At 47.5% G+C, this 144,179-nt stretch overlaps 1 protein-coding gene across 1 annotated transcript; it reads right to left on the reverse strand.

Moving 5' to 3' along the window:
* Positions 1-4,467: 4,467 nt before the first annotated feature.
* LOC142768366 (uncharacterized) lies at positions 4,468-62,193 on the reverse strand. The gene is made up of 8 exons (XM_075870336.1): positions 61,911-62,193; positions 59,074-59,311; positions 56,757-56,910; positions 53,860-53,954; positions 40,555-40,699; positions 37,557-37,739; positions 13,707-13,835; positions 4,468-4,692 (listed from the first exon to the last, which is right to left on the reverse strand). Exons 1-8 carry the CDS (start codon positions 62,176-62,178, stop codon positions 4,495-4,497), a joined length of 1,410 nt encoding a protein of 469 aa, XP_075726451.1. The 5' UTR covers positions 62,179-62,193; the 3' UTR covers positions 4,468-4,494.
* Between the last annotated feature and the right edge of the window lie 81,986 nt (positions 62,194-144,179).

Below are 144,179 nucleotides of genomic sequence, written 5' to 3' on the forward strand. Positions count from 1 at the left end.
GGTCTTCAGAGCTTCGACGTTCAGCGACCCCGCCCCCAGAGGTCGCTTGGGCTAGTTTTCCCAGCGGGGTCTGGGAGATCGTGTGGTAGAACACCGCTGGGGCGTTGATGAAAATCGCCTCGGTGATGGCGAGCGCGACTGGCGCACGGCAGACGGTGGTGTATGCTGCTGGGCGAGGTAGTTTTCGATTTCGCGCGGTCTCTGGCCGTAACGGGGTGGCGGTGAGTACGCAGAGAAGCCGCGAAGCCCAAGACGGCGATATGGGCACTGGCGGTACAAGTGATCAGCTTCTCCACAGTGAAAGCACACAGGCCGGCGATCAGGTGTGCGCCAAACATCAGACTTCCGAGGAGACGTGCGCCGATCGTCGATGTACTGAACTGGTGGCACCGAACGATGGGCGACAGGAGCGCCAGGGACAAAGGGCAAAGGTGGTGGCGTGTACGTGCCTTCGTAGTACGGTATGTGCTGTGCTGACTGGAGTGCAACAGCAGGAACAGGGTGGACGAGTAATGGCGGCGATGCAGCAGGGCGTTTCAAGGCTTCCGCGTAGGTTGTCTCACGGCGGTATTCAGCAGGAGCTGGTGCAGCTGTATCAGGAGGCAAGGTGTTCCGAAGGGCCTGGTGCAGCTCATCCTTGATCACAGTTGCAATCGAGCTAACCGTAGGATGAGGTGTTACACCAGCCTTTTGCAACTCTTCACGTACTATATCACGGATGAGTTCACGTAGACGGTCATTGCTGGTTCTAGTGGCAGTGAAAATGTCGGCACTAGACATGCCACTGACTTGCCTGTCGTATTGGTTGGATGGCTGCTGCAGCATTTTTTCAATTGTCACGACCTCGGACAAGAACTCCGCGACCGTCTTCGGAGGGCTGCGCACGAGGCCGGCAAAAAGCTAGTCCTTGACACCGCGCATCAAGTGACGCAACTTCTTGTCCTCCGTCAATCTTGAATCGGCCCGTTGGAAGAGGCGCGTCATGTCTTCGACGTACGTGGTTACAGTTTCGTTTGGCAACTGGACGCGGGCAAGAACGAGCTCGTTCAGCTCGTTCTTGGCGATCAGCACTGGCATAGGTGTGCAAAAGTCTACGAGAAAATTCGGGCCACGTCGTCAGCTGCTCCTCTCGGTTTCGATACCACGTACGTGCCCCGTCTTCGAGATAGAAGTAGACACGACCCAGTTTCGCCGCGTCGTCCCACTGATTCAAGCTGGCTACGCGCTCGAAGTCCGCCAACCAGTCCTCAACGTCCTCGTGCTCCGTGCCATGGAACGTCGCCGGTGCCCGTGGGCTTTCCAACGTATAGCGGTTCGACGTCGTGCTTCCCGTGCCTGTTGACGAGGTTTGCACCGAAGCGCTGGACGTGTTTCTCGACGTGGTTGGAGCAGTATTGTCGATTTCCGGAGGCAATCCCCTGATTCGGCGGCTGGTCCGATGTACGGGAGTATTGATGGCACTGGACTCGTATCACGGCTTCCTGGGGGGTCTGCAGCATCCGTGAGACTACCCAGCACCTCCACTTGTTTGTCATGATGAGTCACAAGTACTGGGGGATTTATTAAACCACCGGGTAGCAATCTCTAGGACGATGCGTCAGTCGTGGCTGGCTCTCGAGCAGAGGAGAAGCACGCGATCTTCTTTTTTCTCCAGATTGAGAGCCGCTCTTGGTGTCGACCCACTATGTGCTGGTGGCAGTATACAGGAGCGTTTCGAAACCTTACAAGTAAACCTTCATGAAGTGCTACTTCTACTAAGGGGACCTATTCAAGCTATTAAAATAGAATTTCACAATATATTTTCTATGATTTGCAAAGATCTTCCCATTACGTACCTAAATGTTATTTTGAAACACCGCTTGGCAAGACTAAAATGAAAAAAAAATTGTAATAGCATCTAATGCTTCAGTTTGTAAACAAAGGGTAGGAGTGGGAATTTCCTCTGCTTTGTTGGATCGGTCTTTTTGACGGAAATGACGGATATTTCCTCTGTTCATGTAACAAATACTGTAATTCTTACAGACTGCCTGTCTGTCTGTTCTTAAGTGCACCGTATAAGTCAAATGCTTTAGAAACGCTTTATGCCCTTGCCCCAAAATATTTACGGCTCATTCGATTGGTATGGGTACCATGTCATGAAGGTATATCCCTCATTGAGTATGTGTAAATAAACTTGCATTCGTCTCACATAATGGTCCCATAATATCTATATTGCCGATGCAAGCATTTATCCCCGTAGCACGATTTGAAAAATTTACCACATCGGATAACTTGGAAACATCTGAGTTTTCTTATCTATATTACCCATGCATGGAAAGATCGATGGTGCTCCTCTATATAGGGGGAAATATCATGTACGAGACTTTGATGCCGAGCATCCTCACTGAATTTTGCAGCGAAAGCTGTTATGATATCACAACTCGGTGCTCGCGCAGCGCTGCACTTGTCCGCCGCCGCCGCTGCCGCCGGCGTCCGTAACAATGACACAGTGAGGCTCGAACACGGGTCTGCTGGGCGCCAGCCCAGTATTCTGCCACTGGGCCATGCCGGTGCTTGGAACTTGTCGGCAAACTTGCCTTAGGCAGGCTTGAGGTCGGAAAAACAATCGCGTTAATACGACGCATAAAGAGTTTTAAAAGAGTGAAAGAACAACCAGCCGTCGCACAACGTGAATGGCGTAACGAGTGGGTCATCCCATGCTCCAACGTATTGCAAAAGCTTGTTCTTGTTTTACTAATAACTGTGGCACATACCCACCTCAGGCATAATTCCTCATCGTCGTCAGCTGCTGCATGAACTGTTTGCGCAAAATTCCTTGCAAATGTGTAGCGAATACCACACTTCTCAGAAGAATGACAAAAAATGGCATAGCGAACGCCGGCCTACAACCCAAAAACACTTATTATTAATGCCGTAGTGGGTATCAAGCAATTGTGCTTGCAGCAGTTACCCGATGGGTGTTTAGAAGAGGCTCTGAAAGGCCGCTTTTCTAGCTTTCGCTGTGACTGTGCTGCAGGCCTGGCATTTTTTGCCTACACAGGCCTTGTCTGTTACAGTTATGCACCTTTATGCCTTCACTGCAACGATAGTGAATGTCTGCATAATTTGTTTTTAACACTCAGGCTACTTAAAAATCAAAATAAAAGACTGTTAGAAGAACCTCTCCGAAGGTTTGCTTTAAATTTATCGCTTCCGGTGGGCATTTCCTTTAGAGCAACTGAAAAGGGCTTTAGTCAAACGAGCGTTTGTCAAGCCGTGTGCAATTTTCTGAATACAAAACGAAGTGAATGTTAAACTTAGGTGTAAACTCTGTTTAATTTCAACTCAATTAGCTTGTTGGGCTTCGTTTTTTCTCTCCATTTATCCTATATATATACCGTGTTTTACCAATTGCGTTTTTTGTAAAAAAACATCCCCATCTAAACGTGTTCGGCTGGTAAAACAATTTTATTTCTAAGATAAGGTCCAGTCTGTTTTATGACGGCACTCCCGTGGTGGATTGCGCCAGGCACCTAAAGGCCAACCAACCATTGTCAGTGGTTGGAAGCATTCAATGACCCACAGCTTGCACAGTCCGTTTTGTGCGATGCCTTGTTACACATATTTGCATTCTGTGACACTTGGTTGTATTTTTAATCTTCTAGAACACTGGATTGATGGTAACTGGGCATAGTGGGGCGTACCTCAAAGTTCGTATCAGACAAGAAGTGAAGACTTGAAAATTATTAAGTGAGCTGTACTATTGGTACCTACCTATTATTTACACGCAACGAAAATTGCGTGACCCTTAATCTTCGCCTTTAAAAGTTGAACGTGACAGCGATATGATGTCCCTAGTGCGCACCTCAACCAGTTTGCGCGAACATGTTATTGTACCACAGTAGTCGAAAAGATTAAATTGTGGATTACAACAATGTAACATCAAAGTGGCTGGGGTCGGTGATGCTTTCGTTTATGGCTATATTATGTGTAATCGGTATACTTCGGGCAATTGTACGTGCGAAAAATTTTCGACTTTGCTATGCACCTAATCTGTTGTCTCAGGGGGATACGCACAGTACCATGCGTGTCTTTTGTAATGGTTTGCCGTGAAGTTATGATAGTTGCATGTTCTGACAGCGATGTGAACGTTAGCATCTAAAACGCAATACTGCTGCGATATTACATGCTGCATTGTGAAGTCGTCATGGCTACGTAGAAAAATTCGAGAATGGGAGTCAACCTCGAATCACTAATCATTCAGACAGCGAGTACCGCAATAAATTGATCCATTGGCACACTGAACCATGTGTACTCCCGGTCTTGGCGTCATGCGCTCCACGCTAAAAAAAAAAAAACCGTTTCTTGGTCGTAATTCCATTATGAACAAGGAATCCGTTCGGGTCCCGCAACGTCTTTCTTCGTTTGTTTTGCAGTGGTCAGCGACCTGTTTTTTCAACAATATTGAGCGAACCGCCAAAACGCAAGTAGAGACAATTTCGTTTTAATCAGAGGTCACGATGCCAAGCAATCGAAGTGGCCCGTGTAATTCTGGTTCAGAAAGTTACTGAGCGATCGGACTGCAGACAATCGTTTGAAGCCTCCGGGCTGGATCTCTAACTCGAGGCACCCTCGTGGATTTGAGTCATAATCGATGTCATAGGCAGCCACTCCGAAGGAAACATTCAATAAATTGCGTTTGATGTCACATACCTGCACGAAAGTGCACAAGGTTAGGTTGGGCGTTACAGGAAGGCTGCCGTGTAGCTCTTAGGTTCCAAGAACTAACGATTTGCAAGCACGTAAAAAAATGAAAAACAGTCCTTTGAATTTTTACAGGTGTAGACCTTAGCGAACCACTACCTCATTGAGCGTATCTATCCATCTAGCAGCACCTTCTTAACAGTTTTTTTACCTCTGCAAAAATAACGTTCATTGTAACAATGGTGACGCCAGGTAATTCTGCTGCGGTGTACGTAACATCCCAAAAGTCCCCAGCATATCCACGAAGTGAATGATCATGTTGGGTGAAGCATCCGTCCGTCCGTCCGTCCGTCTGTCTGTGTGTCTGTCTGCCTCTCTGTCTGTCTGTCTGTGTCGTTTAGTTAACTACGTCTGGGTGCACTACTGTACAGGCTCTTAAATCAGTATAGACATTTTAACGGGGGTGCCACCATATTGCCAAGCAGGCAGCGCCGTCCCTGGTCTGGCAACTCACTGGAGCGACTGAACCTTCACGTTGCTATGGAAAGTATTCGTACGGTTGCAGTTGCTGTCGGTCTCTTTCGTTCTGGCGTGCCGAATTTAATCAAATAAAGCAGTTGAGGTATGAAATGAGTCTGTCAGACGTCCTGAAAGGTTTTCTTCCGTTCGGGGACAAATATGATAACATGCGACGGTGCGAACGGGTCGCACGTGAATGGTGTCATATGTTTTCGGCACTCTTTCTGCTGGAAAAACGTAAGAATAATTCAAGCCGTTGAAGCAGGGCAAGCAGGTGCTAACACCCTTTGACCATACAATGAGTTTGTTTTCCTGGACTGTAATACCGAAGTTTGTTTGTTTCTTTGCGATATGTTTATGCTGCCGCAGCGACTGCAACCCGTACATGCGATTGTGCGTGAACGCGCAGTTGGGATTTCTTGGCGATGACGGCATTTGTTTGTTGCTCACAAACGGTTCACTATCTTTTGCTCGACCTTTAATGAACCTTTCTCGCTTCCTCGTCTATTGCCCACCATTGTGGACGAAGTTCGAACAGATGATGCTCGTATATAAAAAGCAATGCTTAAGTGTACATGCCAGCACCCTTCTTTGTCTTTTTTTTAGAGTCGTGGTGCTTGAATGGATTGCTGTGGTGATAAAGTGAAGATAGTTAGAAAAGAGCTTTGGTTAGAAGTTCTTCTGCCGATGAGGCACCAAGTGTGCCCGGGCTAGAGGCTATATTTGGCATAAAATCCACTTTGTGTTTATTTGTTTTATTAATTTTGCCTACCAGTTGTACGGCTTTTGCGAAATCTTGGCTGTCGTTCGTAAAACTAAGCAGTGAAAGTGACAGCTATACAAATAATAAATAGCTGCCTCAAAGCGGTTTAATATTGTTTTCCTCTTAGGAGAGAAGAAACTATGTTGTATGGTATCGCGCGCGGCTTGTCAACCATGCTTCTTAAACACGCGAAAATTTTCTTCCTGAGGTAGTTGTGCCTAAGACGAAGTGTGCCCGATTCCCCCCCCCCCTTTTTTAGGGGCGAAGCTCCTTAGGGCGTGGGCTGTGCGTCCCCTGTAGCCTGTATGTAGCCCCCTCTAGTTTAGTTCTTGCAGTGTTCACTAGATGGCGGTACCGTCCCCTGTATGTAGCCACCTCTAGTTTAGTTCTTGCAGTGTTCACTAGATGGCGGTACCGTCTCCTGTATGTAGCCACCTCTCGTTTAGTTCTTGTAGTGTTTACTAGATGGTGGTACTTGTAGCTGATGATGAAAAGATGCAAGATGTTATAAACTAGAAAGCGGTACTTGTAGTTGATGAAAGACGCGAGATCTTATAAAATAGGAATGATGTCACATATGGCGCGTGTCATTGGTTGAAGGCAATCGTTCGATTTAGTGCGGCGACGTACGCTAGGGGGAGCGATGTAATAAAATCGAGTGGGCAAAATGCACAGAGGATTCATGGTTTACCAGGTTTACCTCCGGAGCTTCGCCCACTCATCATCATTCACTTCGTAGATATGGCGGAATTTTTTTTTTACTGTATGTGGCTTTCATAGCGCAAATTGTACACGATACATCCCGCCGTCTTACGTAAGTTGTGCACTCACGATAACGACTACACCACAACATATTGATGTAAAATTCTGTGAATGTTCGGGTTGCACAAAGCTGGTGCGCAAAACACAAATTAAATGCGCAAAGCTAGTTACCCTGCAGATAAGTGAGGAATTTTCTGTCCGTGTTAGTACAGCAACTTCAGCTACATTGATCCCCGTGTTGAGCCGAGCTACACGGCTAGTTGTCTTTTTTTTTTTGCCAAACACATCACACTAAAATTTATTAATCAAAAGTGGCAGATCCCACGTACTGTGAGAATCGATGATATGCGAAGCACGAACGAGGAAGGTTGATATGTCACTTTGAAATCAACACCGCGTTACGAGGTGGAGGTAAATTATGCCGTACACGGCTTCCCTGTCATGACTATCATGACTGGATGTATGGTTTACCATCATCTATTCACGTCACGTGATGCCAAATTAAGTACGTGTGGAGCTGGCGAAACGGCTGCGAGCACTTTATAAACGTGGTGTGTAGTCATGTTCTTGCAGAACATGCGTGTCATAATTATCTTGTTTGCACCAGTCATATACCTTCATCATCCATCGACGTCACGTAACACTTAGTTTGGTATACGTGTAGCTAGCTAAAGGGCCGCGAGTGCATCCTGAAGAGCTCAATATACTCCAACGCGATGTTGACGCGCCCGCACTTGGGCACAGCGACGCAATTCGTTAGCAAAACGCGAGAACTCTATAGTCTAACGCCAGGCGCAACGAGCGTCCATCTTCGCGACCTGATGGCACCCGGCGCAAAATGTGACATGCCGCATATCGCGCAAATGCGTTACTCAGACAGCACTGCGCGTGCCTCTTTTCGTGACGGAGGGACGCCGGACACGCTGAAACGTGCATGCGTCAAAGCAACGCAGCGCGACGCGAGCCTGCGAGTATACGACAGGACCGGCGCCTGGCGTGGCCACGCCGGCGTGACGCGACAAAACAAACGCCGGCGCGCACGCGTGCCCTGTCACGTCGAAGTATATCGGCATCTTGACTGTGGAATGTGGTCATTTTGTGACATGACACGCATCTCATGATTATCATGTTTGCACCAGTCACATACCTTCGTCAGCCATTGACGTCACGCAATACCAAATTTGGCATACGTGAAGCTAGCGAAACGGCCGTGAGCGCATCATGAGTGTGGCATGTAGTCGTGTTCTACATGACACGCATATTGTGATTATCTTGTTTGGATGTGTCATTTACCTATGTCGTCCGTTCGCGTCACGTAATACCGAATTTGGTACATGTGAAGCTATTGAAACGGCCGCCAGCGCATCATGAGCGTAGCATGTAGTGATGTTAAACTAGGCGCATCTCATGTTTATCATGTTTGCACCAATATCATACCTTCGTCATCCATTCACGTACCATAATACCAAATTTTGTACATGTGACGCCAGCAAAATGGCTGCGAGCGCATCATGAGCATGGCATGCAGTCATGGTAAATGACACGCAAGTTATAATTTTTATGTTAGGGTATGTCGCTTGTGTTTTCCATGCAATTATGTCATACCACACCAGTTTTGCAACATATAAGTCACGTGAACGAAATCGCCGCAAGCGCAGCAAGATCATAAAATGTAAATTATGACATTCATGACATACATGTCTTGATTTTCATGTTATGACTACTCATATATGCTCGTCATAGAGTCATGCCTTGCCTTACGAAGTTTGGTATCGATATCATTATCCAAACGGCTAGGAGAGCTAAATGTTGCAGGCGGATTTCTATCTATCTATCTATCTATCTATCTATCTATCTATCTATCTATCTATCTATCTATCTATCTATCTATCTATCTATTTATCTATCTATCTATCTATCTATCAATGTATCCGCCTACGACTTTTAGCTCTCCTGGTCTTTTCGATAATGGTATCAATACCAAACTAAGTATTGCATAACATGACTGTATGAAAAACGTATTTGGTTATTCATGACATTAAAATCATGACATGCATGTCATGATTGTCATGATTTACGTTTCATAGTCCTGCAGCTCTTGCGGTGGTTTCGTTCACATGGCATGTTGCAAAACTGGTATCGTATGACATGATTGCATGGCGAGCACAAACGACAGACCCTAACACGAAAATCATGACATACGCGTCACGTAACAACCTGACAACATGCCACGCTCATGATGCGCTCACGGCCGTTTCGCTAGCGTCACTTATGCCAAATTTGGTATTATAGTACGTGAATGGCTGGAATGGCTGGAATGGCTGGAATGGCCAAGGAATGGCTGGTGCAAACATGATAATCATGCGATGCGAGTCATGTAACAACATGACTACATGCCACGCTCATGATGCGCTGGCGTCTGTTTCACTAGCATCATTTATACTAAATTTTGTATTACGAGACGTGAATAGATGATGAAGGTATGATACTGGTGCAAACATGAGAAACATGAGATGCGTATCATGTAACAACATGGCTATATGCTACGCTCATGATGCACTCGCGGCCGTTTTGCTAGCTTTACATGTAAAACTCGGTACTACGTGACGCGAATAGACGACATAGGTAAATGCGACACCAAACATGATAATCACGGCATGCGTGCCATGAAACAACATGACTATATGCAACACTCATGATGCGCTCGAGGCCGTTTCGCTAGCTTCACATACACCAAATTTGGTATTACGTGACGTTAATGAATGACGAAGGTATGTGTCTGGTGGAACGTAGTCGAGAGTTCGACGGAATGCCGTCTGGTCAGGTAAGGCATTGTTGAATAAAACAGGTCACTGACCAATGTCAAACAAAACAATGACGTTTCGGGACACGTACGGATCCCTGTTCACCTGGTTTCCTTGTTCACCTGGTGAACAAGGGATCCGTACGGGTCCCAAAACGTCATTGTTTCGTTTGACATTGGTCAGTGACCTGTTTTATTCAACAGTATCTGGTGGAAATATGATAATCATGCGCTGCATGTCGGGTGAGAACAGGACTACACGGCGCAGTCAAGGCGCCAATACATTTCGACGTGATGTGATGCGCGTGCTCACCGGCGTTCATTTTGTCATGTCACGCCGGCGTTGTGGCGGCAGGCACTGGTTTTGCCATATACTCACACGTGTGCCATGCTCCGTTGCGCGTCCGGCGTTCCTCCTTTACGAAAAAAATGGAGACGCAGTGTTGACTCGGTAACGCATCGGCGCGAATTTCGCACCGGGTGATGTTGGGCTGCGCCGACGGACGCTTGTAGCGCCAGTCGCGCAAGGCGTCATACTATAGAGTTATCGCGTTTTGCTGACGTAGCGTCGCTGTGCCCAGCGTGCGCGCGCGTCAACGCTACGATGGAGTATATTGGGTCCTTCATGATGCGATCGCGGCTGTTTTCCTAGCTCCACATATACCGAGTTTAGTGTTACGTGACGTCAATGGATGACGAAATATATAACTGGTACACACATGCAAATACTGACACGCTTGCCAAGTAAGAACATGACAACACACCACGCTAATAGCGTACTCGCGGCCGTTTCGCTAGCTCCACATATACTAAATTTCGTATCACGTGATGTGAGTAGGCGACGAAGGTAAACGACTCAATCCAACTTGTTAATCATGACAGGAAAGTCATGTAGGGCAGCATTTACCTCTACCTCGTACCGTTGCACTGATTTTAAAGTGATATATCAACCTTTGTTATTCGTGCTTCGCATATCACCGATTCCGACTGTACATGGGATCTGCCAATTTTTTTATGAGCAAAGCTTAACGAAACGACGCCAAAGGTATATACAAATGTTACAAGCACAGGTGTATGTTAACGGGCCGCATATGTTTCATATAACCAGTTGTTTACGGGTGCGCGACAAAGCTAAGAGTAACATGTGTATAAGCAACCCCAGAAGCGGTAAGCTGATATGTAGCGCTTTATCTCGCGAGGATATCTGCCTTGGCCACAGCTCAATGAATAAACTTCAATGGATGGCGCCTAACTAAAACTGTAAATAACACGACATGTAGGTTGTATCAGCAAAACATACGTATTGTTTATAAAATTAGATAGCAGGCATCGCAACCACAACCACATTTTGTGGTGAGATACTTCGATGCGACACACAATGATTGCCTTCATTCGTGCTGGGGCTCTGAACGGTATTCTTTGCATTCATTAGGCCAACGCTGGGAATGTCAAGTATTCAATGCGAATTCATTTCTTAAGCGAGGCATGTCAGACGTCTGACGGTTTCCGCGTGCCGCAAGTGTTGTCTCCGCTCTCACACCCTCCCCCTAGCAACAGCTGTAGGCGTGCACTTGTTCTCACCCCTAGCAACCAGAGCAAGAGGTGTGGTTGGAGTAGTGGAGACACTGGAGAGTGTGCGGAGAGGAGGAGTGTGCTCTGGCGTGTGAGGGCGCTCGCATCGCAGCAGTTCCACGGAAATTCGCGGGTGTCAAGAGAGTGTAGGAGGATAGATGCAGTGCTTCGCCGCTCCTTGTCTCGCCGTTCGCCCTCTCTCCTCCATGCACCCTACTCTCCTGTCTGCTCGCTCATACGTATATATATATATATATATATATATATATATATATATATATATATATATATATATATATATATATATATATATATATATATATATATATATATATATATATATATATATATATATATATATATATATATATATATATATATATATATATATATATATATATATATATATATATATATATATATATATATATATATATATATATATATATATATATATGGAGTGAAGCGCACGCATCACTCGCGACCGCTGCTGGCTGATGAATGTGTAAACAAATGGTTACCGTATAAGTTTCTTCATCGTCATTATTTACGCCAATAAAATTACTTCACAGTTTACTCTTGGTGCAAGAAATGTTTCGCATTTCCTCACGATTTCCTTCAAGGAGAGGGGGGGGGGGGACAATTTCTTTTCTTAATACGCTCGTGTTAAAAATACCCGTGCTTTGACCTTTCCTGAGTAGAAAAAATATGTGAATCACTTGTGGCACATACCCGCATACCACTGACACATACTCACAAGCGATGTGCAGGTATGCTCCATAGGTGTCTGGTGGAATGGGTTTGACGACGTACATGACAGGACTGCCACATTGGTCATGACATGACACGAAGGAACAAAGTGTACATATGAGGGTTTGTTGTGTTCTAAGTCAATATATAAATGAGATCTAACAGAAAATCATGCCAAAGAAGCTTTAGGGGTTGTTAAATGAGCTAATTTTATTGTATATGTGAAAAAAAAAGGTGGGCGAATAGATACCTTGCCGTCCACACGTACGGAACCTGCCACCTTCAAATAAAAGTCTCGTTCTCGCAGACTAGGTGCCTTCAGGTAGTATACGAGTTATTATTGGTCAGCTGCCAGCTTGTAATAATATAACGTGCGAGGCGATGCCGGACAGGTAGAAAACGTTTTCCACACTCACCATCAGGGTTAAAGGCAGCGCTCACTGACGCTCCCACAATCGTTCAGTAAGCTGAGAATGCGGGCGAAAACACACAAGAAATAAAGAGGCACACATGTGTCTTCCGAACGTGAAAAATAAATCAGTTGTTAATGAGCGCTCGTGCTGTGTGCCTCTTTGCTTCTTGTGTGTGTCCCCTCATCACTCTATGTTCGCTAAACGATTATGAACTACCATCTATACAACATTTCTATCCTGTTGATATCCCATGTTTTAATCATCATATAGCGCACAAAGTGGATGGGGGCATGTCTGCCGTGGTAGCTCAGTTAGTAGAACACATGACGCCTTGCTGAAAGGTCGGCGGTTCAGCCCCTGTACACGGCAAGTTATCATCCACATCTTTCTTCGCATTAACGTTACAATTACCTCATATACGATCCCCTATACTGTCTCATGTCTAGATATGGAAGTCGTACTCATCAAGCTATAGGTTACCCTCCCATAGTAATTTAGTTCAACCCAAGTTGGGGCTGATCGCGAGTGCATCCAGACGTAGGTGACTAGATAGATTGATTGATAGATCTATAGATGGATAGGCACTCAGAGATGCCAGTATTACGCAAAGGCATTCGCATTCTAAAATTCCTCTTTGGTTGATCCAACATGGAGTAACCCCATTAAGCCGAACACTTGTGGAAACTAGTCTAACTGAAGTTCAAGAGCACAATAGATAAGAGTAAATCTGAGTGGCTTTTACTATTATTGCCGACATATCACCTTATACATCAGTACTTGCTCATGAACAAGCCAATTCACTGACAGCTCAACGCACTTGTGTTCATGCACCACTCAAATATTTATTTATGAGGGTGAAGGGGCCACGTTGCAATGACTTCTCCCGTAAACGCTTCTAAGGAAAATCCTTCATAAATTAATGCGCGCGATTTACGTATTCATTAACAATGCCATCGCAGAGTTTCAACAATTGATAACTACGGCATGAACGTACAACAGCAGAAGGCGTATTGTAGATCACCACTAATGTTGGATATTAGCGTTAAAGAATATTTACACCCTGATTGCAAAAGATAATTTTGTTACAACAGACTCATGAGTTTACTCACTCAGGTTCGCTTATATTCAGGTCAGGACGTGAGTGAGTGTGAGTTATTTCAGCTGAGTGATTTGAAGGTGAGTTTGAGTCGAAGTGACTCGTATCGAGAAAGAGTTTAGTGAATTTGGGTCCGAGTGAGTCATATCTGGTCTTATTTGGCATATTTTCGTTACATCTGTGGTTTAGTGAGCCCTCTCTTTATTTGCTGAGGGACTTTTTAATTTTTTCCCCAACCTATGGTGGTCAGAACGATGATCTAGTTGTTTTCACCCTGGATCAGTTGGCGAGTTCTTCTGGAATACTATCTGTCAGAGCTTGTAAAATGCGTGGAATTCAACTTACTTTAGCTTTTATCGTGACGTCGATGTCGAAGGTAAACGTTCGTTTAAGTTTTGCATTGATAAGCGATTTGTACTGGTAAAACGTGCTGTCCACTGATTCCCAATCTTGTCCGGCGACGCTTGGACAAACCTGTGATCACGATAGAAGAAGATTGGCTTAATATAAAATGGAATTATTGTTTTCTTTTCGGTTGGCGATGTGAAGGGCTATTGAGTACCGCGGGATACCACAATGTGGCAAAATGTTCAAAAAAATACTCGACAATCACTTGTCGTAAGACCAAGTGGTCGAATTATACACATACATTTCTCATAAAGCAAAGCTTGTTTGTTGAAAGAAGTTCGTCCGAGCCTGAAAATCTAACCCTGTACTAGCAACTTTCAGGGCGGTCGCTCTACCAACTGATCTCACCAGATAGCAAGCAAAGGGCAGCGCGATGACGGGCAACACCTTCTCTCAAGAAATACCTACTTGTCATTGTCGTTTAACAGACAAGTTTTCTTCCATTATTCTTTTCACGAAAATTTTTGTTCTATTTCTGATCACTGATTTCTGCGTTTTAGAAAGCGAGTCGTATGGTGGTAAGTAATGTCCAGCTGCGCTTACCTTGCACTTACACCGATGCAATTCAAACTCCTGTTTCACTATTACGGCGCGACCAGTCGATCGAATTGCTTTATGTACAATATTTGGATCGTAAAGTGCCTTTACAATCCGTGGGCTGCGCTTGTGGTCACAGCGTAGGCAACACAGCGTTCACTGGCAGTGCACGGGAGGGTAGGGGTGAAGCTTGACATAAGCCCCCTCTCCCGCCTTCATTTTAGTGTCTAAAGGACAACATGCTTCAAAATATATGAAAAAAAACTGAAAACGAAAATAAAACGTTGCCTACATCCCGAAATGGCCAGCCATTGTACTATGACTTTAGGAAATACAAACTGGAGCCATGATTTCCTGGAATGCTACCACTGTAAAAATTGGCCCGTATCTGCATGTTTAACTGCAAATGCCATTGAAAGACGATAGTTTTGAGTCTGGAAACAGTGAACAAATTTCTTTTTAATGTTCTGCGCGACAAAATTGGTGAATTGTATTCTGGAAACACTGCGTTTGAGTGTTTCGATCCGTGCAGCGATGGCGAACGAGTGCGTCGAGGCACGTGAGACACGAGCGTTATCTGGCAGTTATCTTCAGAAACGAAGGAAGGCGTGCGCGCCAATCTCGGAGGTGATAAGGTGTAGAACGCAGAGCGACGGGCAAGTGCCACCCCCGTGGCATCTTAGCAAAGCGTTGGAAATAGTTGCTTTTTTGTGCAAGTGTTGCATTGTCAGCACAGCGTGATAAACGCATGGTCCTTAGAATTACTTATGTATGCCTTCTCTAGTACACAGACACACATACAGAATATTGACGTCTTGTCATCGTTCCTCAGATATGCGCAATAATTGCTTTTTAACTGACACTCACACAAGCATGAATGCTGAAACTTGAGCAATATTGGTAGGCGCTGCAAACGCGGTTACATTTTGGCTGTTCGTGGTATCGTTTCGGCGGACAAACAGACGAATGTACAGGCAGACAGGCCAAAATTTTTGCGTTAAAGTACCGTAAGAAAGACTACCGTGTTTAAAAATGTTCGTGATCATAGTTTTCCCCTTAACCAATAACGACTGTCTAAACATTTTGGGTAGGATTGGTGACCCTCGTCCGCCTAGATAAATAGAAGGGTGTGTTAGCGTTTTTGTCCTCTCATACGAACGCCTTTGTATCACACTTTTTCAGTTCAGGGACCAGGCTTCATCCAAGTTTGATTAAAAATATAATATGCGCTTCTGTTTCCAGTACTGAAATGACAAACATTGCAAACTTCATGGCACACAGGTTCACATACGTGGGCTCGAGCTCAAACAACGCTTGTACCACTTCATGCGTTCACCCAGTGAGAAGCTTAATTTTATGATTGAAAATGATGTGCTGACGATGTTTTTAGGGCAATATTATCTGTTCGCAACGCACGTGAATGTTAAATAAGCAACTGAATATTTTATTTAGTTCAATGCTGCAGACAGTAGAACAAGCAGGAGAGGATGCACATAAACAGACATAAAAAACAAAAAAATCAACTCTTTCGGCATAGCAAAGGTGAAGAAGTTCACGAATTACACTCTGTGATCGATTAGGGGAATAGCAAATATTCATATTGCTACGTAGCTATCGCGTGAAGGGTGAACCATTCTGTGATCAGAAGACGACGAAAAGGACTGATTAGATTATATTTGTGGGGTTTAACGTCCCGAAACCACCATATGATTATGAGAGACGCCATAGTGGAGGGCTCCGGAAGTTTTGACCACCTGGGATTCTTCAACGTGCACCAAAATCTGAGTACACGGGCCTACAACATTTCCGCCTCAATCGGAAATGCAGCCGCCGCAGCCGGGATTTGAACCCGCTACCTGCGGGTCAGCAGCCGAGTACCTTAGCCACTAGACCACCGCGACGGAGCGACGAAGAGGACTGGTTTGCTCGCTCTGTGTGCTGCGCTCCGATTGTATCGGTGTAAATACACTGCCAAATGGTCACGTCCCGTCTCATTTTACGTAAAATATTAGTGGTTTAGATGCTGGTCCTTCCCTGTACCCATCACGAAGCTCCGCAGCGGCCGCATGATCACGGGTCCTACCATGTCACAGGTTCAAGGTACATCGTCTTCACCACCCGCCTCTTCTTTGACTCCTACTTACGTTGTCCTACCTCCTGGTCGTGATCCTGGCGTTTTTTTCGGACAGGATGGCCTTGACGTTGACAAGTGGCTCAACGTGCATGAACGGATCAGTGCCAGCTATAGGTGGTACCAAACATTCATGCTTGCCAACGTGCTTTTTTACCTTGATAGCCCTCCGCGGTGTGGTTCGAGACGCACGAAGCCGACATTACCAGCTGGGACAATTTCAAAGAGAAGATTTGTGTCCTTTTTGGGAACACCGCTGCACGATAGATAACTACGCGAAATCAGTTGGCTACTTGGGCACAGACGTCTTCCAAATCTTACGTCACATATATTCACGACTTCTTCGCCCTTTGCCGCCAGGTTCACGAATACATGCCCGAGCCTGAGAAGATATCGATTGTGCTTAAAGGCATCACCGACGATGCCTTCAAACTGCTTGTATACACTAACGTCACCACCATCGACGAAATCATCAAAGCGTGTCGGCGGTTTGAACACGCCGGGAGCCGCCGTATCACGCAGAGATTCACACGACTGTCCAACACGGCCGCAACTTCATCGTGTGAAGCCGCTCGCCGACCACCCACCTATGACCACGTTACCCGAATTGTTAGTCGGGAGCTTGAAGCTGTCTGAGCAGCTCCCATTCAACAGCCTGTTTGTACAACTCAAGCCACTGACCCATCACACCCATCGTTAACCTTAATTCAAGCTGTGGTAAGGCAGGAGTTCACAAATCTCGGTCTTCCATCAGCGTGTCCCGTGACTCACCCTGATGTACGCCCATACCCCTCAGGTAACGCTCGCCGATCTCCTCCATCATTGCCCTTCCGGAACCCTACGCAATGGCGAACCGCTGACGACCAGCCAATCTGCTTTTCCTGTCATCAACCTGGACATATTTCTCGTTATTGCCGTCGCCGCTGGTCCAAACCAACACGTCAGAGGTACCCTACTTATATGCGCCCTACCACTTCTGGACGTTCAGCCGCTACACCGTCCAACTTTTACTCGCCGCCTCCTCACGAGCCTCTGCCCACTGACGCCCCTTCTTCCGGTCACTGCCACTCCCGCTCCCCGTCACCGCTACGCCGCCAATCCCGCTCTCCGCCGCCTCGGCACTTTTCCTCACCGAGCTTTTCTGGACTTTCTGGACGATCGCAGCAGGAAAACTAGATATTGCAGCTTATGGAGGTGAAGCTGCGATACCAACGACGCCCGGAAACTCTCTAATGAAGCTGCCCACACACCATAGTCTTATTGAAGTGAAAGTCGGCAATGTTCCTGTTACTGCCCTTGTTGACACAAGCGCCCACCTATATATTATGAGCGCACATTTACGCCACCGTTTGCAGGAGATCATGACACCCTCTATGACTCAAGCCATACGTGCTGTCGATGGCGACGCTGTAGAAGTCGTCGGAATGTGTACTGCTCGTGTCAACATTGCTGGTCGTCACTCCGTAGTCTTTTTGCCGTTATAGATCGTCGCCCCCATGACCTCATACTAGGCCTTGATTTCTTCTCTGCACACTCGGCTTTAATTGACTGTTCTTCTGGTACGCTCAGCCTCGACCTTCCCCTGCTCTCTGATGCCTGTGAAAAGCCCGTCAGCCGCTTGGGTCCAACCACTTTTGTTCCCTTGCCGCCTCGAGCTGTGACATACGTCTGTCTGTCATCGACCCCTCCAGTTCCCGATAAGATTACGCCGATAAGAGACGCACGACTGACGCGCGGTGTTACAGTGCCGCATACCATCGCCACCATAGTGGACAACTGTGCGTTTCTTCCGCTCCTAAATTTCGGCCTCATTCCTGAAGCGTTGCCCTACCAGATGTCGATTGCTCAACTCGCTGCCATAAGAGATGATGACATAAACGTTGTCGCTGTATCTGTTCCGGACCAAGCCGAAGTCTCACGGTTACTCACTTCTGCCGAGACCATCTTTTGAAATATTATTGGACCCGACCTTTGCCTGATCCGGCCGACGCTCTCTGCAGTGTTGTGGCCTCTCACGGTGACATTTTTGATATCTGTGATCGTTCCTTGGACCAGACTAGTATTGTCAAGCACCGAATCAACACTGGTGACTCGCGCCCATTTACCGTCGGCTATACCGCGTGTCCACATCCGAATGAGCAGTGATTCAGAAGGAACTGGACAACATGCTATCGAAAGACATCATCAAACCATCGTCAAGCCCTTGGGCCTCCCCAGTGGTCTTGGTAAAGAAGAAAGACGGCTCCTGGCATTTCTGTATTGATTATCTGCACCTCAACAAAATAACCAAGAAAAACGTGTATCCTCTTCCACGTATTGACGACGCACTTGACTGTCTTCATGGCGCCACTCTTTTTTCATCTCTCGACCTGCAATCTAGCTAGTGGCAAATTGCTGAAGACGAAATAGATAATGAGAAAACTGCATTTGTTACCCCCGACGGCCGTTACCAATTCAAGGTCATGCCGTTTGGTCTCTGCAACGCCCCAGCAACCTTCGAGAGAATGATGGGCACGCTGCTTCTAGATTTAAATTGACGACGTGCTTGTGTTCTTAGATGATGTGATTATCTTCTCACCCACCTTCTCCACACACCTTGAACGCCTTTCGACCATTCTATCAACATTCCGACATGCCGGTCTCCAGCTGAATTTCTCGAAGTGCCGCTTCGGTCTTCGTCAAATTACTGTGTTGGGCCACCTTGTTGACGCTTCTGGTGTATGTCCAGGCCTGGCTAAAGTACGCGCAGTAACGAACTTTCCCATTCAGCGCTCTATGCATGATGTTCGCAGTTTCGTGGGCTATGCTCTTCCTTTCGCTGGTTCGTAAAAGACTTTGTGGCACTCGCACGCCCACTCACAGACCTTCTCAAACGCGACGTCCCGTTTTGTTGGAGTCCTCTTCAAGCTAACGCTTTCTCTCGACTAAACACCGCTCTAATGACACCACCGATACTTGCACATTTCGACACAAATGCTCCTACAGAAGTGTGGACGGACGCTAGTGGTCAGGGCATCAGCGCAGTTTTGGCCCAAACTCAGCGGGGCACTGATCGTGTAATTGCATACGCAAGTCGTCTCCTTTCGAAGTCGGAGTGTAACTACTCTAGAACAACACGAGAATACCTTGCCCTTGTTCGGGCAGTTTTGAAATTTCGCCCTTACTTGTATGGCCACCCGTCCCTTGTCGTCACAGATAATCATGCCCTCTGTTGGCTTTCTTCACTGAAGGACCCTTCTGGACGACTTGGTCGTCAGGCGTTGCGTCTTCAGGAGTACTCCTACTCATTGCCTATAAGACTGGACGCCTCCATCCGGACGCCGATTGCTTGTCCCTCAACCCTGTTGACCAACTAGATTAATTGGTCGGTGAGCCTGGCCCCAGCGTCATGTCCACGTCTAGGTTTCGTCAGATTGGTGACGAACAGCGCCGCAATCCTTTCTTGCGGTCACTCATTGCCCGTCTGGAATCTGAGCCTAACGACGTGTCACTCCACATGTTCGTTCTCCTAAATGGCACGCTGTACCGTCGTAGCGTCCAGCCAGATGACCCTGAGCTACTGCTAGTTGTGCCTAACCATCTCCGTTCAGCGGTCTTACATGAGCTTCATGACAAACCAACTGCCGGCCACGTGGGCGCATCTCGCACGTACGACCACGTCCGGCGCCGCTTCTTTTGGCGTGGTCTCGCACGGTCGGTTCGACGCTACGTGGCCTCGTGCGATAATGCCAACGTCGAAAACGACCTACCGCACCCCCTGCTGGACTCCTTCACCTGATTTCCATCCCTACCGAACCTTTCTTCCGTGTTGGTGTAGACCTCCTCGGACCGTTCCTTGAATCAAACTCTGGGAACAAGTGGGTCGCTGTTGCTATAGACCATGCGACCAGGTTTGCCATCACCAGAGCGCTCTTCACCAGCACTGTTACTGACGTCACGGACTTTTTTCTCCGCGATGTAATTCTACATCATAACTCTCCTCGGCAATTGCTCACCGATCGTTGACGCGCATTTTTGTCACGTGTACTCGACGACCTTTTGCGCTCTTCCTCAACGCAACACAAACTGACCACTTCCTACCATCCCCAAACAAATGGCCTTACCGAACGCCTAAATCAAACCCTCATGGACAAGCTGTCGATGTATGTCTCATCTGACCGCCATGACTGGGATCTAGCGCTACCTCACGCCTATAATTCATCTCGTCATGATACAGCCGGTTATTCACCATTTTATATGCTCTATATGGCCGTAATCCGACTTTACCACTGGATGGACACCCTACTATCGACTACTACACCTCCACCGAGCGAATACGCACGTGATGCTATCGCTCGTGCCAACCACGCACGTCAGATTGCCCGCTCTAGATTGTTGGCTTCACAAGCAACCCAGAAGGATCTCTACGACAGCAAGCATGTCGACGTTGACTTCTCACCTGGTTCTCTAGTTCTTCTCTGATACCAAGTTCTGATGATTTGTGGGGTTTAACGTCCCAAAACCACTATATGATTATGAGAGACGCCGTAGTGGAGGGCTCCAGAAATTTCGACCACCTGGGGTTCTTTAACGTGCACCCAAATCTGAGCACACGGGCCTACAACATTTCCGCCTCCATCGGAAATGCAGCCGCCGCAGCCGGGAGCGATACCCAGTTCGTCGTGCTGGATTGTCAGAGAAGTTGCTATCTCCGTACAAAGGACTTTACCGTATCCTACGACGGGTAACGGACATTACCTATGAGGTCATTCCAGTCTCCAGAAGTAACCTGTCTGCAAACACCCCAGTGATGGAGTCCACGTCAGTAGGTTGAAACTATACCGCCCTCCTTCTGAAGAACACGTCTACAGTGCACAGAGTCGGTGCTTTTACAACCGGGGGGAGGTGGGTAATGCTACGTAGCTATTGCATGAAGGGTGAACCATTCAGTGATCAGAAGACGACGAAGAGGACTGGTTCGTTCGCTCTGTGTGCTGCACTCCGAGTTCATTGGTGTAAACACACTGCCAAATAGTGACGTCCCGTCTCAATTTACGTAACAATATCAATAAGTTTTTGCGAATACAGGTTTGATTCAATGGTTGTGCTTGTGACATAATAATAATACACATCAAGCTAATTTTGTGAAGCACGGAAAAATGGCATTTTTCGATTTCATTTCGTAGGTGACGGGTGATCTAAGATTTCAACGCGATAGCGTTAAACAGCTTACTTCGCAGACAGAAATAGCGGCGTAAGTGATGGCTTCATTGGTTGAGAGCGAAAAATCATCATCCTGTTAAGCACCAAAAATCAAGGAATATGCAGATAAAATAAATATGGAAAATTTTCGGGTTCGTCCGAGCGAAAATCGAACCTTGCAGTTTGGGTGGCAAGCAAGTGTCCTACAATACGGCCACGTGTACGCTTGGAATTTCAGTGAAAGGAACTTCCTGTGCTTGTAAATGCAGTGAAAAAAACATTTATGCTTTATAAGCCCCACGTCCAGCATACATCTTTGACATTACAGCGTGCTATACTAGAGTATTACTGTGTTGCACAAGCCTACATTGTCATCGGGCGTCAGAACAGATGATTATCATATCGACTCTGTGCTTTAAAGCCGGCCACCCATTACATAAGGCACACACGTTACTGTACGTAGAGGCTGCTTAGAAATTTCGAAAACATTACACGCGCAGAATTACCCATGATTCAAAGCACCCTCACACAAAACAGAGTCATATGCGAGAGCTTCACAGGCTAAGTCTACTTTTAACCTTATGGATTACATTTTAGTATACTGAAATTTATTCTTCACGAGTAAAACCCTGCAATACAAGTATGAACCAAGTAGTTCATGTACTCACAAAGAACAGGATGTGGCTATCGCATGCATCTCTTAGAGGCGAAGATTATTGATTACTAATTTTAGCTTGCATCTTTTGAAAGAAACTTCGTATACGGAAGCGTTATGCAGCAAAATGATGGGCAACAAATTGAGAATTTATTATAACCAAAACCAGAAAACAATCATTTGAGAAAAATCTATGTTCTACACTTGGCCTCATACCTTTACAATCGTTAAAATTACAAGGTTGCGCTACAAACTGCGTGGCTGCCCAGTGCGTTTACAATAAGCCCCATATATATTAAATGAACGATTTTCGAATGTCCTGGGAAGACACAATGCGATAGTAAAGTTTCCCCGGAATGTTTAATAGGTCTCTGCTGTATCGCTTCCAGAGTCATTTTGACAATTAGCTTTTTCAAAATGTATGTCTTTTTCCCGTTTATTTTGGAACTTTGCCAGGACGCCGTTTCTGGATGGATGGATGGATTGATACGTCTGTACTCTTCAGATCAGGCGGTGGATAATGCCACCAAGCCGTAATATTAAGTGAACCAAAAAGTAGATTTATCTTTTTTTTTCCACTTTAAACAGTGAGCTGGAGGACTGGTACTTTACAGTGAAGGGTTTAATTTTCACTCGTGCCTTGACTTTAGCCACCAATCAGATTACCTCCTTCTAGTTCATTCTACCTGCTTAAAGTTTATTTTGCCCTCGCTGTCCCTAAACCCCCGTGCTTTGAAAAACTCTGCGCCATCAACCTGAACTATAGGGTGAAGCCCTTTACAGAACATTATTAAGTGTTCGGCAGTTTCCTCCTCCTCTCCACACGCACTGCATACCATGTCTAACCCTTCGTATTTGGCCCGAGATGTCTTGGTTCGCAAAACTACCGTCCCCGCCTCAAACAGTAAAGAACTATTCCAAGTATTATCATAGATCCTTTCCTTGGCGATTTCCTGCTTAAAAATTTGATAGATCTCTAGTGCGGGCTTAGTCATGCCCATTCTCCACATATAGGTCTCGGCTCGCTTCACCTTCTTCTTAATCAATAATTTTTTTTGGTATGGCCCCCGGCTGTTTTCTTAGTATTTACCCGCCAGCTTTCTGGTTCGCTTCCTCCATGTTGTATTGACATTCTTCATGTATAAGTAGCTGCAAACCTTCCTAGCCCAACGATCCTCCCCCATTTATCTCAATCGCTTCCTAAATTTTATCTTGCTGCTAGCTTCCCTGCCCTCAACGACGTCCATTCCATATCAACTTGTAATCCCTGATTTGGTGTATCCCTGATTTAGTGTAGCCAGTCGAGTCTCTTCCTCGTCTTCGTCGAATCTTCGCTAGCGCGTTTCACTTCCCGGTTCGCAGATGATGCCTTCTGGGCGAGTCACTCATATGGTTGATGGTGGCACGGCTTAAGGCGGGCAACGTGTGTCAGCTGTGTTTAGCTAGAGCGGTGACCATTGCTTGTGACACTCGAGATTACGTACGTGACGTCGCTGAGGTGGTCAAGAATGACGAATGGACCGGAATAGTGGGCCAAGAACTACTGGCACAAACCACGTTTGCGGACTGGTGTCCATAACCACACAAGATCGCCCTTACTATAAAATACGGAGCGATGGCAGGCGTCGTAACGTTTCTTTGAACGCTGCTGGGTTGCCAAGGTTCGGAGGCGTGCGATGCGACGGGCTTCTTCTGCGCGGCAGAGCGTCTCGGCTATCAAGGTTTCCACGTCTAGTGTAAAAGGTAGTATAGTGTCGAGACAAAATCGTGGGGAGCGAGCGTACAGCAGGTAAAATGGAGAGTAACCTGTAGTCTCATGCTTCGCGGTATTGTACGCGTACGTGATGTAAGGTAGCACTTCGTCCCAGTTTTTGTGCTTAGAATCGACATAAATAGACAGCATGTTCGTGAGAGTCCGGTTCGTGCGCTCTACGAGACCATTGGTCTGCGGGTGATATGGTGTGGCATGGCGGAAATGGCAGGCAGACAGACGCAGGATCTCTTCAACGACGTCGGCAACGAACGGACGTTAGTGGTCGCTAATGACAACGCGTGAAGGACCATGGCGGAGAATTATACAGCGAAGCATAAACTACGACACGTGCATGGCCGTTGCAGCAGGTATTGCAGCAGTTTCTGCGTAGCGCGTTAGGTGGTCAACACAGACGACGACCCATCGATTGTTACTGCTCGATCGTGGAAATGGACCGAGCAGATCGACACCAACAGTCTCGAAGGGAGAGTTAGAAGGTGGAACAGGATGGAGAAGTCCTAGTGGCGTAGCCGTGGGACGTTTGTGTCGTTGGCATTGTTCACATCCAGCAACGTATTTTTACGTGTCGTGTCGCATCTTGGGCAAATAGAACCTTTGCTGGATTCGTTGAAGCGATCTGGCGAAGCCCATGTGGCCGCAGGTTGCGTCGTCGTGTAAGGACCGAAAGACGTGAACCCGTAAAGTGCGTGGAACAACTAGAAGCAGACGGACGCCTTGTCCGGAGTAATTCTTCTTGTAAAGGACGCCGTCATGAACCACAAAAGAGCTTGGGTTTGCGTGTTCATTTGCGGAGGCGAACAGAGAATCTAAGGAGCGGTCCTCTTGTTGGGCTGTCCGGAAAGTCGCGAGATCAGGGAACTCAGAGGCAATAGCGCTGATATACTGGTTGAAGTTGTCAGCGTCGCACTCAGTCGTCGGTAGAGGAAGGCGCGATAGGCAGTCGGCGTCTGCGTGCCGGTTACCGCTCTTGTAGCGTACTGTGAAGTCGAACTCCTGTAAGCGCAAAGCCCATCGCGCCAGTCGTCCAGATGGGTCTCAGAGGCCTACCAACCAGCATAGAGAATGATGGTCGGTGATTACCGAGAAGCGACGGCCGTAGATGTATGGGCGAAACTTGTACACGGCGAAAACGACGGCGAGGCACTCCTGTTCTGTGACTGTGTAATTTCGTTCTGCCTTGCTCAACGAACGACTCGCGTAAGCGACCACGTGTTCAGCATTGTCATGGCGCTGAACGAGCACTGCACCAAGGCCGATTCCAATGGCATCTGTGTGAATTTCCGTTTAAGCAGAAGGATCGAAATGGCGTAGTACCGGTCCTGAAGTCAGTATGAACCGAAGCTGCTTAAAGGCTGCTTCGCAATCCGGTGTCCAGTGGAAAGGAACATCCTTTTGCAGCAAGTCATTTAGTGGTTGTGCTGCATCAGCCACATTCGGAACAAATCGACCAAAGTAAGAACACAGGCCCAGGAAGCTACGCAACTCCCTGGGGGACCGCGGCTGCTTGAAGTTGCTGACAGCGGCGACTTTCTGTGGGTCCGGTCTCACGCCATTTTTATCTACCAGGTGTCCCAGAACCAAGGTTTCACGTTCTCCAAAGCGACATTTTTTTAGTTCAGTATAAGCACAGCTTCCTCGAGACAGGTGAGAACGAGGTCAAGGCGATGATTATGTTCTTCAAATGTTTGGCCAAAAATCACCTCATCGTCGAGGTAACACAGGCAAATTTCCCCCTTGAGGCGCCGTAAAACGGTGTCCATATATCTTTCAAATGTGGCGGGGTCATTACACAAGCCGAATGGCATAACATTAAACTTAAACAGACCGTCGGGTGTAACAAAGGTCGTCTTTTCTTTGTCAGCCGGATCCGTGGGGATCTGCCAATAGCCGGATCGCAAGTCCACCGATGAAAAATAGGACGCTGAATGCAGGCAGTCGATGACATCATCGATGCGAGGAAGCGGGTACACGTCCTTCTTAGTTATAGAGTTGAGACGTCGGTAGTCAACGCAGAACCTCCAGGACCCATCTTTTTTCTTGACCAAGATAACAGGCGCGGCCCAGGGACTTGACGATTCTTGAATTACACCAGAGGTTAGCATCTCGCTGACTTGCTCTGAAATTACCTTGCGCTCTGACGCGGAAACTCGATTAGGTTTCTGTCTGAGGCGGTGCGCAGATCCGGTGTCGACCTTGTGACGAGTGCGTGTGCTGGGCGTCTGAGGTCTGTGTGACTTCCGTGCAAAATCAAATACTTTAGCGTGCCTGGCCAGCAGTGTAACCAACACTTTGCGCTTATGCGAAGGAATAGACTTGCTAACCATCTTATAAAATTCGTATTCCGTGCCGGATACATCAGCATAGTCCGAATTTGCCGCATTGCTGAGAGCTCCTATGCAGATACTGCACTGCCCTTCAAACATGACAAGGCGCAATCGCTCTGGTAGTACAACAGACTCGGATGAGCAGTTAACTACCCATAATTTAGTTTTTCCCTCGGTGAGAGAGACAACGCAGCGCGGCAGAAAGATGTTTTTCTTCATGCAAGGCAAAGGCAACGGCTCAATAACAATATCAGGAGAACTGAAACTCGAGTCGGCATTCGAAGCAGCAACGGGCACACTGGCAGTAGACCATGCCGGTAGAATAGCGTCTTTAACTACAACGAGGTTGTCGTCTCCGCTACGCTGAGGCTGCTGGGCGAGGGCGGACAACAGAACCTCGCCTGCCCCGCAGTCGAAAGTCGCACGGCACTCTTGCAAGAAGTCAATTCCAAGGATAACTTCATGCGTGGAATGAGCGAGCACAGCGAATTCTGCCTTGGACGCTTTACCAGCAACACAAACAGACACAGTGCACACACCTACTGAACACAAAGCCGTGCCGCTGACTGCTCGAAAAGTAGAAGATTTATCCCAATAAAACATAACCTTGCGGCCAAGTCTCTCCTTGAAAACTAAACTCATTACAGAAAGTGTTGCACCGGTGTCTACCGAGCCATCGGGGGAACATCGTCAATGAATACATGAACCTTGTTGTGAAGCATGTGAACTAATGGAGGCATACTTGTGTGCAAAGCGGTACGTCCAGCGACCTCGCCTTCATCGGCCGCGCCGGCTAGTTTCCCGGTGGCGGAGAGGAAAGCCGCGGCCGGGGACGGGGAGATGGGGACCGTCGCTGGCGCGTAGTAGGTGGCGTCAAGCTCCTCACAGAGGCAGGCGAGTAACTGCGGATGTTCGGCCGGTGCCCATGCTTCTGGGCAGTTGAATCCGAAGGTAGTAGGCGTAATCGGGCTGTTGGCTTCGCCGTGCAAGCATCACTGGTCGGTCAGAAAACGTCGTGCGTGGGCGACGTCGCGATGGGCGAAACCGGGCGATATGTCCGCGAACACCGCACTGGTAGCACACGGGGCGTTCCCGAGGCACATTGAATGCTGCGGTGTAGAGAGGATGCTCAGGGAACTGTTGCCACTCGGACACAAACGGAGGCGGTTGGCTGTCGTAGCTATAACTACTGCGGGGCGCATAAGACGACTCGACGTAAGTAGCCGTTGGTGGCGGAGCCCTCAGCCGTGGACTGCGGGTGGAGTAACTGCGCTCGTCGAAACACGCAGCATTGATGCTTGGGAATAGTGTATCACACTGCGGGTCTCCAGCTTGCATGGGAACAGGGACATGGCGACGCAGTTCCTCCCGTACAATCTGGCGAATCGTGGAGGAAAGGTCGGCAGGTAGAGAATTTTGGCAGACATTGACGGTGGCAACAGTCGTGACGTTGGCCAGACGTCCGAACTTCGATGTGATGCGACGAGTTTTAAGAGCCTCGAAAGTGCGGCAGTGGTTAATCACGTTGGCCACGCATTCCAGGCTCTCCTTGCCAATGAGAAAGTGGTAGACGTCATCGGCGATGCCCTTGAGTATATGGCCCACTTTGTCTTCTTCCGTCATGTGGGCATCCACCGACTTGCACAACTTCAGAATCTCTTCATTGTAGGTTCTGCATGTCTCACCGGTGACTTGAGCCCTCTGCGACAACGTCTGCTCGGCACGTTTCTTCTTCGTTGCTGGGTCTCCAAAGCATTTCTTAATTTCCTCCGCAAACTGGTCCCAGGTAGTCAATGTGTCTTCATGGTTCTCAAACCATACCAGTACCGTGAAATCGAGGAAGAGCCCCACGTGAGACAGCTGGCTAGTGACATTCCAACCGTTTGATCGGCTCATCCGCTGATAGTGGCTTAGCCATTCGTCCACGTCATCGCAGGGTTTCCCTGTGAAGGTTCGCGGCTCCCTGTAGTGGTAGGGCGACGTCCTTGCGGCTGGTTGCTGGTTGTCTTCGTCCGAGCTCATTTCTTGAGGTAATGGTGCCAAGCCCACTAGTCGACGGCAGCGGCGAAGCTCGTGTAGCGGTTCCGTCGTTAGGGAACGGTGCCTCTGCGGTATCACTTGGTAGTAGCTAGCTTACCCAGCACCTTCCACCACAATTGTGACGATGGAACGCGTTTATTTACAAGATGGGTAATGCAGCGGTGTAGCTCAGCGAAAGATCAACAGCGTCGCTCGCGAGCCAGTCGGGTCTCTTCCTCCTCTTCGTCGAATCTTCGCTAGCGCGTTTCAATATTCAATAGCTTCGTCCCCTTCTAGCCTAGCACCTTGAGCTGTAGTTATAAATCTCTGCTCTCGGCTCGTCTTTTTTCTTAGGGAGTTTAGATGGTTCAAAAATTTCGCAGCTGCCTTCCTATCCTTTTTATGTACTTCTGCCAGCCACTGAGCCCCCTTTCTTCTAATCTTTTCATTGATCAGAAATGATGCTTCTCTTCTACAGCTTAAAGATGTCCCATTTTTTTTCAACATCATCTGCCGGCTCATCCCGCTGCATAGCATGTCTGTGTTCCCTAGAGGCCTTCTGACGTTTTGCTATGGCTCTCTCCACTTCCTCATCCCACCAACGTTTGGGTTTGTGTCTTTTCTAGGGTGACTTGTCACGTGCCTTAGCAAGCTCTAGCTCAAACAGCCTAATAAGATTCGTGTATGTCCACGCTGTTTTATTATCCTCAGTGATTACTTTCTCACTTTGTTTAGTAGCTATTTCAATTTGCCTTTCTAAAAAACAATTTTCCTGTAGTTGCTCATCTTGTCTCCTTACCACTTTCACTGCCCTTTAAAAACTTAGCTTGACCCGTTTGTGATCACTACCAAGACTTCTGCAGCCACATTCATCTATGTGCATTCCCCTGACCCTATCATATATCCTGTGTGACATCAGCGCGTAATCTATTGTCGACTGCAGCCTTTCTACTTCCCATATTATTTCCCCTTTACACTTATCACTGCTGTTGCAAATGATCAAATCAAGCCTTTCACACATATCCATGATCATTTTGCCTGTCGGGTCGGTATACCCATCTATATCTTCTAAGTGTGCATTCATATCTCCTAGTATAATTATCTCGCACTCTCTTCCTAACTCCTGAATGTCTTTGATACACACTCTACCATTGCCTGGTTTTCCTCTCTGGCCTTTGCTCCCGTCCACAAGTACACCAAACCAAGAAGTGTGATTTGTCCTGCCACTTTTCCTTTTATCCCTAAATGTTTCTTGCACTCCTGCTTAACCCTTTGCTGGTCTGTACTTTTATGAATGAATGTCCCAATACCACCCCCTTTCTGCTGCCTTCTGTTCTATTACAACACTCCCACGCGTAGTCCGTACTGTCAGGAGGTTGTTCCATGTCCCTAAGATGTGTTTCTACAAAACCGTATACCATCGGCCTCTCCTCTCTTAGCTGTTCTTCTATCTCTTTCCACTTCAGCCTGTCCCTGCCTCCCTACATGTTAATATACCATATGTATGAATTGTCTCGGCCCTCGTGGCTATGTCTATTTCTGCTCGAACTCTACCTATGTTAGATACTGGTGCCACTTTGGAATTATATCTGTCCATACCATCTGTCAAAGAGTCTCCCTGGTTGTTTTCCTCATTACTAGACATCCTGCACCTCGAAGGGCCCACGTGCCTCTGAAAAAAGCTACTGCGCATTCTGCAAGTCGCCAACCCACCTCATGACCTAGCCGCCCATCGAAGTGAATTCTGTTTCGCTGAAAACCACCCTACCTATGCACCTCTCTGTTTATTTCCACCACCTCAAGGCCTTTCTCTCGACTCATCCGCCATTTCTCTTGGTTTGCGTTGACAACTGCTCTTTGCAGATTGCCGTCGCGCACCGGTACTTCCGGTATCATGCATATCACTACCTGTACCTGGGGAGAAGCGGTGCACATGCCATCGACTCCTTTCACCAGTTTGGTCGCTAGACCTGCCATATCTTCATTTAGGACATCGTTTAAACCACCTAAAATTATCACGAGGTTTCGTCAACTAGCTGTGGTTTTGAGTTTTGCGCTTGCTTGCCAGCTTGCGTCTTGGGAACGTCCCTACTGCAACCCCCTTGTCACCTATTACCCTCTCTTTGATTGCTTCGGCGCATCGATTTAGATTCGAGTCCCCGGCGATTATCACGTGCTGCGACTTTTTAGCTAGAGCGTCCTGCACCTGGGGGTTACTTGCACGTGTGACGCCAACTGCTTTGCCCCCCCCAGCCCCACCACTACTTTGCTGAAGCTGGACCTTGCGACAATTGAACCAGCTGAACCTGTTTTTTTTCAAACTTGGTTGCTCTTTCTTCTCCGCCATTCTGGTTGCCGGTGCCCTACTGTTCTCTCCGTCGGCACTCCTTCGTTCACCTTACCTAGTGCCTCTTTGGTGGACTTCAGCCTTTCTCCCATAGCCCTTGTTTTCTCTTGCTCTGTCGCCAACGCAGTCTCCAGCTCGGTGATTCTCATCAGCAGTTCACTCTGGGCAACAATCGTTTTCTCCAATTTTTCCTCGACTTCACATGGTCTGCACTTGGCGTCAGGCTCCTATCCAGTCGCTTCTGCACTTGGGTCTACTTTCAAACCCATCCCGCATCCTGAACACTTTACAGCCTTTTAACCATGTCTTTCTGACACCAATTGTCCCTATGAATTGTCCCTTTCGATAATTACAAAACACGGCTTACGACAAACCCTGCCCTACGAAAAAGAAAGAAGTCTAAACTCCACTACAAAAATTTGCGTGTTTAATGTACGTGCACCTCCCCCACGTCGTGGCGAGAGAAAAAAATTGGCCCCGTAACTGCATGTTAATCTGCAAATGTCTCGATAGTCTTGCGTGTGAAGAGAGTGAACAAAACATTCATTTGAGTTTGTGGGCAAGAAAATCGGTGAATGGTATTGTGGAGGCACTGCGTTAGAGTGACTCGAACGTGCAGCGGAGGCGAACGAGCGCATCAAGTCACGTCACACGTGAGATATGAGCGCCATCTGGCAGTTTTCTTGGAAAACGAATTGCGCGGCTCTGAGATGAGTGTACGCGCCCGTCTCAGAAGTGATAAGGTGTAGAACGCAAGGAGACAGGTAGGGGCCACCACCATCTCGGCTTAGCGAAGTGTTGCAAACACTCGCCTTTTTATTCAAGCATTCAGTGCAATGTGATAGGCGCTATGGTCCTTAAAATTACTTATGTATGCCTTTTCTAGTGAAAGGCGCACATGCAGAATATATACGTGTTGTAATGGTGCCCCAAAATGCGTAATAATTGTTTTTAATTGACAATTCCACAAGTATGAACTCTAAGCCTTGAGCAACATTGATGGGCACTGCTGATGGGGTCAGCCGTTTCAAGTACCCGGTGCTGTTAGGAGTGTACAAACAGACAAATGTACAGTCAGACAAACCACAACTTTTGCGTCGAAGGCCCCCAAGAAAGACTATTGTCTTCAAAAAACACAAAGAAACACACACACACACACACACACACACACACACACACACACACACACACACACACACACAAGCAAACTAGTACCATAGTCCTTTAATACCGTTCTGGTCACGAAACTTCTCCGTCACTCTATGGGAGAGCTTGATATGCTGCCAAGAGCGCCCGCTACGCGGTCCAAGCTGGGATATATGGGCCATCACTCTGTTGCGCCCGGCCATTGCCCGGGCAGCAGCGGCAGCTCGAAGGCGTTGTGTAAAGGCAGCTCTCGGTATTCCTTCGAACAAAGTTTCTGCATCAGCGTCACGAGAACTTCAAGGGCCAGTGCTCCACGTTTAAGGTCGACGGCATGAAAATTCGAAGGAGCAATGCCTAAGACGTGCTGTGTAACGGGCTGCAGGAAAAAGCGTCGCTCTTCTGTTTTCCCAGTAGCGCTGAACTTTGAGAGAAATTGCTGCTCATTGAGAACTTGCTTCTCATTAAATGCACCTGATGGGAAGCTTCCATTCATAGGTAAACACCTAAATATTAAGCGGCGTATCATTAGTACCAAATTTCAGATTCATTGAATGCTTTAAATCGTAACCCCCTCCTCCCCCAAGCATAAAAAAGTATAGTATGGTAGCTAGGTAGTGTGGCAAAGGTCGCCGAGCAGCTAGCACTGGCATCAAAAGGAACTTCCAGATTAGGCTGCTGCTGTACTTCCCTTCTCGAAGAAACCATAGGTTGTCGGCCAGTAATTAATGCTGCTCTTAGCAGTAAACATAAGGAAACATCAAGAGACGGGTGTCTCGACTAAATCGCGTGTAAAAAGGAGATCATTCAGATGTTAGGCAAGTTAAAGTTTTGCCTATTCAAGAATCACCCTTAATACCGAAGTGAGCAGTCACAAATGCGCTGAGCTGCTATAACCGCGACATCGAAAGTACCCGCGTCAAGAAAGCGAACGGCGCTCACAAACGTGTGTCCAGAACAACTGCGCATTTGGGTACAGACTCAATTGAAAGGTCTAGAATAAAACATCTCGTTCGACTATTCCCTTCATTTGATTACTTGGGTAGCAGCGCGCGAGAGACGAGCCGTATATAAACCAATGCGATTACCCCTGTCTTACCTAGTCGTGTTTCATTCCGTTCACCTTCCTCGCCGTATTTTCGGCACTGCCAGAATAGAAAGCTTTACTACCGTATAAACAGAATCGGCTTTTGGCAATGCGTGAACACGTTGTCAAGCAAATCCAGCAGTAGCTGCTCGAATTTGGCGCAAGGAGCATAAGCATCATCTTTAAACACTGGTGAGCAACGTCGTACTGCTTCGAGGCATCATGAGTATGCATATAATTGGGCTATGAGGTAATTCTTAACACAATGCGTTATCGCGCGGTGTTAAAACACTCTAAACGCGCTGCTATTTATAAGGTTGGTCGGCACTCCTAAGCAAACTACGTGTGCGTTCTCAAGTAAACAGCTTTCATTCGTCGTCGACACTTGATCACGTTTATACTGATCTAATGGCATTGCTGCGTTCAGTGACGTTCAATAAAAGGTAACAGGAAAAACAGCACGCACATAATCACGTCGAAACGTCGGCAATAGTGCGCATATAATCCGAGCACTGCCGGTGACTTGTGGCCCCCTACGACTGATGGCGCCGGTAGCGGGAGATTTTGTCCCTATATCAACCTTTGTGTTGATTTTCGTGGCCAGAAAGCATTGAAGGACTCTACTAGTACATACCTGGTGACTGATTTCCGAAAAAGCCATACATTGCAATAAGTGCTACAAAGGTTTTAACTGCTGTCTTACTAATTATAAAGGCAAGTTTGAAACATGCAAAACCACTCATCTGCGCAGTCTATCGGGAGTGCTCAAAGAACACGTCCATCCACCATGCCAGTCTGCAGTAAACTGCCACCGCGAGATGGCGCCACCTACAGATGTATCCTTACGAAATCATTACTCGAGACGAACCGAACTTTTAAGCAGGAAATTGCAAGAGAAAAGATTTACGATAATTTCCGGGGTAGTTCTCTGCTCTTCGAGGCTAGAACAAGAGTATTGCGAGGCCAAGACGTACCGAGCGAAATAAGAAGATACAGACACGGTATGTAGTTCGTGTGGAGAGGAGGAGGAAATGGCTGAACATTTGATAATGCTCTGTAAAGACCTCCACCCATTAGTCGAAGATAATGGCGCCGAATTTTTCAAAGCATTGGGGTTTAGCGACAGTGAAAGCAAAATGGACTTTAAACGGGTAGAAATAACCAGGAGGAGGCTAACTGATTGGTGACTACAATCGAGGCGCGAGTGAAATTTAATCTTGAAACACACAGTGGTAGTGCTTAACTTTATGGCTAGGTGGCGTGAGCCGCCGCCCGGTCCAAAGGGCACAGCTTATCAATTCAATCCAATCCAGTCCGTCCATCCGTCCGTCCGTCATCCATCCACCCATTCATCCATCCATCCATTCATCCATCCATCCATCCATCCATCCATCCATACATCCATCCTGTAGCTACTGTGTATGCTCGTTATGGGAGCAGAGTTGCGCATAAGTCCGCCGTCTCACCTTGATAGCAATCATAGGAATGCGGAGAGGCCGCACACTCTGTCCGCAGGTGACTTCTGTCACCTATTGACGAAGCGTGTCACCGATCGCCAGTAGACATGTATTAAGTATCAAAGACTGGCGTTGAATGGAGAAACACCTGCTTTCGGGGCTGTGCCACAGGAGTACAAAAGTACTCCTGTGCCCATTCCCGCGATGCAACAGCGTAGCTAGTGTGGTGCCAAACAACGTGCACCAGCTTCCACCAGATGATGAGGCACCAGATAAAGAGCATAAAAATATAACTGACAATTACGTAGTATATATCTTCTGAAATTTCGTAAGCGCTATCACGACTCCTTGAGACAACAGCAGCAATTATTTCAGTGCTTGTTTTTCGAAAACGGTGCCAAATCATTGTAAATACTTTGCTGTCGAAGCTTAAGGGCATTATTCTAATGAAAATAAAACCACCAGGACGTAGCTATAAAGCTGCACAGCGCACGTCGGTGACTTGATAGATTCTAGGCGAACAAGAACCGCTTTCACCGAGGCCTAGGTGGGCGTCGCAGCGCATGTTTGCTAGTGGCGTTTGGGAAATACATGAGCAGATCTGCTACCTAAAGGCTGCATATAGCGTAACTCTAATGTTCTCAAGTCCTGGAAATATTTCTTTCGCTTTCCAAGCTCTCAACACAAGTGTCCCTCACCTTTTGGCAGCAGATTATGTATTCACAAGTGCCACAATACTCGGCTGCGGTGCTTCTCGCCAAGAGTAATGTTCCTTTGTCTCGTGACGTAAATACCATGCTATAACACAGTTATCAGCAGGCCCCTTCAAGCTCGCTATAGGATGTATGTGTGGTCGTTCTCAGGAAGGAGTAAGAGAAAAAATTAAAGGAACACCAACGCGTGCGAAAGGGCAAATTAGTGCCGAAATGACGTGGTGCCGATGTTACAGAAGGTACATATGCATCCACTGGCTTCACTGGTTCCGTTAAAAGTGCAATGGTCTCTGGAACTTTCTAAAGCACGTGTAAATAATAACAATTTACTGGATAACTAGGTGGGCTTGTTTGTATCGCATAATGGAGTAAAATGTTCAACGCAAATAAATGACGCAGGACGAAGAAGGTAAATACTCATCACAAGTACTCCCTCACAACTGAAATTCATTAGACTACCAAACTCACCTACATAAAAAAATAACGAATAGCGCATGCCAGAAGCAGCTATAAGGCATACACCCAAATCACGTGTTCTGATTCAGTCTCCGCCCTCTTTGGTTGTACACTCAAAGTCTTGGTGACTCGCGCAAAGCGGTGTTTGTATATAAGTAAGTTATGAAGTCTGAAGAAGGTTAATTTGTGAGCAAGTGCTGGTGGTGTGCTAACCTTGTTCGTCCTGCGAAGTTTACTGGCACCATACAAGTATTTGTTTCGTAATGACGAGTAGTTGTTTAATCAATGAAAAGTTCACACAAGTATTAACTCGTCAATTATTTGAATATCGTTCCTACATAAGTATTCGATTTATATATATGTTCTTTAGTGTTCGAACTTTCTTTATGTATTCCGTATTGAACAAATAAACAGCGCAGAACAAAAGAAACTGCAAACACCGATGATGCCTCGAAAGATATAGAATAAATAACAACTGGAGGACAAGTAACTATCACACAAGGGCAAGATAACAAAAGTAACAACAACAAAAAATAACTTGGCTCATTACGCACACGTATGAGGCAAAGTATCCCTGAGATGTGACATCTATGCCAGTAATGACGATACCGTAAGTTCTATATTGCACTTCTCGCCTTTCAGTAACCAGTGAAAAGGCTACATCATTTTTCGTGTGCGCTGACTCCTCTGCCAATGCATAATGTAGGCCCTGTCGAAACTTAGAATTCCGACACGTTTGGCACATCTAAAAGCCAAAAATGTTGCAACGTTTTCAACCTTTTGCGCGGGCTCTTTGCCCCCAAGATGAAAGCACAAACACTTTCCCAGTTAACCATTCTGATGCATTACGTGTTGTAATTATGGCTACTTATCTTACCTCTGGCCGGAATGGTGTCGTTCATAATTATATTGAATTTTCGTACGTAACCCTCCGTATCTTAATGTCCACTTTTCTATCAGAAAGTAAGAGGGCCAACGAAACAGCCGAACCCACGTTCTTTTACACTTGAATGCTCAGTTTTGCACAGTATCTGATATTACAATCCTATATCGTCGGCTTCGCTTAAACAAGGCCCACTGTGAGTGTTAATAATGCTGCCGCTTTTAATTTGAGCAAGCAATTTAGACGGGATTAATCAAGACATCCTCAGTCAATGTATTATACCCATTTTGTGAGAGCCACTACCCATGAAAAAAGTCAGGTGGGATCTTAAGGTAAAAATCTAGAGATCTGTGTTACTTAGCTTAAGCTTGTGCGATTTCTTTCGAGGGCTTTAGTTGGAGCAAAAGTACCAGAATATTACAGCAATTACCTACTGGTATACAGGGTGCAAAAATTTTACCAAGTAATCTACAAAAATTCATGTTGAAGCAACTTCGCATCATCTATTAGGCTGCTAGCAGAACATGTCGGCATTGCCGTAACTATTAGCCTAATTCCGGCTCTATGAGACGTGTGCTAACCACATATTGTGTGTAAACATTTCAATAAACAGCCGTAGGGCTCAGTACCTTCAGCAATGATGGTATTGACGATCTTATTCACTTTTCTTTCCTCGTGAGTCTCTCATGATGATTTACAGTTTAGTGTCAAAGTGACTAGATTCAGAGCGTTTCTTGTGCTAGGTCTTCCACATGAGTGTGCGAGCGACGTAGTGTCAATGCTGCAGAAGGTACAGCCACAGCCACTGATTTCACTGGTTCATTCATGCACAATCGAAGCGGGTTTTCTTTTCATGAAGTTTTAGTTTTGAGTGAGCGTCGGTCCCACGTGTTCTTTTTGTCCTCTTTTTTTCCACGTCTAACATATAGGCATGAATCTGTACCAGCTCACCCAGTACACCACTTATACTTCTATACGCCACTTCCGATAATAAGTAGAACAAAGTAATGGTAGGTTTAAGCACTATCTTGTCACACCGATTCATGATTGCCTCTAATGGTCGACTTGAGAAACACTCACATTTGCCGGATCCTCAAAATATGGACCAGGGAAGTTCTTGCAACTTCGGAAAACAAAGTAGTGGTCCTGAATATCTTCCATCAGCTTCGGTGCGTAGTTCCTCCCGCTTAGTCCCACCGAGACGGAGAGAGGCAAGTGGGGATGGGACTTCCTGACCAAGTCTAGGATCGCCAGGGTGTCATTCTGTCACGTGAAAAAGGTACAGAGTATCAATGTTAAGAGGGAGCAACACGCAATTTTAACGTTTAGGTACTTTATGCTGAGATCGGCGTGGACTTTCATGACATACTTCAGAGACATAAATGAAAATGTCTGAAAAATATAACGTGATTGAATGTAAAAAAAAACTTGAAGAAACGCTTTTTGGGGATGTAGCGCTATGAAACACGGAACAAAACAATGCGCCAAACCCAACGCTACGGTTAAAAAGACGTTCTGTTGACACAAGTTGAACCCACAACATTTCGGTCCAAGACGATGACTGATTAAAGCTCTACTTTATTTCCGGTCTTTGACGTGATACGTTTTGACAAAACACTAAGTTAAATGTGTACAAACAAAGAATATTTATATTGTCAGCATTACAGTATGTCAAATAAAACAGAAACAACAACAATACTAATCAGTCAGAAAAGTGCCAGCCATAGTGGCATGACGGAGCAATGAAAACTTTTTTTAAAAGGTGAAGCTTTAGCGCCAGGAAGCCACTGAGGCCCAGATGGTTCTGTGCTTAATAATAAATATACTGCGAATGGCACTAGCAAAACTTATTTTGTTATTTATTTCATTGATTGATTCATATGTGGAGTTAAACGTTCGAAAACCACCATATAATTATGAGAGACGCCATAGTAGAAGGCTCCAGAAATTTCGACCACCTTGGTTTCTTAACCGTGCACCCAAATCTGAGCAAACGAGCCTACAACATTTCCGCCTCCAAGGGAAATGCAGCCGCCACAGCCGGGATTCGATCCCGCATCCGAGTACCTTAGCCACTAGACCACCGTGGCGGGGCTATTATTTATTTAAGACATACTGCCAATCCTAATGGGGATTTTCGTAGGAAGGGCATACATAAAATTTGATATACAAGAGTAAGCGTTTCACAGATAACAGTCCGTAACAAATATCAGCAAGTTCAACATAAACTTCGCTTAACAAACAGATATGTGAGTGTAAAAAATACACTTATACAGATATACAAAAACATGCTATGAAAAAAAGAAAAAAACAAAAAGAGAAGGATAAAGGGAGCGTACACTATAGAAAATGCTTGTAAAGTGTTAATATATATTTAGAATTTGAAAATGATGTCATTACACAAATCAAAATAGCAAAGTTAGCACTATAGAAACAGATCATAATTGGGAATTCTATGGGTAATCTTCAATGAGTAGCATGAAGTTCTCTTAGTTCTTACAAGTAGTTCTCTTGTGTATAGAGACTGTTTCATACCCTGATGGCTTGTGGAAAAGAACGAGAATTGAAAACAGTTAGTCCTGTACCGGTATTCCCGAAGAGATTGAAGGTGCTTATGACGCAAGGGCCTGATTTATGGGTGAGATAGGTATTCGTTTCTGTCAATACGAAACTTATGGTAAAAAGTTTGAAACAGCATTTTCCGGCGAGAGAGTTGTACATGGTTACAGAAGGTCTGTATTCTTGCTTCTTGCAATAATTCACACGGGAAGTCAAATGTGTGGCAGCTGTTGAAAGTAAAACTAACTGCTTTGCTCTGCATGTATCGTAATTCATTTATTATTGTAGTACGTGGAAAACAGACGAAGTTTGCGTACTCAAGCACTGGTCTGAAAATTGTGTAACAGGTAAGTAGCTTCATTGAATGTGGTGTCGTTGTATGCAGTGTACCGGAGACATAGGATCTATTTCTAGATATACAACGCTCACTCTATCTTTTGTGTGTGTGCGTGTGTGTGTGTGTGTTTGACCAATTTAAAAAGCTAGTTGTTTTCCTGTACTCGCAGGCTGTATAGAATTTAGTGAGTGCTCGCACGTGGCTTCAGTGTCCTCAGTTTTTATGCCCATCGCTTGATTTGCAGTTTTCATGTATAATTTGTTTTACTAAGTTATACAGGAAGCATTCAGCGGAACCCTTGAATCGTCATTGAAGCTGATTATTGAGCGTTCATGGATTGTATTCAGCTGTTCCCAGTGGCCACGCTTCCTTCGTTTGTCGTGCATCATTTTGCAGAATTCTGGCCTTCATTTCAAAGTGTTGCACCTTAAATTCGAGTGCTGTGGACTTCATGTGACCTGTCTTCTTGCCTTTTGTTTTTTGTGGCTTTTTGCATGTTTGTTACTTCTTGTCTTACTTTCCGAATGCTGGGTCATCAATCAAAACCAACAGCTTATTCTGAATAAATCCGACAATATGAACTCAAGTGCTTCTTAGAATTTCATTTACTAGAGCTTTGTGAAGAAAATACACAGTAAGTCTGCACTGCTTACATCATATCTGAGAATTTCTTCATATAACGGACGCGTGACACGATCAGTATAGAATAAATAAATAGAGCAAACAAAAAAATTTGATGCACCTCAATGAATTTTGGTCTAGTAAGTACAATTTTAGAATACTTCGGAGGTACCACGTAGAAGCTCCGGATAGCCGGAATGAAAAACCCGGGAAAAATGCTCCGGAGATGCCACGTAATCGCTCCAGCAAGCTGGAGCAAAAGGCCCGTAAAAAATGCTTCGGTGGCACCACGCAATTGCTACGGCTGGCCGGAGTGAAACATCAGTGGAAAGTGCTCCGGATGTGCCGCTCAATTGGTCCGGCCAGCTGGAGTAGACAATTTGCTTCGGAGGTCCGAAGCGAAAATTTTTCTCCCACCTCGGAGTAATTTTTTTTAGAATGTGGCATCGGCAGGGACTTTTGGACGCACGTGCCCGAATCTATTGATTTTCACATTTTCACTTCAACCTCTTTTCTGCAAACACTGCAATAGCATGCTTGACACTTGGTAAGGGTACGTACCATTTTGTGCCCGTAAGTCCTGTTGGTACGACGGCTAATCGGGAACCATCGAATGCTGGGCGGTAGTATAGTGCAGTCGGGGAAGCTGGCGTCCGAATACGAAACATGGCCGATTGCGATGAACATGGACGGCACGAATATAGTTCTGCAACAGCACAGAGGCAAAAAAATAACGCCGAGAGCTACATTCATATGACAATACCTTCAGTACCATGGTTGCCGCGAAATAAACTTCAAAAGTGCTCAGAAGTTGCGCTGCTACCATTGTTGCAACAACATAAGAAGTGTTAACCGATAGGGTTCAGAGCTGCGCTAGTTGGTGACTGATGTTTATACCGCATGGTTAAGTAGCCCACTTTTTTAAAAGATAGAACAGGCAAAAGAAAGACATGACACTCACTAAACTCGCAACTGAATTTATTTCAGACAAGGATGCTTCATTTATATGCACCCACGCCCCCATGAGCGACACCGAAATGAAATAACAGTCAATGAACACGTATCTAATATCAAATTTTATACACTTAACAAAAAACAATCACGCCGCGTAGAAATGAGCCTAACAAAGTTCATGCGCTCTTTTACGCCAACAGATTTCCCGCCCACCCGAGTGATAAAAACGGAGCATCTGGAGCCTACACACTCCAAAGAAACCATAACGTAAACGTAAAAAAATGTTCAGTCTAACGTCGTGCAATTACTCTGTACTGTACATGTTCCCAGGTTTGCATTATTATTCCTTTGAAGTGTATAGGCTGCAAATGCGGCGTTTTTATTGCTTGGGTAGGCGCGAAAATTTCTTTTGTGGATACGAATGCATGAACTGTTCAGATAATTTGTACACGTGCCGCACTTTTTTTATGTTTAAGTGTGCAAATCTTAATCGTAAACAAGTTTTCATTGCCTGATTTCAATTCTCTGTTCGTCGCTGGTGGGGGCGAAGGTTCATATTGCCGCGTGCATAGCTGCATTTAGCGGCGAGATAGCGATGACAACAAAGAACGCGGATTCACTCGAGAGGCGCGGCGCAGGCGAGTGAAGAAGACGACAATCTTAGCGGCCTTATCTGAGAGCGTCTCTACAAGTTCCACTGTCCGTGTTTTTAAATAAACCTCCTGTAATTTATAGCCCGCGACACTGGTGGAGGAGCTGGGTACTTTCACCTCATGATCAGCATCCCAGTGAGAAGCCCCGAGTCCAGCCCTACGAGACACCCACGCGTGGAGACGCCTGTGCACCGCTCAAGCCGTCGCCTTCAAGGTCTTGAACCAGAATTTGCCCTTTTAAAGGAAGCAACACTTCCGACAGCCACCCCTACTCAAGAAATTGCAAGGAGTCCTGCGCAGGTGACGGTCCAGAATATGCGCATTCCTGAACCATTCTGTCCGGCCTGAAATGGAAAACATGCCTTGTGTACCTCGACGACGTGATCGTTTTTTTGGTCGCGTTTGAAGAGCATCTAAAGCGGCTACTGTCAGTCCTTCAAGCCATACAGTCCACTGGACTCACACTCAAACCGGAAAAATGCAACTTCGGCTTCGAAGAACTCCAGTTCCTGGGACACGTGATCAGTAGCGAAGGTGTGAAGCCTGACCCAGATAAAACGGCAGCCGCCGCAAAGTTCGCAAAGCCTGTTGATAAGAAAGCGGTCAGGCGTTTTCTGGGTCTCTGCGCCTACTACCGGCGATTTATAGCACGCTCTGCGCACATCGCCTCTCCACTCACCCGCCTTACAAGGGAAGACATTGCATTTGTATGGGGTGAAGAGCAAGAAGCTTCCTTCAACGAGCTGCAACAGCGTCTACAAACTCCACCTGTCCTCGCTCACTTCGACGAGAATGCACCAACAGCCATCCATACAGACGCCAGCAATGTGGGCCTAGGTGCTGTTCTTGTCCAGTGCCAAGATGGTGTGGAAAGAGTGGTTGCCTACGCTAGCAGAACGTTGACACGCGCCGAGTCCAACTACTCAACAACGGAGAAGGAGTGTCTGGCCGTCGTTTGGGCAGTTGCGAAGTTCCGCCCGTACTTATATGGCTGCACTTTTCAAGTCGTAAGCGACCATCACTCTCTTTGTTGGTTGACCAACATGAAAGACCCATCTGGACGTTTAGCACGATGGATCTTACGGCTCCAAGAGTACGACATGGCCGTAGTTTACAAGTCCGGAAGGCAACACTTAGACACCGACTGTTTGTCAAGGTCACCGATTGAATCACCCGCTATAGAGGATGATGATTTCCCAGGTTTTTTAGGAATAGTTGATGCAGCTATGATTTCTCGGCAACAACAAAATGATCGGGAGCTCAACTCGCTTAAAGAATTCTTGAACGGACGAGCCGTCAATGCACCAAGAGTGTTTTTGAAGAACTTATCGTCATTCTGTTTACGGGACGGAATTCTGTACAAAAAGAACTTTTCATCAACAGGTGGAAGCTATCTGCTGGTAGTTCCTGGAGCTCTCCGCAGCGAAATTTTACAAGCCTGCCATGACGAAGCCACTGCGGGCCACCTCGGTTTCACAAGAACACTGACACGCATTAAAGAAAAATATTACTGGCCAAGAATCGCAGCAGAGGTTAAACATTACGTCCGAACATGCATTGACTGTCAGCGGCGAAAGGTACCACCTGTCAAACCCGCTGGGCTATTACATCCTGTGCCCGTGCCAGAAACCCCGTTTTCTCAAATCGGAATGGATCTGCTGGGCCCATTTCCAACATCGGACAGCGGGAACTAATGGGTTATAGTGGCGACGGACTACCTCACCCGATACGTGCAGACCAAGGCAATCGCGAGTTGCACTGCAGCTGAAGCGGCCCAGTTCTTTATTGAGAACGTAGTCCTGACACATGGTGCTCCAACGGTCGTCATAACAGACAAAGGTACCATGTTCACAGCCGAGCTTTTGCGCACTGTGCTTATGCTCAGTGGCACAGCGCATACGAAGACGACAGCTTACCACCCACAAATGAATGGGCTTACAGAACGACCTAACAAGACCATCGCTGACATGCTGTGCATGTACGTCGACGTGGAACACAAGAATTGGGACTGAATATTACCGTACATCACATTCGCGTATATTACGGCGCGCCAGGAAACAACAAAAATGACGCCGTTTGCACTAATTCATGGCAGAGAAGTTACGACAATGCTTGACGCCATGCTGCCTTACGATTGCAATTATTCAGAGACAGACACCGCAGACTTCACTGAGCGCACCGAGGAAGCAAGGCAGCTTGCCCGCGTCGGAATAATGAACCAGCAGCAACTTGACGCCCAACGATACAACCTTCGCCATCGATTCGTGATTTATCAACCAGGAGATAGAGTCTGGGTTTGGGTTCTTGTACAACGACGAGGCCTCTCAGAGAAACTCCTACGCCGATACTTCGGACCCCACAAGGTTTTGCGCCGTCTTAGCGACGTGACGTACGAAGTCGTGCCCGACGCCCCCTCCTGTTTGAAACGTCGCCAGCATCTGCCTGAGTAGTGCACGTGGTCCGCATGAAACTTTACCACTCTCCGTGTTGTAAACACCCGCTGGCCGCATCTCTACCTGTTGAGCGTCGTGACGACGCTCACTCTGGCGGGAGGGTAATGCCGCGTGCATAGCTGCATTTAGCGGCGAAATAGCGACGACAACGAAGAACGCGGATTTGCTCGAGAGGCGCAGCACAGGCGAGTGAAGAAGACGAAAATCTTCGCGGCCTTCTCTCAGAGTGTCTCTACAAGTTCCATTGTCCGTGTTTTTAAATAAACCCCCTGTAATTTATAACCAGCGACAATACATATGAAGTAGTTTTTTCTAAAATGAGTTTAGTCATTAGTGTACCAAGTGTCTGTACTTCTTGTCGGTGTTGTTTCTGTAAAAACATCGGCTACTTAAAGATATCATGAATTGTTGACCATTTGAGACAGGTGGATACGAGGAAGAGAGGCATAGAATGGGAGCTAACTATGAGCGAATTGTCAGCCCGAGTTGATTTGGCGAACTGTGTATGACAATACAAAATGTCATGCGTCTACACCGGCTACCTATACACAATTATTACTAGGGTGATCAAGTTGACAATTCATGTGGGGCTAAGAGTATGCAAAAACACATTTTTAGTCACATTTTCACAACACTTAGGAGAGTTTGATAAAGGTGTCCGCACGCGCACCCACGTCCACCTACACTCTGAATAAATTAACAATAGCAAACAATTGTTAAGCACATCGGCCGCGTTATTCGGATGTCGCAGGTTGGGTTCCTGTCAGCGGCAATATCTTCTCGTCTACTTTTCGTTCTGTACATTTGCATTACTAGTGCTCTTATTATTATACCCTATATTTTGTATTGCTTCAGTGTCTGTTCTTTCTCAATAATATTGTGTCTAACAAAAATAAACGACCCCTCAAATGTCCCTTCTTTTAGTAATATATGTGTTTACAATATGCAAGCGTATTGCGCTAAACCCTATAGGGGCATTTATTACCAGCCCGAAGCTAGTAGTAGGGCTACTACTAAGCAGGGTGTCTTTGCCAGGGATTTTAAATATGGCCTACGTTGACAGCTGTTTCGTAGATAACTATACCTGGTGATTAACGCAAAAAGTTTGGGGTAAACAGGATAAACTTTTCGCCATAACTAGTAGTACAGTAGGGAAACTAAAACACGCGCAAGTGTTGGTAGAAACGTAGTTCCCCAATAAGTGTTTATATGTATTCAAATACGGCCTAACAAAAATATGTCACCTTCAGCCACAGTCATCACTGTGTCTCCCACAAAGAATTTGCATAAATGCTTCATGCAATAGCATTTATTTTCCCCTTAGCGAAGCCCCGAGCTACCAGATGATTTATTACAGTTGACTTTCAAACAAAGACACGTGCGTTGCTTGTTGAACAATCGAACATCCTCGTAAAGGTCATCAGAGACCTTGGCATCACTGCTCCGAGAAGTGTACAGTTTTAGATATTAACGATGTATTCTTTTTTTTACTTTCATAATGCCCAGTAGTAACATCTCTCGAAAAAAAGGGTGCGTTAATTTCGACGGCAAACCGGTCAGCTGAGCTATCTTTTGTGGTGAAAAGCCTGGCGCGCCGCGGTTGCTTGGACCGAACTTACATATTTTCTGAAGTTGTAATCAAGCACACTAACTATATTTTGAACAACTCTGCCTGGCAGGGGCAACCACCGAGACTAAAGTAGTAATCATATGCAACTTACATATTTTATGAAGTTGCAACCAAGCACACTAACTAAATTTTGAACAACTTTCCATGGTAGGGGCAACAACCGAGACTAAATGATTGATATGTGGGGTTTAACGTCCCAAAACCACCATATGATTATGAGAGACGCCGTAGTGGAGGGCTACGGAAATTTTGACCACCTGGGGTTCTTTAACGTGCACCCAAATCTGAGCACACGGGCCTACAACATTTCTGCCTCCATCGGAAATGCAGCCGCCGCAGCCGGGATTCGAACTCGCGACCTGCTGGTCAGCAGCCGAGTACCTTAGCCACTAGACCACCACGGCGGGGCCAACCGAGACTAAAGTAGTAATCATAGACTAGTAGGTGATGACACCGAACTACGCTAACGACCAGGTCTCCTGCAAGGTGCAGCGAACCTTCGCGATTGCGAAGATAAAACCCGAAAAACTAAATTGATAACGTTTAAAGTGAGAGCTCAGCAAGGTCATAGCACGGACATCCAACGAATCCCATTTCTAAATTCGCTGCTTAATTTAGCCCACCGATAATAATATTATTGCTTAAACTACTGAAGCAAGGACTCATGGACGACATGCTACACTATCTTACACATAGTTTTAATGCTGCAGCCGTTCCAAGCGCCTAAATACATGAAGGTGCATCGTTCAAGGAAGTGGAAAAACCGGTTCAGGCTTTGGCTGAGCACACACCTAACATGCGAGTACTATAACGCCGAACATCGTCGAAAAATTCTGATCTAAACATTTCAACACAATCTATGCCAAACCTTGCTGTCACAAGGAGTGAGAGCAACAAAAGAGCAATCGTATTCACAAGTATCGTCGCCTATAAGGGGCGCAGTGAGTGATTCAGTAGGGGGCCTGAACAGAGTATCAGAGTGAGTCTTTCACAAGTCGCCGAGTGCGTCTTTCACTAACAGGTGTACGTCTTTCTCTCGGTTTCATAAACAGTTACGCCTTTGCACTGGGCGTCTTTTACAGGACGCTGCAGTGCGTATTTCAAAAACAGTTACGTTTTTCTAAAGCATATTGAATAGACCAAGCTGCTCGTTCCCGCTGCGCTGTCTATAACTGTGCAGCTCAAGCTCGACTTTGTGATGGCATACTTTGTGCAGCCCAAGATGTAAGCATATGCGCTTCTGACGTACGATAGCGGTCTAATGACACTTTGTCGCCGACATGTGGTTGCAGCGATCGCGACGTGACGGAGCAAGTTTGTCACTGCCGCTTGACGCTGTCGCTAGTAAATCGCGTGCATGCGGATAGGCCTTTATAACTTGGAAAAAGAACAGATCTAAATTTCAACTGGGACTCGAGACATGATTTGATTGATACGGGGGGTTTAATGTCCCAAAACCACCATATTGTCACTAGGTGAAAATAACAGAATACAGGACGACGGTGCGACCAGAAAAAACGAGGTCTGTATTAACAGAACAAAAGAGCAGCCGCTTCGACTTCTTCTTCCTCGGAGGAACCGTGGGTGCTGTCCACGCTCATCACTTCATCGTCCTCTGTCTTCTTGCCCGGCCTTTAGCCGTGACATTAGCCTCCCATTCAAGAAAGCATCGTCCCGATGCTTTATAATCAAAGCGGTTTGTACGCGTTGGAAACGCATGAGTTCATTCGGAGAGATAAGGCTTCATGCGTACCACGTGCACAACTTCTGGAGCATACCTTCAACGCCTTGAAGAGTGCGCAGTATCAGGAACAACCTCATAATTAATGTCACTGAGACGTCGTTGAACTTTATAGGGACCGAAGTACCATCTTAACAGTTTTTCTGAGAGGCCACGGCGCCGAATAGGTGTCGATATCCAAACATTCTCTCCTGGCTCGTAGGAGACTGGTCGGTGACGAAGGTTGTACCGTCTTGAATCGTAGTCCTGCTGGCGACCAATACGTAGGCGTGCACGTTGTCGGGCTTCTTCGGCAAGCTGAGTAATATAATCAGCATTCGTTTCAGCGTCTTCGCACTCACGCGGCAGCATAGCATCCAGCATAGTGGTGACTTCACGACCATGAAGAAGGCGGAATGGCGTTGTTCTTGTTGTTTCTTGATGAGCCGTGTTATAGGCGAACGTGACATACGGCGAGATCTCGTCCCAGTTTTTATGCTCCACATCGACGTACATGCAGAGCATATCCGCTAGTGTCTTGTTGAGACGCTCCGTAAGACCATTCGCTTGCGGATGATACGCCATTGTTCGCCGGTGGGGTGTGCCACTAAGTTTTAAAACTGTCTGTATTAGTTCGGCTGCGAATGCAGTTCCCCTGTCAGTTATTACCGCTGATGGAGCACCATGCCTCAGCCCCACATTCTCTACGAAAAATTGAGCTCCTTCACTTGCCGTGCCCCTCTCCAAAGCCTTGGTTTCGGCGTAACGAGTGAGGTAGTCGGTGGCTACTATAATCCATCTGCGACCTGCTGATGAGGTTGGAAATGGACCCAAAAGATCCAGTCCGACTTGAGCGAATGGAGTAACAGGCACGTCAATAGGATGGAGGAGGCCTGCTGGTTTGACGGGTGGAACTTTTCTGCGCTGGCAATCAAGGCACGTCCGAACATAGTGTTGAACGGTCGCCGTCAGTCTTGGCCAGTAGTATTTCTGCCTCACTCTGCACAACGTACGCGTGAAACCCAGGTGGCCGGATGTTGGTTCATCGTGGCATGCCTGTAATACTTCGCTCCTAAGAGATGTTGGGACGACGAGTAAGTAGTCGTTTCCGTGTGGCGTGAAGTTCATCTTATACAGGACGTCGTTGCGCAAGCAAAATGACGAAAGCTCTCTCGCAAACAGTCTAGGTACAGCTGAAGTGCGACCCTCTAAAAAACGTATTATGGGTTCTAGTTTGGGGTCGTCTCATTGCAGCTGTGCGACAGTTGCCGTGTTTACAACTCCGATAAAGACTGTATCGTCATCTTCTGCCGTCGCAGGTTCGTATGGTGCACGAGAAAGGCAATCAGCGTCTGAATGTCGCTTCCCCGATTTGTAGACCACCGTCAGGCCAAATTCTTGAAGCTTCAGGCTCCAGCGCGCCAACCGTCCTGAAGGATCTCTTAAATTCGTCAGCCAGCAGAGGGAGTGATGGTCGCTGACAACATTAAAAGGACGACCATACAGGTATGGGCGGAATTTTATAACCACGCACACCACCGCAAGGCACTATTTTTCCGTAGTGGAATAATTTTCTTCCGCACGTGAAAGAGTTCTGCTCGCGTAAGCAATTACTCGTTCGGCGCCATCCTGCCACTGCACGAGTACAGCTCCTAAGCCGACATCGCTAGCGTCGGTGTGCACTGTTGTCGGTGCGTCATCATCAAAGTGTGCGAGGACTGGTGGCTTCTGAAGGCGTTGCCGCAGCTCGTCGAATGATTTTTGCTGCTCTTCATTCCATACGAATGCGACGTCTTCTCTGGTAAGGGGGGTCAACGGTGAGGCAATGCGCGAGAAGTTCTCAATGAAGCGTCGGTAGTAAGCACACAGTCCTAAAAACCATCTGACCGCCTTTTTGTCAGTTGGCGCTGGAAAATTCGTAACGGCAGCTATTTTTTCAGGGTCAGGCCGCACACCTTCACTGCTGACAAGATGCCCCAGGAACAGAAGCTCTTCGAAGCCTAAATGGCATTTTTCCGGCTTAAGTGTTAGTCCGGCGGAACAGATAGCTTGAAATACTGAGTGCAGTCACCGGACGTGTTCGTCGAATGTGGCAGAAAATACGATGACGTCATCTAAATACACTAAGCACGTCTGCCACTTGAGGTCTGATAGTACGGTGTCCATTAGCCGCTGAAACGTTGCCGGTGCTGCGCACAAGCCAAATGGAAGTACCTTAAATTCAAAAAGGCCATCAGGTGTCACGAAAGCTGTTTTCTCCCGGTCTCTTTCATCGACTTCTATCTGCCAATACCCACTCCTTAGATCCATTGACGAGAAATAACGTGCATGGCGTAGTCGATTGAGTGAATCATCAATACGTGGAAGTGGGTAGACGTCTTTTTTGTCACCTAATTCAGCTTGCAGTAATCCACGCAGAAACGTAAGGTGCCGTCTTTTTTCTTCACTAATACAACCGGCGAAGCCCAAGGGCTTTTCGACGGCTGAATAACGTCGTCTTCAAGCATCTGTCGCACCTGCTTTTCGATGGTTTCACGTTCTCGCGGAGCTACCCGGTACGGGTTTTGCCTGATGGGTCTGGTCATGTCGTCCGTTATAATTCGATGTTTCGTCAGCGGCGTTTCACGGACCCTGGAAATCGAAGAGAAACAATCTTCAAACTTGTTAATAAGATGCATGATACTTTGCTTCGGTGCCGGCAGCAAACTTGGGCCAATATCAACAGATAGAGGTGCGGGGGTCAGATCAGTTGAATTATCTTTTTTCAAGAGTTAGGCAGTCTGTCATCTCGGCGAGTTCTTCCACGTACGCGACTGCCATGCCCCTCATTAGATGTCGGCGTTCAGAGCTGAAGTTCGTAACAAGGACGTGCGTGTTTCCGCATTTTATGCTTACGACGCCTCTTGCGATAGATAAACCATGGCTGAATAGCAGTGTTGGAATTTGCTCAGCGATGTTTTCAGAATCGCTCGACGTGTCACATGTCACAGCCACGAGTGCACTCGACAGCGGTGGGATGGTCACATCGTCTTCGAAGACGCGCAAAGGCTGACGTCGCTGGTCTGTACAGGGCACATCCGAAACTTGATCTCGGGCCGTCCAAAACGTAACCGATCTCTCAGGAATGTTGATAATGGCACCGTATTCATGCAAGAAGTCCATGCCCAAAATAAGGTCTTTGCAGCACTCCGGTAAAATACGAAAGCAGTGACGAAATCTGAACTGCCGATATTAATTCGAGCTGTACATTTGCCCGTCGGCGTCACCAATTGACCTCCTGCGGTTCTTATGTTTGGGCCCGTCCATATTGTTCTTACTTTCATTAGGCAGTCGGCGAGTTTACGGCTTTTAGTAGAGAACTCCGCACCAGTATCTACCAGTGCTGTTATTGGGCGTCCGTCTATACAAATGTCCAGATTGGCGCTTACGATTTCCGTTAATGTCGGTGACGTCGTATCGTCCTTGGTATCGTGCGTCGTACGATCCGCGGTATCACTCGTCGTATCGCGTCGTAGAGAAGATGTTGGGGGTGTGATAGCATCTCGACGGGCGGCAACCTTCCCACCAAAGGTCGCAGCTGTTAGTTTCCCCGACGAGGGCTAGGAGATTTGCCCCGGACCACCTCGGACTGCGCTGCGGCGGCGAGTTCGGTGCAGGTGAAGGAGAGCGGGGTCGACGATACGGCACTTCGGGTTGTTGTGCTTGCGGGCCTGCACTGCTGTCACGGCGATTATCAAAATAGGCACGAGGGGAGGTTTGTAAAAAGTTATGATGTCTACGGTCACGGTACGGGCAATTGCGGAAAATATGGCCGGCTTCTCCGCAATGAAAGCAAAGTGGTCGACGGTGGACGGTGCGCCACAAGTCCGTCTTATGGATGAACGGTTGACTGGTGGGCATACCTTGCAACCAAGATGCAGATGTCGGCGGAGTGTACATCGGCGCCGTTTGCATAGGCACGTTGAACTGTGGATACGGCTGCAGCGGATTGGGAGCTGGGGCCCACGGCTCGTTGTAAGGCCCTTGGCTGACGTCACGATAAGCCAGTGGTGACGAGTTGTACGACACTGGAGTGGGTTGACGGACAGCTGATGCGTAGCTTACAGACCGCTGGTCTGAGAGCGATTCGGGCAACGAAAATGCCTGGCGGAGTTCTTCCCGCCCAACTTCTGCAACGCAAGCCATGGTATTTTCTTGCGGAGTCACAAGGAGGTTTCGGATCTCCTCCCGAACGACCTCACGAATGAGTTCGCGCACTACTGTCACTACCGGCACTCAAAGCAGAGAGGCTGGGAGATGTTTTGTTTGGTTGGTCATGGTATCGGCGCCGTTGCTGCAGTGCTCGCTCGATTGTTGTAGCCTCTTTGACAAATTCCACTACGCTTGTTGGTGGGTTGCGCAGGAGACCGGCAAACAGCTCTTCCTTGACGCCGCTCATCAGATGTCGGAGTTTTTTACCTTCAGGCATCTTGGGGTCGGCCCGCTGAAATAAGCGGGCCATGTCTTCCGCAAACATGGCGACGCTCTAGTTTGGTTTCTGTATGCGTGTCTCGATGAGCTGCAGAGCAGAATCACGGTGGTCGGTGTTTGCGAATGTCCCGAGAATTTGCTGCCGAAATTCCTCCCATGAAGACAGCGTTGACTCGTGGTTCTCGTACCACGTACGAGCACTGTCTGCCAAAGCAAAGTAGACGCGCGATAGCTTTTGTTCAGTGGGCCAGCGGTTGGCTTTGGCGACTCGCTCATACTGGGCTAACCAGTCCTCGATGGCTTCATAAACCTCACCGTGGAAGGTCTCAGGAATTAGAGGCTGATCAACAGTAAGCTGTGAAGGCCCTCCAGTAGTCATTTCTCCCGGTACGGTGTGTTGCTGGAGAAGTTCGAGCGGGATCGCCTCGGGACTAAGGCCTGGCTGTCGGCGACTGTAGCGTGGACAGGAGTATCCACTGCAGGAACAGATTGCGGTGGTGGACTCGATGTGCTAGGGCGCGGAGGTGTCCCAAGCATCAGTTGGAGAAGTCCAGCACCTCCACCAATGTCGCTAGGTGAAAATAATGGAATACAGGACGACGGTGCGACCAGAAAAAACGAGGTCTGTATTAACAGAACAAAAGAGCAGCCGCTTCGACTTCTTCTTCCTCGAAGGAACCGTGGGTGCTGTCCATGCTCATCACTTCATCGTCCTCTGTCTTCTTGCCCGGCCTTTAGCCGTGACAATATGATTATGAGAGACGCCGTAGTGGAGGGCTCCGGAAATTTCGACCACCTGGGGTTCTTTAACGTGCACCAAATCTGAGCACATGGGCCTACACCGATTCCGCCTCCATCGGAAATGCAGCCGCCGCAGCCGGGATTCGAACCCGCAACCTGCGGGTCAGCAGCCGAGTACCTTAGCCATGGGACTCGAGACAAAATGGTACAACAGCACTGACTTCCAAATGACTGTTTTTTTGAAATTTGGGCACATATATACCAGGATAGTAAGAAGAAAAAGAATTTTCTAACTAAGCGAGCCTAGCTACAAATGAAATAGAGCTGTTTGTGCTCATCTAGAGCTCCTTTGCAGGCATTGTGGCTGCCAGCGAGTTTGTTTTTTTTTCCGAGACAACGGTTACGCCAAGAAACCTACATTCTAAAAATTTATGAATCATTTAAGCTGCAGAAGTAAAACGTAAAAAAAATAACTCTTTACACATCTCATCCCAGATCATTACACAAACATTTATCGACACATAATACATATCAGTACATTAAACAAACTTTAACAGTTTATAACAAGTACAGCACGCACTGCGTCTTCAGCAGTGATTCGCGTCGACGAGGTATATTGGCACCAAATCTAGTACTTTTAGGGGGGGGGGGAGGGCTGTCGTAGTATAGGTTCCCACATGTCGATAAATAATGTCTGCTGTAAGTCAGTGCTGTTGACGTGCTTTTTTAATCTTCTGTCCTTTCCGGTATTTTCCACCATTTCTTTTTTCTAGTTATACCACGCCTATACACGCATGATGCATGCTGCACAACAATGTTTTGCAATGATTTGCGATTGCTTTGGATTCTTTTGTGAAGATTGGGTTTGGGACGTGACAAGTGGGTCTCGTTCGCGAGCTTGCATGAGCGCCGGCGATAACACTGGAAAGTTCAATCACAGATGTACAAAAGACGATGCGTTCCGCCATTCAAAAGATTACCAAAGACTGACGCCTGTACTTTAGACATTCTCCATGCACTTTGAGTTATGATTTTTTTTTATTTACTGGTCTCAAGTTTGCCCAATAAATTGTTCAAATTTTACCGCCTGCACTTCGCAGTCTTTTAGTCTTGTGAACCACGTGACATACTTGCGCTCTGCGTTTCACGGAGGGTATGAGGTAACTTACCGGCAAATCGTCTCCTAAATTTTAAAAATAAGGCGCTAGATACAGCTGTAGGAAGTGGGCCAACCTCATCACTCACCTCATCAAATCAACGGTCGTGTCATTCTCGGCAAAGTCGATGGACAAGCCAAGAACATAGAAGGAGCGGTTGTTCTTAACGCGAAAGTACAACGCCTGCAAGGGATCATGAGCCTTCTAAAAACAATGCATAATTCCTACGAAATAATAGCGCTGGTCATAGCACAACAGGACAGGTAATTTAGGCAAGTACTCACCGGGTACTTGGTGACTTCTTTTTGAGAATAATATAAATGTCAAACAATATGTGCGAGAACGCAAGCCACGTTCTCAACTATTTTTTTCGGTTTCTGACGTTTTAATATTGTTTTTTTATGGTTGACAGGCACTTAGAGGCTTTAACCTATAACAATCCCAAGAATATACCGTGAAGCAAGTATATAATAAACGAGCGAATTGACATCGGTTGTATATATGGGGTTAAACGTCCCGGAACCACCATATGATTATGAGAGACGCTGTAGTAGAGAGCTCCGAAAATGTTGACCACCTGGAGTTCTTCAACGTGCACCCAAATCTCAGCACATGGACCTACCGCATTTTCGCCTCCATCGAAAATTCAGCCGCCGCAGCTGGGATTCGAATCCGCGACCTGCGGGTCAGCAGCCGAGTACCTTACCCACTAGACCAGTGCGTCGGGTGCAAATTAGACAAACTGCCCTGCACGATCGTATTCACGCGGTTCTCTGGAAGCCTCATTTATGCGTTGCTTTCTGATAACGGTCTAAGAACACAAATGAAATGAATTTCCATATAAGTTATTCTTTGTATGGCAAACGAATGCGAGAAACAGCAAGAACACTAGATCGTTGTAGCGCGTCTTATGATATATTACGTAATTTTCAAAATAATGATAACATCAATAAGGGACATCGAGTGGACAGGTACCAAATGATGCTATATGTCATTTTTCCCGAATGAGGGTAAAAGTACGAGCTTGAGGGTTATTTACCTGAAAACAGCTTCAACAATAAAGGGCCCAAGAAACGCTTTCATGGAGAATCGTAGAATCATACATACGTAATTTAAACACAGAAAGCTGGAGTTGCTCGGTGGTGACGTACGAGAAGAAAAACTCACCATTCAGCTATATGTAACCTAACTCCTAAATGACAGCTGATCTACTGTCGGAGTCGCTGTTGTACAAGCGATTCTGTGACCAGCTTGCGGTGGCGTGTTGTTTGCCATTGAGCCAAGCTTTGAAACTTCTTTGTGTAAACTGAATGGCTTTGGCATAATTCGAGTTTACCGGTTATGCCGAATACGCCGTGGCTACTTTTGAAACAGAGTTTGGCTACCGATTGTCTATTGAGGGAGCAGCGCATAATAAATGTGGCTTCGCAGAGAATAAGTCTTCGTAATTTTTTTATGTTAGCATAACCGGGGCGGGGTTCTTCATGTCTGGAGAGAAAGTCATCAGGAATAAGTCCTTTGCGTTAGGAGAAAGGAAGGGGGTACTTTAATTCCAAGTGTGAAAATCCGTAACAAGCTCTTGGCCGTATGGCAAGAAGGAGAAACAAATCGGCAGAGGACAGGCCTTGACAAGTGCGCTTTGTGGGTCTGCGTTTACCGTCACTCGGTATTCCACTTGAGCCTGTCATATGGCTCGGACGCACAAAAATGTCGCCGCTCAAGCATGTGCCAGTTAAGATTTCGGCATCTGTGCGTACGTGGAAGAACAGGCTGTTGTTCTAAGTACTACTTAACTCAGAATTCTACGCACATGGTTACCTAATTTTGTTCGAACGGGATTACTTCAGCCTGCTATAGTGTAGCTGACAGGGCTACTTTGTTGTTCATGCAGAAGATAAACACTGCCAAAAAGCACGAACCTCTCTTCCAGCTCATAGTCATAATTTTAGCGTTTAAGAATATTATAAACCACAGGATTGTAGATGTGTTACAAGTATTCAGAAAAGCCAACGTTTACTGGTTCGGTGTGTTCGGTGTGACTTTCTCGTTCCCTTGATTTATTGCGCTTCACATTCCATACATTACATGTGCTATGCCCAAATGCAAACAACGCATAGGAGGTGTAATCGCCAATTGCTTTGGGGGAGGGGGGGGGAGGGCACGGCTCCTGAAACTTTTAAAAGTTTTTTTTTTTGGATTCAAATAAACTCGCTAAGCTTCTACATATATGAATGCCAATTTCGAGTATTCAGTTTTTTTTAGTACAATTTGCTGTTTTCAAACTGTTAGTACCCTTTGGGAGCCATATTTTCCCGTAAATAGAAGGGTTCTCAAATAGTTCGGAAGACCAGACTGGCATTGAATCAGCACAGAATGCAAGAAAAGAACAATGGCTGTTCGAAGTGTATTTGAACAGTAGTGAAAAGTATAATATTTGGAACTGAAATGCCAGCTTGACGCACAGTGATTAGCAAACGTTCAAGATACCATAATTTTTGTTCAATTTTATTTCGAAGATGCAGTAATCTTTTCTTGCATTTTAATCCATCCAGGTCATTCTGATGGACCTAATTACTTTATAACTCATTTTAGGAAGTATGGCTCCCAAGAAGCATATGAAATGTCTGACAATGTAAAAGCAATTTTTATATTGCGAAAAACTGTCTGTATACGAAAGGTGCACACAATCAAGAAAAAATTCGGCGAGTTTCATCTGAATTGATAAGTAAATTTTATGGTTTGAAGGTTTATACCCCTCCTTAATTGTGAAACGAATTCAAATTCCTGACAGTGACCTATTTCTAATAAATTCCTGCTTTGGGAATCTATGAAATGATATCTTTTGAAACTGCTTGCGAGGGGCCTCTTCAACAAAAGGAAACTATCAATTTATAGGCAGTTTAAAGTATTACTGTTTTCTTATGCTATATCTGCCCGGAACCTCATCGTTCAATGAATAGAATAAGATAGAAGGCGCAATGTTACCTTCAGCACAAGCAAGGCGTCCGTCACGACCGTTGGAGTAGAGAATTCCCGATACAGATTAAGGAAGCCGTAGTGGATGACGTTGAAAGACGATATGTTAATGACTGCAGAGTAGAACTTCTCGGTTAGGAAGTCTGCCTTTGAGGTGGTGTTCCTGTACATTAATACAGCGCTCGTGAACATAAATAGACGAGTGTTACAACAAGTGTGTTCGAAAATTTGCAAAGGTAATAGAAACAGAGTTAATGCTTTGTGTCTTCACGATTGCATTTTCAAAAGCTTGACAGGTCTTTAACAGGACCAGTGATGTCCATCAAGGCAGCAATAAACCCAGCATCATCATTATCATCAACCTAGCTACGCCCACTGCAGGAGGACAAAAGCAACTATAATCTTCTGCTAGTCAATTAATTTGGTGATGTGCTTGTTGCTGTCACTTTGTACCCGCAGACTTCCTAATCTCATCTGTCCACCTAACTTTCCTTCTCCACCTCTTCCGCTCTCCTTCTCTGAAAATTCAGTCAGGATAACTTAATGATCAGCGGTTATCGTGCCTACGCGCTAAGTGCCCAGCCTATGTCCATTTTTTCTTCTTGATTTCAACTATAATATCCTTAACAACGGTTTGTTCCCTGATTCACTCCGCTCTTTTCTTGTCTTTTAAGGTAACACCTATCATTCTTCTCTCCATCGCCCGCTGCGTTGTCCTCAATTTAAGGTAAATCATTTTCGTAAAGTTCCAGGTTTATTCTCCATAGGTTTAAGTACCGGCAAGATGCAAATTTTAAATACCTACCTCTTAGGAATCAGGGAAATCGACCAGTCATCATTTGAGAGTGCTTGCCGAATGAGCTCCACTCTATTCTTATTCTTGTAGTTACTTCAAACTCGTGGTTAGGCTACGCGCCCATTACCCGTCCTAAGTAGACGTAGTCTTTTACAACTTCAAGTACACTGTCACCCGATTCAAAGCACTGTTCTCATTCGAGGTTTTATATTACTTTCGTTTAATGCAGATTAATTTCAAGATCTACCTTTCTGCTCCCCTTGTCTAATTCAGTAATCATGAGTGGCAATTCGACCCCTAAGGTACTCAGCGATGCGATGTCATCGGCGAAGCGCAGGTTACTAAGGTACTCTAGAAAAACTGTTATTCCTAACTCTTCTAATTCTAGGCCTCTGAAAACCCTTCGTAAGAACGCGGTTAATAGTGTTGGGAAGATTCTATCCCTTTGTCTTACAACCTTCTTAATCAGTATTTTGTGCCTTTTATATGAAGCACCATAGTGGCAGTTGATACTTCGTAGATTTCTTGCAGGATGTTCATATATGTTTCGCCGATACCTAGATTCCGCATCGTCTGCATGACCGCTGATATCTCTACTGATTTATACGACATCTGGTAATGTATGAAGGCTATCTGTAGTGCTTGGATGTATTTTGAAGATTTCTCTATTTCCTAATTGGTAGTATGAATGTGGTCCATTGTTGAGTAGCCTGTTGGAAATCCTGCTTGTTCCTGTGGCTGACGAAATTCTAGTGTCCTCCTAACTATGTAAGCAATTGTCTTTGTAAATTGCTTTTATACGACGAAGAACAAGCTGATTGGCCTGTAATTCGTCAAGTTCTTGTTGTCACATTTCTTATGTATTAGGATGGTGTTAGCATATTTAGAAGATTTTGGTACCCTCTCCATCAAAAGACACTTCGTAAACAAGGTGGTCAGTTTTTTTAACACAGTCTGCACTGCGTCTTTCAGCCAATCTGATGTTGCCTGATACTCACCAGCAGGTTAATTTCTTTGCATTTCCTATAAAGCTTTCCTGGCTAAACCCATGGTAATTATTGTATAACGTGGAGGAGACAGGCACTGTAGCTAATTGTGAGAACTCCTTCCTTCACAGACCCAGTTTCCACTTTTAGAAATAACAAGCTCTGCCTATTATTCTGTAGCAATACAATTCAGCCAAGCTAACGAGTGAAATCAAAACCGATGCACCGATTAGACCAACTAGAAGACGTCTAAAATAACGTCAATGTTCGAAAAAACGATTGCACTGGCGGAAATTCATCATCATTTCATAACGTGCATGGACAATTCGAGCTCCAATCCCTAAAAGAAGTCCACATGCACAGGAAACGAAACCAATTATGGTTGGTAGTAAAACGCTCGTAAATCGCGCAAATATTGTGTCGAAAATAAATTTATTCCCTAAGACATCTTGGCTCGGCCGGAAAAATTGGTCAGGCTTCGTGAATCTGTTCAATTACCAGTGAATGTTTTTTGGCCTGTTGATTATAGAAGGTAACCACTTACGTGAAGGCTAAGGATATGCCCCACTGCGTCTTCCTGGCTGTAGACGCGTGCATCAAAAAGTAAACCGCATTGGACAGAAGTGAATTGTAGCCATTAGCCAGGACGTTCTTGTTGTCCTTGTAGAAGGAGTCGAAAAACAGCAGGTCACAGACGCCGTCAGCTGGATACGCAGACTTTCCCGGGTGGACCTGATTGGAGACTGTGCACACCACGGTGCCTCGAGGTGCCTTTTCGGCCTCTGTAAAAGATAATAAAAGGAGTATGGAGTACGCGCAACGTGAACACTGACTGAATAACTTTTTTTATACAAACCGTGATTCTCCCAGAAAATTATTTGTTATAGGCACCCGGCAATGCAGTTGGCAAGAATTGATGGTAGCGTCCAAACACACAGCCTAGCGACTAGACACTGCAAAACCAGGCCAGCCACTGCGTAGCATAGCGAGTAGACGCAGCAAAAGCGGAATTGCCAGGGTACATTTTTTTTGTCAACAGAGGGGTCGCGCGTTACTATGAAAGCGTTCTTTGAAAACGTCCCAAAAATGGCACTGATACTTCAGCATGTCGATGTGCTCAGTGAGAGCTTCATGTTCATGGTGTCCCTGGTGGTCGGTAACAACAATGCTGAGGCGGCCCGAAAGAGCTCTGTCGCGCCCTCTGGTCGAGTGTCGTGTGCCTATGAAATGGGAGACACAAAGACAGCACCCGAACTTGGGCCGGCTGTTATATTCTGGTATTCGTCTTCCTTCACCTCGCCCAAGCTTACCGCGCACCCGAAGCCTGGTGTCGTTCTTCATCACGGGCTACGCGAGTGCGCGGAGCTGCTGAAAAGGCTTCTGCTGGGCGGCTTGCTTGCATCACAGTGGTCGGTCTCGGCCACGCTACGGCTCAGTTCGAGAATTCGTCTGCGTGTTGTCTGGAGCCGGAATTGGTTCAGTCTATTGCTGTCACTGACTGGCATGTCTGTAATTCTTATTTCTTAAAACGACGCCGCCTACATTACCTACAAAAAGTATCTTCAATGAAGAAATGGATATCAAGCGAATTTTGAGCTACCTGTTTACGATACGGAAGCAAATACGTAGACATCAAATGGTCCATTTCATCTGTACTTCAGTTCACGTAAAAATTTGGTATCTCTCCCCGAACGCGGAAAACGTGAACAAGCGAAGCCGAACAAGTGCCTGACAGATCTATTATTCATTAAATCCATTATATTTACATTAAATTTATTATTTATTAAATGGTTCCCTGCTACACTTTTCGAAGGCATTATCAAATATCTTCGTTAAGAAAATTTCTTGCTTCGGAAATCGACTGCCACAGCAAACATTAGAATCCGTCAAATACATGCGGTTTTGCGAGGACTTGTCACCCGCTTTAGGTATCTTCTCTCCTTTATCAATAGCAAGAACTCATAAACCTACGCAGAGCAAAAGGGGGACGACAGCGGAGCAAGAAGCTACCTGCATTGACCTCATCGTGACTTTCAAGACTTACTTTTCATTTGTTCTTTGGACATGTGGCTTAATTGCACAGGGGTAGGACATGCGGCAGGCTGCCCTAGGGTGCCGCTATGAGTGCCATACCTACCCCCCCCCCCCTTAACACAATTCGGGAAAAATTGCGACAAAATTGTTGCGCACAACGTAATTGAGAATGGCCCACTCTGGGAAATCTTACTCATCGGCCATCATAGCGGTGACAAAAACGTCGCTAACGAGAGCTTTTGCTGTCGGCAGCGCCGCCAAAACGACAATGCACTGAACCGCTCGTGTTGTGATGTGGGACACTCGGCAACAACCTTGGCGCACACAAATAACAGTTTCGCATGACCTTTCCAACTGTCGAAGTCCAAGACATGTCCATCTAGATTGATGTGCCCTATTGCTACCCACGTGAAAATTTCTAGAGCTAAAGGTTGGTGACGAAGAGCAGTGAACTTGTGGGTCATGGTATTGGGAAGAAGTGGCGGCAACGTCGGGCATAGAAGACGTTATCGACAATGAAAAAGTGTGGGCTCAACAGTTCGGATCACCTGTTTGGCGTTCACTTAATGGAAAGAAAATAAACATACATTTCGACCAAGTAGGGCCGCGCCGAGGGTATAGTTTTTATGAGCGAGATATAACAGGTCTTAAAGGCAGCGGATAGGGCATCAACTTTTTGGATGAGTGAATGAAATAGAAGGCGCATTGTTACCTTCAGCCCAAGCAAGGCGTCCTGTCGCCGAATATAGAGTACCTCCACCGCACCTTTAAGTGTGGCGGAGGTACTCTATATTTGGCGACAACTTTTCTTCACCGGACTGCGGAAGCTTCAAACTCTAAACTCTTGTTTTCACACATGCCGAAAAATATTGTGCGTATGTTCTATTTTCTAAATTAGGAGCCACTTAGCTCCAGCAATAAAGAGTTATTCATTTTATTTTTTTTATAACACCAAGTTTTCCGCGTGCTTGTTCTCGAAGCAAGCAAAGCGTTCTTGAAGCCGCCTGAATCATGTGCGGGCACGTACTCGCTTATTAGTTCTCCGAGAAACATACACTCGTAACATGTCTGAAAGTAGCTGCAAAAACAGACAAAGCATGTCAAAAGTTTAGGCCGGAGATTGGGTAACTAGTCTTTTGACATGGTATTGCCTTCAGTAAATGGATTATGCGCAAGAGTGTATGGGGAAATTCAGTTAAGGGACACATTCATCCCACGGTTGAGGTTTCAATTATAAGATCATCGTGCCATGTTCTTTCACGTAATAATATTCGGGCAAATTAAGAAAAGCACGTGATCTGCACAATGGTGTACAAAACATCGCAAAAAAGCAGGTCACTGGCCAACCTGGAACTGCAGTAGTTGTGGTGGTCCTCAGTGTACTTGTGGTCACTTGGGTTGACGTGGTCGTCGAGGGGCTCGTAGTTGCCAATGTCGTCGTTGTCACGAGGGTCGTAGTGGTCGGTGCGGGCGCTGTAGATGTTTCCGTGGATGTCGGAGATGTCACAGGCTGCTCTCTCGGAGGGACCGTGCTCATGTCGATTACAATTGGTTTCTGGGTTGTGGTTTGTTTGTCTTCATTGCCACCGCCCAGATCAGGATCCTTATCTATCATAGTTCTTTCTTGGTCAACTGAAAGTAAATGCGAATGATTATGAAATGTTTAGTTAGCAAAGTGCGGAGAAAAACATTCCGGAGCTCTCGTTCCACCGGGAAAAGGGGGGCTAGCAAACTGGCATGTGCAAGCCTGGCGTACTGCTTTACTTGTTGTGTTTTCCATTAAACGCCTCATCGTTGTGGAAAACTGGCCATCGGCGTCAACACGAGCAATACAGCTCGTCATTACGTGATGAAATAACCACGAAAACGCCTCAGGTAGTCAATTTGGTTCAATCATTATGATGTAACTTGACATCACGGAATGTGACCTTACGTGATGATCTTCTCACATGACATCGTAGGTTGACCAATGATAGGGTGATCACGGATGCACAGCAGGACCACTTAAGGTGCAGAAAGCCTCCTATTCTAAAAGCGATGCGTAAGAGACCATGTAAGGTTACTTTCTTTCCTTTTTCTTCATTTGTTTCTTTTTTGCTTTCTTGCTTTCTTTCTTTCCAACTTTCTTTGATTTTTGGGCGTGCCTGTTATCGCTTCGTGAAAAGGCCCCCTCCTTTACCTTTTTCTTTCTCCATGCCGGTCACCGTACGTCCATCAACGCGGCTAGTGGCACAACGCTTCAGTTGACACAAGCAATAAGTACACTATGGGTTCCTATTTAAGCAGAATTGAAATGTGAGAACGAGAACTGACTACTGACCTAGAAGAAAGAGCTGATTACCATAAAAGAATTGGCTGATAAAGTTGCATCTACTGCTTCACTTTTGCAGCGAAACTTCACATCCGTCTTTGTCTGTATGTACATACATACTTCATACAATTGTGAACGAATCACGCTGTTTAATTACGTTCATACCTTCAACTTTTGCAATTTAGTCTAGAACACTTTGTATATTTCCAACTTCCCGCTGAATTTTATATGACAATATGTGATTTTCATTTCATTTGGGAGTGGATGCGAGGTGTTTTTTTATTTAAGTTTGTACTCATAGACCAGCATGCTTTATTTTTTTTAATTCCTTGCAACGCTATTGCGGCTTCTATCAATTCTAGACTGAGGCACTACTGTAGCCCAACATCAAGACTGCTCCACACTTGTGCTGCCTGAATAAACTCCAATTTTATGGTAGACACGTACCTGATATTGCCATAGTGAAGAGAAAAATCCCGAAGCAGAAGCAGGTGATAAGGCAGAAGATTGCAATCGAGGCCACGAACATCCAGCGGGATGATCTTTCTGCCCTGTAACAAAATGTCAACTGGAAAATGCTGCATTGGAACTATTGCATAGATTGAAACGAAGTGACACATTTGTACTATGGCATACCTTGGAATAAAATTTTGTGGGATGATATGTAGTTTTCTTGCGACATCTGCAACATCCTCACTCCAGTATAAAAAACAAGCAAGGTTGCTCTCCTTACTTCAAACAGGACAGTGTGTGCCCCCCACACACATCCTTTCTTCAACTGTCCATTTCAAAGCGTTAACTATGCAATAAATATTGTCGAGCACATGGCTAATATGTAAGCAGCTATGGGCAACAACATGTTTTTATGCTCGTTCGTGGTGCAAAAACTTTCACTTAGGTTAAGTGTTCTTCATGTCACCAGCCTTTATAAAGGATTGGAAAATTTTTACGCAATGTGCGAAATATTACATCATAATCCAATAATGATAATAAACCGTACCTTAATTTCTTGTCAAAGTTTTTTTTCTAAAATATGCCAAACATTGTTGAAACAAACTGTGAAACTAAGTTTCCTGAGTGTTTCCAGTTCGTCAAAACGTAAGAACTGAAGCAAATAAAGTAAGGTACTGAAGATGGTGCCATTTTAGTTTATAGCCTATTATGATCATTTCAGTCCTCGGCACGTAATTGCAGGCGCGTTCTTTTGAGCCAGATTTTTAGAAGCCCTTATTTCAAATCGTCCTCACTTTTGTTTACTTTTAAATTCGTCCTAATTGTAGTTCCTTATTCGGATTATTAAGCGTGCTTCTTCGTCATATGTAATGATGATTATGCGTTTTCTGTGCATGTAGCGCAGCTGGGCTACACAACATTATATTTACGATGTCAATACCTACAATAATAAAACATAAAAAACCAGACAGTTATGGTATTTCTGAATGTATAGTAGTATTGTGAGGAACCGGTTTATTCGGCCAGGCTCGAGCTCAATCACGCTGGTGATGATATTCTTAGATGAAGAAGATGTACAGGTGATGATGATTACAAAGAGAATAAAGAGTAATTCGCTTGTCGCGCTCACACTAATTCCCCCGCGCGGTGAAAGCGGCCGCCCGGTCGCTTGACAGTATTATGAAACGCGTCGCGCATAAGGCTTTAAAGGAGATACGTGCACTATCTCTGTTCCTCGGCAACGATGATCAGGACCAGCGCTAAGAGGAGAAACGCGGTAATTGACAGGAGATGTCTGTTCGACCACCGTGTATGGCCCAATGAAGCGACTGATGAATTTTTCGCATAGGCCGGGGACGCGTAGTGGAGTCCATAGAAGAACTTCGTCACCAGGGGAAAAACTCACAACACGGCGAGACGAGTCGTAGCGAGATTTTCGAGTGTCTTGAGAGAGGCCGGTGTTAACACGGGCCTGGTGACGGCAGTGTGCGAGACGAGATAGGAATTCTTCAGAGAAAGGAGCCGTCGAGGGTACAGGGGCCGAAAGGAAAGAGACATCCAGAGCGAAACTCGGCGAGCGACCATGGACGAGAAAAAATGGAGAAAAGCCGGTAGTGCGTTGAGCAGCCGTATTATAGGCGAATGTCACGAAGGGTAGAATTGCATCCCAGTTCGTGTGGTTGGGGTGAATGTACATGGCGATCATGTCCGATAGGGTCCGATGAAACCGTTCAGTCAATCCGTTGGTCTGCGGGAGGTAGCTAGAAGTGGTCTTGTGAACAGTGTTCGAGGCACGCAAAACTTGCTCGACAATGGAAGATAGGAAGACTTTGCCACGATCACTGATGAGAATGCGTGGAGCTCTATGACGCAAAAAGATGTGGCGAAGAAAGAAATCGGTGATCTCAGTGGCAGTCCCAGATGGTATAGAAGCTGTTTCTGCGTAGCGGGTAAGGTGGTCGACTGCCGTGACAATCCAGCGATTCCCATTGGATGATATAGGAAGAGGGCCATACAAGTCGATTCCAACGACTTCAAAAGGTGAGGCGGGACAAGGAAGAGGTTGCATTAAGCCAGCCGGAGCAGTTGTCGGTCGTTTTCGCCGTTGGCAATGGACACAGGAGGCGACGTACTTAGCGACGGCTGAAGAGAGGCCAGGCCAAAAACAACGACTTCGTACTTTGTCGTAAGTCTTGTGGTAGCCTAGATGAGCAGCGGTTGGATCATCATGAAAGGCTTCCAGAACTTCACTTTGCAGAGAACGTGGGATGATGGGTACCCACTTGTTGCCATCGATGTGGTAAATGTAGCGACATAAAGCATCACCGACAAGCTTAAATCGTTTAAGTTGGCGACGGAGTCTGGAGTTTGGAGGAGTAGTAGAGCCGGTCAAGCGGTCAACAATGGTGCGGCAGTATGGGTCGACACGTTGTTGTGAAACAAGAACGGATAGGGTGGCAGGTGATCAACTTAGCGCTGCGATTGGAGAGGTGCTGTTGTTTTGGAGTATCGATGGTGAATTGCTTCCGCTGGGCAAAGGACAGCGCGATAGAGCATCAGCATCTTGATGCTTCTTCCCAGATCTGTAGGTGACATCGAAATCATACTCCTGTAAGCGAAGCGCCCAGCGACCAAGGCGACCCGATAAGTTTTTCAGCGATGAAAGCCAGCATAGGGCGTTATGGTCGGTCACGACGGTAAAATGACGGCCGTGAAGATATGGTCGGAATCGTTGCACTGCCCAAACAACAGCAAGGCACTCCTGCTCGGTGATAGTGTAGTTCTTTTCTGGAGCGGTAAGAGCACGACTTGCGTAAGCAACGACGCGTTCGCGTGAGTTTTTGTCACGCTGCAAGAGTACCGCACAGAGACCATGACTACTTGCGTCGGTGTGAAAGATAGTGGGTGCGGTGGAATCGAAGTGGCACAGTACCGGATCCGACGTGAGGGCTTGCTTCAATGCTGTGAAAGCGCTTTCGCAGTCTTCGGACCAAATGAAGGGGACGTTTTTTGCGAGGAGTTGATGGAGCGGAGACGCAAGTTCCGCGAAACCACGTATGAAGCGCCGGAAGTAAGAAGATAACCCAAGAAAACTGCGCAGGTCCTTCTGACGTAGTGGACGAGGAAAATCGAGGACAGCGGCAAGCTTCTCGGGGTCGGGTCGAATTCCTTCTTTGCTGACAAGGTGGCCGAGAACCTTGATTGTCTTGCTAGCAAAGGTACATTTCTTGGTGTTAAGCTGTAGACCGGCTTTTGCAAGGCATGTGAGGACTTCGTGAAGACGTTGTAGATGCTGCGAGAACGTGGATGAAAACACTACTATGTCATCGAGATAGCACAGACATGTTTTTCATTTCAAACCACGCAATACGCCGTCTATCATGCGTTCGAAGGTGGCGGGCGCATTACAGAGTCCAAAAGGCATCACATTGAACTCGTACAACCCATCTGGCGTTGAAAAGGCGGTCTTCTCTTTATCAGACTCCGACATTGGTATCTGCCAGTAGCCTGACCTAAGGTCGAGGCCGGAAAAATACTCTGCGCCCTGTAATGAATCCAGTGCATCGTCGATCCGAGGGAGGGCATAAACATCCTTGCGTGTTATTTTGTTTAGCGCACGGTAATCGACGCAGAAACGCACTGTCCCATCTTTCTTTTGAACGAGAACAACTGGGGATGACCAGGGACTCGAGGAAGGACGTATGATGTTGCGTCGTAGCATGTCTGAGACGTTTTCCTCGATGATCTTGCGTTCTGTCTGAGACACGCGATATGGACGCCGATGTACAATACGAGAGCCGTCAGTCTGGATGCTGTGAGTAGTGGTGGTACTCATGCTTAGGGCGGGCGAGTTCACGTCAAATAGAGAACGGTGTCTATTTAACAGGGCGAGCAAATCTTCAGTTTGATCAGGTGTTAAGTCATTGCTTATTGTCGCCGACACAGGTGTGGCAGAGGCATTGAATGGCAATGATTGCGACTTCGGAACATCGTTGTGGTTGTTGTTCGGAAGAGTAACAATCGCAACAGGCTCACTGTCGACCGCGCAAGATACTGTTGAGCCACAGGGGAGCAGTACACACTCGGGCGTTTGATTTATGGCGGTTAGGTACGTACACCCATCGAAGAAGCGAATAAGCCCCGGTGTGATCACAATGCCCCTACGTAGGGTATGACCGTAAGGGACAATTAGTACGTCGCCATCCACAATGTCGGTGCAATTAACACTTATAATTTCTTCGATGTATGGCCGAAGTACATAATCTGACTTGGTGACAAGGCGGATTCGTCCATCTTGTTCAAGCGGAGAAGAGTCAGTGGCGTTTAGATGCAGGAGGCGCTGATGACATGATATGAAAGCGGACGCAGAAGACAAAAAATCCCACCCAAGAATGAGAGCGTGGGTGCACTCACGAAATACCGCGAAAACAGTGTGATGACGAATGCCTTCTATGCAGACACGAACGGTACACTGTGCAAGTGGACGAATGAGAGTGTTGGTCGCCGCACGTAGAGGTGGGCCGCCATAAGGTGTGGTGACTTTTCGAAGGCGGGAACAAAAATCAGCACGAATAATCGAAACGGCAGCGCCAGTGTCTACAAGAGCCTCAACACGTACACCTTCTACAAACACTACTATCAAATTCGATGGCCGCTCTGGAGGAATTGTTAGCTGTCCAAGGGATGCAGTTTCCCCTCCTAAAACTGCATTGGGGAGTTTTCCGCGTGGGCGTTCGTGGAATGGGAGGCGGGCCGTAGAGGGGACACTGAACGGCGACCTGGCGAAGGCGACCTGCGGCGAGACGTACGGGAATTCCCAGGCATGTCCGTGTGGTAAGTAGGTGACGGTGAACGGTAATAGGACAATCGGGAGGGTGGCCGTAAGTAGTTCATGGTCGGACGGAAGCTTCGATGTTCTTCGGGAGCGTAGCCGCGTTGCTCGTCTTGTTGGCGCCTTCGACAAAACCGAGCGATATGTCCTCGATAACCGCAGTAGTAACAGACTGGTCGAGGTGGGCGCTGAGGTGCGTAGTAAGGTGGTGCACGCACTGGCGGTGATAACGAAGCCACAGGCGTATGGTCTGCTGTTGTAGGCACAGAAACGGTGGGTGCGGCAGAGAGCGTGGCTACTTCTGCGTACGTGCGCGTCTGGCGCACGCAGGGACTGTTGGAACACGTCGCACGCGATGCGGAGGCGATCTCTTGTTTAATCAGGTCTCTTAAGCTATCTTTTTCAGGAGGTAAAGTAACTTCTGCAGCACAGGAAGAGCAGCGCCCGTGCAGCTCTTCACGAACGATGTCGCGAATAAGCGCACGCAAGTCGAGGGGTGCAGGCAAACGAACGTCGGTGGCATCGTAGCAAAGGCGAAGAGACTGAAGCTCGTCAAGTCGCTGACAGATGGTTATCACGTCCTGGGTGGTGGCAGGATTTTGCGTGGCGAGGGCGTTAAAGGTGACGGTGTTAATGCCTTTAATAATGTGGCGTATTTGGTCGTTTTGAGACATGCCGGTGTTAACGCGCTTGCACAGTGCAAGGACATCCTCAATATAAGAGGTGTAAGATTCACCCGGCAGCTGCGTGCGTTGAGCGCGTTTCTTCTTAGCTGCCTCAGTGCGAACTGCAGGGGCACCAAATATCTGACGAATTTGCTGCTCGAAAGTGTCCCAGGCGGAAAGATCCGGGTGGTGGTTCCAGAACCAAGTTTTCGCAACATCGGACAAGTAAAATGGGACGCTGCGCAACTTGTGTGGATTGTCCCACCTGTTCAAATCGCTGACGAGGTCGTAGTTCTTGATCCAGTCTTCGACATCATCGCCTCGGAGACCGGAAAACACAGGTGGATCACGCAGGCGAGTGTTGTTGGGCGGAGCGGGTGGCGGTGGCTGCAGTAAGACGGCGACGTTGGATGGGCCAGGGTTTTCTTGGGCCGCCATGGCAGGGGGTTGTATGCGACGACCCGAGCGAAGCTCCAGCGAGAACGGGCGAGAAAACTTGAGGGAACGAAAAGCACAGTCCACCACTTGTGAGGAACCGGTTTATTCGGCCAGGCTCGAGCTCAATCACGCTGGTGATGATATTCTTAGATAAAGAAGATGTACAGGTGATGATGATTACAAAGAGAATAAAGAGTAATTCGCTTGTCGCGCTCACAGTATGTTTTTTACTGTGTTTTGACTGTTTTAACTCGGTATTTGTAAGTGCAACGTGATATGGTTCCTGTTGCCAAGTTTATCTTTTTTGTTTGGTTGTATCTAAAGGTATGGTATGTCTGAATGTAGTGCACTACGTTTTTTCGCAGTGTTTTGGCTGTTTTAACTCGGTTCGGTATATGTGAATGTAACGTGATATGGTCCCTGTTACTATGTTTATGTTTTTTGTTTGGTTGTACCGAAAGCAGAACTGCCCTCGAACCGTACGAAACATGTCTGCGGAAAGAATGATTCGATTACGTGGATCAAACTTCGCCAAACACCTGTCGAAACAAGTAGTACGGTTCACGCTGTCAAAAGCCATTTGCTGAGGTATAGCCCAAACGCACTCCTTGTTCCCTTGCAGTAAGGGACTTAACAGCATGGTCTTATCTGCCAAGTCTGGAATAAACCATCACCAGTGATTTGCGAGACTAAGAAATCTGCTTATGTCACCGACATTTTCCGACGGCTTCATATCAGTGATCGCCCCTAATTTTGCGGGGTCTGGCATCAAGCCTTCTTTGCTCACTCGGTATCTCAAAAACAAGGTTATTTTGCACTGAACTGACACTTTTCTCGGTTCAAGGTTACGCCACCTTCTTCTAAGCGGTTTAAAAACTGTAGCAGCCACTCATCATGCTCTATCTAGAAAAACCAAAGACCAGTACATCGTCCTTGAAGTTACGGCTCCCAGCAATTCATCAAGCATATCACGCATTTTCCTTTGAAAACACCCTGGGCTACATGATGTTACGAACGGCAGACACTCGATGCAGTAACGGCCAAAACGAGTAAAAAATGTGGTCAGTAGCTGACAGTTTTTCTTAGCTCGACATGATGGAATCCCGAGTTCACGTAAGATTCTTATGCACTGTTGCACCGCTGAGCAGGCCCAGTGTCTCACCAACAGTGGGAAGTACGAAGCTCTCACGTTTCACACTTTTATTAAGTTGTGTGAGTTCAACACAGATTCAAACTTGCCCGCAAGGCTTCAACACGGGCACTATGCTAGCACACCACTCGGTCGGCCCGTTCACTTTAAGGATGACTCAAGTTCTTTTTATTCTCTCCAACACACTTCTCTTTTTATTTTCTCTAACACACACAGTCTCCTAGCTGGATGGGTTTACGACGAGTGGTTTGAGTAGCATAGGGCATCCCATCTGTTTTGAGACTGATACAGTGCTCTGCTTTCATGGTACCCGAACCGCGGAACAGAGATAGAAAGCGCGCTCGCACGACTTGATGAACCGAAGCTTCGTCCACGAATTTTACAACTCTCAAAGCTTCTATTGCTGGCAGGCCTATAATGACATCAGTCGACGAGTCAATCACAAAAACATCCTGCCTAACCAATTGTCATTTCCACAGAATGTAAACACTGAACTCTCCTTTTAGATCTAAGACATCGCTACCTGGCTTCTTCAATATCATGCTAGGATGCTCTATATCTTTGGGCACTCCCGGGAAGGAGGCTGGTACAATGTTTACTTCTGCTCCCACGTCATCAAGCCTATTCCGTCACCCCTTAAACTGCGACCTGAGCAAAGCGAGCTCTTGCACCCGCACTAGCCAAAGTCCCAACAAGATAATTTACACACTTTCAGTTGAACTGCTCATTCGGAGTATTATTCTGCTGCACAAGGCCCGGGCCTACCCTCAATATTCTTGCTCTGCGATCAAGAAGTCCTGCTTTTGTGGGTATGCCTCGGTGAAATGTCTCCGTCGTTGGCGCCTCTAGCAGATTGCCCCTTTTGAGAGGCATGATGACGCCCAATGACAAGCCCTGCCACACTCCGAACACTTTTGGATATCTTCCTTGCCACTTTAATACTCCGAACGCCCCTGACCTTCTCGGCGATAAACATCGTCGACCTCCAGCCGGTTGCTTGGTGGTATGGACTGCTATGAAGTTCCCGTTGTTGTCTCTGTACGGCTTCCTTCATTCTTGCTTTTATCTCTGCTGTCTTCAAACTCAGTGCAGCGTCCATTTGAAGAGCTTCACCCAGATTGGTATCCTGTAGTTCGACTACGAAACGGTCCAGGATCATTCTGTCTTTCATCAAGCCAAACTCACATTTATCTACTCATGTATGTAGCGCATACGTGTAGAAGCAGCGATGTCGTAGTGATTAGAGCATAAGCCTCGCATTTGCAAAGGTCCATTATTCGAATCCTGGTGCATCGCAGTACCCAAATGGACTAAAATATCCTTGTGGTGATGTAAATGCATTAGCAGCTGGGGTGCGGCCTCGCCAGTGACCACCACCGGTAACGCACTCCCTCACTAGAGGAGGATTGGCCAGCCCTGGTGCAGTATGTGGCCACTACCTCCCACATGCATACGTCAATTAACTCAATGTCCTCGCTCCCCAGTGATAACGAAGCAATTGACCACGGTGGTGGTTAGATCTGCAACGCAGCAGAGGGTGCTAAGAATCTATGAGTCCGGACAGAACCTAAACTTGGCAATGTTTACCGCTAGAAGCTCATCTAGTGAGATAGTCTACCTGTACTATTCGAGGAGCCAGTGGGTGTTAAAAGGGATGTAATAGTGCTCAGTGAGGTTAGAATGACAGATAAGCTCTATACAGTGCTACAGAATGGGCACATTCTGTGCAATTGTGGCTTGGCTGACAGAAGAGAACTCGGTGAGGGGCTCCTTATCTAAAGAGATATAGCTGGTAACACAGAGGAATACTATAGCATTAAAGAAAGGGTGGTAGGTATCGTAATTCAACTCAATAAGAGATACAAGATGAAGGTGGTACAGGCTTACGCGCCTACATCCAGCCATGATGATGCATCTGTTGAAAGTTTTTATGAAGACGTAGAATCGGCAATGAGTAAGGTAAAAACACAGTATACCATAGTGATAGGAAAGTTCAACGTCAAGGTAGGGAAGAAGCAGGCTGGAGACCAGGCAGTAGGAGATCACGGCATCGTTACTAAAAATTCCAGAGGGGAGCTATCAGAACTCGCAGAACGCAATAGTTTACGGATATTGAATACCTTCTACCGAAAACGAGGGAACCGCAAGTGGACATAGGGCAGCCCTAACGGGGAAGCTAAGAACGAAATAGACTTTATACGCAGTGCACACCCAGACATCGCACACGGTGTGGAAGTGCTTGGCAAGGTACGATGCAGTGGCCATAAAATGGTGTGGTTTCGAATTCACCTAAATTCTAAGAATGAACGACAAAGACTGATACGTGAGAAGCCAAACAATGAGCTAGCACGGAGAGGGAAAGTACAAGAATTCAGAGTCTCGTTGGAGAACAGGTATTCGGCTTTTATGTAGTAAATCAGCCTTAGCGTGGACGAAATATATGATAATCTAACGAATATCATTACGGAGTGTGCAGGGAAAGTCAGAGGTATGGTAGTTAGACAGGACACTGGCAAGCAGTCCCAGGAAACAAATAACCTTATTAAGAAGCGTCAAAGCATGAAAGCATCAAGTGCAACAGACAAAATAGAGTTGGCAGAGCTTTCGAAGTTGAATAATAAGCGTAAGGTATCTAATGTAAGAAGCTATAATGTGGAGGGAATTGAACATGCTCTGAATACTGAAGAAGCGTCAAAGCTGTGAAGAGGGAACTTGGAAAAGGCTAAAATCAGATGTATGCACTAAGGGACAAGGAAGGTAAAATAACCATCAATATGGACAGGATAGTTAAAATAGCGTAGGAGTTTTACAGAGATCTGTATAGTAGCTGGGAAAACGACGACGTTACCCTAGGAACCAGGAATAATCCAAATGGCACCCTACCAGTAAGGATAAAAAAGTCAGAAAAGCTTTGGAGAGCATGCATAGACGCAAAGCTGCAGGTGAGCATCAGCTAGCATCAGATCTGCTGAAAGATGGAGGACAGCTTGTGTTAGAAAAACTAGCCACGCTGTTTACAAGGTGTCTATTGACGGGAAGAGTACGAGAATCAGAATCTTGAAAGAATCGTAACATCATCCTAATACTTAAGAAAGGAGATGACAAGTACTTGAAGAATTACAGGCCGATCAGCTTGCTCTCCATCGTATACAAGCTATTTACAGAGGTAATAGCTAAGGCAACATTAATTCAATCAACCTAAGGAACAAGCAGGATTTCGAGCACGCTACTCAACAATCGACCACATTCTTACTATCAATCAGGTAATAGAGAAATGCTAAGAGAACAGTAACAACTATACATAGCCTTAATGGATTACGGGAATGCGTTTGATTCATTAGAAATATCAGCAGTCATGCAGACACTGCGGAATCAGGGCGTCTACGAAGCATATATAAACATCCTGGAAGAAATCTACAGGGAATCAACTGCTATTATAATTCTTCATAAAGAAAGCAACAGAATACCAATTAAAAGGGGTGTAAGGCAGGGGGATAAAATAACCCCAATGCTATTTAGCGCGTCCTTACTAAGGTTTTCAGAGGCCTAGATTAGGAAGAGCTAGGAAAAGAATTAATGAAGAGTACGCTAATAATGTGCGCTTTGCCGATGACACTGCATTACTGAGTAACTCAGGGGACGAATTGCAACTCATGATTACGGAGTTAGACAAGGAGAGCAGAAAGGTTAGTTCTAATAATAATCTACAGAAAACTAAAGTAATGTACAACCACTGCGGAAGAGAACAGCGCTTCGAGATAAGTAACAGTACACTACAAGTTGTAAAACACTGTCTACTCAGGACAGGTAATAAGAGCGGAGCCGAACCGCGAGATTGAGTAACTAGACGAATAAGAATGGGATGAAGCGCGTTTGACAAGCATTCTCAAATCTTGACAGGTAGATTGCCACTATCACCCAAGAAGAGTAAGGTAAACGACAGCTCCATCTTGCTGCTACTTAGCTACGGGGCAGATATCTGGAGACTTACAAAGAGGTTTGAGCTTAAATCGAGGATGACTCAGCGAGCAATGGGAAGGAAAGTGGTAGGTGTAACCTTACGAGACAAGAAGACAGCAGAGTCGATCAGAGAAAAAACCGGGTTTAAGGATATCATAGTTGAAATCAAGAAGAAGAAGAAATGGACATCGGCTCAGCATGTAGCGTATAGACAAGTAAATTGCTGGTCATTAAGGGTAACAAGCTGGATTCCCACAGAAGGCAAGAAAGTCAGGGGGAGACAGAAAGTTAGGTGGGCAGATGAGATTTAGAAGTTTGCAAGTATGAATTGGCCGCAGCAAGCACAGGACAGAGTTCACTGTCGGAAAACATGAAAGAGGCCTTTCTGCTGCAGTGGACGTAGTCATCATCATCATCACGATGATAATGATGATGATGATGATGTAGCGCGGTTACATACTGGTTAACTAATTCACCTGCAGCTTTGTGGCAGTGATGGAAACACGCAATTTCATAGACCTAATTCCGTGTGGCATTGAAGTATACGTCGGACCATTTCTTCGCCACTTCATAGTGCTTTTACTGTTCTCCCAATAATCCGAAGGCGCGAAATACGTTGAGAGGCTCTCTCCCGTTTCCACAAAATGGCGTACGTGCCTGCACTTCCCTGAGTTCTCTGGTTAAGACAGAAAGCAAATCGATAATAATCGAATTCTTGAATCCACGCCTGCCACTCTCACGCCCTGTCAGACTTGAAGCTCGTTGGTGGTTGCACCGAAAAGAGCTGGCAGGAAACAGCATTTCCCTCTCGCGCCCTGGCGCGAAGCTCTTGTCTTGCTATCCTGCCCTAGCCGAGGACGCTAACGATGAAGCTCAGCCATCACGTCCCTGCTACATCATGCGTGGTTTCGAATTACTTCCGAAGAAATCTTCTGACACCATGCCGTGTTTCCGTGACGAATGACACCACATTAAAATAAACCGGGAAAACGCCCCGTTTTTCCCGCTTGGTCAGATATATATATATATATATATATATATATATATATATATATATATATATATATATATATATAAGGGAAAGAAGTGTATACCTAAGGGCTCGTTTTTCCGTGTTTTTAACACAATAATAATGAGATATAACAGACAGTAATGCCAAGGATTGTACAGGGGAAGTTATTAACATTAATGGAATGTAAATAAGAAGAAAGAAAAGTGGATGAAAAAATTACCAACTGTAAGCAGGAATCGAACCTACGACCTTCGAATTACGCGTTTCATCCACTTTTCTTTCTTCTTATTTACATTCCATTAATGTTAATAACTTCCCCTGTACATTCCTTGGCATTACTGTCTGTTATATCTCATTACATATATATATATATATATATATATATATATATATATATATATATATATATATATACACAGGCAAGCATGGTGGTTGTGTGGCCGTAGCGTTGCATATAATCCAGTAGACCCTCCGTGAGCGGTCACACCGTGGTTTATTTCGACGTTTCGGCCTGGAGTCTGGCCTTCATCAGGATTGATGAATAAAGGATATACATATATCATGATGAAAAACGTGGAAATAAACGATCTACTGGACTAATATATATATATATATATATATATATATATATATATATATATATATATATATATATATATATATATGAGATCTAGCAGACAGTAATGCCAAGGAATGTACAGGGGAAGTTATTAGAACCAATGGAATGTAAATAAGAAGAAAGAAATCTGGGTGAAAAAATAACCAGCCGTGAGCAGGAATCGAACCTACGACCGGAATCGAACCTTAGCATTTTGATTCCTGCTCAGGGATGGTTATTTTTTCACCCACTTTTCTTTCTTCTTATTTACATTCCATTGGTTCTAATAACTTCCCCTGTACATTCCTCGGCATTGTTGTCTGTTATATATATATATATATATATATATATATATATATATATATATATATATATATATATATATATTTATGTGTGTGTGTGTGTGTGTATTGTACCGAAGCATAGTGGCGCCAGCTCTGTGCCAGCGTGAAAGAAGACGTTGACGTCCATGTGTGGCTCGTGCTTGCCGGGTTCCTGTCTGTACCAGCTTGTTGCGGCTAACGTTTCTCGAATAATAACCTGTGTTTTTACGCAACCTTGCGCGTTGCATTTGGTGGAAACGTGCTGGGTAACGTCCTGGAGCTCCGCAGCCATAAGCTACCATCTCAGTCCGCGATGACCAAGCGCGTCGATCCCCCACAAGGCTCTTCCACGCTGCCACCTGTCATGTGTTCTAGTGTACTTCGTCTGCGTGACCCACCAGTATACAACGGCACTGAAGATCAAGATGTCGAGGACTGGCTGGCAGTGTACGAGCGTGCCAGCGCGATTAAGTGGGATGACCCTGCGAAGCTGACTCACGTCATCTTCTACTTGACAGATTTGGCCAACCTATGGTTCACCAACCACCAAGCCGACATCCCCACCTGGTCGGTTTTCAAACAGGCTGTCACCTCGTTTTTCGGTCGTCCAGCCATGCGTAAGCTTCGCGCTGAACTGAGCCTGCGGGGACGATTTCAGCGAAATGGTGAGAGCTTCACGAGCCATATTGAGGATGTGATCAGCCTCTGTAGGCGAGATGATGCGAGGATGACGGAGGCTGACAGAATAAAGAATATATTGAAAGGAATTGATGAGGACGCTTTTCATATGCTTTTGGCCGGAGACCCACAGACCGTCACGGCCGTGATTCAGCTGTGTCAAAGTTTTGATGACCTGCGCAAGCAACGAACTTCTACACGTCGCGCTAATACGCAAACAGCTGATATTTCGGCTTTGGAGTGCAAAAGCAGTGGCCCCGACTACAGCGTGTTAATGCCTCAAATTCAACAGTACATCTGGGAGGAAGTTGCTCGACAGCTCTGTCCTGTCGCCACCATCAACGAGACCCCCACAACACTGGACCACTCACTTCGCCGTGCTATTCAGACGCAAGTTGCCGAGGCTCTCCCTTCACCCGCGTCCCCAATATCAGTGGCTGCACCGCTGACTTATACAGAAGCCGTACGCCGACCTACTGCCCAACCGCCGCTCCCTTCATACAGTCCAGCCACCAACGACTACAGGTCACCAGTTTCGGTTTATTCGGTAAATCGGCCCTTTTCACCAACTCGAGCACCTAAAAAACTCTTGGCGTACTCCGAATAACTCTTGGCGTACTCCGGCGTACTCCGGTTGCTGTTAATAAATAAACTTACTGGTCTCATCAATAAATTCATACCTGTCATCACCGTGAAAACCCGAAGCACGGTTCCTTGGTTTACTCAGCAGCTCCGACGGTTGAACAACAAAAAAAAAAACGTTTATATAAACAGGCCGTCCAAAAGGATACCATTAACTCTTGGACGAAATACAAAAAATGCGATAAAGAATATCAGTCGCTTTTGAAATCTACTCGCCGCCATTTCTTTAACCATGATTTATCATCTATACTTGCAAATAATCCACGCAGATTCTGGCGCGTTGTTAGTCCCAAATGTTATCCTGATATAGTCCTAAGCAATAACGATGGCGTTTCAGTTCCCACATCTCAATGCGCAGATGTCTTAAACCAGGCGTTTTCCTCAGTTTTTACCAGAGAAGACGTTTCAACCGCTCCCATATTCCATAGTTTCAGCAGCACAGTCATGCCGGAGATTGTTATCAGTGAGGCCGGTGTTCTGTCCTTTTTACAGAAACTAAAAATTTCATCCACCTTGGATAACATAAGCTTAAATAATAAAATCCTGAAATCTATATCATTCAGTATCACCCCCTTCTTATGCGCTCTGTTTTCACAGTCTTTGTCTACCGGAACTCTACCCCAAGATTGACTATCAGCTAAAGTCGTCCCCCTCTTCAAATCAAGTCAACGTTCCTCACCGCTAAATTACAGGCCCATTTCCTTAACTAGTACCATTTGCAAACTCATGGAGCATATCATACACACTCAAGTAATAAACTATCTCGAACGTCACAATATCATTTTCAATTTTCAGCACGGTTTTCGCAATGGATTCTCATGCGACACCCAACTTGCCAGTTTTGTTCACGACCTTCATAAATCCATGGATGCTGGTTGCCAGGTCGACGCCATTTTCTTAGATTTCGCTAAAGCTTTTGACCGCGTTCCTCACCACAGATTACTACTAAAGCTAGAACAACTTAACATTCACCCTATAGTTCTTGCATGGATAAAAGCTTTTCTTTCCTCCAGGTCTCAATTCACCTTTGCTATGAATTTTTATTCTTCCTCTTTACCGGTAACATCTGGTGTACCCCAAGGCAGTGTTCTTGGTCCTCTACTCTTCCTCGTTTACATTAACGATCTACCGAATTCTTTATCTTCACACGTTCGACTTTTCGCGGACGACTGCGTAATATACCGTAACATTTCTTCTGATTCTGACCGCTTAGCTTTGCAATCTGACCTTAACAAAATTAATCATTGGTGTTCAACTTGGCTTATGTCGTTAAATGTTTCTAAAACAAAGTGCATCTCCTTTACTAACACTGCTACACGTTTTCCTAGTCAATACTCGTTGAATAATATGACACTTGAGTTAACATCTACCTACAAGTACCTCGGTCTCCACTTTCAATCGAATCTATCTTGGCACCACCATATAGAAGTCACTCTTGCAGCTGCTAACCGGTCTCTCGGGTTACTGAAACGAAATCTTAAACAGGCTCCATCGCAGTTAAAAAAACTTGCTTTTACCAGTTTAATTCGCCCTAAAATAGAATATGCCAATGCCATTTGGGATCCTCATCAAGCCTACATCGTATCAAATATTGAATCTTTGCAAAACCGAGCTGCTCGTTTCATTTATTCAGATTATTCTACCTATTCCAGCGTAACTAACTTAAAAAACCGTGCTGAGCTAGAGGATTTGGCCATTCGTCGGAAATATGCACGCCTATCACTTTTTCACAAACTTTACAATCACCCATCATTACATGACAGTTTCTTTGAACCCGCCTGTTCCATCTTTCCCCGCCGTGATCATCCTAACAAAGTCAAACGCCCGCTATCTCGCACACTTCGTTTCGCTCAGTCATTCATCCCGCGCACTATTATTGAGTGGAACAGTTTGCCTGCACATATTGCCACCGAGAAAGACTCGGTAAAGTTTTCAGAGCTCATGCGCACTACGGTGACTAACTAAATATTTTTTGCTTTTGTTGTTTTGTTTTCTTTCGTTTTTTAACTATTGTATAACGCCATGCAATTGCTGCCCATATTCATGGTTTGTGCTTTGTTGCGGTTGTCAGGTTGCACTGTATCTTGCTGTACTGCTTTTTTTTTCTGTTTTGTTGTATTGGCCCCATGTATTGTATTCCCCATGTATTTCTGTATGTTGTATTGGTAAACCATGTTGTATTGCCCCCCCCCCCCCCTATGTAATACCCTCTTCTAGAGAGCCTTTAGGAGTAACCAGAATAAATAAATAAATAAATAAATAAATATATGTATGTATATATATATATATATATATATATATATATATATATATATATATTGTAGGCATTTATTATGCGCTTCATCCTCATCTGAACAGCAGTCAATCATCATCATATGTTCTGGCTGACAATCATCATCTGCTTGGCACGAGCGCTTCTTGGTCGGGTCCGTTGCGCTTGTTCGTTCCCGAGTTCACGGCCAATAAACCTCGCTACAACCGATTCGTCATACGTGGTGGAGGTGGATTGACGTTCCCAGTACCTCTATTTACAACGCCTACTCGCTGGAGCTCCGTTCAGGCCGCCGCTTGGACCCTCAGTCCGCCAACATGTCTCAGAGTGAGTGGGCGGATGCCCTTTCGGCTCCCGTCTCTGCGCCGCAAGCCCCTCCTCTTTACATCGTAAACCACCAGCGTGACCCTCCGATCTTCGCTGGTCTCCGCGGCGAAGATATGGAGGACTGGCTCGATAACTACGAGCGGGTAAGCGCAACTAATCACTGGGACGACTCTAACAAGCTCCGCCGAGTATCGCTTCATCTCACGGGCGTTGCCAAGACATGGTTCTTGAACCATGAGATCGACCTCACCGACTGGACTGCCTTCAAGCAGCAGCTTCGCCAAGTATTCGGCATGCCAGCCGTTCGATCCGCTCTAGCGAGGAGGGCCCTAGATACTCGCCAACAACATCCCGGCGAGTCATACACATCTTATATAGAGGATGTCCTTGCGCTTTGCCGGCGCGTCAAGTCTTCCATGTCCGAGTCGGACAAACTGCGCCACATCCTGAAGGGCATCGGAAGCATTGCCTACAATGCCCTTGTTGCCCAGAATCCTTCTACTGTCACGGACGTCGTCTCTACGTGTCAGCGTCTCGACGAACTTGATTCTGTTCGTCTTCAGTCGGGCAACAGTGAACACCGTACCGCAGACCGGGACCTGCGTGACATGATACGGGAGATCATACGAGAAGAACTTCAATCAATGGGCATCTCACAACCTTCTCCATCTGTCACACAGCCTTCAAGCATGGCCCTCCGTGACATCGTAAGGGAGGAACTAACATCATTCACCGGTCCAGCCTACGTCCAGCCACCTCCGTCTAGCCCTCCAACGTACGCGCAAGTTGCGGCCGCGCCTCCTCGCAACGTAAACTCTACTTCACCGCTGCCATCATTCACGCCGGTTGCTGCTGCACCACCGGTCCACTTCCGGCCAATCCCACCCGACCCTCCGTCAGTCCACTTGAGTGCGCTATCTCCCGGTGTGCCGAACGACCTCTACTACCCGCCTTGGCACCCGTCTCGCCCAACATGCTTTTACTGTGGATATCGTGGCCATATATCGCGCTTCTGCCGCAAGCGCCAGCAGGACGAGCGTCGCGGGTACGACATGCGCGAACGGGACTTTTCCAGAGGGGATTCTTACGCTCGGCGTTATTCATCTGGACAGCAGCGGTCTCCATCTCCGCCCGCGTCGACTGAGACGCGGAACACTTACCGTTCAAGCCGACGCCGATCCCCTTCGCCCTTCCGTCGCTGCTCCTCTCCTCTTCGGCCAGCCTCGTTTACTACTGATAACTGGTCGGAAAACTAAATGTTGCAGTTTTCGGAGGAGAAACTGCATGTAACAGTAGGACTCATATTCCTCCAGCACGCCCGTTCAACATGGTTTCTGTTACGGTAGAAGGAGTTCTCGTGGACGCTTTGGTGGACACTGGTGCTACAGTTTCTGTGATTAGGTATGATTTGTGCAAACGCCTGAAGAAAGTAATGACACCTTATAATGGACCCAATCTAGTCGAAGCCCAGGGGAACGCTATCCGCCCTTTTGCTCTTCGTACTGCTCATGTGTTTATTGATGACATTTTGCATTACATCGAGTTCACTGTGCTTACCCGGTGCTCTCACCAGCTAATTATAGGGTGGGACTTCCTATCTTCTTCTTCAGCCGCTATTTGTTGTGGTGAACGGATTCTGCACCTAACTAATACGGACTCCATGTTCGACGAAGGCGTCTACAAGCCTCTACGCCTGTTCGCTCGCAAAGATCTCGAACTACCGCCACACCAAGAACGAATTGTGACCCTGATCTCTAAGGACATCGACCACGGTGACGTCTTGGTGTCCCCTTCGTCGACTTGCGTCGCAAAAGGCATAGCCCTTGCATCAGGTGTCGTACGCTTTCCCCATGGCTCCGCGCTCGTCATTGCTACGAATGAAACGCCAGAGAAAGTTCTCCTGCCAGAGGGCACTGCAGTAGCCTGTGTTGTGGATGCTGAGCCTGTCAGCGTCACGCCACTTCACCCTGCCTCTACCAACGACCGTTCTATGAGTAAGCCTGCCTCATCCTCTCCCTTCACAGCTCTTATCAGTGATGACTTAACAGCTATGCAGGCGCAGCAGTTGCTTGCGTTATTAACGAAACACGCCGATTCTTTCGACACCTGCTCTTCAACGTTGGGCCGAACTACCACTGCAGCGCATCGCATTCAGACGGAGGAAACATCTATTGTACATCGCCGCCCGTACCGCGTGTCTCTCGCTGAGCGAAAAATCATCGAGGAAAACGTCGCTGACATGCTCCAACGAGAAATAATTCGTCCATCAACTAGCCCTTGGTCATCCCCTGTTGTTTTGGTACGGAAAAAAGATGGCTCCGTGCGCTTTTGCGTTGATTACCGGGCACTTAACAACATCACACGCAAGGACGTATACCCCATGCCACGCATCGACGACGCCCTTGATTCACTGCAAGGCGCCGAATACTTTTCAAGCCTTGATTTGCGTTCGGGATATTGGCAAATTCCCATGCACGATGACGACAAAGAAAAAACGGCATTTGCAACCCCCGATGGCCTATACGAATTTAACGTGATGCCTTTCGGGCTCTGCAATGCGCCCGCGACGTTTGAACGCATGATCGACACCGTCCTGCGTGGTCTGAAATGGAAGACGTGTCTCTGCTACCTTGATGACATTATCATCTTTTCATCAACGTTTTCTCAGCACCTGAGCCGCTTGGATGACGTCCTAACATGCCTCGCCGGTGCGGGTCTCCAGATCAACACTAAGAAGTGCCGTTTCGCCACCAAATCCATCAAGGTTCTCGGTCATGTCGTCAGCAAGGACGGTATTCGCCCTGACCCCGAAAAGATCGCTGCCGTCCTTCGATTTCCATGCCCCACAAGACTTAAGGATTTGCGAAGTTTTCTTGGCCTCGCATCATATTTTCGTCGCTTCATACAAAATTTCGCTTCAATAGCTGCGCCACTTCACAAACTACTTGCATCTAATGCACCCTTTGTGTGGTCCGAGGAATGTCAGTCGGCGCTTCACCTATTGAAGAAAGCTTTGACGTCAGAACCTGTACTCTGCCATTTTGATGACACCGCCCCAACACTCCTGCATACCGACGCCAGCGGCTGCGGTATAGGTGCTGTTCTCCTCCAACGCAATAACTGTGGACGGGAAAGGGTCATCGCATATGCTAGACGAGTACTAACTTCTACCGAAAAAAACTATACCATCACTGAGCAGGAGTGCCTTGCTGTGGTTTGGTCCATACAAAAGTTCCGTCCTTATCTGTACGGCCGTCAATTCACCATCGTAACGGACCACCACGCCTTATGCTGGCTTTCTACAATGAAGAACTTGTCCGGACGCTTGGGTCGTTGGATTTTACGCCTACAGGAGTATCAGTTTGAGATTATTTATAAATCGGGCAAAAAACATCAAGACGCCGACGCTCTTTCTCGTTGCCCACTACCTACAGCGTCGTTCGACACTCCAGCTGCCACCTCCAACGACACCAGTGCGGACGTGACTCCCACTTCTGTTGCCTTGCTCGCCTCGCTGTACCAACCGCCAATCGACGATGAACAACCCTTCAGTTCTCACCAGCAGGCTGACCCGTATTGTCGGCGCATTATAGACCACCTTTCAGGAGCTACGCGTCCACCCAATGCACGCCTTCGTCGACAACTCGAGCACTTCAAGTTTCAGGACGGTGTGCTGTATCGTCACATATATCATCCTGACGGCACACGCTGGGTACCTGTTCTGCCACGCGCTCTTCAACATCATGTACTTAACGCCTTTCATGACGATTTGACTGCTGGCCACCTAGGCTTTCACAATACCTACGACCGCATTCGAAGCCACTTTTATTGGCCTGGGATTTCTACCAGCGTAGCAAAGTACGTGGGTTCCTGCTCTCCATGCCAACTTCGCAAACTTCCGACATCTCCCCCAGCTGGTCAGTTACAGCCAATGACGTGCCCTACAACACCTTTCGAGGTCGTCGGTGTCGATCTTTATGGACCCCTTCCTGTTACTGGTGCTGGAAATAGATGGATAGTCACCGCCGTAGACCATATGACACGCTACGCCGAGACAACTTCAGTAGCTACTGGTTCAGCATCGAAAGTTGCTGACTTCGTCCTTCAGGCCATAATACTACGTCATGGTGCACCTCGTGTACTTCTGAGTGACCGTGGAAAGGTGTTCTTATCACAGCTTTTAGGTGAAGTTCTTCGCGTTTCTGGTACCACACACAAGATGGCGTCTAGCTACCATTCTCAAACAAATGGTCTGACCGAGAGATTTCATCGAACCCTTGCCGACATGATAGCCGTATACATTCAACCGGATCACAGAAACTAGGATAAACATCTACCGTTCCTCACTTTCGCCTACAACACCGCTGTTCAGCGCACAACAGGCTACTCACCGTTTTATCTCGTTTACGGACGTTCACCCACTTTCTTTATCGATGTTTCCTTCTTCACCAGCAATGGCCCTACATCACCATCTTCTTGCGAAGAATATATTTCTCGCCTTGCCCAGTGCCGCCAGCGCGCTCGTATGAACACGGAAGCTACGCAACAAGCAAGGAAGGCCGTCTATGACACCTCTCATTGTGTGGTATCATTCCGACCGGGTGACGAGGGGCTGCTATTGACACCAATTCGCACACCTGGTCTCTGCGACAAGTTTCAGCCTCGATTCATCGGCCCATATGTTGTTTTAGAGCAGACTTCACCTGTCAACTATCGTGTGACGCCTCTTGTCGTCGTGCCAACTGACCGTCGTTACCGCAGCACCGAAATTGTACACGTTTCCCGCATGAAGCTTTTCACACGACGTTCCTCGTCACCTTGACTACCCGCCCGCAGCGGCCACGCTGGCCGCTTCCACGGGGGGGGGGGGAATCAGTGTAGGCATCTATTATGCGCTTCATCCTCATCTGAACAGCAGTCAATCATCATCATATGTTCTGGCTGACAATCATCATCTGCTTGGCACGAGCGCTTCTTGCTTCTTGGTCGGGTCCGTTGCGCTTGTTCGTTCCCGAGTTCAGGGCCAATAAACCTCGCTACAACCAAGTCGTCATAATATATATATATATATATATATATATATATATATATAGTGATGAGTGAGACACAGAACAAGAGACAACGCCCGATCCTGGGCCAGCTGTTCTTATTCTGGTTCTTCTTCCTCGCTCGCCTAGCATGCGCGTCTGTGCCAGAGTGCCAGTTTCGGTCTTCGTCGTCACATTCGGCCATGACTGCAAGCATTGTCGATAGGCCACAAGACAATTTTCATGTGGGTGAGGCTAGCTGCAGCTGTTGACATTGTTTCAGGTGGGCGGTGCTGGCTGCATCGTCGTGGTCGGCCCCGACCACGCTGGAAGTTTGTCGAAATTGGCTTCAGCGGTCGACACTGGCTATGTCGCCCGGGTCGTTCGCCATGCCGTGGTGGAGACTGGGTCCTAGTTGGTCCCTTTGTTGATGACTCCGCGGGACGACATTGACTGTCGCGTGGCAGTCTAAAGCCTCGGCCACGCTGCGACTTTTCAGAGAAAGTAGTTCGACTCCGGTTTTCCTTTCGTGGACCGAGCAGGCATTCTCGTTGTAGAAGTTTCCTGCGGTAGTGTGGTTTTCTTGGAGATGGTTCTGGCGGGCGGCCCCGACTGGATCGACATGGTTGCAGGTTGATCACAGAACGCCTTCCTTTGTCCCACCAAATTTTAGAAAACATGACAGGAAATGGTGGATCTGGCAACGAAACGAGCAGCATCTTATGCAGCCGTCTGCGCGATTTTCTGCGGGGTGGCTCCTACACCGTGACTTGTGTTGTCCGTGACTTGCGCAGCGTTGTCGCTATGGGGCTCTCGGACGCTGTAAAGTCAGCGATTCTTGAAGCCACACTGCGTACTGGCGGGAGATCCTCGACGGAAGCCGTTCCGAAAATCAAAGACTCTACCGATTCAGGCAGTGCATGCGTCACACGCATATCCTCTTCCGTCTCGTCAGATGGGATGTTATTAAACTCAGCGGAAAGACCTGTCTCATTCGGTGGTAGAATGTCCAGTAGGATGGGGGCTGGTGCCTCTAAGTCGACCGGACGACCTGCGTTGGGGCCTCTTGCAGAGCGTTGGGCAAAGCTTGCCATCAGAAACCCGCCGGACCCAGCTGCACCGTCTGGCTGGTGCTCCTCAGGAGCTCTAAATACGACAGTAGAAATGCCCGTGCAAGGCAGAGTTACACCATCGTGATTGCTCCCTGTATCTTGGTCACCGAGAGATGACAGGATGGTAGCGGCTCGAATCGCATCCTCTAGGTCGGGCCGCCCACCAAATATTTGGGTGGAGGGAAGACCACTGTGATAGCTCAGTGGTTAGAGTATCGAACGCGTTATTCGAAGGTCCTAACCACTGAGCTATCACAGCGGCCTTCCCTCCACCCACCACAAAAGTGGGTGGAGCGAAGGCCGCTGTGATAGCTTAGTGGTTAGAGTATGAAACGCGTTATTCGGAGGTCGTAGGTTCGATTCCTGCTCACGGCTGGTTATTTTTTCACCCTCTTTCCTTTCTTCTTATTTACATTCCATTTGTTCTAATAACTTCCCCTATACATTCTTTTGCATTATTGTCTGTTATATCTCACTAATATTGTGTCAAAACACGGAAAAACGAGCCCTTAGGTATACACTTCTTTCCCTTATTCATTAACGAGGGTCTCGTATTGGCAGACTTGGTGTCATTAGGTTGTATACGAGGAACTATTGGTCAGCTGCCCGCTCGTAATAAGTTCACGTGCTACGTGACGCCACACATGCGCGTAAGAGGGTGTTTCACACTCGCCGCTTGCCTACAGAGGGCGCTGACTGACACTCCCACTACTAAATTCACTTATAAACCCAAAAAAGTTCGTGGAGGGAAGGCCGCTGAGATAGCTCAGTGGTTGGAGCATCGAACGCGTTATTCGAAGGTCGTAGGTTCGATTGCTACTCTCGGCTGGTTATTTTTTCACCCACTTTTCTTTCTTATTTACATTCAATTGGTTCTAATAACTTCCCTATACATTCCTTGGCAATATTGTCTGTTGGATCCCGTATATATATATATATATATGTATATACATTGCTGCATGTTGTTAGGCACCTACCAAAGTCTTGCGCCGCTTCCTGCTCTTATGAATTCTGCCACACCAACTGACAAGCCAAACGCGCCAAGCTGAACGCGCCATGCAACGCTGGCTGCACGTGTCACCACACCACACGCTGGAAAAATGAGGAGCAGCTCGAGGCGGGACGCAAGAGAAGAAGTTGACAAGGTTTTGACTAGCGAGCTCCAAACCTTTGTGTATTTAGTTGACGGGCACAATTTAGTCATCAATAAATAGCTGTTTTAGCTTCCGGCACCGTATTCGTTCGTTACAAACTGGTGGAGGTGCTGGGTATGATTCCAAGCCCATCTCAGGATAGAGAACATAGCCCAGAACCCCGAAGGTTGGAGCCAGCTTTGTTGACTCCCGTACACCAACGCGCGAGTCGTCGCCTACGAGGTCAGCAGCCCTAGTTTGGTGCCCTCTTCGATTCTTCGAGACCAGTGGAGGACGTAAGTTCCGGAGCTCCTGCAATGGCCACCCAAGCGACTTCATTTCCATTTCATATCGTCATGGACCCGCCCCGCATACCAGAGGTATTTCACGGTGATATATTCAAGGATTCCGAGGACTGGCTCGACGGTTTCGAACACGTTGCCAGACTGAACGGTTGGAACAAAGACAGGAAACGCTACGTTTACGTGGCACTGCAAGATTCTGCGCGTACGTGGTTCGAAAACCACGAAGCGTCCTTATTGTCGTGGGACGATTTTCGAAGAGAGTTGCTTGCTACGTATCCAAACACGGACCGCAAGGAAAAGGCAGAGGCCGCTCTTCACACGCGAAACCAACGAAACAACGAGAGCGTCGCCATGTACATTCAAGACATGTCCCGACTGTGCCACCGGGCCGACCCGAACAAGGCTGAGGAAAATAAGTTACGGCACCTGATGCGTGGAGTGAAAGAGAAGTTTTTTGCAGGCCTGGTGCGTAATCCACCTCGCTCTCTTGCTGAGTTCAGATCAGAGGTGACAATGATAGAAAAGCCCCTGCAGCAGCGCGCGCGCCAATACAACAGGGACGTAAGTGTCTCATCTGTTAGCGCGGCATCGGCAACCCTCACGAGTAACATTGACCTCTTGCGTGAAAAGGTGAGGGCTGTCGTAAGGGAAGAACTTCAGAAAATACAAATGACTCAAGCTCATCCAGCGATGCCCTAACTTGCCGACGTTGTGCGCGAAGAAGTGCGGCAAGCGGTTCTTCAACCACAACCTCAGGTAGTACAGCGCGCACAACCGGAGCCTCCGCCTCAGTTGTCGTACGCGCAAGTTGTACGACAGGACATCGGACGCATGAATCGGACGGCTGCGACTGCTGTGATGCCTCCGACGTTTTTTCCGAGTACGCCGCTACCATTGCCGGAAGCAAGACCACGTAAGAGCGATGTATGGCGCACTGTAGACCGGCGGCCCCTTTGCTACCACTGCGTAGAAACAGGTCACCTTTACCGGGCGTGCCAGTATCGTCGAGCGGGACCGCGTGGTTTTCCAGTCAATGAACCATGCCCACGGAACGGTGAACGGCCCTACGAAATCAAAGAATACTTTTCTTCACGCTATTCACCTCAAGACGCGCAACAACGGGAGTCACGTTCGACAGCACCGATGCGCTATCGGTCGCCGAGTCCTCGTCCGTCATCAATCTCCGAAGATCACGTTCACCTATCCCGCGGCGGGAAAACTAGAGCCAGCGACCCCTGGAGGTGAGGCCGCTGATATACTGACAACTGAAGACCCTCCATTGTTAGCTCGACAGGACGGTAGCAGTTACGCAACGACGGACAAGTGCAGTAGCAGCGACGTTACCTCCGAGATATTAGTCACGATCGACGACGTCGAGGCCATTGCGGTAATAGACACTGGTGCAGACTATTCCGTGGTCAGTAACGCTCTCGCAAAGAAGCTTAGGAAGGGGATGACTGAATGGACCCGTCCTCACATACGTACCGCTGGAGGGCACTTAGTCAGTCCCGTAGGGTTATGCACCACAAGGATAGGAATAAGAGGATTTGTGTATGTCGGCAGCTTTATTGTGCTTCCTTAGTGCTCTCGGGAACTGATTATAGGCATGGACTTTATGCAAACAAACAATGCGGTCATCGACTTGCAAGAGTCCGAAGTTTCGTTTTCTACAGAGAATTCCGTCGCCTTCTGTCATGCGGAAAAACCAATTGTTCTACCTCTCCGCATTGTGTACGAAGACGTAACCGTGCCGCCACGTTAAAGTGTGACCGTTCTTGTGAGGAGTGAAATTCTCCGTGACTGTGACGAATTAGCGGACAGAAACATCGGACTGCTACTAGAAAAAAGACTATGCGTGGCAAGAGGCCTGGTGAACCTTTTTGATGAATGTGTGTATGTCCTATTACTCACTTTCAAAACGATCTGCAGCATGTTGCAAAGGGAACATCCGTAGCATCGCTGCATGAGTACGTACAAGTCTCAGATGTTTGAACTCTTGATAAAGCTTCAGAGACAGTAGATAACGTACTCCAGTCAGTAGACATTGACCAGTCAGTAGACATTGACAGAGAGCTCTCGTCATCTCAGAAAAAGCAGATTGCTGACCTCATCAGACAGTTCGCCGAGTGCTTTTCCACCTCGTCGAAAGTCGGACGTACTCCCGTCGCAAAGCACCGTATCGTGGTCGAAGAACACGTTAGACGTGTGCATCAGCGCCCATACCAAGTATGCCAAAAGAAAGGGAAGCCATCAAGAACCAAGTGCAGGAAGTGCCCAACGATGATGTAATCCCGCCATCCAACAGTTTGTGGGCATCGCCGGTTGTGCTAGTCAAAAAGAAGGACAACACTCTGCGGTTTTGCATTGACTACAGAAAACTCAACGAAGTCACAAAGCGTGATGTTTACCCACTTTCACGGATCGATGATGCCTTGGACAAGTTACGCAATGCTCACTTCTTTTCATCATTGGACTTAAAAAGTGGATATTGGCAGATGGAGGTGGATGAACGAAATCGCGAGAAGACGGCGTTTGTGACTCCAGATAGGCTATACGAGTTTAAAGTGCTCCCTTTTAATTTGTGCTCTGCTCCCGCTACCTTCCAGAGGATGATGGACACTGTGCTCTCCAGACTCAAGTGGCAATCGTGTTTCGTCAACCTCGACGATATAGTGGTTTTTTCTTCTACCTTCGAGCAGCACATCCACCGACTGAGAATGGTACTGGATGCCATTCGCGTGGTAGCACTGACCATCAAACCGGAAAAGTGTCCTTTTAGATTTCATCAGCTTCGGTTCCTCGGGCACATAGTTAGTGCTAAAGGTGTCCGCCCAGACCCGGAAAAGATTGCAGCAGTTGAAAATCTAAACCGCGAGACAAAAAGGCCCTCAGACGATTCCTGGGACTATGCGCCTACAAGAGACGCTTTGTTGAAAACTTTCCTAAGGTCGCTGAGCCTTTGACACGGCTAACGAAAGAAAGTGTACCGTTCTCTTGGCGGGAAGAACAAGAAGCGGCTTTCTCAGAGTTGCGACGCCGTTTGCAGTCTCCTCTAATACTTGCCCATTTTGATGAAGAGGCAGATACAGACGTACATACCGACGCGATTAACGTTGGTCTTGGTGCCATCCTGGTTCAGGGGCAGAATTGAGAAGAAAAGGTCATTGCTCACGCGAGCCGCACTCTATCAAATGCTGAGTCCAATTACTCAGCGACAGAGACAGAGTGTCTCGCAGTTATATGGGCCATCAGCAAGTTTCACCCATACCTCTACGGCAGACTGTTTCGAGCAATCAGTGATCATCATTCATTGTGTTGGCTGGCAAACATCAAGGACCGTTCAGAAAGACTTGCTAGATGGAGCCTGCGTCTGCAGGAACATGACATCACTGTGGTCTACGAGTCCGGTCTCAAGCACAATGACGCGGATTGCCTGTCTCCTGTTGAGCCTCCATCATCTGACCAAGAACAAGACATCACATTTCTTGGAGTTCTGAATGTGTCGGAGATGGCTCGTTTCCAACGAATGGACCCGGAACTACGCCCGCTTTACCAATACTTGGAGGGTCACCAAATTAAGGTACCACGAGTTTTCGTCCGCGGCTTGACATCCTCTGTCCTCCGGAACGACGTCCTATACAAGCGCAACATCGTAAACAGCGGTGAGACGTTTCTGCTTCTTGCACCATTACACTGCGAGCAGAAATCTTAGAAGCGTGTCATTACGACCCATCGGCTGGCCATATGGGTAGTAGTCGCACTTTCGCCAGAATTCGCCGGAAGTATTTTTGGCCGAAATTAAGAGACTCGGCGCACCATTATGTTAAATCATGCCGGGATTGCCAAAGACGCAAAATACTACCATCGAAACCAGCTGGTCTGTTGCAACCGATATAGCCACCAAAAGGGTCATTTCAACAAGTGCAAATTGATTTGCTTGGTCCATTTCCTCTCTCTTCATCAGGAAAGCGCTGGATTGTTGTAGCAACAGACTACGTGACTCGATATGCTGAGACATCACCTCTCGCGAAAGGAACGGTGAACGAAGTAGCCCAGTTTTTCGTTACTCAGATTGTACTACAACATGGCGCACCGCAGGTTGTCATTACAGACAAAGGAACAGCATTTACTGCCTGCTTGATGCAGTCTGTTATGAAGCTCAGCCACACCGACCATAGAAGGACTACAGCATACCATCCGCAAACAAACGGATTAACCGAAAGGCTCAATAGAACTCTCGCCGACATGATCTCGATGTATGTGGACGTTGAGCACCAGACATGGGACAGTATATTCCCTTATGCTACATTTGCGTACAATACCACAGTACATGAAACGACACGCTTCACGCCATTTACACTTGTTTATAATCCGACGGTCACAACTACCTTAGACGCGATGTTACCTGTCAACGATTTGAATGAGAGTGACCCACACATCAGCGACTACATAGAACAGGCAGAAGAGGCACGGCAATTGGCAAGACGTCGTATTATTTTGCAACACAGCTCCAACGCCAGTTGCCATAATCTGAAGCGGACAGACGTACAGCACAACCCCGGAGACGAAGTGTAGGTGTGGACGCCTAAACGCGCACCTGGCCTATCAGAAAAACTGATGCGGCGCTATTTCGGCCCTTACAAAGTACTTCGCCGGTTAGGCACGCTAAACCACGAAGTAATTACTGAAGGGCAAGTGTGCTCAACCCGACGCAGGAATCGCCCAGAAGTCGTACATGTAGTAAGAATGAAACCGTACTACGAAAGGCACTGAACGAGACAACTGATAAATGTGCTCAAACATCAGATAAATACTCCTTCACAAAACTGTTCGACGTCAGCGTACCCATCGGGACGATGCGTTTCGGGAGGGGGACTAATGCCGCATGTTCTCAGGCACCTACCGAAGTCTTGCACCGCTTCCTACTCTTATGAATTCTGCCACACCAACTGACAAGCCAAACGCGCCAAGCTGAACGCACCATGCAACGCTGGCAGCACGTGTCACCACACCACGCGCTGGAAAAAGAACGCTGGCGGTTTTTCGAGGAGAAGCTTGAGACGCAAGAGAAGAAGTTGACGAGGTTTTGACTAGCGAGCTGACAACCTTTGTGTATTTAGTTGACGGGCACAAGGTCGCCCTTAAAAAATGGCTGTTGTAGCTTCCGGCACCATGTGTTCGTTACAATATATATATATATATATATATATATATATTGTTGTGGGCATTTGTTACTTACATCGTTCTCATCCCTGCATGATCACAATCACCATCATCCGCTTTTCTCTTTGTCTTCATTGCCACTCTGGGTCATCATCATCGTCATTGTCTGTGTACTGGCTCTGCCCGTTCGTTTTGCGAGGTCTTTTCTGAAGTAAACGCTGGCGCAGCAGAGACTACCAAGACTTCATACGTGGTGAAGGTGGATTTTTGGTGCTCTAACCTCCCGCAGCCCGCTATTACCCCTGGAGCTTCGTTCAGGCCGCCGCTTGCGCCTACAGTCAGGCAGCATATCCCAGACCGAGCCTGCCGGCGCTGATGTCATCGACCACGCACCACCGCAAGCTGCCCCTCCTGCTTATATACACGGACATCAGCGGGAACCCCCGCTCTTCGCTGATTTTCGGGGAGAAGACGTAGAAGACTGGCTCGATGACTACGACCGCGTAAGTGCCGCTAATAGGTGGGACGATGCCACCAAACTGCGTTACGTGCCTTTTTATCTGACCAGAGTCGCGAAGACATGTTATTTTAACCATGTCGTTGACTTACCCGACTGGGCTACCTTCCAGCAGCACCTGCGACACGTCTTTGGGACACCTGACATTCGATCCGCCGTCGCGAAGAGGACACTCGATACTCACCGACAACATCCCGGTGAATCGTACACTTCATACATCGAGGATGTCCTCGCACTTAGCCGGCGTGTAAATCAATCCATGCCGGAATCGCACAAAGTGCTGCATATATTGAAAGGCATTGGGCCTGTTGCCTTTAATGCCCTCGCTGTGCAAAACCCAGCTATCATCGCTGATGTCGTGACGACATGCCAGCGCCTTGATGCGCTGGACTCTGTTCGCCTGCAACCGGACATTGGCGGCCACCACTCCACGTCACATGGCCATCTGCGTGACCTCATCCGGGACATTATACGTGAAGAATTGCGGTCTATGGGCTTCACACCTCCTACACCGCGTCCTACACAGCCTTCGGGAGTGCCCTTACGTGACATCATCAGGGAGGAACTTACATCCCTGACTGGCTCTGCACCCGTACAGCCACCTGCTTCTCACCCTATATCCACGTACCCTCACGTTGCTGCCGTGCCTCGCAGCGACGCCCACGCGACATTGCCGCGTCCATCCTCATGTCAGTTGCTGCCGCTCCCCCAGTAAAATAAAGACACTGTGCCGTGCTCCCAACCGGGTTGCAGAAATTAGGTTCCTTTTTACTCATCTTCTAGACACTACCACCACCATTCCCAGTAAACTACCATTCCGTGCCCCCTGCCCCTTCGGCTCACCTGACCGTGCGTTCTCCAGGTGCCCCGAATGCCTTCTATTCCCCTTGGTGGCGCTAGTCTCGCCCTGTATGCTACTACTGTGGCTACCGTGGCCACATATCTCGTTTCTGCTGGAAGTGCCAGCAAGATGAGCGTCGGAACGACGTGCGCGAACGGGATTTGTACACTGAGGCGTCTTATTGAGGTCGGCGTTATTGGTCTCCCCCGCAACGGTTTCCATCTCCTCCGGCATCGACTGCACCACGAAACAGCCGAAACACGAGACGCCGCTCGCCTTCGCCCTTCCGCCTTTCCACTTCTCCACTTCGGCCCGCCTCATTCACCTCTGATATTCATTCGGAAACCTAAGTGATGCAGTTTGTGGAGGAAAAACTGCTATCGGCATTATAACTGAAATTCCTCCATCAGGCCCGTGTAACATGGTTTCTGTGGAAGTGGAAGGAGTGCGAGTCGATGCTTTGGTGGACACAGGTGCGACATTGTCTGTGATACGTGCTGATTTGTGTGAACATTTAAGGAAAGTAATGACGCCTTACGGTGGCCCCACGCTAGTTACTGGCCGGGGGAACGTCATTCGCCCTTCCGCGTTTTGTACTGTGCGTCTTTTTATCGACGGCATCCGCCATCATGTCGAGTTTGCTGCCCTGTCCCGCTGCTGACACTAACTAATTTTAGAGTGGGATTTTCTATCAACTGCTTCCATGGCGATTTGTTGTTTACAATGCGTTGTTCACCTCGCTGACACCGACTACATGCTTGACGACGACAATCAGAAGCCACTTCGTCTGGTCGCTGCGAAAGAAATCGAACTGCCGCCACTACAAGAGAAACTTGTCAGCATTACGTCGAACGACATCTATCACGGTGTTGTATTGGTCTCACCGTCACCACTTTACGTTCGTAAAGGTGTAGTTCTTCCGTCCGGTGTCGTTCGTTTTTGCAATGGCTTTGCACTTGTCACCGCTGTCGACTCTACACCTGAGAAGATCTTACTGCCACAGGGCAATACTGTGGCCCGTGTTTCCGAATTCGAGCCTGTATTTGTCAAGCCACTTCAGGCCATCGCTTCCAAAGAACCTTCCCTTGGTGAGCATGTCATTTCCTCCGCGTTTACCACCGCTATCAGCAGCGAATTGACATATTCACAGAGGCAGCAGCTGCTCGCATTGTTACAGAAACATGCAAATTCTTTCGATATTTGCTCATCTAAGCTGGGCCTCACTAATACTACAGCACAACGAATTCAAACTGTTGGGACATCTATCGTACACCGCCGACCCTACCGCATGTCTCTAGCTGAAAGAAAAATTATAGAAGAAAACGTTGCGGACATGCTTAAACGGGAAGTCATCCGGCCCTCACCTAGCCCTTGGTCGTCTCCTATTGTTTTAATCTGTAAAAAGGCCCTGTGAGCTTTTGCGTACACTACCGGGCACTCAATAAGATCACACGCAAGGACGTGTACCCTATGCCACGCATTGACGACGCCCTTGATTTCCTACAAAGCGCGGAATTCTTTTCAAGCATCGACTTGCGTTCTGGGTACTGGCAGATCCCCATGCATGAAGACGATAAGGAGAAAACGGCGTTCGCAACCCCCGATGGGCTATATGAATTCAACGTGATCCCTTTCGGGCTCTGCAACGCACCCGCCACTTTTAAGCGCATGATAGATACCGTGCTGCGCGGCCTGAAAAAGAAAAGTTGCCTTTGCTACCTGGACGAAATTATTATCTTTTCGTCAACGTTTCCTGAGCACCCAGAACAATTGGATCAAGTTCTGACGTGCCTTGCCTGCGCGGGGCTTCAAATAAACACTAAGAAATGCTCTTTCGCTAGCAAATCTATCAAGGTCTTGGGACACGTCAGTAGCAAAGAAGGCATACGGCCCGACCCTTACAAGATTTTTGCAGTCCTTCACATACCGCGTCCCCAAAAACCAAAGGAACTTAGCAGTTTCCTTGGCCTCGCCTCCTGTTTTCGCCGGTTTATCCAGAACTTCCCTTCTATTGCTGCTCCATTACACCAACTACTCGCTTCCAACGTCCCCTTTCTGTGGTCTCAAAAATGTCAAACGGCATTCGACCTGTTGAAGCGGGCACTCACGTCTGAATCTCTGCTCTGCCACCTTGAAGAAGCCGCACCGACTATCCTCCATACCGACGCTAGCAACCTTGGTATAGGAGCCGTTCTTCTACAACGTGACAAGTCTTCCATAGAAAAAATTTGTTGCATATGCCAGTCGCGTACTCACCCCTGCCGAAAAGAACTACACGCTAACTGAACAAGAGTGTTTGGCTGTGGTTTGGTCGGTCCAGAAGTTCCGTCCCTATCTCTACGGACGTCAATTCACGATCGTTACGGACCACCATGCCTTATGCTGGCTTTCTACACTGAAGAACTTGTCCGAACGCTCGGGTCGGTAGATACTACGCTTGCAGGAGTACGACTCTGACATAACTTACAAGTCAGGCAAAAAAAAACGTCAACACGCCGATGCTTTATCTCATTGCCCGCTTCCAACTACCCATATCAGCGTCGGTGAGAACTCAAACGCCACATCTATGAAAGTTCAATAAGGCAACCCTTTTCGGACGACAAGCCAACATTTATCTCCCGCCAGCGGTCTGATTCATACTGCAGACGCATGATGGAACACCTTTCGGGAGTTTCTCATCCACCAAACGCGCGTCTCCGTCGTCAACTCCTGCACTTTAAGCTTGATAACGGGGTATTCTACTGCCACGTCTACCACCCTGTCGGTCAGCGCTGGGTTCCTGTACTGCCACGCTCTTTTCGACTTCAGGTGCTCGAAGCCCTCCATGAAGACTTGACTGCTGGTCATCTTGGTTTTAAAAAAACTCTTGACCGCGTTCGATGTTGTTATTACTGGCCTGGCCTTTCTTCTAGTGTAGCGCGGTAAGTCGGTTCCTGTTACCCATGCCAGCGTCATAAACTCCCCACGTCTGCACCTGCTGAACCACTACAGCCACTTCCGTGCCCTTCAGTGCCTTTCGAGGTTGTAGGTGTTGACCTTTACGGGCCTCTCCCCGTCACATCTGCTGGCAAACGATGGATAGTGAACGCCGTGGACGACATAACACGGTACGCTGAGACTTCCTGTGTTATTACAGGCTCAGCTGTGGAAGTTTCATACTTTATTTTTCACGCCATAATCCTGCGTCATGGGGCTCCTCGTGTACTTCTTAGTGATCACGGCAGTGTTCATGTCACAAATGGTAAATAAAGAATTGCGCGCTTCTGAACTACTCACAAGACAGCTTCAAGCTACCACCCTCTCACAGAAAGATTTCACCGAACCCTTGAAGACATGATAGCCGTTTACGTCCGACCCGACCACAAAAACTGGGATACTCTTTTACCATTCCGGACATTCGCTTAGAACACCGCCGTTCAGCGAACAACTTGCTACTCACCGTGTTACCTCGTGTACAGACGCACCCCGACTACCTTTCTCGACGTCTTCTTTTTTAACAGCCATGGGAATTCATGTTAGTCTTCTAGCGAAGAATACATTTCCCGCCTGGCCCCGTCTCGCCATCAGGCTCGTATCAATACTGAAGCGAGACAGCATGAGCGGAAGATCATCTATGACGAATCCCACCACGTTGTGTCTTTCCAACCTGGTGACGAGGTGCGGCTTTTGACACCTATTCGCACTCCCGGTCTCTGTGACAAATTCCAACCACCCTTCATCGGGTCATACATTGTTTTAGAACAGACTTCGCCGGTTATTTATCGCGTGACACCACTCATCGCCCCAACAGACCGCCGCTACTGCAGTACAGAGATTGTCCACGTTTGTCGCATGAAACCTTTCACGCAACATTCCCCGTCAATTTGACTTACGGTGGCCAGGGTGTCCGCTTCCAAGTGGGGGAAATCAGGGTGGGCATTTGTTACTTACATCGTCCTCATCCCTGCATGATCACAATCACCATCATCCGCTTGTCTCTTTGTCCTCATTGCCACTCTGGGTCATCATAATCGTCATGGTCTGTGTACTGGCTCTGCCCGTTCGTTTTACGAAGTCTTTTCTCAAATAAACGCTGACACAGCCAAGAATACTAAGACTTCATTATATGGCCACGTTCCATTTCCCAAGTTTTTGTTATCGTACCACACGATTCTCAGTGCAAACCGCGCCTGCAGTTTTCGAGAGGGTTCCGGACTGTAGTAGATCATTTCGATAAGATCACGCCCACTGTGCGAATGGTACAGATTGTTCTGGAACATACGCCGCCGCCAGCGATAGCACTAGAACATTCGACGGCGGGAGTATAAATGCCGACGCGCTTCGCCGCTTGTCAGTGTTTGATCGAAGGCCGACGCTCCGTTCGCCGCTATCAGTCTGAGACTGCTATCTGTGCGAGACTGCTGCTGTAATTAGACTTTCTGTTTACCGGGCACAGGTTCGCCCAAATAAACAGTTAAATTCCGACACGAAGTCTCCTGTCTTCGGCCACGTCACGACCCCGTGACATCTGGTGGAGGTGCTGCTTCGTTCATGTACCGGACGCCCCCGTCAAGCCGTGAAACCAGCCCACGTCGCGGAGAAGACAACGACGCCAAACCGGAGCAGCGAACAAGCCGCCGACAGCAAGGGCTACCACCGGAGTACGGGCTTTTACACGACAAGGCGCGGAAGACCAAGACCATGACCTCGACTGCAGCGACAATGACAACCGCAGCGTCCCAGCCCACGATGGTCATGCATCAACCCAGGGAACCACCAATTTTCCATGGGTCATCGTTCGAAGACCCGGAGTCCTGGCTAGAAACATACGACCGCGTGGCCGCCCTCAACCACTGGGACCATGACGAAAAGCTGCGTCGTGTGTTCTTCTATTTGGAAGACACCGCAAGGACCTGGCTCGAAAATCGGGAGTCCACGCTCCGAAGGTGGGATGTTTTCTGTGGCGCATTCCTACAAACGTTCGCGAGCGTCGCTCGCAAAGAGAGGGCCGCTGCTTTATTAGAGACCCGGGTTCAGCTACCAAATGAAAAGGTTGGAATTTTTACAGAGGAGATGACCCGCCTATTTCGTCACGCTGACCCAGACATTCCTGAAGAGAAGAAAGTTCGTTTCCTCATGCGAGGGGTCAAACAAGACATCTTCGCGGGACTAATGAGGAATCCACCGAACACCGTCCAAGAATTTGTATCCGAGGCGACCACCATCGAAAAAACCCTGGACATGCGCACCAGACAGTATAATCGTCGCCTGACTCCAGAATGCGCTGCTGCTCAAGCCAGTGACTCCGACAACATGCGTGAAACGATCCGAGCGATCGTGCGGGAAGAGCTGCGCAAGCTGTTGCCTTCGGCGCAGCCTCAAGTGGATTCAATCGCCGACATTGTGCGAGAAGAAGTTCGGCAATCGCTTCAAATTCCCCACGCACCGCTGCCCGAGCCGGAAGCTATGAGCTACGCCGCTGCACTGCGCCACAACGCTCCTCCCCATCCACGCCAAAACGCTGCCCCATCGCACTTCCGTCGACAGACGCCACCGCCGCCACCACCCCCACCGACGTCGTACCGTTCGCCAACGGCCCAGCGCCGTGCACCGAGGAAGACTGACGTCTGGCGCACCCCTGACCATCGCCCACTCTGCTACCACTGCGGCGAGGCCGGACACACATAAGTCGATAACGTTATCCACTGAAAGAGCACTACCGCCGCGCACGCCGCCAGGACACCATGACTTGAATGTGCTGGAAGAACAAGTCACCATTCCGCCTCGCTCAAGCGTCATTATTTCAGTCGGCGCTCCTAAATCACCTGACTTGGAAGGCGTCGTTGAAGGCAGTCAGCATTTGTTGGTCACCCGAAATATTTTCGTCGCAAGAGGAATTGCAGAGCTGCGGGGAGGCAGAGCTACGGTTATGCTAACGAATTTCAGCAATGAGTACAAACATGTGAACAAAGGAACAGCGGTAGCATACATCGAAGAACTTGTCGAAGCCACCAGTGCTTTCGCCCTCGCCGATTCTGCGGAACCTGCTCAGAGGAACCAAGCCCCTCCCATAGCTTTCGACGTCAATCCCAGACTTCCGAACAATAAGCAAGAACAGCTCAAGGCCCTGCTCCTGCAATACGAAGATGGCTTTTCGTCGTCATCGAAAATTCGGCAGACCCCAATCTTGAAACATCGCATCATAACCGAAGAAAATGCCAGACCACTCCGTCAAAGTCCGTACAGGGTTTCGACGCGAGAACGTGAGGCCATGAAGAGACAAGTTGATGAAATGCTGCGGGATGACATTATCCAGCCGTCCAAGAGCCCATGGGCATCCCCCGTGGTGTTAGTGAAGAAAAAGAATGGGACCCTACGTTCTTGCGTCGATTATCGCCGCCTGAACAAAATCACAAGAAAGGACGTGTATCCTCTCCCACGAATAGACGACGCGCTTGATCGGCTCCATAACGCCAAGTACTTTTCGTCAATGGACCTCAAGACTGGCTATTGGCAAATCGAAGTCGACGAAAGAGACCGAGAGAAGACAGCGTTTGTAACACCGGACGGCCTGTTCGAGTTTAAGGTGATGCCCTTCGGCCTTTGCTCAGCGCCTGCAACTTTTCAACGCGTTATGGATACAGTACTGGCAGGATTGAAGTGGCAGACTTGCCTTGTGTACTTGGACGACGTCGTCGTGTTTTCCTCGAGTTTCGACGAGCATCTTCGGCGCCTTGAAGCTGTACTTCAAGCCATCAAGACTTCCGGACTCACACTGAAGCCAGAAAAGTGCAGATTTGCGTATGAAGAGCTCTTGTTTCTGGGGCACGTTATCAACAAGTCTGGAGTTCGTCCCGATCCACGGAAAACAGCCGCCATCGCCGACTTCCCGCCGCCCACTGACAAGAAAGCCGTGCGCCGATTTATGGGCCTGTGCGCCTATTATAGGCGGTTCGTGAAAAACTTCGCCCGCATCGCCGATCCTCTCACTAACCTTACTAAGGCCGACGTGGAGTTCAAGTGGGAAACGCCACAGGAACACGCTTTCCAGGAGCTTAAACATCGCCTCCAGACGCCTTCGTTACTTGCCCATTTCGACGAATTCGCCGAGACAGAAATACATACTGACGCAAGCAGCGTAGGTCTTGGCGCCGTTCTTGTGCAGAAGGCTGACGGACTTGAAAGGGTTATTAGTTACGCCAGCTGATCGCTATCCAAAGCAGAAGCAAATTATTCCACAACAGAAAAGGAGTGCCTCGCCATCATCTGGGCTACGTCGAAATTTCGCCCATACCTCTACGGCAGGCCCTTCAAAGTTGTGAGCGACCACCACGCCTTGTGTTGGCTAGCCACTTTGAAGGACCCTTCAGGTCGCCTCGCACGATGGAGCCTGAGACTTCAAGAATATGACATTACTGTCATTTAGAAGTCCGGCAAAAAACACACCAACGCCGACTGTCTCTCTTGTGCGCCTGTCGACCAACCGCTACCCGACGACCCGGATGACGACTACTTCTTGGGAACGACAACTACCGACGACTTCGCTGAACGACAGTGGGCCGACCCGGAACTTAAGGCCCTAATAGAATACCTCGAAGGCAGGACCGCCGAAGTCCCGAAGGTATTCAAGCGCGCACTTGCGTCGTTCTTCCTACGAAACGGTCTCCTACAAAAGAAAAACTTTTCACCGCTTCGAGCTAAGTACCTCCTTGTGGTGCCTTCAGCTCTGCGACCAGAACTCCTGCAGGCCCTGCACGACGATCCGACGGCAGGGCACCTCGGTGTTTTTCGCACGCTCGCGAGGATACAAGAAAGGTACTACTGGCCACGTCTTACCACCGACGTCACTCGTTATGTGAGGACATGCCGGGACTGTCAGCGACGCAAGACACCGCCGACAAGACCAGCGGGAGTTCTGCAGCCAATTGATCCACCTTGCCGACCTTTCCAGCAGATTGGTATGGACCTACTTAGGCCGTTCCCGACGTCGGCTTTCGGAAACAAGTGGATCGTGGTAGCTACCGACTACCTCATCCGCTACGCCGAGACAAAAGCCCTGCCAAAAGGCAGTGCATCCGAGGTAGCTAAGTTCTTCGTCGAAAATATTGTCCTACGTCACGGCGCCCCGGAGGTCCTTATCACCGACAGAGGAACGGCATTCACTGCCGACTTAACTCAAGCGATCTTGGCATACAGCCAAACAAACCACCGCCGGACGACAGCGTACCACCCACAGACCAACGGCCTCACCGAGCGGCTTAACAAGACGATCGCCGACATGCTGTCAATGTATGTCGATGTCGAACACAAGACGTGGGACGCCATTCTTCCGTATGTGACCTTCGCCTACAACACGGCGGTGCAGGAGACGACACAGATATCTCCATACAAATTGGTCTACAGAAGGAGCCCGGCAACGACGCTCGATGCCATGTTACCCAACGTCACCGACGAAGAAAACCTCGATGTGAGCGAGTACCTTCATCGCGCCGAAGAAGCCCGACAACTTGCGCGGCTCCGTATCAAGAATCAACAGACGACCGACAGCCACCGCTACAACCTTCGACGACGCTTCGTGGAATACCAGGCCGGTGAACGTGTTTGGGTGTGGACGCCGATACGCCGACGTGGACTAAGTGAAAAGCTTCTGCAACGGTACTTCGGACCGTACAGGGTGGTTCGACGTCTCGGCCCACTTGATTACGAGGTTGTCCCCGACGGCATCACGAACTCTCAACGACGCTGATCGCGACCTGAAGTCATCCATGTCGCACGCCTCAAGCCGTTTCATGTGCGTTAACAAACTGAAACAGTGCTTTTATTTGTATTATTGTTGTATCGTAATTTATTCATTGTACTTTCTTGCATTATTATTGTACCTTCATCTTTAGTTAAAGCATCGAGACGATGCCTTTTTCAGAGGGGGGCAATGCCACGTTCCATTTCCCAAGTTTTTGTTATCGTACCACACGATTCTCAGCGCAAACCACGCCTGCAGTTTTCGAGAGGGTTCCGGACTGTAGTAGATCCTTTAGATAAGATCACGCCCACTGTGCGAATGGTACAGATTGTTCTGGAACATACCCTGCCGCCAGCGGTAGCGCTAGAACATTCGACGGCGGGAGTATAAATGCCGATGCGCTTCGCCGCTTGTCAGTGTTTGATCGAAGGCCGACGCTCCGTTCGCCGCTATCAGTCTGAGACTGCTATCTGTGCGAGACTGCTGCTGTAATTAGACTTTCTGTTTACCGGGCACAGGTTCGCCCAAATAAACAGTTAAATTCCGACACGAAGTCTCCTGTCTTCGGCCACGTCACGACCCCGTGACAATATATATATATATATATATATATATATATATATATATATATATATATATATATATATATATATATATATATATATATATATATATATATGGCAGCTGTGGCTGAGTAAACAGTTCTCCACTTCGAGTTACTGCCTATCGCTTCCTCTCGTGACAGACTGGTGGACGTGCTGGGTACTGTACTGCAACGTCTTATGCCTGCTGGTCCTGAACCAGAAGCAACCACCACCAGTGCACCAGGGTCTGCTGACATCTATCGAAGCAGCCGCCGCCTTCAAGGACTACCACCACAGTACGGCCCCTTGGCCAGTTCCGTGAGGACAATGTTTGCCACATCCGCAACCCAAACTGAGCATGACCCACTCGCTAGCGTACCCTGTGTCATCAACACGCCTCGCACACCCAATCCATTCCATGGTGATGCCAGTGAGGATGTCGAAGACTGGCTTGACCATTTCGACCGGGTCGCTGCCATCAATGACTGGGACAGTCGCCGTAAGGTAAAGAACGTGTATATCTCCCTCTTAGACGAGGCAAGAGTGTAGTATGAGAACCACGAAGCTTCATTCACAAGTTGGCAGGAATTCCATCGGCAGCTTCGCGAGGCGTTCAGTAACCCCGAACGGAAAGAAAGAGCGGAGCAGGCACTTTCTTCGCGATTTCAAATGCCGAACGAGAGCGTCGCCGTGTTTGTCGAAGAAATGTCGCGATTGTTTCGACGGGCTGACCCCCACACGCCAGAAGGCAAGAAAGTGCGCCTGCTAATGCGAGGCGTAAAGGAGCGACTTTTCGCGGGCCTTGTGCGCAACGCTCCTACGACTGTGTTTGAGTTCATACGTGAGGCCACAATTATGGAGCGCATGCTTCGGCAGCGGGTGTCGCTGTATGAGCGTCAGACGGCCATGTCCGCTGCGTGCTCGCTTGTACCAGGAGGTGATAACAGGGAGGTCCTCACAGAACTCATACGGCAAGTTGTACGCGAAGAACTTCGGAAATTTCATACAGCGCCCCCTCCCAGTAGCGGTGCTCTTACGGACGTCGTTCGTAACGAAATCAGGCAGTTCGTTCACTCCTCACCACCATCGCAAGTCGAACCTCCCACGCTTTCCTACGCGGATGCCCTACGTGCCTCTACGCCGTCGAGGGCACATTTTGTTCATCAACCTACTGGGACCCCCAGACGCTTTCCAAGTCCAGCCCATCGCCTGGCTTCTCAGGCAGATTTTCGTCCTGGCCCGCGGAAGTCCACCGTCTGGCGTGCACGCGATAATTATCCTTTGTGCTACCATTGTGGCGAAGTTGGACACATGTACCGCGACTGTTACTACCGACGAATAGGCCTACGCGGATTCCACCCAGATGCGCGTTGTCCACGCTATGGTGAGCGCCCACAAGAAATTGCGGATTACTTGGAAGGTAGTCATCACGCTCCTGTCCCGCCGCGACGACAGTCACGGTCACTATCACCCCGTCCGTCCACATCAACGCACCGCGCCCAACCCGCCTTTGGGTCCCCTGGTGTCAGTAGCGCAAACCCACGCTGGGGAAACTGAAAACAGCGACCTCCAGAGGTGAGGCCGCTGTCACGCGAACCGACAAATACCCTTCGCCGCTGCCTTACGACGTGCCGTTAAAGCCTGTTTGTGAAACCGCCTACAGAACGCCCGCTGCCATTACCGTTTCCGTCGACTGTGCTTGTCGACACGGGAGCTGATTACTCGGTGATGAGTGCTTCATTGGCCACCCGTCTACACAAGGTGCTGACAACGTGGGACGGCCCTCAACTAATCACCGCTGGAGGATACCTCGTATCCCCTATTGGAAGGTGCACCGCCATGCTTGAGATTTGTGCGTCGGCTTTTGTAGCATCATTCCTGGTACCGCCCAATTGTTCTCGGCCGGTCATTTTGGGCATGGATTTTCTGCAAGAGTATGGAGCGATAATTAATCTGCGTGATTTGTTCGTCAGTTTTGCTAACTGTGTTTCTCCAGATTCCGACATCGAAAACGAACATCGTAGCGTAGCCTTACGCGTAGTCGATGATTGCGTCACGTTGCCACCCCGCAGTAGTATCTTCGTGCTTGTTGAGTGCCCACGAGAGCAGTCAATTACGGGCATCGCCGAAAGTAACCTGACGTTATTGCTTGATCGGGAAGTGGCCATTGCTCGAAGTCTCGTTAAACGGCGAAATGGCCAGACTACGGTTTTAGTTACGAACTTCGGTGGCGAACACAGTCATTTCGCGAAACGCACAACCATAGCTTACTTGGAGGCATTAGATGATTTGGACGCCTTCCCTTTGATTACGACGATCTAGACTGAGAACAGCTGCGATACTGACGTGACTAGTCGCCTCAACGTCAATCGCCAGTTGGAAGAACTTAAGAAGGCAAGGCTCCTCCGTCTTCTCTCATCCTTTAGTGACTGTTTTGCCACTACTTCGAAAGTTCGGCAGACTCCCCCAATGAAGCACAGAATTATCACTGAGCCCAACGTGCAACCCGTGCGCCAACATGCTTACCGCGTGTCGCAAAAGGAGCAAGATGCTATCCGTCATCAAGTGAAACAAATGCTCGACGACGACGTAATACGACCATCGACTAGTCCTTGGGCGTCACCAGTTGTTCTGGTTAAAAAGAAAGATGGTTCATTACGATTCTGCGTCGACTACCGCAAACTGAACAAGATAACGAAAAAAGACGTGTATCCTCTTCCTCGTATCGATGACTCCTTGGATCGCTTGCGACATGCCCGTTACTTCTCTTCCATGGATCTCAGTAGCGGATATTGGCAGATTGAAGTAGATGAACGGGACCGCGAAAAAACAGCGTTTATTACACCGGACGGTCTATATGAATTTAAAGTTCTCCCTTTTGGCCTGTGCTCCGCTCCGGCCACGTTCCAACGAATGATGGACACAGTTTTATGTGGCTTGAAGTGGTACTCTTGTTTAGTGTATTTAGACGACGTAGTCGTTTTTTCTACGACTTTTGAACAACACATTGAGCGGCTTGAGGCGGTTCTTCTGGCTATTCGCACTGCTGGCCTCTCTCTGAAACCGGAAAAGTGTTATTTTGGATATGAGGAACCGAAATTCCTTGGATTCCTTGGCCACATTGTCAGCAGCAGTGGTGTTCGCCCCGATCCTGACAAGGCTATGGCAGTTGCTTTGTTCCCGATACCGAAAACAAAGCATGATGTACGCCGCTTTCTGGGGCTTTGTGCTTATTACCGCCGCTTCGTGCCGAACTTTTCTAAAATCGCCGACCCTCTACAACAACTCGTCAAGGATGACGTCGCCTTCGTCTGGGGCCCCAAGCAATTCGGCGCTTTCCGCGATCTTCAACAACGCCTACAAACGCCACCGATCCTAGGTCACTTCGACACCGAAGCAGACACACAAGTCCGCACTGACGCGAGCAACCTTGGCCTCGGAGCTATTCTCGTGCACTATCAAGATGGCGTGGAACGCGTCATCACCTACGCTAGCCGCACGTTGTCATCTGCGGAGAACTACTCGACGACTGAAAAAGAATGTCTGGCGGTTGTATGGGCCATAACGAGATTCAGGCTCTACTTGTACGGACACCCTTTCCGAATCGTCAGTGACCACCACTCTCTCTGCTGGCTAGCGAATCTGAAAGATCCTTCGGGCCATCTCGCAAGATGGAGCCTTCAGTTACAAGAATTCGATATAACGATGGTTTACTAGTCTGGTCAGAAACACACCGACGCTGACTGTCTTTCCCGCGCACCCATCGAGGTCAGTGAAGAAGACAATGATGAAGACTTCAGCTGCCTTGCTATTCTCGCATCATTAAACGTGGCTGAGCAGCAACGCGAAGACTTAGAATTACAACTAGTGATCGAATACCTTGAAAGACGTCGACAACAGCCCCCACGTCAGCTCGCCCGTGATTTGTCATCTTTCTGTCTACGCCAAGGCATCCTCTACAAGCGCAACTTTCATTCAACGAAAACTGTTTAACTCCCCGTCGTTCCTGCTGCTCTCCGCGATGATATTTTGCGTGCTTGTCACGACGAGCCATCGTCAGGGAATCTGGGTTCGCGCGTACACTGGCGCGGATCAAAGACAAATACTACTGGCGGAAACTTACGAAAACCGTCCGGCAGTACGTCAAGACATGCACAGCCTGTCAGCGCCGCAAAACTCCAACGACGAAACCAGCCGGTATGCTTCAGCCTTTGCGACCCCCTCACGCACCTTTTGAAAAGGTCGGGATGGATTTACTCGGCCCATTTCAAAAGTCTACGACTGGTAACCGCTGGATTGTGGTTGCGACCGACTACTTGACCAGATACTGCGAAACACAAGCCGCCCAGCGAGCAACTGCTTCCGAGGTGGCCGACTTTTTCATCAAGAACATCGTTCTCCGCCACGGTGCTCCCGCTGTCGTCATCACAGATCGTGGTACTGCTTTTATGGCACAGTTGCTCCGACAGATCCTGTTGCTGAGCGGCACGACGCACCGAACAGCAACTGCGTACCACCCGCAGACTAACGGGTTAACCGAACGCCTGAACAAAACGATCGCAGATATGCTTTCGATGTATGTCGCCAAGGATCAGAAGAATTGGGATGAAATCCTCCCGTATATAACATTTGCCTACAATACGGCTTTGCAGGAAACCACCGGCTTTGCTCCTTTTCGTTTGGTTTACGGCCGCGACGTCACCACAATGCTTGACACCATGCTGCAACCAACTCTGCCGGACACGATTACCCCGGACGCAGATGCATTTGTTCAGCGTGCCGAAGACGCCCGGCAGCTGGCGCGCTTTCGCATTTTATCGCGGCAAAATCAAGATGCTCGCCGATACAACACCCACCACAGAGCAGTAATATATGAACCCGGTGACCTAGTCTGGGTTTGGACTCCTATACGTCAACGGGGACGCTCAGAAAAATTGTTATGTCGGTACTTCGGACCCTACCGAGTTCTTCATCGCCTCAGCGAAGTGAACTACGAAGTTGTCCCAGCAGACACGTCACACCGTTCTCGCAGACCCCGCTCCTCAGATGTGGTTCACGTATCCAGGATGAAGCTGTACTATTCGCGTTGACTGCAAGTCAAGAACTTTGTGATGTGGCAATAGCATTCAAGACAATTGTGCATTACTTTCTTGCTTCTTTATTTTTCATCTCGTCCTTTTTTTTTCAAAGGACACAGACATTTCTGACTACCTTTCGTTGTTTTTCGGAGCCGTGGCATTCATGCGATGCTTCTTCTTCTTTTTTTTTCGTTGGGGAGAGGGTAATGCCACGCTGTGTTGGTGGCAGAAGACGAGAGCGAAGAAGTGAATGGCAGCTGTGGCTGAGTAAACAGTTCTCCACTTCGAGTTCCTGCCTATCGCTTCCTCTCGCGACAATATATATATATATATATATATATATATATATATATATATATATATATATATATATATATATATTATGAAGTCTTGGTTTGGATTACCTTTTATTAGGCCCGAGGAACCGGCAGCCGACAGCTACGATGAATGAGCCAAGATGATGATGCTATATATATATATAGTTATAAACTTCGAGAATAGTGCAGTATCGGAAACAAAACAATAAAATATTTATTTAATCCTAACAGTTTCGGCTGGTGGACCAGCCTTCTTCGGAGGATGTAAGTGAAATGATATATATATACATATATATAGGCAGGCATGGTGGTTGAGTAGCCGTACCCTTGCAAGTAGTCAAGTAGATCCTCCGTGAGCAGTCACAACAAGGTTTATTATGGCGTTTCAGCCTAGAGTCTGCCCTTCATCAGGATTGAGGGTACAGTGTCTTGGTGCTCAGCTTTATACCATCTTAAATAAGAGGGGGAGAGAGAGAGAGAGGAAAAAAGAAAAGGAAAAGAAGAAAACAGACGAAAAAACAAGGAGAATATAAAGTGGACTCTCCCGAGTGCCCCCTTCCACTCTTCCTTCACCTTCCCCTTCTATCTCTCTCCCTTTTCTCCTTTGCACCTTTAGGATGTCTGCGGTCTGTGTATCCTTCCTTTAACTAACGCATTGTTTTCGACGAGACGGCGCCTCTTGGCTCTGGCGGTTCGGTGTGGGGGAGAAAGAGCTTTTTTAAGTAGTTTAAGCCTTTAACTACCCAGCGCCCGATCGACATTTCGTCATAGAAAGAGGGCCTCCGCTTATTGCCACAGAGGCTGGCAAGCGGGTGCAATGGCAATTCTTGCCCGCTGCTGGATTACGCGTGCAGTAGGGGCCTCCCGACTGTGCACAGGGTTGCTGGTGGGCATGTCGTGTTTAGCACAATTGATTGGATAGTGAGGTAAAAACAGAAACAGATGACAGCTGTACTCAGGAAGAGTAGTTTCACTTGGAAATATTTTGAGTTGTCCAGTGCCCTTCGCAGCTGCAGTGACGCGCACTCAATTACTTTTTCATTATTGCCGTTATTGCTCCTAATGCTTTAATTGCTGCACGTGTACCCCGATTCTCAATTATTGCTCTATCAAGGGTGTTAAACTGGTGGATAAAGTATGACTCTCATTGTTTTCGTTCTCGGTTTGATTTAAATCCCGTCTCTAAGAGCGTTACTGATAGTTTGTCGAATGCATGGTCGGGAATATTGAGATGTTTTGATAGGAGTAGATTTGGGGCCGATTTAGCATGGGCTCTGTCATTATTGAAGCGAATTTTAAATGGTGTTTCTGTTTGTCCGATGTACTGCATACTGCACACGTTGCATTCGAGTAAGGTATACCATATTAGAGGAATCGCATGTTCAGTTTCCTTGTATGCTAACCGAGAACTTGCATTGTGTGCTGGTTGTTTTGTGTGTTTCTCGCATCGCTTTACATGCAAGACATCGTGACTTCAGGCAAGGTCGGCATGAATTATTAGGGGGTGAGGTATTGATTTGAGAGTGGACAAGTGTGTCTATGAGGTTGCGTGGTCGTCGGTAAACGACGCCAGGGGCGGATGGGAATGCGCGTTTCAGACGTTCACTTTGTTACCCTGCAGACTGTTGTAATGTCGTTTAAGGATTTTGTTTACATTGGGGAAAATTGTGCTCTAAGTTAAGCAGAGGTTTGTTCGTTGTGGGTCTTCTTGCGGTGGTCACTTCATAAGTAAGTCCTCACGCTTCAGTATTCTCGCTATTTGAATGGCGTCATCAATTACATGTCGGGGGTATTTTTGTTTATCGAGCACAAGTTTTAGCTTCTGTGAGCTCGTGTCAAAATCAGCGTCCCTTGAGCAGATTCGTTTAAACCAATGAGCCGGTTTTTTTTCAATTAATTTTACTTGCTCCGAGACCTCGACAACTTCGCTAGAAGTTCAAGGTTGCACGAATATTTCTTGGACAGGCCTTCTAACCACGAAGCGATTCACCGTCGTAAAACAAATGATTAGACACCAAACAGTAATCAAGACAACTGCCTGGACCTTTATATCTTTGCAGTACAGAACGATATAGTACACGAATACCACAGACAGAAAGGAAAACGAGAAAACTTGACAAAATCTGGAAAAAAATCATTATGGGAAATCTGGCATCTAGTACAGTCATAACAATAAAACCCGCTGACAAAGGAGGAGCAATTGTAGCCCTTGATACAACCAACTACTTACAAGAAGCATACCGCCAACAGGACGACTCAAAGTTTTACGAAAGCCTCCCAAGTGATCCGACAGACGTATCGTATCAACAGAACTAAAGAAACTGTTGGACGCAGAAAAGACAACCAACACTGACCACAAACTGATGTGAGCAGCATACCCTCGTCCAGGTCGCTTCTACATCCTCCCGAAAATTCATAAACACAGAAACCCAGGTCGACCAATCATATCAGACATCGGTACGATAACTGAACTCATATCAGGGTACGCGGACAAACTAATAAGTCACATTCCATGCACCCTCGCGTCGTATATAAAAGACAACACACATTTTCTTCGAGACATTGCAGGTTTGTGTGTGCCGAAAAATTCGTACTTGATTACTCTTGATGTCTCTTCATTGTATACAAATATTACTCATGATGATGGCATAGCTGCATTACAAAGCATGTACACAAACCATAGACAATCTAACACCCCAGTTTTCTCTGCCATCGCGACATTGACGAGGATGGTCCTCGAATGAAATTCATTTGAAGTTAACTAAGAGTATTTTCAACAAATTAGAGGTACCACTATGGGCACTAAAATGGCACCCAATTATGCCAACACATTTATGGGGAAGCTAGAATCGGATTTTCTTGCACAAAGTTTCTTGAAACCACTGTTGTACAGAAGATGCATAGACGACATCTTTCTTATTTGGACCCACAGCGAGCATGAACTTCTCAGATTTAGCGACACTTACAATGCTGTACATCCGAACATACACTTCACACACACCTACTCGCAAGCAACCGTAAATTTTCTTGATGTTACTATGATGATAGGAAAAGACAAGCTTTCTACAACCCTATATCGCAAACCAACGGATCGACAACAATACCTCCATTACCAAAGTGATAACCCGCACCACTGTAAAAACAGTATTCCATACAGCCAGGTTCACCGGTTTAAGCAAATCTGCTCAAGAGACGAGCTCACAGAGGCTAAAACTTACGCTCGAGAAACAAAAATTCCCCCCACATGTAATTGATGACGCTGTTCAAAAAGCGAGAAAACTGAAGCGCGATGACTTAATTATGAAGCGACCACCGCAAGAAGACCCACAACGAACAAACCTCTGCTCGACTTACAGCACAAATTTCCCCAATGTAAACAAAATCCTTAAACGACATTACTACATTCTGGAACTAAGTGAACGTCAGAAACGCGCATTCCCATCCGCTCCAGGCGTCGTTTACCAACGACCACGCAACCTCAAAGACATACTTGTCCACTCCCAAATCAATAGCTCACCCCCCAATAACTCCTGCTGACTTTGTTTAAGGACACGATGTCTTGTATGTAAGGCGATGCGAGAAACACACAAAGCAACCAGCACACAACCCAAGTTTTCGATTAACATACGAGGAAATCTAACATGCGATTCCTCTAATGTGGTATACCTACTCGAATGCAACGTGCGTAGTATGCAGTACATCGGACAAACAGAAACACCATTTAGGATTCGCTTCAATAATCACATTGCCTATGCGAAATGAGCCCCAGATCTACCCCTATTATTACATCCTAATCTTCCCGACCATGCATTCGACAAACTATCAGTAACGCTCTTAGAGACGGGATTTAAATCAAACCGTGAACGTTAACAACGTGAGTCATACCTTATCCACTGATTCAACACCCTCGATAGAGAAATAAATGAGAATCCTGGGACACTTGCAGCAATTAAAGCATTAGAAAACAATAACAGCAATAACAAAAATAGTATCTGAGTTCACGGCACTGCAGCTGCGAAGGGCACTGGACAACTAGAAACAATTCCAAGTGTAACTACTCTTCCTAAGTGCAGCTGTCGTCTGTTTCCTGTTTTTACTTTACTACCCATTGTTATACCAGCGAGTCCTCGTCAAACGTCCGTGCCTCTGAAAAAGGCAATCTGGGTCAAGGCCAGCCCGCAGTCCGCCTGACGCGAACAACTCAACGGCGTGAACACGCGCGGCGCCTCTCTGGCCCACGTGCATTGAGTCAGCAGCGCACGTGACAGCGAGCCGGCGTCCTCGTGTCTGGTGGTCTGACGCATTGCGCGGCGACCCCATTGGAGGAATCTGCCCTGACGACCAGCGGCGCTTCTAATTGGACATTTTTGGTTGGACCCGGTGCCTATAAAAGAAGCCCTGCGGTGCGTCGCGATCGGCGGTCCTATGTGAGAGGAGTCCCCATGTCGGAGAGCCGACATGTGTGTGAGTCGGCGGTCTTAGGCGAAAAGTTGACCTATGTGTTAGAGAGGAGAGCTCGGCTCTTCGAGTCTCTGTCGGCCCCAGTGCCGAAATTGTAACGCCTCTGTATATATGCTGTACATAAACCTTGTTTAACTCACCGTCGTCTCGTCCGCTCGTCTTATCAGCTCTGCGCAGAAGCAGTCGCGAGCTGAGAAACATACGCTACCAAACGGCTGGTGACCTTCCCGGCGGAGTTGGAAGCAGTGGCGCCTTCGGGACCGTGTTGGCGTCGCCGTCTTTCGCAACAGTGGTGGCTTCGGCGGGATCGGTCCGTGCTTCGCAACAGTGGTTGGCAGCTGCGGGATCGGCCGGCGTCAGTGACATCGATGCGGTGAGTGCCTGATGTTTTTCCCTCAGTTCACCAGACTACTCTAGCTCAGGTTGTAGTAGTTTAGAGAAGGGCTGTGTGAAGCATTGAAGTGGGCTTTGATCGTTTCAAGCCAAGTCGAAGCGCTTTGAAACCAAAGTTAATGCGGAGGGGGTAAACACGGGAGTGTGAAAAATTGCTTGCGCGTCTTGCTAGTTGACTTATAGTGGGTACGGCAAGTAAATTGTTAACAGGGGCAAACATCAAGAGGCTAGTGTGAACGATGGAGAACCTTAAAGTGAAGGAACTCATCGAAATTTGTGATGAACTCGGCATTACTTTGGGCCGTGCGAAACGAAAGCAAGCGATCCTTGAGATCATGAAGGATGAGGGAGTGTCGGCTGAGGAAGTCGATGAGGCCTGGGTGGATATTAAAGCACGCCGTGAGGAGGCTGAAAGGCGAGAAGTAGAAGCTCGCGAAGAAGCTGAAAGGCGCGAAGCTCGCGAAGAAGCTGAAAGGCGCGAACGTCGCGAGGAGGCCGAGAGACAGGAGCGTCTCGAGTTGAAACGACTAGAATTGGCAATCCTACAGTGTTCGCAGGCGCCTAGCGTAGCTTCTTCAACAGTTCAGGTCAGCGGTTTTAGAATTCGGGACCACCTTCCACCGTTCGTAGTAGGCGAGGACATGGCGAAGTATCTCGTCAAGTTTGAACACGTCTGTGAGCGAAACGCTTTGGAGCGGCCCCTTTGGGCGCGGAACCTGCTAGCTCTTCTTCCCGGCGAAGTGTCCGACGCGATAACTTGCTTGTCGAGGGAAGCGTTTGAGAGCTATGACGAGGTTAAGGAAGTGCTCTTGAGACGTTATAAGTTGTCACCCGAGGCTTTCAGGCAAAGGTTCCGGTATGCTAAAAAGGGGAATGAGTCACATGTTGACTTCGCGTTTCGTCTTAAAGCCGATTTGATTGAATGGCTCAAGGGCGAAGGTGTTTATGACGACCGCGATAAAGTGGTGGAATGCGTTGCATTGGAGCAATTCTACCGCTGCATCAAGGAGGATGTCAAACTTTGGCTGCAGGACAGACTTGGGGACGTACAGTTAAACAAGGCAGCTGAGTTAGCTGAGGAGTATTATACTCGCCGAAAGTTGCATAGCAGGGCAGTGCGCGTTGAAAAGGATGAAAGGAAAGAGGGCTTTTCAAAGAAACCTGATCAACGGAGACCCGATCCGCACCGTAATTTCAAGAAGGACCCGTCTCTTACGAAGGACAGTGTAGGGGAAGGGCAAACAGAAGCGGAGAAATCGAGTGAGGTTTCTACCACACAGGCATTTGAATCGGAAAACAAACGGAAGCCGCTAATCTGCTACAACTGCAAAAAGGAAGGGCACATCGCGAGAAACTGTCAGGAAAAGTTTGCTTTCGCAACGATCCGAGAATCAGAAAAAAACATTCGGTTGTTGGAGCCGTATCTCCAAGAAATTAGGGTGAATGAGAAAACGTGCCGAGCACTTAGAGACTCAGCGGCAACCATGGACGTTGTCCATCCTTCATTGGTGTCTCCGGATGACTTCACAGGAGAATGCGCGTGGATCAGGCAGGTCGCCGAGGAGCAGAGTGTTCGCTTACCAATCGCCACGGTTGTCATTAAAGGCCCGTTCGGTGAGCTTCGCACCGAAGCGGCTGTGTCTGCCGCGCTAAATGATCGTTTTCCTTATCTTTTCTCCAACAACTCAGAGCAGCTTCTCAGAGAGCAGGGCAAATCGTTCTTCCCCAACTTAGCGTGCATGGCTCTCACGCGATCGCAAGCGCGGAAGCTATCGCGGCAGCTTGATCTGGTTCCATGCGGTGAACTCTCAAGTGACCTTGTCGGCGGGTCGACGGAACCCCAGAAAGGAAAGTTTCCGCATGAGTCATGTGAGCAGTCACGCGAGCGGCCCGTCGCCGAACCGACCGGCGCGGTTTCCGTAGAAAGGGGAGACGACATGGCGCCATTGAGTCAGAGCGAGAGGGTTGCAACGCTCTCGCCGGTAGCGGAAAGTTGGAGCGAGCTGGCGAGAGTTGATCGAGAGACGCTCATTCGAGAGCAGCGTGAGGACCTCTCGATAGAAGCGCTAGTGGAAAGCCACAAAAACGCGGCACAAGTGCTGTCGAAGGAGCACTGCGAGAAATCGGTGAAGAAGCGTGCTTTTGAAGTTGATAATCAGGTGAGGCTGCTGCAGCCGTCCAAAAGAAACAAGCTTGAGGTTGATTGGGAAGGGCCCGCAAAAGTAGTATCGAAGCTTTCTGATACCAATTGTGAATTTAAATTAGGAAGGCGGCCGAACAAAGTTTATCACAGTAACTTGAAAGCAGTCGTAAATTTACTTTTAAGTGCTTCAGAGGAAGAGGAAGCAGAAATTTTTAGTTCTAGTGAGATAATCGAAAGGAAATCGGAAGTAATCTGGGAACAGTTGAACCTAGAGCCTAGCTTAAGTGAAGGAGGACCTGAGAAAGAGGACCTGAGAAAGATTGGTTCCGAGTTTGGAGACGTGTTTTCGGACCGCCCCGGAAACACGAGGGTGATCGAACACGATATCGAGCTAAGTGGTGAGGAGTCAATCCGTAGCAAGCCGTATCGTTGTTCCCCTGTGCAACGTCGAAAGTGTGAGCCGCTCTTGGTGCCGCATAGGTATCGTCGCCTAAAAGTGGCCGGTTACTGAAGTGGAACATGTTGCTCCACAGCGCAACTTTGACGTTCGCTATCAAAAAAAAAAAATAAAGGAAAGGTAAACGCTAATGCAGGTGCATTGAGCAGTGCGTTCCAACTAGTAACTTCTCAACCTTTCGGTTTCTCGCTGGCGATTCGGGGCAAAATTTTGACCTCATCACGACCTGGGTTGAGCGCTCTCGTTCAGAGTGATCTCAAGGGGCCAGCTTTGTGGTATTCTAATTCGTTACGTTGTGGTACGTGGGAAAAAAAATTGAGTTGTCATTTTAAGAGTCTTGCGTCCCACATGTGCCTCTTGATGTAGAGGGAACAAAATTCCGATAGACACGTAGATAGGTATATGTTGTACTATACTTTGTCTGGTGTTCTGTCGGGTGACCGAAGGCACTTGCGTGTGTCGTGTGTTGTCTGTTGTCGATCCGTTCTTGGCAAGTTGCAGAACCATCGACAAGTGCTGAAACCGAAGATGGTCAGAAGAGACGAGTGAAGCTGGTCGACAAGTTGTGGCGACAAGCCAGTGGAGCTGGGATCCGTCGTCAAAAATGGGATGTGTTCCCGGAACAGTCTGGAGCTGTATTCTCCCCATGGCCCTGGAGGCGAACCTGGAGGGACCTGGCGAACGAGCGCACCTGACATCCGAGCCCCGTGGAAGCAGCTCGTCTTTCCGGTGCATTGTCTGGCGGCGGGGGTGCTGTTATGCCAGCGAGTCCTCGTCAAACGTCCGTGCCTCTGAAAAAGGCAATCTGGGTCAAGGCCAGCCCGCAGTCCGCCTGACGCGAACAACTCAACGGCGTGAACACGCGCGGCGCCTCTCTGGCCCACGTGCATTGAGTCAGCAGCGCACGTGACAGCGAGCCGGCGTCCTCGTGTCTGGTGGTCTGACGCATTGCGCGGCGACCCCATTGGAGGAATCTGCCCTGACGACCAGCGGCGCTTCTAATTGGGCATTTTTGGTTGGACCCGGTGCCTATAAAAGAAGCCCTGCGGTGCGTCGCGATCGGCGGTCCTATGTGAGAGGAGTCCCCATGTCGGAGAGCCGACATGTGTGTGAGTCGGCGGTCTTAGGCGAAAAGTTGACCTATGTGTTAGAGAGGAGAGCTCGGCTCTTCGAGTCTCTGTCGGCCCCAGTGCCGAAATCGTAACGCCTCTGTATATATGCTGTACACAAACCTTGTTTAACTCACCGTCGTTTCGTCCGCTCGTCTTATCAGCTCTGCGCAGAAGCAGTCGCGAGCTGAGAAACGTACGCTACCAAACGGCTGGTGACCTTCCCGGCGGAGTTGAAAGCAGTGGCGCCTTCGGCACCGTGTTGGCGTCCCCGTCTTTCGCAACACCATTCAATTGTGCCAAGCATGACTAACTACTCTTCCTAAGTACAGCTGTCGTCTGTTTTCTGTTTTTACTTTACTACCCAATCAATTGCGCCAAGCCCAACAGCAACCCTGTGCACAGTCGGGAGGCCCCTACTGCACGCGTAATCAAGAGGCGGGCAAGGAATTCGCATTGCGCCCGCTTGCCAGTCTCTGCGGCAATACGCTGCACCCCTTTTTGTCCGACGAAATTTCGACGGGGCACTGAGTAGTTAAAGGCTTAAACTTCTTAAAAAAGCTCTTTTTGCCCTACACCAAACCGCCAGAGCCAGGAGGCGCCGTCTGGGCGGGAAGAATGCGTTAGTCAGAAGAAGCATACACAGACCACTGACATCAGAAAGGTGAAGGGGAGAAAAGGGAGAGAGATGGAAGGGGAAGTGGAAGGAAGACTGGAAGGGGGGCGCCCGGGGGGGGAGTCCACCTTATAATCTTTTAGATGCGGAGCATCTTATACTCGCGCCTTGTAGTGCGCCGTCCGCGCCGCTTCTCGAACATTCGACAGCTGACGCGCGCGCATGCGCCGTCGCGCCGTCGCCCACTCTTCCACCATCTGTGCATCCCTTCCTCCTCTACACACCGCGCGCGCTTCACTCCTCCACCATCTGTGCACCCTTCCTCCTCTACACACCGCGTTCGACATCTACAATTCTCCTGATTCTCCAGTGGACGCGCATGTGGCATCGCGCTTCGAGAACATTCAACAGCTGACAGTGCATGCGCCGTCGTGCTGTATATATACTCAAGGTCGGCGCTCGCTCGCTCAGTTGCCGCTCGTCGGTTGGTTTGTACGGCGCGTCGACGTCCAAGGTCGCGGTGAAATGAATTCCAACGAATCCACAAACACAATGATCGACGTCCCTTGGACCAGCGCCGCCCTTTCGCATACGTGTGTACGTGGTCACTCATTTAACACCCCCTCCTTCAACCACGTTAACCAATTTAGCCATCGACCCAAGTAAGTCGCAATTTAACACCCCATTTCACAACCACATTAACCAATTTAGCCATCGACCCAAGTAAGTCGCACTTTAACACCCCGTTAACCAATTATATGGTCCGCATCCTCCTCAGTGTTCCCCGGAGGGAAGCTGCGGGCAATTTTTTTCTCTCTTTCTTTCTTTTTTTCTCTTTTCTTTTTTCCCCTTTTCTTCTTTTTTATTTTTTTTTCTTTTTCTGTCTTTTCCCCTCTTTCTCTCTTATTTGAGATTGTATAAAGCTGAGCACCAACAAACTGTACCTTCAATCCTGATGAAGGCCAGACTGTAGGCCGAAACGTCGAAATAAACCACGTTGTGACCGCTCACGGAGGATCTACTTCACTATATGCAACGCTACGGCCACTCAACCAACATGCCTGCATATATATATATATATATATATATATATATATGTACTATACATACCTGTGTCTTCATCGCACGCATGCACAAGGCACTGCCCCGGCTGGGGTCGCAAGAGAAGAAGGTAATGAGGTAGCACAAACACGATTATGCCACAATGAGTGTTATAGTGCTGCAGTGTTACAAAGGTGGACCACTCAGGCATTACAAGAATGGTACTTACTCGGCCTCAGCTGCAAAAACGCAATGTCTTTATATATTTATGAGCTCGACACAAACAAAGAAACTGGTATGGAAAGAGAATGAAATTTCTCACTTGTTGCCGACATTTCAGATTTCACTGAAAAAAAATAGATATCCGCCTCATCAACTTTTATGGACAATACTCAAGTCAGACAGGCAAATGAACACGAGAGTACTACATCTTCTGTATTTAAAAAAAAGCAGAAAAAAACTCGGAAGTTTCCGGCAAAAAGAAAATGTAAACAGTGGTTGTGTGCTCACTCGAGCCAACGTTTTAACAAGTAGACTTCTCTTCTTTTTGAAGGTTATGCAGAACTTTTAGCCAAGCCTTGCGAAAGAGATGTCCGCAAGTAGAAACGTCAGCTGGAGCACACAATCTTTGTTTACAATTTTTTCTATTTTTTTACTCTTTTTGATAGTGCACGTCTATATTGTAGTGTGAGGCATTGTTTTCCAGTGACGCTGTTTTTTGTGCGTGTCTTCGCTTTTTCGTAAACGAACACCTGATTATCGCCCTCTGCATTCCGGGACAATATGCAGCGGAGGCGTATCATGGCCTCGGGTATTTGCCACCAGCGCTGGCCAGTAGCCAATCGCTGAGGCCACGGAACACAATTGAGCATCGAGAGTGGACGTTAAAAAAAGCCAACTGAATGGGTGTGAGTTCAGTGAAACGTCCTTGAGTCTCCTAGTAACTACAATAGCGGAACATCCAATCGCTTTCACCGAATACCGGTAGTTTGTCTCCAGCGGCATATGTAGATGTATTTAAGCTCAATACCTGTTCAAGGTGTAAACAGTTTCGATTGTTTAGCTTATGTAGCGTTATCATCATCGCCGTTCATCATCATCACCACTATCATAATTTCTTAGACACCACGCCGCGCCTCTCGCGCAGCTCATGCATAATTTGAGCTGCGCGAGCACAAAACGGGTTCATGCGCCTGGCGTGTCAGACGCCGGCAACCGCCGCTTCTCCACTTCAGTCCTACGAATGAGGTGGCAAGACTATACTCGACGACAACATTTCTTGGCACTAAAAGTACAGTGCCTAGAATATATTTCCTAGTGTGCCGACCGCGGCCTTCGCGGTGGCGCGGAGAATGATGCCTTCCACCGGCGGCCACTAGACGGCGATAGCCGCAGGGACCGTGCTATGCCGAGCCAATGGCCGAGTTGCCTGAGCCGGAGCCCGAGCGCAGTGGTGTCAGCGGCGTCTCTACCACGGCCGCTGCAGCCGTGTCTCTATCAACACTCCTGCCAACGCGCTCATGCGATAGGCGCCGATGGGCTCTCCCAGACGCTGGTTGGGAGGTGATACGTAATCAAAGCAATATTTTTGTGGCACTTTCAAACATACGTACGCCCCATTGTCATTAATACGGTATACAGTATCAAGTGTTTGATAAAAAAATTACCAATAAATAAATGAATATGGGTGGTTTCCAAGAAAAATGGAAAACTCTAATGCAGTTAAATAAAATTCAACAGTTAAACTCGAGACAGTTAGTTGGTTTAATTATGCCCACAACAATTTCTATAACCATTTTTCTATTTCTGAAAGGTAGGATCAGTTTTTCGCATGAGCTTCGATACTCTAATGACGCTGACGCTAGCTTAACTCATTAAACGCAAATAGTTCATTTCTATAACTAATATGCTCCGAGTGCTAAAGTACATATTGAATTTTCTTCATTTTTGAAGATTTTGGACACATTGATTGAAACACCCAGTACAGATGCAGACATTGTCGACTGGTGCAAGAAAAAAATGAATATTAACGCAACAACATTAAAGAGCTCATTTCGTAGATGTTCTGGTGTCGGGGACGCCGTCTTAAACGAGAAATCATCTTGGCCATGAAAAGAAATTGAGAGAGTTGCAAATAAAATGATGAATAAATATTTTCGTTTTGACTTCTTCACGGGAAATTCCACTGAGGACACTATCGACTGTAATTTTGAAGGAACGCAAGGAGCGCTAAATGTAGCACTCAATAAAATGTTTTTTTTCTCTCTAACGACAGCGGCCGCAGTCAATTCTTCGATCCTTTCGCTTCATGTTTGTAACCTACTCGGCTAAAAGTTCTGGGTCTGCAGGGGCGCTGATTAGTAAGATCCGCTCGTTGTTAGAGCAGAGGTATCCACTCACACAATATGAAAAAAAAATCAGACGCTCTCCTTACGTCCTCTTTTCTGCAAGGACACCCCGTGTCGTGAAGACACACTAGCGTGAACAACGCACACAGAGCAGAAACACGGCAAAGACAGGCGGAGGCATGCGCTGTGTGCGCAACAGCAGAAATGCCCCTCAACTACACCGCAACCAACTGGGTTTACGAACGCGCATCCGAAGTGCATCCAAAGCGCAAGCGACGCGCATGCAACGTGCGTGCGACGCGCGCTCTCGCAAGGTGCGCCCCGCCGCTCGGATAGCACGATCCCTAAGGGTGTCGCCGTCTGGTGGCTTTCGCAGGAAGGCATCATCGAGAGTGTCAGCGTCTCCCATAGAAAACGCTCGGAGGTCAGCTCATTCTAGGCACTGTACTGAAAGGAAAGCTACGGAGCCAAGTCACGCGCATCCTACCACCAGTGAAGGTAGTTCCAAAGTAGCACCCGTATTTTCAACGAGAAATTTAAATGTTCCCCCTTTATTTTTTACGTGTAGATATTTAGACAGGACGCAGTTCACACCTGCAAGATATTCGTATATCTTTTATCTATTGTTACTTCGCGTTCTTGAACGCATGAAAGGGTCCCGCCTTTTTACGTGCCCCTAAAACGCTAAGTGGCGTCTGTGTCTAGATGAAACGCTGATGGTATGCCTCGTCACTTCCCAGAGCATTACGAGACGCGTGCCAAAGCGGACAACTTCACGTAGTGCTACATGCGCAGAAGCTCCGCCTCCATAGCTTTCCTTTTAGTGCCAAGAAAAGTTGTCGCCGAGAATAGACGGGTCTAAGTGCGCTTCTGTAGCAGCCGCATGGACGCAGCCTGCTAGCCATTTTCAATGACAGGCCGCGTTTATTCAGCTCGTGCGAATGCGCAACTAAATACATGGCCCCGTCGGCGGCTTTCGCCACGTCGTCTCACGTCTCCTCACTCACTACACTGGTGAACCAAACACGCTCTTAGACGAGCCACCACCTGCCATGGTTCCATGACTTTGCCCAACAGTGCCGCTGTTCCACCAGACCCTACAGGCATGGTTCATGCGGCTTGACGGCGGTGTAGCGATGAATGGCGACACGAAACAGCTGCTTAAGCACACCATATTGCTCAATGCGCTGCCGGTCTAGTTTCGCCATCTTGCTATCGTGTCGAGCACTAGTCCCTCTGCCCTCTGCGCTGCGGTGCTCGCCTGCTACGGCCTCACGTACAGCCCGCTTCTAAGGGCCCACGACTTCCGTGTTTCCCCTGTGTCGCAGCGCGCAGTACCAACCGCTCCGCAGCCCTCTATTGACCACGGCCTCGCCACCCCGGCTACGACTATTCAACTTTCGATCCGGTCACAGAAACATCGAATCCTGAACTTGCCCTACTGAAAAGTTCCGTATGCGAGTCCAATAATTTCATATGTTTCCATAAAGAATACATATGTTTTCCATATATTTTCCGTATATTTCCGTAAGATTCTTACGGAAATATACGGAAATATTGGACATCGCAAACGGAACGTTTCAGTAGGGTGACCACGAGAACGAGGTTGAAGAAGCTCCCACTATGACTAATCGGCCCTCAGAGAGTTCTATTTCCTCGAAGTCCGTACGAAGGTCTGTCGCACGTGCCTGTCTCCAGCACGTCTTCCGCTAGATTGACGGCACGAGACACCATGGCCCCGCCAGACTCCACGACGGGTACCTTGCCACACTGCTCGAAGTTTGACACAGACAACCTTTTACCTGTTATTGGCCTCTCGATCGCGGTGATTTCGCCATCGACAATGTGCAATAAACGCGACCTATTATCGACCTCGACACTGTGCGAATTGTTCCACCAGCGACAGCCATCGTCTTCGAAGCCTCCAGCAGGAGAAGTTTATGCCCCTAACATTCCATGGCTGAACGTGCGTCATGCTGCAACGATTACCGGAACTCCCGAGAACCACGCCACAGGTGGAGCAGACCGTGAATGCCCTACCAAGCATGTAGGCAGACCAGTCGCCTGACGCCCCGCACGCGTTGTCAAGAATCTCAACGCTATCGACGGCCCCCGAGAACTGTGGCGCCAGAGACCTTTGGCTCGACCTTGCGTCGCCCAACATTGGTTCTCTCGAACTGCGCGTCGACTGATCGACGTACGCGTAAGTATCACTCGTTGTCATCATCATTTCTTAGCCAGGAAAGCCCCCTAACTTGGACAACATGAGGCCAATATCCTTGACATCATGTATCGGCAAGGTCGCAGAACATGCCATACTGCACAGGATAAACAAGTACTTGGAAGATAACAACATATATACACACAATATGGTTGGATTCAGGGCAGGGATATCCGCACAAGATGCATTGAACCTTATCAAACACCAGATCATTGACAATGAAACCAGAGACGTGAGAGCCATTCTGTGCCTAGATCTAGAAAAAGCGTTTGACAACATCCACCATTCATTCATACTCGAAGCAATTTCCAAGCTTGGTCTAGGGAAAGCCTTCTATGACTACGTATGGTCCTTTCTTACAGATCGGAAAGCCGTGATGAAGATTGCAGATATCGAGACCGCAGAAATCGAACTAGAAGCAAGGGGCACGCCACAAGGGGCAGTGGTTTCACCAATGCTGTTTAACATTGCCAAGATTGGACTGTCAAAGAAATTATCGAGCATTGAAGGATTGAAGCACAGCATCTACGCAGATGACATTACCATCTGGTGCACAGGTGGAAGCGAGGGGCAAATTGAGAGCGCTCTGCAAGAGGCGATTGACACCGTAGAAGACTACCTTCGCCCTTCCGGGCTCAAGTGCTCCTCGAGTAAGTCAGAACTTTTGCTTTATCGGACTGCACGCCGGGGACCAAAGCCCAGGGGATGGAAGCCGTTAAACCAGATAGACATCCATCTCCGTACAAATCTAGGGGATGCCATCCAGAGGGTCGACTCCATCAAAGTCCTGGGAATGCTGATAGAGTCTACCGGCGCCAACAGCAAATCTATAGCCAAGTTAACTCGGAAAACAGACAGTGCGGTGCACCTCATACGCAGAGTGGCCAACAAAAGAAATGGGATCAAGGAAGACAACCTCATCAGGTTGATGCATGCGTTTGTTCTAAGTCACTTCACATACGAGGCAGCAATGCACAACTGGTCAAGAGCAGAGTCCGAGACACTGAATGTGCTCCCCAGGAAAGTTATCAAGAAGGTCCTGGGCCTACCCATACATACCAGCACCGAGCGTCTGCTTGAGCTTGGCATACACAACACGCTCGAAGAAATAGCAGAAGCCCAAGAGAGAGCACAGTTTGCAAGGTTATCTACTACAAGGTCGGGGAGAATGATCCTGCAGGAGCTGGGCCAAAACCCAATAGCAATCAGACGCAATTACAATGATATCCCTGACAACATCAGGGAGACTATCACGGTATCTCCTATACCGAGAAACATGCATCCAGAACACAACGTCGGAAGAAGAGTGGCGAGGGCCAGGACTATACTTCGTCAAGTCTCAAACGAGGAACGAGGGGTCGTATTTGTTGACGCGGCTTCCTACGCCAATGGGAAAGCGTTTGTGGCAGTGGTAGTCGATGGGGCTGGCCATGTCGTCAACTCAGTGACGGTCAGGACGAAAGACCCAATCATTGCGGAACAAGTGGCCATCGCCTTAGCACTCAAGATGAATAACATTGAAGTGGTCTACAGTGATTCCATGGCAGCACTACGGTCGTTCGCCAAGGGGACGGTCTGTGAACAAACGCTAAAAATACTGCAAGGCAAGAACATAACACATCATCTTGTGAGTTGGTTTTCAGCTCACCTTGGACAAATCAACGATTTCCCTCCCAATCTCAACGAAGCAGCACACGAGGCGGCGCGAGAACTCTCCAACCGCGCCTCCCCGGGGATGCGTTCTAGCGGTGAAGGGGATAACCGGGAAATTCTTACAACATATAACGAGCTCACTAAACATTTCTACCTGTCTAGAAGGATTTTCCCTCCACCTCACGAAAATCTAACCCGGCCCCAAGCACTTACATTAGGGCTTTTGCAAACGCGGATGTACCCTACTTTGAAAATGTTACACATCATGTACCCTGACCTATATCCAAGTAATCTTTGTCCACATTGTGGGGAAATAGCTTCATTAGAACACATGCTCTGGCAGTGCACCAAATTCGCTCATTTATCGCACATCACCTCTGCCAGATGGGAGGCGGCAATCCGCAGCTCATCCTTGGCAGATCAGCTCTGGGCTGTCCACCAAGCCCGCGAGGCGGCTGAGGAGCTTGGCATCTCAGTCCCCACGTGGGAGCTGCCCGCAACACAGTGATCTGTGTTTTGGAGGACCAAATAAAAGTTTATCCAATCCAACCCAATCATCATTTCTTAGACGACACGCTGTGCTTCTCGATCGCACAGCTTGTGCATAGCTCGAGCTGCGCAAGCACAGAACGGGTTCACGTGCCTGGCGTGTCGGACGCCGGCAGCTGCAGCCACTCTGCTTCCGCCTCATGATTAAAGTGGCGAGATGAACCGGCCCCGTCAGCCACTTGACGACGTCGTATCACGTTTCCTCACTCGCTACAGATTACATGGTGGTTCCACCATGACATAACCAAGAGAGTGATCAAAGACAGTCCTGAAAGCAGCCCCATTTCATTTTTCACAAGTGCTAGGTCCCCCTTTCGCCCAATTTAGGCATAATTTCTAGCATTCTGTGAATGCTTAACACTACTGCCGAAATGTTCTCCATATATTTTGTTGTTTTTTATGCCAAAATCAGCGTGAATCTAGTTACCATAGGCAATTCGAAACAAACTATGCTGTTTTTCTTGACTTCATTTAAGCAACTCCGTAAAAATGGGCTGCAAGAAATAGAAGAAACTATTCATGGAGGAGATACAGAAACGAATATCTTACCAGCAGAGCTTTCAATGGCAGACGAGATCGTTGAATCTGAATATTGAAACAAAAATAAGATGTAGTTATTGAGAAAGTCACAGGAATGCACTATAAAATAGAGAACTGCAGAAGCAAATGTCTGTTGCACTAGAAGCATTATTGTTTATAAACAATAATGAATAAGATATTTAATTTACACAAATAATTCTGCAAAAAAAGGGCTTAGACAACTTGAAAGGTTCACAGTGCTATTCGCGAAATGAATTGTTATATAAAGTACTACAAAATATTTTTAGGCATTCAGTGTACACATACATCACATTTATCTACGTAGAAATGTCTCGAATAAGAAAAAGTAACTAATCTTTAAGGCACTACTAAGGCACTACTACAAAAACCTTTAAAGGAAAACTAGTTACGCAAAACAACACGTCTTTCTTTCATTAGACCAGCTGTCCCGGCTAACTAAAACTGTCCCGGCTAAGTTAAAAAAACAGCAGGGCTGCGCAGAACACACGGCCACAGCGAGAGGTTACAAGAATCGCTTGTCTTGAACTCATTGTAGACCCTCTTCGAGTGACTGCTACAAGCGGGCATTAAAGGTACCCACTATGCCAAAAACTATGAATTTAACAAAGTGTGGGGGCAATCGTTTTATTTTTATTTTTATTTTTGCGGAGAAGTCAAAGACCAGCTACACATCTTCAAGCTATGATCTGCACTTAGTTGATGCAGGGCTGATTACCGACGGGAAAACCTTAAAGTGATACGGAACGCTTCCTTTGCGTCTGGTGTTTTGCGGTATGACTGCCATAAATGACAAATACAACCAGAAAAATTTGAGAATATTGACAAAAAACGTCTTCTTTTTCAGTGATAGGTGGTAGAACTTTCCGCCCTGCGGCCACCGGTTGCAATACGTCATGCCACCGCGCGGGCTTACGGCAGCAGAACCCGCGGGGACGGCAGTGCCTATTTATCGCTGTCAGCACTACTTGTTTGCAACTTTGGCAAGAGTGAAACGTCGGAGAAACTTTTGACTTTGCGGAACACGATCTTGTCCGTGGTGCGTCCTTGGTTTTAGAGCATTCGATACGGGGAAAAAGAAATTTCTTGAAGCTGCTGTGCTGAAGGCTGTCATGAGACACCGTCGGATACTTTTCCTAGAGATGACAAGCTGCATAAACTTTGGATACGTGCTGCTCAGCCATCACACCAAATCTAGACATATTTTAAAGAAGACTTCATTTGCTGGCTTGAAACACTTCATTGCTGCACTCAACTGCGTCTAAAGCTTCACTTTGTTGCTCTCTACACTTGGACATGCGCTGGAGGCCCGTGTGTTCAGATTTGGGTGCACGTTAAAGAACGCCAGGTGGCTGTAGTTTCCGGAGTCCTCCACTATGGCGTCTTTCATAATCACATAGTGGTTTTGGAACGTTAAACCCCACATATCAACCAATCAATCGAATCTCTCAGAGATGCCCTTCAGCCGTAGCGCGCGTAAACGTTGAATATTCCGGGTTGTCCGCCGAGACGAAGTCACCTGGCATCGATGATGTAACCCCTAACGTTCTTGTAGTCGGATGGATGTTACAGTTGATGACGTATTCTAAGTTCTTTGAAACGGCTGAGAAGTTTGGCACATGCTATGCCTCGTCACGAGAAATTGAACTGCACCGTGGCCAAACGTTAATCACATAAATAGGCACAATGCGAAGTTTGATGCCTCGACACAGCCATATTAAGTGCCTTTTTGCGTCAACAAAGCTCAGGAAGCCAGACATTTTGCATTCCACGTAACAATAACTTAGCCGCTGCGGCCACTTTACGTTGTACATGTTGTCGGTGCGAAACTGCTGGACTCAGAACGCCTGACAGTCGTTTCGTGCCGCCATGTTAGTAATTGTAAGCAGACATATCCACCACCACACGTGAATTCATCCCTAGTGTATGAACTGCGAGATCAATGCATGTGGCGCAGTTATGCGACGCCACGCGCTTCGAAATACCACAGTTGTACGGCTGGCTGTCCATTGAAGGGAGTCGTGACGTCATGCTTTCTAACTTGCGTTTGCCTATTGGCTCCGCGCTCGCTTCCAAAAAAAGCTTTCTAATGAGACCATCCGAGTAAACGTTCACTAGGTGACGGCTTCTTTTCGATTTAAACGCACTCTGAAGATAGGTTTTAAAATCTTCACAAAGTTTTGAGGTTTTGGCTTCAGAGGACCACCCAGTGAACCTTTGAACCACCCACTGGTAGTGCAATAAAAATTCTATGACGCCTGCGTGTTATGCCACAATTTCACCACATTTTAACGCAGTTACTTGTGTGACAAAACGCTTGTATAGGTTTTTTGTGTGTGAAAGGGGTTTGAAACAGCGGCGTATCTCTGTTGTATAGATAATTCCACTGTCGCCAAGAGGGACTGGGTGCAAAGCCTTTCCAGTCTTCGATATAGATTTGTTACAGTTGCATATGAACCTTATCCTAGACCATTCAGAGTGCAAGTCAGTTATAGTGCCATGTAAAATAATTTATTTACGTGAGGGCGGCTGTACTCCCTAATGGTACCATGCCCTTCTGAATAAACAGCTCATCAATCCAGATGCACGTGATTCGGCAAGCTTCAATATACTTTGTCAAAGTGCCCATGAATGGGCAAGAATCTTCGCGAACGATAAGTAACGCTACAGTTCAACGAAAAAGCAGATCCGTTAAACGTGAAGTGGTATTTTAAATCTCTGTGCAGACGGTGAAATGAGAACAGAAGAGTTCCGATATTTCCCGTACCCTAGCAGCTACCTGGCTAAAATTATACCATCGATTTATGCATTACCAAACTTCCTAAGCACATCTACAAAATAGATGCTTCTTCACAACCAAAACACAATAATTATGCTGCGCATACAGTTTCCTGCGGCACTTACAGTGCAATTGAACTCCACACTATTAACAACACAAGTTAACATCGTGAGTAGCTGCACTTTTCTCATTTGTGGTGAAACATTCTAATAAACTAACCGTTCAAGATAATACAGTGGCTTATGGCTTAATAGAATATTTGCAGCTCAAGACAAGAAAAAAATGAGGAGAAAAAATAGGGCGCAAGCGGATTATACCACATAGCTCGAGCATGTTGTTTAACCCTAGTTATATTTTGGTTTGATATTGGCCGAAGCCCAGCTCCACTCGTCTAAACGTTCATTCTGTTTACAATAACACGTCTACAGTAGTGATACACTTAGCTATGGTTGCTCTTGATGTTTCATAAACATAAGGTCAAAGTGGTTTTCACTTCCGCGTACACGAAACACCAACACACTTACCCATGATTGTGAGAATGCTGCTTGGTCAAGCTGTCGTCACACAGGCCAGTCACGGGTGTCCGGAGATCTAAAGAACAAACGTTCGGTATCTGCTTCAGCAGAAAATACAAAGGCCTGTCTCGAGAGCGGCGCGTGAAAACGCGTTTATATGATGATGCTGATAATAATAAAGAAGTTGAAGTGTAAAGACTTTAGCGTCGGTTCACCCTCCCCCTCCCCCTTAAATTAAGCCATGAAACGCATACCTTAACACCTTAATGTATACGCATAACCTTAATGACTACATAACACCTTAATTAATGCATATATAAATTGCATGAATCCTAAAAAAAGCGCCAGGTGTGCGCAGAAGGCGCCGCACAGTCACAGCGAAAGCTAGAAGAGCGGCCTTTCAGAGCCTTTTCTAAACACTCACTGGCTAACTGCTGCAAGCAGGCTTGCTAGGTACCCACTACGGCATTAATAATAAAAAAAATTGGGTAGTACGCCAGAATTTACTGTGCCCTTTTTTGTCATTCTTCTGAAAAGTGTGGTATCCACTAAACACTTACAAGTCATTTTGTAGCAATTGTTCATGCTGTGGCTGACGACAATGAAAAACTATGCCGGTAGTGGGTATGCCCCACAGTTTATAGGTGAACAATAATGAGCTTTTAGGGGCGAAGTTAGCGGCAAGTTAGATACAGCAAGTACATCAGCTGTCATAATAACAGATTCCCTATCTCTCTGTGCGGCACTTTCTGTTGGTGCTGATAATCACGTAACAAAGGTTACGTGATTTGGGTGCCTGGGCATAAATTTGTTTGGGTGCCTGGGCATAAAGGTTTGTTTCTAATTGAAATAGCTGATTCCTTAGCTTAGTCGTCAATCAGCCAACCAATTCTACCACTCTGTCCATCATCCGCTTATGTGAGTGCTGCTCGATTCCGCAGACGTCCGCTTATGCAAGTCTTTAAAGGTTCAGCACTAACAAACTCTACAGAATATCGCCATTTATTATATTCCTGGCGAAGAGACTTTTGCCGCACTCGAAAACAAGAAGTAGCTATCACAAGGCTGCGTTGCCGAGTACCAAATCTAAATTTCTATAAACACAGGTCTGCTCAGGCACCTTCGCCACTGTGTGCATTCTGTGATGAACTGGAAACAATAGACCATTTCTTTTTGACCTGCAGGCGGTTTAACACATTACGAAAAACCCTATTAGAAATACCTTTACGTGGTATTGGTATGGACTTATCTCTGCCTGTCATTTTGTCTTTTGGAGTTTCCATTTCTGGTTTCTCTAGTGGGACAGTATGCGCGGCCGTCCGGGACGATATTGATGAAACTAATAGGTTGACTAATTAACCAGTTTCATTATCCTAACAGGTTCACATAATTATATACGTATAAAATCTGATTATTGCTTTATTCTGAGAATAAATTCGTTTATGTAAATATTTGTATGCATTACATTTAGCACCACACTTTCCTAGGCTATCGGTAAACTTTCTGTTAAACCTTCATCATTCCAAATATGAACAGTAAATGTTGACACCACTCGATTCTTGGCCAATCCCCCACAGTGGGTATGCGCCACTAACAATAGGAAAACAACAACAGCAACAGCTTCGAAAGGCGTGGGTCTGTCCATGCCATAGAGTTTTGCACAATCATACCTAGAGGGAAATCTGATGCTAGTGAGCTGCTGGATGCAAGGGAATGACGGGATACGGGAGCTTTGAACTTGACTCGGATTTGTATACTTCAAAGATGCGTTTAGATTTACGTTAAATTGATTTTTTGTGACTAAAAGAGCACGTAATAACCTGCTGGTTTTTGTCGTTGCACAGAAACGTGTTGTATTTTACACTGAAACCTTCTACGTTGATATGCAGTTTTATGAGGCGTAACAAATGACCAATGGCCGCTAAACTTGGCAGGCAGACGACAATGCGAGCGTTCTTTCCGCCACGTTTATGTCATCTGTTTCTTTCCTTCGCCATTTGTTTGTGCCGTCAGGGGGAGGGGACTTTTATTTTAGATTATAATACGTGTCAGTGAGATCCGCTTATAAACGTTTTGTTGTAGAGAAGCTTTATTTAGGCACTAGTATTCGCTTTCAATCCGAGGCCTCGCTCAACACCTGCCAACACAAGCCTCGCAGACACATATACCGTCATTCCCAGCGCTCTAACATCGCATAGACGGAGGCGCCCCACTTCCCTCTAGGTATTTGTGAGAAACTCAATGGTCCATACTGTGGTGCTGTGGCGCCATCCTTTAGAAAGATGCGCACTGTTTGTCGTGTTGTTGTGTGCTTTATATATAGATGTCGTTGCAGACCGGCACAAGTGATTGACAGTAGCCAATTACGTGTGTATGCGTTGCTTCGTGGTGTGGTTTAATAAACAGCTGCTGGTTAGCCGAGTCGTTGTTGGGCTTCCGTGGAGTGCGTTTGACTCACTCATGTTGGTGGGCCGATTGCTGGCGTGCGCTGAGTTCCACTGTCACGGGTCTCGTTAATTCGGGAGGCGATCGTCGGGCTAATTCCAAGGGCCGAAGTATCGGCCCCCCGAACCGCACCACGAAAGCGTGGACAATTTAGAAGTGGTCCTATTTGGCGTGCCACCGGACGTCGGCTGTGGTCCGAAGAACAAGTCAGAGCCGAGAGTTGATAAAAAAAACAAAATTATATTCTCAATAATGGCAGATAAAAACGATACACAAATATGCACACTCGACAATAGTTGAATACAGTATGTCACCAATCAAACAATGTACTACACAGTACAATCAGCCACACTCGAAACAATGGACACAGACACATACGCCCTACAATGCAGTCAGATTCATCGAAAAACCAAGACACTTAAAGACTAAAGAGTTAGAAAAGTTATTCAGTCTGTAGCGGCGAGAGAAGGAGAGACGTGAGATGATGATGGCGCTACAAGTCTAAAGTTCTTGGAACAAAAGTCTGAATGATACTCTTGTGAGAATCACTCACTTAAAGTCCAGCCTTGTTGTCGTTCTACTGCCCCCGAAGTTTCTCTTCCAGGAAACTCCACGTCTTCACTTCGCCCCCGAAGTTTCTCTTCCAGGAAACCTCGCGTCTTCAATTGGCCACTCTCCAAGCTTCAAACTTCTTCGCCGGAAACACGTCGGCTTCACCCACGCAGCTGTTGCCACGCGTCTTCGCTCGATAGCGGTAGACACACTCTCTTGCCTGTAGCTCGAGCCTTCACCCCTCAGGTGGAAATCCTCTTCTTCTTCTGCTTTGTCTCTACGGACAAAACCTTCCCCGACTACACGGCGGAATCCCTGCGCGCTCTGGCGCTAACTTCCGTCTTCTCCTGCTTTCCCATCTCCGCTGCTCGGTTAAATACCTTCTGCACGAGATTCCAGAAAGTTCTCATCACTTCGTCGGCGCGACACGCAGCGAAGGCCGGGGAGAGGGCGAGACGGTTCGAAGGCCGTCCGCGACGGATGACGCAACACGGCATCACCCCGCTCCTTTCCATCTAGAAAATTCCAGTGCTTGCTCGGCCGCCGACGCGAGGAGGTTTCGTCGGCGAACCTACGCTTCCGAGGGAGGGAGTCGCGCACCCGGGGAGTCTTTGCATGTTTGTTTTCTTTTTATTATCGTTGACCTCGCGGCGTCACTCCGGCGTTTCGTCGCGAGAAGTTGGCGGCGCGGCCTTTTTGAGCGCTCGATTTGTGACACTGCCTCCCAGTTTAAGAATATTATCTTATAATATTCAAAACCACACAAACGAGCGCGAACAGTCCCCACACTCTCAGAGACTGTAACATATTCCATCGCTCATGACACGTCACATTCACAATAGATCACTCAATACTATTCTACATTACAATTCAATCTCACAACAAATAGAATATAGACACAGGTACATGAATACAACACTCCATCACATACTTCAAGCAATACAAATGTACAAAAGTCTGTCTTTACAACAATTGTAAAGACAGACATACATCACATACATCACATCACCATAACAGAAATTTTGATTCATTCGACATACAGTTGTGACACAGGGACAACAACCACATTAACATAACATATAGCACTGTCAAACACATTTCGATTCGTCCTCAACACCTATCCTGTACATTTCGAACGGCGCTTGCTCCCTTTCTTGCGATGCTCTCTTGATCTCTTCTTATTGTTTTTGCTCGTTTTGTTCCGGCGAGCCCCTTCCAACGACGGTATCTGAGGCAGCGTCTCAGCCATCGTTGTCACTTTCGATACTGCCAACGGGTCATGACGCTCAACCGATCCTGCCCGGTTATTCACCCGCTTGTTCATGTCACAACATAGGGCCGGGATGGCCGACTCCGTCACCTTTACACTGTCAGTCGGTTGAGGTCGTGCCGACGTACGTCCAGCTGCCCAGAATGTAAACTCATACCACCCGATCATCTTCTCATTCGCTGTCTCTTGCGCCGCGGCTTCACCTTAGGCTCTAATGAGATCCGTCACGGGATGCTCCTCCACTGTATCTCACGGTCGCTGGGTTGGCAAGGGCTCTATCTTAGGGTCTTCTCCCAAACATTCTGGATCATTCGGTCCTCGCGCCCCGTCGATGTTTCCGATGACGAGATCGTACAGGGGGGTCGTAATGCATAGAGCGGTAACCTTCCCGCTGAAGTACGGGGTTTCAACTTCAATCTCTGCTTCGGGAAGCATCCGAACCGTACTGTCAATTAGGCAAGCTGGTTTCGTTTTGCCTGTTAACTCACTTTCCCATACCAAATTTCTCCGCATGATAACAGTGGAGCTGCCAGTATATCTTAACACCGGAACCTTTTTGCCCGCAACTTTTCCAGGCAGCTTTGGCATTCAATTCATAACACCGGTTGGCTGTTTTGTCATTACAGCACCCACAATAGGAAGTTTCTCCCCATTTTCAACTCTACGAATCCGTCGGTGACGGCATGAACGGTTTTTGGTGCCACTTGCTCACGGGATACCTGGTGAGTTTGACTCGCTCCGTTACGACATGCGTCTGCCTTGTGCCCAGTCTGAATAAACATTTGAAATTTTTAGGACCGTGGGACTCTTAAAGTTAGTACGACAGTTGTTCGCGCGATGACCCACTCGGTTACACAGAAAACATCGCGGAATGCTCTCTGGTGCACACTTCTTTTCTTCGGGAGCTAATATCTTCGAATCTTCAGGACACTCCTTCTTGACTTTGGCCAAATTGGTGCCACCTTGCGCTTCCAAGAATTGATCAGATAATTCAAGCATGTCTTCAAGTGACTTAGCTGTCCTCTCTTTCAAGTACAGCGACAGGCTTGGGTGGCAACTAGTAAGAAATTGTTCACTAATTAGGAGCTCTCTAAGCTCATCGTACTCCGGCGCTGTCCCTGAAAGTTCAATCCATCTGTCGAAATAATGGCTAAGTCGGGGGGCGTACTGCGTAGCCGTCTCACCATCAGCTGGCTTTCCTGTCCGAAATCTGTCCCGGAATCCTTCCACCGTAAATCTGAATCGCATCAGCAAAACAGCTTTCACCTTTGCATAGTTGGCTGCATCAGTCGGCGTCAGCCTACCGTACACACCGAGAGCTTCACCACTCAAGCAAGTACTCAAAGCAGTTGCCCATTGATGTTCCGGCCAATTCTGGCTCCTTGCAATCGTCTCAAATCTGTGAAAGTACGCGTCAAGGTCGTCATTCCTCTCATCAAACGCTACGAGCAGCTTGCTTGGGTTCAAGCAGAAGCCATGGTCCTCCCGTTCGCTGCTTTCAACTCTAGCTTGGACCGGAGTTTCACTTCGCTGTTGCAAACGGAGCCGCTCTAGTTCCATCTCGTGCTGTCGCTGCCGTTCCCTTTCTCTCTTTCTTCTTTCAGCTGTCGCTCCTTTGCCTCTCTTTCTTCTCTCGCCCTCTCAGCGGCCAGCTTTTCTCTCTCCAGCTCCAATTTGAATTGCTGCTCTCTTTCTTCTTTCAGCTGTCGCTTCTTTGCCTTTCTTTCTTCTTTCGCCCTTTCGGCGGCCAGCTTTTCTCTCTCCAACTCCAACTTCAATTGTTGCTCTCTTCTTCCTTGGCCCTCTCAGCTGCCAACCTCTCTCAATCCAACTCAGCTTCCTTTTCCGCTTTGGCTCTTTCGACCGCAAACCTTTCTTTTTCCAGCTCAGCTGCCTTTTCTTCTTTGCCCTCTCTTTTTCTCCTTTTTCCTTCTGGGTGACCCACTTCCGTAGTTCGGCGCCAGAAAGACCCATCTTCTCACCAAGAGCGACTAACTTTTCGAGATCCATTGTGTCTCGCAAATAAAACCTTGCCGCGTGCAAAAGTATCTGCTTAGGTCAGTCTATCGGAACACTCTCCTGCACTCGTTAACGAGAACACTGAGCAACACACAAAATCGTTCCGATAGCACTATCAAAAACTCGAGGCTCTTTCTCACTACTTTGGACACACTGTGCACCAAAAAGGTCCTAGTCGCGGACACCAGATTAATTGTCACGAGTCCCGTTAACTCGGGAGGCGATCGCCGGCCTAATTCGAAGGGCCGAAGTATCGGCCCTCCGAGCCGCACCACAAAAGCATGGACAATTTAGAAGTGGTCCTATTTGGCGCGCCAGCGGACGCCGGCTGTGGTCCGAAGAACAAGTCAGAGCCGAGAGTTGATAAACAAGACAAAATTATATTCTCAATAATGGCAGATAAAAACGATACACAAATATGCACACTCGACAATGGTTGAATACAGTATGTCACCAATCAAACAATGTACTACGCAGTACAATCAGCCACACTCGAAACAACGGACACAGACAACAATACGCACTTCAATGCAGTCGCATGCATCAAACAACCAAGACACTTAAAGACTAAATAGTTAGAAAACTTATTCAGTCCAAAGTTCTTGGAACAAAAGTCTGAATGATACTCGTCCGAGAATCACTCACTCAAAGTCCAGCGTTGTTGTCGTTCCGCTGTCCCCGAAGTTTCTCTTCCAGGAAACCTCGCGTCTTCACTTGGCCCCCGAAGTTTCTCTTCCAGGAAACCTCGCGTCTTCAATTGGCCACTCTCCAAGCGTCAAACTTCTTCGCCGGAAACACGTCGGCTTCACCTACGCAGCTGTTGCCACGCGTCTTCGCTCGATAGCAGTAGACACACGCTCTTGCCTGTAGCTCGAGCCTTCACCCCTCAGGTGGAAATCCTCTTCTCCTGCTTTGTCCCTACGGACAAAACCATCGCCGACTACACGGCGGAATCCCTGCGTGCTCTGGCGCTAACTTCCGTCTTCTCCTGCTTTCCCATCTATGCTGCTCGGTTAAATACCTTCCCCGCGAGATTCCAGAAAGTTCTCATGATTTCGTTTGCGCGACACGCAGCCAAGGCCGGGGAGAGGGCGAGACGGTTCGAAGGCTGTCCGCGATGGATGACGCAACCCGGAATTACGCCACCCCTTTCCATCTAGAAAATTCCAGTGCTTGCTCGGCCGCCGACGCGAGGAGGTTTCGTCGGCGAACCTACGCTTCCGAGAGAGAGAGTCGCGCGCCCGGGCAGTCTTTGGATGTTTGTTTTCTTTTTTGTATCGTTGACCTCGCGGTGTTAGAAATACTATTATTATCATTTTCTTGGTGTGGGCTATTACCAAGAACGTTTAACCTTCAGTAATAAAGAGTGAGTCTTCTCGCTATGTTAAAGTGTTGAATATGTCCCCCTCCCCGCCGCGGTGGTCTAGTCGCTAAGGTACTCGGCTGCTGACCCGCAGGTCGCGGGTTCGATTCCCGGCTGCGGCGGCTGCATTTCCGATGGAGGCGGAAATGTCGAGGCCCGTGTGCTCAGATTTGGGTGCACGTTAAAGAACCCCAGGTGGTCAAAATTTCCGGAGCCCTCCACTACGGCGTCTCTCATAATCATATGGTGGTTTTGGGACGTTAAACCTCACAAATCAATCAATTGAATATGTCCCTGGTCCCGTTAATTCAGGAGGCGATCGCCAGGCTGATTCCGAAGGCCGAATTATAGGCCCCCCGAACCGCACCACGAAAGCGTGGACAATTTAGAAGTGGTCCTTTTTGGCGCGCCAGCAGACGCCAGCTGTGGCCCAAAGAACGAATCAGAGCCGAGAGTTGATAAACAAAAAACAAATTATATTCTCAATTATGGCACTTCAAAACGATACACAAGAATGCGCACTTGACAATAATTGAATACAATACGTCACCAATCAAACAATGTACTACACAGTACAATCAGCCACACTCGAAACAATGGACACAGACAACAATACGCACTACAATGCGGTCGCATGCATCGAAAAACCAAGACACTTAAAGACTAAAGAGTTAGAAAACTTATTCAGTCCAAAGTTCTTGGAACAAAAGTCTGGATGATACTCTCCCGAGAATAACTCACTCAAGGTCCAGCATTGTTGTCGTTCCGCTGCCCCCGAAGTTTCTCTTCCAGGAAACCTCGCGTGTTCAATTGGCCACTCTGCAAGCTTCAAACTTCTTCGCCGGAAACACGTCGGCTTCCCACTTGCAGCTGTTGCCACGCGTCTTCGCTCGATAGCGATAGACACACACTCTTGCGTGTAGCTCGAGTCGTCATCCCTCAGGTGGAAATCCTCTTCTTCTCCCCTTCCTTCTTCTCCTCCTTTGTCCCGGAAGACGAAAGGCTTCGCCCACAAGGCGGTACACCCTACGCACTCTGGCGCATACTTTCTTCTTCTCCTGCTTCGTCACTAAGGACAAAACCTTCACCGACAGACGCGGCGGGATACCCTACGCACTCTGGCGTTAACTTCCTTCTTCTGCTGATCTCCCATCTCCGCAGCTCAGTTTAATACCTTCCGCGCGAGATTCCAGAAAGTTCTCATCATTTCGTCGGCGCGATACGCAGCGAAGGCTGGGGAGAGGGCGAGACGGTTCAAAGGCCGTCCGCGACGGATGACGCTACCCGGCATCAGCCCGCCCCTTTCCATCTAGAATTTTCCAGGGCTTGCTCGGCCGCCAATGTGGGGTGAGGAGGTTCGTCGGCGAACCTACGCTTCCGCGTGGGGAGAAGGACGCGCGCCCGGGGAGTCTGTGGATGCTTGTTTTCTTTTTTTATCGTTGACCTCTCGGCGCTTCGTCGCGAGAATTTGGCGGCGTGCCCGTTTTTGGGGCGCTCGTTTTGTGACAGTATAATACAACTATTCTGTGATCCCAAGAAAACTTTCATGAAAACCAATTTATATATTTGCAACTGCCTTCGCGACTGACCTGACTCAGGCCTCTGTCCGAACCACCTCAGAGGATTGAATTCGTTCTTGAATGAGAACAAAATTAGCGCGTGGGGGTTTTAATAGTTGCAGGTATTTTTATTAACTAGACAATCCTCTCAGCTTCTTCACTAACAGAGATAGTGTTAGTTTGCATGGTGTTGCTCCACTTATGAGTATGTATGAACTTTATTTATATTCTTGAGGAACCCGACGTGCTAGGCGAATCGGGCTGTGTTCGAATTCTTAGACAGCACGTAGACAGTCTAAGCAGGTTGCTTAGAAGACAGCACCAAGCTCATGCTGTCCGAAAATCGGAACACGTCTGGATGGCATTTACGCGACCATGCGCGACCTCGCGTGGAGAAGAGAAAGCTATAATGAAGAAACGTAACTGTTCTATCTATCTATCTAACTATCTATCTATCTATCTATCTATCTATCTATCTATCTATCTAATCTAATCTAATCTAGCCACCTACGACTCCCAGCTCTCTTGGCTGTTTCCATAATGGTACCGATACCAAAATTTGTATGGCAAACATGACTGGATGACGAGCATAATTTACTAGTCTTAACATGGATACCATGACATGTATGTCATGAAGTCCATTATTTACATTTCGTGGTCTTGCTACTCTTGCGGAGGTTTCCTTCACATGACATCTTGAAAAACCGGTATGGTACGACATGACTGCGTGGCCAACAAACGTGACATACCCTAAGGTAGAAATTATGACATGGATGTCATTATTTTCATGTTATGACTAGTCATGACTTCACGTCACGCTCATGGTGTGCTCGCGGTGGTTTTGGTAGCTTCACATATACCAAATTTGTTATTACGAGACCCGAATATATGACGAAGGTACATAACTGGTGCAAACATGATAATCGGTAAGGTGCATGTCATGTAAGAAAATGACTACATGCCACGCTCATGATGCACTCGTAGCCGTTTCGCTAGTTTCACATATACCAAATATGGTGTTGTGTGACGTAAATAGATGACAAAGGTACTTGACGGGCGCAAATATGATAATAATGACATGAGTGTCATGTAAGAACATGATAACATGTAACGATCATGATGTACTCGTGGTACCTTTGCTAGCTTTACATATACCAACCTTGGTATTACGTGACGTAAATGGACGACGAAGGTAAAGGACACGTCCACACATGATAATTATGACATGTGTGGCATGTAAAACATGACTACACGCTACGCTTATAGAGCGCTCGCAGCCGCATCGCTAGCTCCACATATACCAAATTCAGTGTCACATGACGTGAATAAACGACGAAAGTAAATGACGCGTCCACACATGTTATTCATGACATGCGTGTGATGTAAAACATCACTATATGCTACGCGCAAAGCGTGCTCGTGGCCATTTCGCTAGCTTATACTTTCACGTCACGTGATAGTAAATTTGGAATCACCTGACGTGTATAGACGACGAAGGTAAATGACAGATTCAAACGTGATAATAATTACATGTAAGTCACGTAAGGCATAATTTACGTCCACTTCGTAACGCCGTGCTCATTTTAAATAGATATATCAACCTTTTTCTTTCGTGCTTCGCATGAAATTTATTCCAGCAGTACGTGGGATGTGCCAATTTGTTTTCATGGTGGCCATTAGCTCCACCACTTTATCAAATAACATTGATCTGCAACACTCCAAGGTAGTGGTAACAACTGTACGCTAGTCTTGCAGCAGTGGTAGGCTGGGCTGCCCTGCTCGAAACCTGAAGACCAGCTCAATCTGAACGGCAAATCTCGCACAATGACAAAGAACACAGGGCGCCAAGGACTAAGGCGCCACCTTCGCTTGAAGAATCCAATTGAAATAAAGTATTTCATTTCAATCCTTGATATAATGAAGGTCAGGGCAATAAATCGTGCACCTAAAGAGTAAGATTTGTTAGTTCTTGGAGGGTCGAAATGCGATCTCTCCCACTGCTTGGATTAGAAACTTCAGTCACTGACTCAAACGCTAACGACCGCAGGCCTGCGTTAGCAGCAAGTGCCTCATGCAAGAGTGAGAGTCACTGTGGCTTTAGATGCGACGCCGATGCTGCCAGCCACACACAAAAAATGAAGCGATGCGAGATAAAGCTAATAAAAAGACTAATGACAAAAGGACAAATAGGGTGGTGATTGTGGTGGTAGTGAATAGAGGAAAGAAAAGATGCCTAATTTCTGCACCCCGTTAGGGAGCACGGCGCAGCGTCTATGACAACAAATAGGAAAGCCCACCCCAGACATACACAATTGCTCTCTCTTTCTGTCTCTTCTCTCTCTCTCTCTCTCTCTCTCTCTATATATATATATATATATATATATATATATATATATATATATATATATATATATATAGATCATAATGAGTCTGGCTGCTGTAGAAATAAGGGAAAGTAAGTATGTATACGCCTCTAAAAAACTGTTTATTGATGACGTTTTGATCGGAGACCGATCTGCATCAGGCGGGTCTGATGAAGATCGGCGTCACCAATAAACAGTTTTTTAGAGGCGTACACTTATTTTCGCTATATAAATATAAATAAATAATTATATATATATATATATATATATATATATATATATATATATATATATATATATATATATATATATATATATATATATATATATATATATATATATACTTGTTACGGCGTGAGATGAGATGCGTTTATTTACAAGTGATGATGAATGCGAGAGTCCAGGGATCTGGTAGATGACCGCTCGTGCCAACTTCGTTCTCTCCTACCACGCGTCCCCTCAGTATCGTAGCAATTCCCCTTTTGCAGATGATGCCCACTGGTCAAGTTAGGCTTCTCTGCGATAATGAAAGCGTTTTAAACGGGCAACATGAACAACGTTGGTCTTGCTTGAGCGGCGGCCAGTTGACAACAGCCGAGATATCACGTACGTGACATCGCTGAGACGTTCTAGGACAACAAACGGACCAGCGTAGTTGACCAGAAACTTTTGGCAGAGGCCGTGCTTGCGAAGCGCTGTCCAACGCCACACCAAATTCCCTTTCTCAAACAATATGTGGAAGAGGAGTGGGCTTCGCGAAATCATCGGACGCGATGCTCAATGGCTCCGTTGATTTTCGGCTAGAAACGTGCTCTTTTCAATGTGGCTGCTCTAAAACTTGTGATACTGCATCGTCAAAGTCAGCAAGATTCTGGAGACACCGATCTTACCCAGGTACGCCCAATTTTCGGCCACTTCGAGCAACTTCGCATCACGACATAGCGAACGAGCTAAGCCTCCCGGCAGCAGCTCCGCCACTGCTGGATGCGGAGACGCCCCTTGGTCAACTCCTCAACATGGCGCTGCCTGAACAACGTGGATACGACCCTACGACACTGTCGTGGTCATATATCCCGACGAACCAATCAGACCACGACCCATCCACCATTTCGGCGGAGCAAGCCGACATTTTTCAACTCGTCGAGGCACGGCGTCGCCGCCGAAGAAATGCGGAAGGAGCGTCTTCTTTGAAAACTCCTATCAACAATACAACCACTGGAGACGCTCGCGCTCCATCGCCTAAAGCACCACAAAAGACTTCACCAGTCTCCAAGTGGACGCCGAAACCAACGGTCAGGATGAAACCTGGCGACTACGTGATCGTGCTCAAGCCACGCATCACTGTAGCCCTCAAGACAGCGTTTCAAGAAGATGAGCTCGGTGCTGCCATTTCCCAACTCATCGGAAGGCAGCACATGAATGGGATCACGATTTCTCCCGATTGGTAGCAAAACATCATCTGTGGCACACAGAATAATGAGGTGGTTCAGAAACTGCTGTCGGACTTTCAAATCAACACTAGCAAAGGACCGCTGCCGCTTCGCGGTCACCTCAAGCTCACCGGTGATGTGTGTCGCGGCGTGATTTCTGTGCACAACCTCGAAACCAGTGCGTCCCTGAAACATAGTGTGAAGTGGCGTGGTGGTGAACTAGTCTATGCGCGCAAGCTGGGGAATTCCAACGTAGCTGTGTTGACTTTCGCGGGAAGGAACGTTCCGCGTTTCGTCCACTATAACGCAGAACTGACTCCCGTCAGGGAGTACAAGAAGACGTTGCGAGCGTGCTACCACTGTGGCGCACTGGGGCATTGGGCGGATATCTGTCCCAACCCGGTCACCGAAAGATGCAGCCTTTGTGGCCAAAACGTGGGCGCTGTTCCTGAGGGGATGGCCCCCACGAATGCAACCCAACGTGCATAGTTTGCAGGGGTCCGCACCTCACCAGCTCCCGCGAATGCACCGAAAAATTCATCAGGCTTCGGCAACCAGGGTCAAGAACATCGGGGACCCCAACAAAACCGAAGCGCCGGTCAACTGGCAAGGCGCCAACCCCTGGCAAAGCAGCAACGCCAACAATGCCACCTGGCGCAGTGGAATCTCCAGCTCTCGGCGCTCCATCTGGCAACGCTGCATGCAACCAACCCAAGGTAGGCAATGGGGCGGAGGTCGCCTCCTCTCCCTCCCCTCCACCTTCTTCTCCCACTAGCACTACTGAAACACAAAACCTCAAACACGAGCTCACCCTTTTGGATCTCAGAACGAAAAACTAGCCAGTGAACTTGACTCGCTCAGAAGCAATCCCACTACTCAGTGCTCGTTGAGCGACGAAGAGGAAAATATATTAGACAGGGAGATTCCTACTACTGTAGAGAGTCGCGTCGCGGCCCTGGAGACCCAGGGAAATGCAATAGAAACACAATTGGCGGACCTCCACAAAATTATCCTCGACACCATCGCACGTCAGATGGAGACTGTCATCGCACAGGTGACACAAACTGTAACTCACATTATCCAATGGTAGATACAAGACAATCCACACGTCCTTAAGTGCCTAGGGCCCATAAGGAACGTTAATCGCTCCTCAAAATTTAACAGAGTGACTCCAGATGAGTCTGACTTTTCTGAAAACTCCAGCATGTCAGCAGAGGGTGCTAGTGAACTGAGTAATCTTAGCAACACAACCCCACCCTCCCCCTCCGAACATGGCCCCCGACCCTAGGTCGCGAGCCAGAGCAACTCAGCCATTG

Source organism: Rhipicephalus microplus, chromosome 8 (genome assembly GCF_043290135.1).
Source record: "Rhipicephalus microplus isolate Deutch F79 chromosome 8, USDA_Rmic, whole genome shotgun sequence".
NCBI classification, from domain to species: Eukaryota; Metazoa; Arthropoda; class Arachnida; order Ixodida; family Ixodidae; genus Rhipicephalus; species Rhipicephalus microplus.

Excerpts from the sequence above, each read along its gene's own strand:
- LOC142768366 (XM_075870336.1), bottom strand. The coding sequence starts at position 62,178 with ATGATAGATAAGGATCCTGATCTGGGCGGTGGCAATGAAGACAAACAA. Across the intron at positions 37,740-40,554 it reads GGACTTACGGGCACAAAATG|AATGACACCCTGGCGATCCT; the intron begins GTACGTACCCTT and ends TTCACGTGACAG. Across the intron at positions 13,836-37,556 it reads ATTTTGAGGATCCGGCAAAT|GTTTGTCCAAGCGTCGCCGG; the intron begins GTGAGTGTTTCT and ends TCGTGATCACAG.